The 144,179-nt window shown below is 35.8% G+C and overlaps 1 protein-coding gene and 2 long non-coding RNA genes across 4 annotated transcripts; 1 reads left to right on the top strand and 2 right to left on the bottom strand.

Annotated features, from left to right (window-relative positions):
• Positions 1-4,766: 4,766 nt before the first annotated feature.
• On the bottom strand, positions 4,767-73,109 carry LOC149789901 (uncharacterized). Its single transcript, XM_089971977.1, has 11 exons — positions 72,926-73,109; positions 65,549-65,815; positions 56,035-56,571; positions 49,879-50,102; positions 42,649-42,897; positions 31,243-31,364; positions 27,899-28,062; positions 17,075-17,187; positions 9,217-9,792; positions 8,683-8,707; positions 4,767-5,612 (listed from the first exon to the last, which is right to left on the bottom strand). Exons 1-11 carry the CDS (start codon positions 73,056-73,058, stop codon positions 4,966-4,968), a joined length of 3,057 nt encoding a protein of 1,018 aa, XP_089828103.1. The 5' UTR covers positions 73,059-73,109; the 3' UTR covers positions 4,767-4,965.
• A 236-nt stretch (positions 73,110-73,345) lies between these two features.
• Positions 73,346-117,972, bottom strand: LOC149789902 (uncharacterized). Its single transcript, XR_016423988.1, has 3 exons — positions 117,813-117,972; positions 100,175-100,229; positions 73,346-73,447 (listed from the first exon to the last, which is right to left on the bottom strand). It is a non-coding gene; the product is annotated as an uncharacterized LOC149789902 (long non-coding RNA).
• Positions 79,865-81,378, top strand: LOC149789903 (uncharacterized). Of its 2 annotated transcripts, none has more exons than XR_016423987.1 (2): positions 79,865-80,096; positions 80,908-81,378. It is a non-coding gene; the product is annotated as an uncharacterized LOC149789903 (long non-coding RNA). The 2 variants fall into 2 exon arrangements; XR_016423986.1 differs by lacking the exon at positions 79,865-80,096 and adding an exon at positions 80,522-80,599.
• Positions 117,973-144,179: the final 26,207 nt, after the last annotated feature.

Here is a 144,179-nt window from a genome sequence, read left to right on the forward strand (position 1 = left end):
TTGTGCGTTTTGGGCTGGAACCTTTTTTTGTTCAAATAATTGAATTCAAGTGATTATTTTCCCTGTAAATACAAAAGTGCTCAGATTAAATTCTTGGACAGAGACATTCACTGGGATTTATACTGAATTCAAACCTGATCTGTGATTCAACAAAAGACTGTTGACACATCAACACTTCAATACCTACTACAGACACATCATCGACTTCAGTGTGGGGTATCTGCTGTACTTTTACTAAATATTATTCAGGAGTTCAAATTATTAGGACATGCGTCTGTAATTCGTGGGTTACTTTGGGATTTAATTCGCAATACTGTAAGTTCTTTTTTCTCATTCTGACTTTGTATTCTAGGGAAAAAAATATTTGGCAAATTGTACAAAGCTTGCTGTCTTTCATTCTTTTACGTTACTTATTTTAAGAGCATAGACTCATATCACTATTAATAAGGATAATTCCTAAATTGGTAAACTGGTAATCGATAACTAAACACACAACATAAAAGAAAACTGGTGTAGACCTGCTTTTCAGAGACCTAATCACACAAGTCACAATAAAATGGATGTGAATTAAAATGATTAATTACAGTACTAAGACAATAAAAATGATAAAGATGAGTCCACATACCAAAATTGAAAACGACTGGAATATATTACTGAATACCTAATAGCAGTAGAAAATAATTCTCAACAATGATATTTACTCCAACTTGCGAATAACTCTTGATAACTCGATTCAAAGAGAACATACAAAGCTTCATCAAAGGTAATTACACATGATTAAAATAAAATTGCTCAAACTGCAAGATTACCGTATTAAAGGTCACCGGCCATACTCCAACATTTTCCTATTTATATCAGATTTGTGTTACATGATTAAAAACAGTTATACTCGCACAAAAAGAACAAAAAAATTATCAAGTGTAAAGAAGAAATAATAATTTAATTACTCGAAATAGAAGTATACAGCGCTGTTACTTCCCCTTAGTTACGATTTCCCACCTATAGAGGACGCAACCGGAAATGACGTACATTTATCCCTACAAGACGAAGTACATGCTTCTTGTTGTCGAAAAATAAAACACTATAAACTATGGATAGGGAATATTTAGATAAAACTAATGGAAACTAATTTACTTTTCAGCCTTATATCGGTAAGCGTGCACGAAGCGCTAGATTTTGTCGTTTTCAAGCCTGTTCCATTGTTTCAATTTATTTTCAAAATTCCTGTTAATACAGGTAAAAAGAATCAATGCTGGCTTCCTTGCGTCGGCAGACTTTATAAAAAAAAGATGAAAGAAATCGGCACAATTAAAGAATCCAAAGGAACCAAATTCGACTTCCTTTTGTCGGTCAACTTCAGAAGAAAAACTTGGCACACTAAAAAGATACTCAAGTCAAGATTCCGGGGTTGATTTGCATTGTAATAAAATAATCTCTGTATTTGATATCCTGTTGGTAAGTTTAAACAATGAGTTTATTGCTCCCTGCTAGTTATGGTTATCACCTGGGCTTCTATTTGTTTGCCACATGTAATCATAATTGATGTTTGCAGGGCAAATAGTATACACAATAATAACTTCCTTTAATAATAAGTTTGTAACACAAGCTAGCAAAAAGATCATCATTTGCACTCACAATGAATGTATTTTAAAATAATGATTTTTTTTATTTGCGATATACCGACTTATAGTTAACCTGGATACACTACAGTCTGGGTCAGTTTGCAATATGTAACTTATAATGCTTAAATGGCAGGTGCCTTCAAGCAATACTTTCGTGTCATTTGCGATTTTGTTATTTGACATAAGTGATACACTAAGGATGTATACTCAAGCCGGCATCCGCTACATATACAAAATTCCTAGATATATATATTTTTTAAAATAATTTTCGCATGATGAAAAAAGAAGAAATATATGATAACAGTGCAAGTTTAATTTCTTTCATTTTATTTTCAAACAAGTGTATGTTTATCAATTTATTTTGTACCGTGAGTGTGTGTGTGTGTGTGGGGGAAAGGAGGGTCACATTAAACACAAACTTATTTCCTTTCTAATTTGTACGGAATAATGGAGCAAATATGATTGACGATATTGACCAGTAATGACAAGCTTTCAATTTACTTGCGCAAACACTAAGACAACTTGAAAAATAAAAACAAACAATAAAATTAACTGGTAAGAGCTTCATTTGCAGCAACTAAATACTGACAAAATGCTCATCATTATTCTCTCTCTCTCCTGTGTAATCTAGTGTGTATTGTATGCAGATGTGTTACAACGTGAAGCCTAAAATTAGGTATATTTGTTATAATATCTCATGTAGCAAAATTTATACGTAATTTGCAGAATATTATCTGTTACGTATTTTTGTTTTATAAATGATTATTGATAATTTGACTGGAAGACTTAAACTGAGAATGTCGTTGTGCAGATGCATATATTTTTTGCATAAAAATGTATGTAAATATTTTAATTAAAACTAGCAATATATGTCAGTTTGTGTTTTATCCCATAAATATGTACATTACAAAGTATGTTTAGTTTCTTTCAAAGAAAATCAAAATAGCTTGTTTAAATTTATTTTGTTCCCCCTAAAACCTATCTTACATAGCATCTACTTTTTTGTTGGAGGAAAAGAACGTACAAACTATTGTTAAGTTTGGCCGAATTGTATTTCGAATTGGGCCGAATTGTCTTTGGGCCAAATTCACTATAAACCGGCATAAATGATACAACTTTCCCATCTCTCCCCTATTCATTCCCACAGATTAAATACAATTTATTTCTGGTAAACATGGTTTTTCGGAAAAAGAAAGAACGCTTTTTTCCATCATCACTCTTTTGGTTAAATCCGAATGCAACACAGTGCACCATATTTTCTGTACAAAAGCACGATCGTGTGCTATATCACATAGACATTTACGTGGGGAAATTAAGCACTTGAATGGCTAGGTTGAATAGAAGGGATAAATGTACGTCATATCCGGTTTTGGCACGCGGAAACTACCGATTGTTTATGGAGATTGCCAAATAATTTTTTCATTTTATAAAGCGGAGTTTTAAGTCTAATTAAACATTTTTATGGTGTGCATACATAACCAATGCGTTTTGTTTGTAACTATAACAATATCACACGTTTGTACAATATAGGTGGCAGGTGACCTTTAAGTAAAGGTAATTCCACTCAAATTGCAAGATTTCCGTATTAAGTAAAGGTAATTCCACTCAAACTGCAACATTACCATATTAATTAAAGGTAATTCCGATCAAACTGCAGCATTACCGTATTAAATAAAAAGTAATTCCATTCAAACTGCAACATTACTGTATTAAGTAAAGGTAATTCCACTCAAACTGCAGCATTACCATATTAAGAAAAGGTAATTCCATTCAAACTGCAACATTACTGTATTAAGTTAATGTAATTCCCCTTAAACTGCAATATTACCATATTAAGTGAAGGTAATTCCACTCAAACTGCAATATTACCATATTAAGTTGGATAATACCACTCAAACTGCAACATTGCCATATTAAGTAAAGGTAATTAAACTCAAATTGCAACATTACCACATTAAGTAAAGGTAATTCCACTCAAACTGCAACATTACCACATTAAGTTAAGGTAATTACACTTCAATGTAAATTAAAGCAGCACTAAAATCTGTCATCGGAGAAAAGAGTAAAGTGCACATGGGCAAGATATCGATGGGTTGGACCAGGGCATTCAGGTAATCCATTACCATCCAGTTAAAACTGTCATATGATCAATTCTCAACATATTGTCTGGGAAAGAAACAGCTAAGCAATATCAATAGTTTACTTGTTTCTGATATTACACCAGACGATTTGATCATATTATCTTTATTCCTTTCATTTCCACCTTTGTTACTTCCATCCTCTTTCATTTCCATTAAGATGCAGTCACTTTCTTTCTTCATTTATTCATTATATCTTACAAGAAGGCAGCCATGCATTTTCTTTTTCTTATCTTCTAGTTCTTCTTCATTCTTTCTTTCATTTAGATATGCATTTGTTCCTTCCTTCCTTCTGGCCATTTGTTGCACATTTGATAACACAACATCAAATCATTATATCATCATATCATTATATTGAAAGAAAAAAGAATAAACTCAAAACATTTAAACAAAAGCAAAAAATGTCTTCCAGAACATATATATCTCAAGTGAATGATATAAGAAAAATGATATGAAATATTCTGACTTTGTAATAAGCAGCATACTAATTTTCAAGTAAAACATCAATGAAACAAACTGTTATGGTCAAAGAAACAAACTGTCAACGTCAATGAAACAAATGTCAATGGAATAAACTTGTAGAGTCATATAATGAATTGTTAGTGCTGAAGGTCATGTTTCATAGATTTTTCGAATCCATGTGAATCTGTATAGGGTGAGACTGTTGAGCTTTATTACAAAATCCTTCAATTCAGGCACATGTATGTAGGATCTGGCAGAAACTTGCCTCATTGTGAACAGATGTTCCTTCTGTTTGTATGCTAATACGGTTGCTGAAAATCAAGGCCAGGTATATTAGTGACTGATGTTCTATTGAACTGCTAAGTGGAATGAAGGACATATGTAGTTAAGACTAACTTTTCTGAAAGTTTTCATTCAATTAGTGGTCAGTCCTTCATGAATTAATTTTCTTTCTTCATTTCAAAGACATGTGTGTCTGTGTCTATAATTACCTTGATTGAGCTTAATTTTGTATGAGATTGTTCATGAAACTATTGTGCTGACAGTTTAATTTAAGCACAGTTCATGACTCAAATTTCTGAAATGTACTATGTTGTATTATTTTAAAACAAATCAGTTTATGTCTAAATTTCTGAGACTGTTCCTTCAAGTACATTTATGTCTATGACTCAGTAGTTTAAGATTGTTCCTTTATGTTCATGCACATCTTTTTTATTCTTCCTTCAACTAACGCAGATGTTTCTTTATGCCTCACTTTTAGAAGATGTTTCCTTTGATTCTAGTGCTTGAAGTCTTGATTTCACATCCTGTAGTTCATCTTCAACTGTTTCTATCCTGTAGAACCAAGCTTTGAGTATATCGAGGTAGGATCCAGCAGGGATTGCACTACCATAAATGCGCTGAATCTCCGATGATATCCGAGTCTCAAAAGCAGGGTCTCCACACTGCTTACTCAAGGCCATCAATTTAGAACTGATACTGTTCCAATACGTCTGGTAGTCACTGGTACTGATCTTGCATGAACTGGCATGACCAAAAATGTTGTTTCTGTCATCTCTCAAAGATTTTATCAGGTTCTTCTCCTGTGTTCCAAGTGCAGGAACAATGTTTTGAAACAGGGCAGACAGGAGAGTGATATCATAGGCATCTAAGCAGGTATTTCCTCCACTCGGTGGAAACAAGATCACCATCTGTGACAGATTGAAAATCCTCTTAAGATTTTCAATACATGTCTTGTTCTTGGCAAGATACTGATCCACAGTGCAGGTGGAAGTGACTGTGTGAAGAAAAAGTCGTCTCAAGACCTGTGCTCCAACATCAACCAAAAGATATGCGATGCACATGAACCTGTCAGTATCACTGATTGGTGGGGATGGCATAGGACTTGAAGCTGGAAGATGGAAAAAAGTTGCCGAGAAAAATACAGCACAAACAAACTCTGAATTTGAATGTATATGTTTTTTTAAAGCTATCATTTAAAAGTTAATTAACAAATGCAAAATATAAGCAGACACAGCTAATAGATAAGCAGCACTTGTAGGATACTGAGGAATATTTATGTCAGGATGCTATCAAATTAAACATTGATAATTTTAGTTGATTTTGGGCTGGTTCTATGTTTTCTACTTTTCATAATGGCGGTCCTATCTGATGCAGAACATCACAATTTATATAAAGCTGAAAGCCAGGGTGTTTTCTGCAATATTTTAGCAAAACTATGTGAAATAATGCTGTCTTTATGAATAAATTGCTTTTAATTTTTTTTAAAAATTGTTACAGCAATGGTGGCAATATTTAATTCTGGTCTGGCATAATTTATATAAATCATGAAGGTCATCTATGCTACAATTCTTTTACATAATTTGGTTAAATTCTGTTAAGAGATCTTTTAGAATAAGCTGTTTTAATTTTTCTTTTCCAGTGAGAAGCAAGCATTTGTAAAACATATACATGGATGATACAAAGTAGGCCAGAGTTACTAAAGTTTGAACTGGTATTGTAGTTGCATGCAGAACGGACACATACACAGTTTCATGACTTCATTAGCACTAATGAGAAAGTGACACATTTTATGGTGTACATTTAGTTAACACCTATGCTGCCAATGTCAAAAGATAAGCTCTCCTACCCTTCCTTGCTGGTCAGCTAACAAGAGATCTATGAACGTAGAATTCATTTTTGTCGTATCATTTTACCTTTGACCTAATATCAATTTGTCTTAGACAATGTCCAGATATACCCATATTCTTAGTTTATTTATATCAATAATAATATGCTCTTTAAGAGGAAACATGAGAATCATTTAAGTGGCAAATTATTTTTCTATTAAATGTGGGTTTTGCAAAAATCCATTCTGGCAACTAGCAAATATTTTATGTATTGTAAACTCAAGGCTATAATTTGAATACTGCATGTGTCTGAAAAAAGGGCTATCTAATACTGAAGATCTCAACGAACTGAACAATGTCTTTGTGTGTCTTGTACTCTACAGTCAAACTACCATTAGCATAAGAAAAACTGTTTGCTCAATGAAAAATGTACAAAAACGTCTATCTATCTATCTAGCTCTATGAATCGTGAAACAACATTTTATATTTCGGTTTGAAACTGATACTTTCTCTGCAGATTCAAGGTTATCAACAGGTTTTGTTTGTGCAATCTCTGTCGGCTTTTTTGATACAGAACAAAATCTAGAATAGGAATGGATAATCATGATGTTTTTATTGGCAGCTACGCATAAAATTGCTTCTCCATATGAAGTGCATAGTTTGAAGTTGAAATGCATATAAATTATGCCAACTGTAGGGTAAACAGGTCTAGAATTCCCTCAGCAAACTGGAGCTCTGATTAGCACCATTTTCATTTCCGATCAACTAGACATCAAACAAAGTCTTTTACTGCAGTACCATGTCAATATGACTATCGCCATATCGCAACCATTCAGACAGAACAGTGATAACAAGATTTGTTTAATTAATTCCATGTTGGCCATGCTTGGGTTTAGATCAGCACTATGTTAGTCTAAAGTCTGATCGACAATGTAAGACGTCTTAGTGCAAACTCTGTTTTAATATGACCACCCATTCAAGAGAAGCAGAATGATTTTCAAGATACATGTAGTCACCATGACATAAATATTGGAAGCAGGATTGTCATAATTTTTATTTCAAACTATCCAAACAGCATAAAATATCTTTGAGTGAAAACCCTTAACAATATGACCATTAATTCAGCATAGGTAGTGATAAGAATTCGAGGTAGCTCTTACATGGACTACTGGTATAGTAGATCTGCAAATGCACACTAATTTATGATCATCTATCCAGCATAAGAACTCTTCTAATGAATATCCCATGTTAATATACCCATCCAATGATGATGATTAGTGATAATATTTTCTAGACAGCCACTGTGGTGACCACGTTGCATTTCAAATCAACATATTTTCTTTTTAGGGGCAATTATACATCGTTAGTAGTCCATTTGTGAAAAACCTTAGTTGCCATATCTCGATATGGCCATCTATTTTGGGGTAGCAATAAACATGACTTTCAAGATGTCCACAACTGTGGCAACGTTTGATGTTAGATCAGCACCAAATTATTGAAGAGCAGTGTGACAGAGTCACATGACGATCAAACCATCCAGAGTACCAAAATAATATTTTCACTACATCCACCTTGATGGCTACGCTGAATATTAGTTTCATTTAGGACCAATCAGAGATCATGTAAAGTGTTTTAGTGATAAGAAACTTGTTGTGATGGACGGACAATAGATGATCACATATGATCTTCTGGTCTATGCTTTTTTCAATATATCTGCATCACCTCTTATGCATTAAATCTGTTTTATGTGTCAGGCTTGGAATCTAGTGTTGGGCAAATCCCATGATGAAGTGTCCTGGCTGAAACAATATAGGATGCAAAAATAGTGGATTCCTGACGAGACGCAAAAGTGACATCTACTTTAAGTCATTTGTACATGATAACCATAGGTCACAAAACGCACTTTAAATTTACACATGTCCAGAACTAATTTGATTAAAAAAATTTACATAACTCAATTTTAATATCGACAAAATAACACATATATTTATGTAAATTCCTCTTAGTTTCACTTTAAGAGCTAAGCTCATAAAGTTGCATCGCTTTTAGAGAATAAAACTCCAGTACATTGGAAGAACTGTTGTATGCATTTCTTGAAAATGAAGTGGAAACAAAGGCAAAATATGACGGAAGCAATACCTATTTCTTTAGGTGGCTCTGATTTATAACTGTACGGTAATTTCATTTAATGTTTATTGATAATTAACGAACAGAAATCATAATGAATATGAAAAACAATAAAAAGATATGATGAAAGAAAGAGTTTGATAGTCTCAGCATAGAACTGATGGCAATAAAAACAATGATGAACTGACGGCGATGAAAACAATTACATGGGTATGTAATACTTACAAAGCTTTACTTCTAGGGAAGTTTCCTGGAAAGTAGTTCAAATAATATTGTAATATTTAAAACTGTCTTAATTAAAATATATTTATCACACTTGTTGTATTATCCTTAACTGATAAAAATACACAAAAGCAGAAGGTTTGTCTCTCACTAGTGGTTATTCATAAAGTATCTTAACATTCAAGCAAACCAGGTATTATCATGAAAGATGAACGCATACAAGAATCCAACAGAATTAAATTCATTTAAGAAGTTTTATGAATAATTACTAAGTTTTGTTGCATTAAATTACATTATTATTCAAGAGGCCAATACGGTTGACAGCTTTCCAGCAATATATTTTTGAAGAACATCAAACTGTGGCAATATATATATATATACACACACACACACACACACACAGAGCTTTAGCAAGACTTTAATAAAGAATTTTGCAAGACAATTACAATCAATTTTCATTCTGAACTCAAAGGTGGCAAGGACTAACAGCTATTATATTGATACAGAAATAAATGGAACATCTTTGCTTTTACTCACCTCTTCCTGGAACCAAAATTTTAAAAGTTCTTGTGATGCAAGTGCATGACTTTTGTCATGGGAATGGCAGACTGCATTTTCTTCCTTCTTGAGCACTGACACAGCAATCAGGCCCTTAGGGCTCTCTGCATCAGAGTCAGGGCACTTTATATACTGATCAAACTTCAGGCTCTGGCCCAGATTTCCGATTATCTTTGTCAGATTTTCTGAGATGAATGCTCTGGCTTCTGTGCAAATCACTGATGATCTGTCCATATCACTGACCCCCATTCTTGTTACTCGAACAAAGATTATGTAGTTCCTGAAGTACAGGGTAAGTCGGTGCTGACGTTCATGGTCGAGGTCAAAATCGCAACAGCCACAGAAAATTTGAGTTTTGTCATTTTGTGTGGCAATTTGCCAGTGTGACACACAGGCAGCAAGCAACCTGTGGAACACAGGTGGTGGCAAAAACTTCCCTGTAAATTCGAAGCAAAGTAATGATGTCTTCTCCATCTGAGGATTTTCGCCAGGACAGATAACTTCTTTTGGCGCTGCATCACGGAGCATACAGGGGGCGAGATAATAACTCTCTTCCTGCAAAACAAAGAAATGGCACAAGAAATTACTACTAATATGTGTGGCAATAAAGTGCTATCTCATCTTAAAAGGAGTAATCAATATATTTCATGCAATAATGACAGTAAACCTTATTCTTTCTACTTACTGGGATCTGCAGTTAGTTAAAATTAATGTTACAAATTGGATGATTCCATGTGGATTAATATGCGAATGCAGATACAAAACAAAATGATAAATTATTTATACACAATATTAACATCAACCAGTTTACATCACATGTTGAGTTTTCACTGAAAGGTCAAAAAGTCAAGTTCACAAATTCTGAAAGCTGTATTGCATCATTGTAGAATTCCTCTTTCAAAAGTTTGAAAATGCAATTGTTTTGTCATTTTCCTGTAAAAATATACTCTTCAATTTAATAAAATCCATCTTTTCTAACATTTTTTTGTTATATAACATCCATGAGTCACATCGATAAAACCTGTTTCAGTTAAATTTTCGGGCCATGTTTGTTTTCAATATCAACTGGTCTATTAAATATGTGTATTATACTATAAGGACTATGTGACACATTATTTCACTTTCAAGAAACCAGTCTGTTTTCTTAGAAACGTGTCAAGTACAGTTACTATAAACAGAAAATAAGGAAATGGATGTATATAACCAAAGGACATTTAAACAATATTAATACATTTCCCACAGTAAACCTATGCAAAAAACATGATATTAAAAATTCAATAACTTTAAACTTCTGAGTGCTCACGATCGAACCTATATTTATCAGTATAGATGAAACCTGCAAGGAATATGCATAGAACAAAGGATATGATCTGTGTCATTTTCTGGACCTACATGTGTTTTAAACATTTGCTTTCAATTTCTCTCGAAAGAGTCAGGTCCTAATTCCAGTAAAGAGTGTTCCAAACTCAAGACTTATAAAGGACTGAAAATCAAGCAATAAAACAATGTCTCTATTTTTTCAGTTACAACTAGGATGAGCTCTCAAAAGATTATTTTCCTTAAAATATAACTTTCATTATCAACCAGTCCTGTACAGCCAAACCCATATATACTAAATTTTATTCACCCATTTCCTGACTCGTTCCCATTTTTCCATAGCCTGGAATGCTGTATTATTGTGATACTTAATACTGTTATCAGTACATATTAAAACTGTTTTGCCATTGCTGCTCACTTATGATTTGTAAAGTTTCTATGACTTTCCCTCTTTCTATTCCTATAAAAAATCGTTGTCAATCAAAGCATAGAAATGTAAATAAAACAGCAGATGGTGGCTGATCCAGATTAACGTACCATGGGAAACAACTCTATATTCTCGTGGTATTAGCCTAACTTAAGTATGGTAGCACGCACATATAATAAACATAAATTCCAACTTTTCTATGAGAAAGAGTGTTCACGCGTGCAATGGCAGAATATTTCCACATAAAACAAAAGGATCCAATGAGTAAAACAAACACAAAAAAGTAATTGAAGTTTGAAATCCATGAATAACAACATTACAAATTATAAACAAATATTATTTAACTTTATATGAATTTGAAATACAATGTGGACAAGGAAATATAAAACAAATATTATTAATAGTATTATTATTATGGAAATAATACTGATTTCAACAAAGTTTAACTATTATAACCAATTTATGTACAATAAGTATGATCTTAAGCAACATCGTGTCGATTCTGGTCCATATTGGCTACCACATAATTAAATTCCAAGCTTAGCCCTGTAAGGACATGTCACCATTGGTAGATGACCTAAAATCTTTGAATATAAGATGATTTAAACTGATTATATTTTGCAATCAAAGCCAATGCAGGTATAGTAAGTTCAACAGGAGTTTTGTATATGATGATTAACAGAATTGCATGCACTTTATAAAATAGTGATGTTCATTGTTTGCCAGTGTAAACTTATAAACATTTTAGAGAAATCTGTGCTATAACATATTTGCATCCTTGCAGGCTCAAGCTTTACCTCTGTAAATGACTGCTTGTGTCCAAAATTTAATTGGAAAATCCAGTTTGCTGCAATAATATAAAGCCCTTGATAATACAGTGATGGAATCTACAATTAGTACAGTGTGTCAGAAATGGTCACACACACTGAAAATATAAGACGAGTAGATGGAGTTCTACAATAGATGGATGTCACATGAGATGAACCTTGAACTGTACTCATTATTTTGTGCCCTGCTTGCTCCTGTTGTCATCAGATATAATCTTTGATCTGAACTTGGAAACATTTTTTATTTTATATGAACTAAACAGCTACCCTATAGCAAATTTTATTACCCAGGTAATTATGAACAGGTGGATACCCTAGTACCCGTTGAAACCTTTATGCATATCTATCAACAAAAACACATGTTCATGAGGTTATGTAACATACAACCTTGAGTCAGTTTCTATATCATACTAAGTTTTGTGTACTGGAACAGGGAGATATATTTAATGGATTTCAGATCCTGGTTATGGAAATATGTCATTTATATTACATAAAGTCATCAGACAAGGACCATAAAAGTAAACAACTGAAATTGCAGTGCAGCAATTAAAGCACAATGAACAATTGATAATTAATAATTTTAGCCTCCACCGTGTCTAAAGATAACATTGGTATTAATACAAACTTTACTATGGCATACAGCACAAGCCTGGGGATGGTGTACTGAAGCATGCTTTAAATATCACTGTTATTTTAAATTGAAGGTCTAGCCCATCATTACTGTAAGTCTGTTCACTTAGACATTTAAGTGATTCCCAGTATAGTAAATTAAATGAAACCATCTGACTTGAAGCCTCATGTTTCAACAGTCCCAGCTGTTGCGCAGCAATTAACAGTAGAAGCTTGTTACTCATTTGATAATTGTGAAAACTGAATTAAATATTCACATAATTCCAAGACTATTCTCTATCCCATTCTCTTTTGTTTCATAGCCTGGGGACATGGATCACAAAACCTGAAATTGTCAATGGTCTGAAAGAAATTCTGTACAAAGATCACCAGTTCCACTCTGCCCTGAATTCATATGTTGCTGTAGTTGTCTGTCTTTGGCAATTTTGCATACATGTCTTGCTCCCTCTCAAAAGCATGTGAGAATTTGGTAATCTGTATTGTCTGTTGACTTTTCACACAGGATCAAACCAGGGCTGGATTAAGGCATTTGGGGGTCCTGGGCACAGCCAACATAGGGGCCTATAGCTATCCTGCGTTGTCCAAAGATATGGTTATAGTACTACTAACAACGTTGCAGGTGATATCAGATGATCTTATACAGGGCTCCTTGATCCTTGGGGGCCATGCCTGTGAAATCAGATAATCATAAATGTGGCCCCTTGAGCCTCGGGGGCCATGTGCATGTTGCCCACTTTGCCCTATGGATAATCTGACCATGGATAAAACTTTTATGTCGTACTTTCATGTTGTTGAGAGTCGTTTAGCCCTGACTTTAATCAACCTTTTTCAATCCTTTCAATCCCACTCATGGTTGAATAAGATAATTATGACAACCGCTCAATCACCATGTTGTGAATTGAACCTACAGTTTATTTTAAGGTGTCAGTAATGTAAATATATTAATATACATGTAGGTAATAAATCTTTGGCAGCCATGGGAGTTTAACAAAATAAATTTGCTTCAGAAAGACATGGTTGCAAAGAGAACCATGTTTTATCATGACATGCTTATAAAGAAAACCACATTTTGTTGTGAAATTTGATTGGATATATTTTACCTCCATCTAAAAATCCTTCTTAAGTCTGTTAAAAGAAGCAAGTGTGTTTTTATACCCTTCCCCAAATTAAGGTTCTGACGTGATGGAGGAATTTTATAGCAGAGTAATGTCTTCCCTCTAATGAAGTATATAACAACACTGAAATTAGAATGTACACAACTCTGTGTGTCAGCAATACGTAAAACAAAATTATCAAGGCCCACAATGCCGACAATTTTCTAAATGTGTGATGAGAAGTTTTTGAGATGTTTTTATTTTCACCAGCGGTAAACATATCCAATTGCACATTTGACACAACCGTCTTCATATCAGGATGCTGTGTCAAAAGTGTGAAAAATTTGGTGAGTGTTTTTAAAAATAAGTAATTCAGAGGTTTTTCTACTTTTAGTAACTGGAAAAAAATATAATGACATAAACTTGTCAGAATGCTGTCTCACTGTTTAGTTCAAGTCAAGTATAACAAACATCAATAAGAACCCTCTCAAGTCTGAACAATACATCTTGAATCTAGATGGAGCAATGTCAAATTAATCAAACTAATTGCTGCACTCCTCCATGCCACCCTCCATATTAGTGATTGTGAGCTCAGTTCTTTTAATGGGATTTTTCTTGAAAACATTCATACTGACAACTTTTTATAAACTGAGGCAAATTAGAATAAATCAAAGTAAGCCCATCCATCAGAAATTTTCTTAACATCCTTCCCCCTCCTTATAAATCCACATCCAGAACAGAACGAAATGAACCTTTGGTAATAAAAGTTAGTAGCACAGGCCACATGGTATGCTATGACCATGGCAAGAACCCTGACAAAATCAAAATTTTATGTTTTGTAAAGGGTAAAGATAGTGCAACAAAGAAGATATTTCAAAATTTACACATGTTGAAAGAGAGAGATGTTAGATAGATAGATTGATAGAAAGATTGATGCTGATTATCATATATGTTTGCTTTTGAAAATTCAGATGGCTACTCAATATAAATTGTCCAAGACATATTGGGAAAAAAAAATAACCACAACATTTTTCATGGCACAAGTACAAAACACCAAGAAATTTAATTCAGCATAAAGGTTGGGGAAAGTTTTCACTTATCTGCATTAAACCTGACTCTTTCAAAAGCAAGCCATCAAAACTTAAATTCTGTGAACCAAAACGTGTATAGTTAGTTTGTGAGTATCAATAAAGAAGCAATGCAGATACATAAGATAATTTTTAATGCTTTTGTGATTACAGTGTATTGAGCATAATGATGATGGTGTCAGAGGTTATGTTTCTGTTTCAAGTCCTTAATTATGACAATAATTCAGAGGAAGGTCAGACACTATGCTCAGTAAAACCGCTAGTATTGAAATACATCCTATCATTAAGTTTCATGTCTCAAGGTTGGACAGCCTGTAATAATGTGAAATACATCCTATCATTAAGTTTCAGGTCAGACACTATGCTCAGTAAAACCGCTATTATTGAAATACATCCTATCATTAAGTTTCATGACTCAAGGTTGGACAGCATGTAATAATGTGAAATACATCCTATCATTAAGGTTGGACAGCCTGTAATAATGTGAAACAGACACTTACTTTGTACCATGCGTTAAATGACAAATGTATTTTTCATAGGGTGTAAAAGTAATTTTAATTATGCAAAAGTTACCCACATATATTGTTTTCTTTTAAACGCTGAAAAAAACCCTGACCATCTGCTTGATGCAAATTCATACCCCTCTAGGGTAAGGAATTGTCAATATGATATAATTCACTTGTACAACTTGCCTTGGGAAAGTCATGTGCTGAATGAGCACATATAGTTCCTCTTTATACAGATATTACATAATGACAACACAGCCGGGTGGGAGGTGGGCATTCAACAACAACTATGGGAAAGTCTTGCATAATTAAAATTAACTGACCACCCAACCTATTTTTTTTAACAGCAGTAATAGCTTACTGACAGCTTTTGTTAGCTTACTGACAGTTTTATTAGTTTACTGACAGCTATTGTTAGCTTACTGACAGCTATTGTTAGCTGAATTTGACAAGAAGGGTTTCCTGATGCTCCATTAAACCAATCCAAATCAGAGTAAAAGAAATGTCCTCACCAATGATGGAGAGGTCCATGTCATGTAATGTTAATGTTTCTCAAGGCCACATGTTGTGCCACAACAATGGGACCCAGACAAAAAAATGCATGCACTTTGTTGTGTTAACCAGCAGAGGTAAAAGAAGGAAAATAAGGGATTAGTATACTATTTTGATCATGGTGACGGCCCCAAGTGGCGGAGTGGTCTAAAGTGATTACCGTTCTGGATCACTGCCATCTCACCTCTGTCTGCGTGCGTTCAAGTCCAAGGCTGGGCTAGCGTGGGTACATGGGAAAGTCTGCCAGTAGCTTCTCATGGGCTGGTGGTTCTTCCCTGGGTTTTCCAGAGTTCTTCCTCCACCAGTTATACTGGCCACAATGTATTGCCTATCTTGTGCTGAAAAATGGCGTTAAACCCTAGAACAACAACAACTGATCATGGTGACAATCCATTGTGAGATAGTGGCAGCTGTAGTATCCACAAGTCCTTGAGAGGGAGGAAAAGATACTTCCTATACTTGTTTATTCCTCTTAAGGCCTTAAGATATATGTGCAGCATAAACAGTCTATCTGTATCGTCCTCAGATTGGGGATTTCTACTGATCTTTTCTGGTAGACAAACAAGGGAAACCAAATCATAATTCCCACTATACGGGGGACAGCCAGTATTGATAGATGAAGACAGCAATCTCACTTCATCATTGTGTGCAGAAACACAGTCTTGAGAGTGAGATCCTGAAAGGAAGCCTCATTCAATAGTTAATGATCATAAAATTCAAGAAAGATTCCATTCTGGTGTGACAGAGCCTGAGACAGGTCTCTGCTGCTCAAAATACTTAATAAAATTGGCACGGTGTGAATCGGAACAAATTGCCCTACCTTGGGAGAATTTAAAACTATATTCTATAAGTCTCTTTTCCATGTAAGTAAGAGATATCTCTCAATTTATTTGAAACTTTTACCAATTAAAGAAAGTAGATATACATACAATTGCAATGTGAAGACAATTACCAAACAACCCACTCCAAACTATACCTAGGACCGAAGAAATAAGAAAATGGCCAAGATATATTGAGGCATTAAATAATTCAACCGTGTGGTTACTTATGCCAACACTAGTGAAGCAGAACAGAGATCCTTTTCTTTTTTACTGAGACTGGCAAAATTTTCTTTAATTTCACATCCTTTTTCATGTTTACATGTACTTGTTTTCCAATGAATTCAATAAAGACAAAATTTCTAAGGGCTGTTTCATTTAAAACATGCATGATACACAGGGAAGGCACATTTTACAAAGTATATATATATATATATATATATATATATATATATATATATATATATATATATATATATATCAGGGTACTCTGCTTATTCAAAGACTTCTTCCCTGTGTCCAAAGCATGTTTGACTGGAACGGCGTCAAACAGAAATGAAATCTGTATATAAACTAACCTTGAGCTCTCCAACATACGACCTTGGCTTGGCTATGACACTCAACTTCTCCATTAGAAGTAAGATATGCTGCTTGTTGTCATGGAATTCGGGGTTGTTACTCCAGACGGCATCTGAAAGATAATATGTTTCCACATTTTATGTCTAATATGAAGGAAAATATCAATTAGACATGGTCGAGTCTCAAGTATGGTTTTCAGTCCAATATTAAAACAAGAATCCCTGAAAGAGGACTTTGCTCTAATAGGTGAGAAAAATTTCCTGGAATTCAACATTGCTTCCTTTAAACGCTGAATGTTTACACTATCTGTGATATTTTTCTGTGATAACAACATTCTGAAATTAGTTGCTGTGGTGCAGATATTGAATACCAGCTTGGCATCATTTTCATTAAGAATAAAGTAGACATCAATAGAACTCGTATCCCATTTTCATTAAGAACAAAGTTGACATCAATAGAACTCATACCCCATTTTCATTAAGAACAAAGTTGACATCAATAGAACTCATACCCCATTTTCATTAAGAACAAAGCAGACATCAATAGAACTCGTACCCCATTTTCATTAAGAACAAAGTTGACATCAATAGAACTCGTACCCCATTTTCATTAAGAACAAAGTAGACATCAATAGAACTCGTACGGTGAAAACCTGATTTCATAAAGATTTTCCATTCTGATGGAGTAGCAGTCATGCTGGATGTACCACAGGCTGCATTTTCATTTTGGACAACCAGGTCACATGGAGTTCATTGTTTAAACCCAATGTTAATATCATTCCGAGAAGAGTAGAGCTAATAGTATTTTCAAGATATGAATCTCCAATTCTAATAAACAGATTGTCAAGATGGCTGCTGTGGTGGCCATATAGGACATCATTTTGCAACATTTTCATTTAAGGCCAACAAACAGCATAAGAAGTCTTTTAGTGAAAATCCCATGTTGATATGACCATCTGTTGAGAAGGAGTAATAATAACAAGATCTTCAAGACTGCCACCTTGTAAGCAGCCAAACTGGATGTCACATCAGTACCAAAATTACTGAATGTCAAATCTGTATCACCTAAGACAAACTAAACATTATTAGAAGACTTCTGGTGAAAACCCCAGCTAATATAACAATCCATTCAGGAGAAGTAGCGATTAACAAGACTTTAAAGATGGACATCAAAGCAGACATGTTTGATAGAAGACTGACACCATTTGCATTTAGGATGAACTAGACATCATAGAAGACCTTTTTGTGAAAAATCAATGTGACAATCAATTCTGGAAGAGTAAAAATAAGGATATTCAAGATGACCATTATCATATTGGATGTCATATTGGCATCATTTTCATTATGAGCCAAATAGACACCATAAAAAGTCTTCTTGTGGAAACCCCATATTGATATGACATTCCATATCAGAACAGAGATAACAGGATTTTCAAAAAGGTTCTCCACATCTGAGATCAGAACAAAAATGTTTTACTTAAGTATCAACCAGACAATCACAGTTAGTTTTCCAGTGAAACCACCATGTCAAAATGACTTTCAATTTAGAAGTTTAGAAGTAGCAAGAACAAGATTCTAAAGATGGCTGCCATGGTGGCAATATATGAGGTCAGATCAACACTGTTACAGTTAGGACCAACAAGACAGTATATAATAACAACCCTTTATCTCATATTATTTGCTGTTATTACACATGTGCATAAGTTACTCAATGTGGTGTGCTATAAACTGAATAACTGTTAATAATCTGGTGCCATGCCAACAGGACAGCTGGGAAATATGTGATAGTGTAGTACAAGCTTATTTCAACTAAATTTTAATAGTTTTACTCTTCTTGAACAGATTGTCATGTACATTAAAGTTTTAGAGGAATAGCCAATATATATATATATATATATATATATATATAATGATATACTGTATTAAGTTTATCATAATCATAATAATGCACAACAGAAGTATGAAATGGAAGACATTACAAAATGATTGATCAGCAGAAGTTTTGATACCAGAGTTCTGACTTGTATGTTTTTATAATTATTTCATGGTATTTTATTTATTAATTTTACATTGACCATTACTTAACCTAACTGCAGTAGAATTCATACCTATGTTAACGTAACAAGAATGAAAACACCAGCAGTTTAGATAAAATCATATGGACTAAAATATGAATGTAAAGAAAAAAATACAGAAAACAGAAAAATAGAATTAAAATATATTAACAATTAAGAGATAGGAGGAAAATAATAAATCAGACATAGAGAGTTGAAATTTAAAAATGACCAACATATAACAGGTGAATAAAAAATATAAAGTACCGGTAGATGGAAATATAAACTGTATTATCACTAATGTATAATGGGTAAATTAAATAAATCAACTTTTGTGACCAGAAGATCAGATGTGTCCGAGAACATACTGTGCATACAAAATTAAAACTCTACAAATACCATGTCCCAACATATACTGTAAATATGTTACTATGCATTTTTCAAATGCTATGTTATAAAGGTAATAATTTTACAATGTATAATCAGTTATAGCATTTGATTTGTGTGGAATCCTGAAAAAAAGTAACTGATTTTTAATGTTTTTTTCACCTGAAAAACCAAACCAGATCAAACAATGGTTGTCACTTAAATAACTGAGGCATAACAACAAAAGTGAAGGGTAACAAATGCATTATAATCACAACTCGTTAGAATCACAGGTTACCGGGCCAATGCAATTAAAGCCCGAAAAGGAATATGTTTGTTTTGTACATTTTTTTAATACCAAATTTGAAATATCCATTAGCTATCTTTCAATACGTTTTATTAAGAAAATACTGAAGTAACTTTCATGTTTATTTTGAACTTTAATTGTTGGGAAAATTAATGAAAATTTGCTAGTCAGAAAAAGCTAAATGTCTCATTAGACATGAAACTACGAAGATGAAAATATAACCAAATAGAAAGTAACTTACTGATACCTAGAGGCCCATGACAAAAACATCAAAAGTATAAATGGGCATGAAATAAATGTATGATTTATCCTACATGGCATCATGTTGTCAGAAATTCTGTTGAAAAATATTTTGTTAAGGCAGGGCAGGGATTTGTAAGCAAAGAAATGACATTAGCAATAATAGTGATGCCAGTGTTCTTCTCCCTTTGGTGTACAATTTTGGTGCATGCTTTGGTCTGGTAATGAGAATGCTGATTTACTGGGTTACAATAATTATGATAGTGACACTTCACACCTGTCATACCAACAAATGAAATGTATATTGATTGTACCATGGAGATAATGTTTGTAAAATAAGCGATTGTCAGGAAGGAACCAAGTTATTTAAGATTTCACATCAACGTGATTCTTGGCTGGTATATGTTGACATTTTCATTAGAATTTACTGGCCTTTTTTCTTTTGTCTCTCATGGTAACATGTATTTATATAAATGTATGTTGTTTGAAAATTGAATTACCATTACATATGAGCTATACAGTAAGCATACCAACATAACTTGTTTACTAACTTGTTTACTATAGGTATATCAAATGTCACTGATAAGGACAGGCACATAAAGATTTTGAAAAAAGAAAGGATATAACATTTCTCGGTTATAAAGTTCTAAATTCCTACAATACAGCTCATGTGTATTTTTGGAACCCCTTACAACGCGGTGTTGGTGGAGAGGATTAAGAAAAAACCCTCCACCAACTCTCCATGCGTCCTGACGGAGTTGCTGTGGTGGCTCTACACTCCATGTTTATATTGTACTTTTTCGTTTACAAAAGCTGATTAACACCTTTTGCAACTAATTTATGCTTTTACTTTATGCAAAGAAATTGTAACAAACTTACAGACTTGACAAGACCTTATTGATCTTCTTTTGAACAGTGCAAAGTTACCTATTATTTAAACATAAAAAGCAATCCTCTGAGGTATGTACATTTAAATTCCTGACATAACTTCTTTTGAACAGTGCAAAGTTACCTATTGTTTAAACATAAAAAGTAATCCTCTGAGGTATGTTCATTTAAATTCCTGACAACATAGCTTCTTTTGAACAGTGCAAAGTTACCTATTATTTAAACATAAAAAGTAATCCTCTGAGGTATGTACATTTAAATTCCTGACAACATAGCTTCTTTTGAACAGTGCAAAGTTACCTATTGTTTAAACATAAAAAGTAATCCTCTGAGGTATGTTCATTTAAATTCCTGACAACATAGCTTCTTTTGAACAGTGCAAAGTTACCTATTATTTAAACATAAAAAGTAATCCTCTGAGGTATGTACATTTAAATTCCTGACAACATAGCTTCTTTAAAAGAAAACAAAAAGAAAAACAAAAACCCCAACCAATAAAAAACACTGAATTTACACTTATATGCAAACCACGTTTTGTCCTTGAAAGGTAATGACCCAGTCAGGAGGCTGAATATCTATCAGTAACAGGAACATTAATCTCAAACTGGTTTAGTGCTTTCTACTGCTTATTACTGAATCCAATTCTTAACACGAAACAAAACCTTCAGAAAGTACTAATGGACCTATTTCAAGTACACTTGGTACAAAAATCTCACAGTACGATGCTATCTGTATGTACAGATGCATTCATTTCCTTATTTCTGTTGCAGTTCGTGCAATATGTTTTGTTTAGAATCATATGAAATTCATAATTATTGCACACTGCAGTGAAAAGAATGATAATGAACAATTGATGCACAAACAAATTACAACAAAATCGCATTCATGTTTGATGATGTGAAAAAATATTGTACAAGTTCCGATAGTTACCCCATGCATGAGCACGGCCAGATCAAGTCACAAGTCTGGGGAGAGAGGTCCAAAATTTCAAAAGGTCCCAACTTTCCTCAAATGGGTACCAAAAGCAAATGTCGGTGTCTATTAACTTCAAAGTGTGCAAAATAGCCAATAAATATGCGCAACAATGAAACGATAGTCAAATTTAAAGTGACAAGTGACTTTACGTTTGTGTGTTTATGTTTTGTGTCTCTTTTGTGTCGGGATAGGGGCCTTACGAGTTCTCAATAATATCCTGTACTATTTCTTCTGACATCCAATCACAGAATTATAGAGGTGTGATTTACACTTGAGACTATGCCATTCCCTTTACTTATTTGAATTTTTTATACCTCGTCATGAATATAATAACACAAAAAATATCTTGGACGGGAAGATCTAGCCCAATAAATTAAATGGTCGTCAGTCCCTTGCAGTACATGTGTGTTAAAATTGAACAAGTATGGGTATTTAGCCTCGACAGGGTCATTACGTGATATGTAAGTTCACAATTTGCTCATTTTTGTTGTTGTTTTTCTTTTAGAAAAAAGTGGCTGCCTGCTTGAATTTAATTATCTAAACCTTTAAGCATTATTTTTTCACAAACAGAAGTATAAATTTACATTGTTCAAAATCAATCCAATGAGCCTTTTATCAAATTGGTGTGCTAAGTTGGTCCCGATTTCTTGGAATAAAGTAAAAGTGTAAACATATTACAAAACAGTTGATCAGACATCTCTAAATGTACAGAATAAACAATACATTTTTATTTCCTTTTTTTAAAAATAGAAATTAAGATCACTTCATTCTTGAAACGGTATCTGATCGCAAATCATGCTTGACATTTTGGTCTGTGGATGGTCTTCATTCAATGACTATTCAAATTTCAATCAGTAAAACGTCCATTGCTATTGACTGAACCATAATTTGACCTACATGTATATGTGCAACCTGCTAAGACATTCGTCTGATAGGAAGGAACACACTTTCCCGTCATAAAATTGAAATCTTCTGGCTATAACATTTTATAACAGTGTTTACAATGATTACTGCCTTGATTTCTGCTGAACATCCGATCAAGGTAAATCCTTATCAAGGAGAACCGTTTAAGTTTCTAAGTGGGACGTTTGGTTTAATGCTTGTTTTGATTTGTGGTATTAAAAAAGAACACTATGATATTCCTTGCCTTACCTGAAACAAACTCATCTTGTGATAAATGAAATTTAAAAAAATACCCGTCAGAAATAAAAATGTAACCCCATAACATAAAATGGCCAGTCCCATACAGTACATATGTATTAAGAACTAGTTCACATTTGTGCACACCGCCTTTATATTCAATTTCCTAACCGCCATTATTGCTTATGTACTGAACATATGGTACATATTTAACTGTAAATTCAGTGTTTTCGTTTCTGTTGTTTGTGTTTTTAAACAGATGTTGCTGCTATCTGAAATTTTACTGTCCATATCTCAGAGGATTATTTTTCATATTTAAACAGTAGGATAAATTTACACCATTCAAGAGAAGCCTAACATGGTTGGTCTATCGTCATGTTAGCATGTAAATATCTAAATGTATAAAAAATACAAGACTTTTCAAATTAATTTCTACTGTTCATATATGATCAAAAAATCGATCACTGATTAGTGAAATGGTATTTGAATGTTAATCACTCATGACCTGTCTGTCTTTTCATGAGTGGTCTTCACTGATTGGCTCTATAAATATCAACCAATGTCAATCAGCTACTTTACGGTGGAGATGCCATCTGCGTGATAGCCATGGCTTGTTGGTGATTTCTTAGTATTTTATTGTCTGTCGCAAAGAATTAACTCGGGGTTAAAGTGGAAGGGATTAAGTCCTCCACTGCGATGCGTGGGGTTCCGAAAACACACTCGCGATGTACTGTATTACCCTGTAAAATGTTATTAACAGACTTTGCAGTATAGTGTTTATGATGGACGAAGCTCTTATTTCCCAAAATTAGCATTTTAGCAAGAAAACCGAGAACATTGGTTTCAAAATGTGTCACATGATTTTGTTATTGATAAACACTGTAAATAAGTGGGAATTTTTGTATGTAATTAGGGAAATATTGTTTTGTGTCATGGAAGCAAACACATGTTATAGTGGATGCCTTAAGTTTACATACAAAAACAAATTAAAAATTTATTCAACAATTTAATGATCACCAACATTCAAGTTTGCTCCTCTTTAAAATCTAAATTATGAAATATTATATATTCAACCATCAATTCATTAAAAGAAATGTGTTACATATGCCATTCTAATTTTTGTATGCAGCATCTGATATGGTTGCTCAAAGTTGTCAGAAAGCTGTACAAGTTCTAAAATCATGCCATCAATACTAATAATTAATAGAACCTACTCGTCTAATAATTGACAAATTTAAGCTAAAGTTAATACAAAGGTGGAAACAATTTTTTATATATATATAAAACAACTTGGAAAAAATGAAGTACTATTGACGACAAGACTGAACTGTGAATTAGAAACAATATTCCATACAGTATGAAGACTATCATAAGAAATGCATTTCTGTTGTTTATTCAGTATCAAGTAATTTGAATATAAATGTGCCAGAGAAGATAAATAAAACATAACTAATTATGTATTCTTAAGTCTTTTGAATTTTAAACAGAACAAACAACACACATCAGATGTCAAGAGAAAGAAAGAGCTTGACGGAACTGATATTTATATATACAGTGGTGTCATTAGTGCCATGGTCCAGGGATACACCCTGGCAACTTCACCGCTAACATACAACTATATTCATTAACTCAAAAAGTAAAAAAATATAAAAACCCTATTATTTTTGTGGAACATACTTGTCCTTGTAAAATTAATTAACACACTGTATATATAAATATACGTATATACATACATACATATACATGTATAATCAATGAAAAGCATCTCCTTTATGGTTTGACACAGCATACAAGTCTATTAAAAACTGAACAAGGAAATTTAAAAAATAAAATTTACCATTAATCAATTTTAAAGTGATCTGAAATAGGGGTTCTGTTTACAACAGAGGCATGGTTTTGGACTTCTATAATTCTCAAGCTTTCAAAATTTATTTGTTTTAAAGTACTTGTATGCATTATATAGTTTTATATTTTATGTATTATATTCTGTAAATCTAATGTTACACAAAAATTCCTGTGAAATAAACTTATGAAATTGACACACATCTGATAATGTGTCATGCTATGTGATCATTGTTACTTTAAAGTTCTTCAAAAACCAATATAAAATTGATGGATATCTTTTTGTGTCCCTCAGTATAATTGCAGTCGGTATTATCCTTTTGTCACTTTCTAAATCTGACAACCTGGCAACTATCCTATCCTCTAATTATCAATGCAGAATCCAATCTGAAATGTGTTATTGATTAGATATTGCTTCAAAAATGTACCTATCTAAAAACTGTAAGATCTGTTTTGCCATTTTCACTTCCTGAACATCCATGGTCAATTGTACAAACTGTATAAAAGTGAGCCAATAACATTTATTTTACATTTTATATATTTTGTAGTTCATTCATTGCCTTTTTTTAGAAGGTAGTTTTATCTAGTCTGGCAAAATTATTTTTCCATATTTTAATAACTGCTAAAGAACTGTACTTTAGACTAATTCTGGTTGATTTTTTTTAGCACATTCCATTTTGGATAACTTGTGTGCTTAGGTCACATACAATTTCCCTAAGTACAATATCCAAGGAAATTTCATCCACAGTACATGAAAGTAACAGTGGTATGCAAAGATTCTCTCCATTGTGCATGTTGCAAATGCAAACAACTTCACCTTGTCCTGTCACTCTCACAGTTCATAACATCTGTAGAGAACCCCCATAAGTGACAGCTATGGGTCACTTTATTTAGATGATACTGGGTATCTTAATTTGATTTGTAGTGATGCGTAGTAAAAGTGTTGGTGTTAAAATACATCATTATGCAATAAAGGGATGCTAACTGTCCCATTTGTCTTAAATGTTCTTTGTTTGTTCAACAAAAAAGTGCTGTTTTATGTATATGTTCCTGTCAGATGACAAATATCTGCCAAAATAGAAGTTTAGAAGAAAGTAAGTCTTTTCCAGTATTGCTTCACTACAGTTATTATATAACATATAACAGCAACCTAAAAGAATATTGTCTATCACAGGCAAACATAGCCATACCAGAAGGCCTATTTTTCATATATTGGATACAATGATTATTTATCCATATTACTAATACATCTACTGTATCATAAACTGTTCCAAACTGTGCCACAGAAATTCAGTGTTTTTCAAGGATCGTGTAGGAATTTTCAACAGGAATTCCACAGAAAGCTGCATAATTTCTAGTATCTATGATCATCACATTAGCAGCCAAATTATGTACGGATCATACAATTGTTTTCCACATTTCTCTTTGAAGAAAAAATTGAGGACAAGTTGACATTTCACTTGATTAATAATGTACTGAAACAAAAGTGAGTATGGGGATTTCACTTTCATGTCTGTTTAGTTCAAATGATATACGATAGGAGTGCTCACTACTGTATGTTGATATAATGCTGAGCCAGGTATTGTGCTGTTGCAAATGGGTCCAACAAAAATTGCCTTTCTCTACAGTGATAAATATTCATGGGAGAAAATGGGAACAAGGTACTGTAGTAGTCTGAGATCTCTGGAAGGTAGCCCTCATCATATCATCCAAAGATTACTTTTCAGGCCAAAAGAAGTAGCAATAGGTCTTAATGGGCTTATAGTCCCAATGAGTGTCTACCTTAAAACCTCAACTATAACTACACTACATCCCTGTATTCAATACAGTATATGTATAACTACATGACATACCTGTACTTAACACAGTATATCTATAACTACACTACATTCCTGCACTCAACACATTATATCTATAACTACACTACATCCCTGTATACAACACAGTATAACTACACTACACCCCTGTACTCAACACAGTATAACTACACTACATCCATGTACTCAACACAGTATATGTATAACTACACTACATCCCTGAACTCAACACAGTATATAACTACACTATATCTCTGTACTCATCACAGTATATGTATAAGTACACTACATCCCTGTACTCAACACATTACATATGTAACTAAACTACATCCTTGTACTCAACACATTACATATATAACTACACTACATCCTTGTACTCAACACAGTATATATATAACTACACTACATCCTTGTACTCAACACATTACATATATAACTACACTACATCCTTGTACTCAACACAGTATATGTATAACTACACTACATCCCTGTACTCAAGACAGCATATGTATCACTACATTACAGTCATGTCATCAGTGTACTAAATACAGTACATTTACATGTATCAGTATGTTAACTACATCCCTGTCATCATTGTACTCAATGTACATATTTACGTGTTTTATATTTACTACACTACAAGACCTCTCACAAAAAACAACAGAACCTGACATTAGCTTTATACAAGAAGGGATTCAAGCCTACTGTTGTAACTGTACACTATTTTCATGGTCTGAACACATTTTAGTATCAGGGTTGCATTGTGAGCCTGTGTAAATAGTAAAGTCAGCTCCCTCTGTGTCATGTTCTGGACTGACAAGTAGGCAAAACAGGCAAAAGTAATTGTTAATTGACATACTCTTGAATTGTTAGTAAAATCAGGTTCAGGACTTGTTAACAGTATTATAGCGCACACAGATATTCTAAAGGTACAAATTAATCCCATAAACGAGTAGGTATTCAGGTTTATTTGGCATGGCTATATTTTGAACAGTTAAAACTAGAGGATTAGGGTTTTTCCTAAGTCCTATGTCTGGTTTCCTGTGTTTTCAGTAAGGCAGATGGGGAATATAAACTTTATTATTTTCTCTAACATCTACGGAGATCAAACATCACAGCTAATGTTATGATAGGATCTGATATGACAGTGAAAACAAAAAATGCTGTTAATTAAAGTAAATTAGAAAATACCAACCTATCAGTTCAGGCGTAAGTTTTCCTTTGTCTCTGAATTCAAACCATCGGTCCCTGATTCTAGGGTATTTCTTAAGAATGAACATCTCTGCAGTGATAAGGGATTTCAGGGCATCAATCAACCACTGTGGGTCAAGCACAATCTTGTCCCTCAATCCTTCAACACTAAAAGTTATAAAGACATTTATTACTACACATCAAATATGCATAAAGAAAGAATACATCCTCCTGACATCACCTCTTATCAGTAGCTATGACTACCATTATATAAATCATGACAAAAGTCCCTGATTCAGCAAGATGGAGTCATATCCCATGCTCTGCCAAAATGTCTGCTAGGAGGCAGAAGAATTAGTCAAAGATTCCGTATACAGGTAGAATATATGACAAATTATACAGAAAAGCAATGGCCATCATGAGTTGTGCTCTGGAAACAATAAATACATAGTGGATGGATAGATGAATCATCAAATGACTGAAAATTGTAGAAAATATGGAAATGAACCGTGTACAGCTGAAGGAACATGTAAGTTTAATTTATTAGACTAATATGCTCAACAAATTTCAAACAAAAGTCTCAAAAGGTTTTGTAAATTTTTCCCCCAAAACAAAGTGCAAATGATTAATGGATGTACCAACAAATAACATTATTAAATCCATTACAACTTATGAATTGTGAATAGCAACAGGAAACAATATTTTATAGAAGTTACTTTTTTTTCCTGATGACGTCAAGGAAAGTAATTCATTACCTCGTAAATTCAACTCTCACTAAAATATTACAAATTCTGTCATTCTCATCTAAGTAACGTAATAATGATGCACATATCGTTCTTCTAGATACATTATAAATAATCTCCCATTGCCTTATCACATAAATATCTTAAATAACTTTCTTAAGAATTTGCTCCGAAAAGAAAAATGTAAAGGAAAGTATGTACCAAATCACATTATTGTTAAGGGCATAACCTTCAGTACCTCCCAGTACGTTCTGCATATGGTCACTCATGTGAGATATTGTTCAGCTATAAAGTTAGTAAAGAATGTCTCAGCATGTCTAACGTCACCTATATTTGATGTGGATTCCGCGATCATGGATTTCAGTGATGACATATTTGTTTTCATGGTTAATGTGATTTTATAACAGCGGGATTCAACATGATGTGTCATTTCATACTTGCCGCTTAACACATTCTAAAATCAGATTTACAGGAAGCACATAATGCATATTCATATCCTTTGAGTATGATTGCAACTTATGAAATTCCCATTTCCAACCATCACTGAATTTTGGGATATTCTGGTTGCTTGGATTTGGGTATTTTCACACTGGCACATGTTGACAACTAGACAAACTTCAAACATCGATGACATGTTGACAAAGTTTTATGCCACTTAAGCTGTTAATTAATCAAAACATAATCAATTAACATCTTAACTCAAGTCCAAATTACTTTTTATCATATATAGCACAAACTCTAATCCTTCTCAACACTGAAGCAGAACATGGAGAGATTCAGAGTAACCGTTTTATGCTGACTGGGCTTTTAGTAACTCAAGCAAAATGAAATAACATCTTTAATCCTTTCTAAATTACTTCTGCACACACATAGTATAATCAAACTAGACAAACTTCAAATAATGAAACAGATGAGCATGCCAACGGGATCAATGGGTGAAATTAGTAACTAAATATTCATGCCCTGCTTAAGCCAGTTCAGTCACATGATCAAAAGCAATTCTTACAGCAAATGGACCATTGTGCAGCTAGAATGTATCAATAATTCTGCATATGCAGGAGATTTCCGTTTCAGAAGAGAGACATCCCTAAACATGGGAGAAAGACCCTCCCGTGAGGGAGGTTCACATATATGCAAGACCATTTCATCCTTTTAACTGTCAAGTGATGAAACCATCTCTGATATTCTTCTGAGGCAAAGATTTTCAAATTAGCTGCCATAGTACGCAGATTAGATATCAGTTTGGCACAATTTCATTTAAGACAAAGTAGGCATCATTATAAATCTTAGAGTAGAAACCCCAAGCCATAATGATTACCCATTCTGGAATAATATCAACAACAAGACAGTCATCCAGGTAGTCATATAGGATGAATGACTAGCATCATTTTCTTTTAGCTCTTGGTGAAAACACGTCACAATGATAATCTATTCAGGTGGAGTAGTGCTATGGTTTTTAAGACAGCCATTGTGTTGATGTAGCCATCGATCTGGAGTGGAGACGATAACACAATATTTGCAAAATACTCCTTTCCATTCAGGAAGAGTAGCAATAAGAAGATCATCACCAATTACATACAAGACCATTTGGACATAGCAAGTCTTCTGGTAAACCCCCCACCTCAAATATGGGTTTCTCTTAGAGTCAAGTTGTGATAACATTTTCAAGATGGTTGGTATGACAGCCATATTAGCACTATTCTTATTGATTTTGTGAGGCAACAAACTTAGGAAAACTCCATATAAATTTTCCAGCAATCATTATGTTAATCAGCATCAACTTTCTTACTATTTTGTGACTACCATTTGTTCAGATTTTACATAGCAAACTTTTCTTTGAAAACGACTTCCTCAACTGATGCTTTATTAAGTGGAAAACACAATAAATGAAAGAACTATAACTGAAATTATTTACAAATCAGCATCTTTGTGTGCCTGAGATAACTCACCTAACAGACATCACTGTGTGCCTGAGATAATTCACCTGACAGATCTCCCTGTGTGTCTGAGATAATTCACCTGATAGACATCCCTGTGTGCCTGAGATACTTCACCTGACAGACATCCCTGTGTGCCTGAGATACTTCACCTGACATACATCACTGTGTGCCTGAGATATCTCACCTACAGATCTCCCTGTGTGCCTGAGATACTTCACCTGACAGACATACCTGTGTGCCTGAGATAATTCACCTGACAGACATCATTGTGTGCCTGAGATAATTCACCTGACAGACATCACTGTGTGCCTGAGATATTTCACCTGACAGACATCACCATGGTGGCCACATTGGACATCAGATCAGCACACTTTTTATACATACAGCATGAAAATAGTGCTATACGTAAGCTAATCATTTATTTGATAATGATACTGGAGTGTGTGTACAACATAAAAATTGGGGGAAGAACACCATACATTTAAAATTCATGAAATGAACACAAATTCACGAACTTAAAGTACTTTAAATATTTTAAGACATGCCTCATGATACCACATACCCCTCAGATCATTATAAATCAACTTTAAAAAAAATTTAAGGTCATACACAGCACTGGTACAAACAATAGTGGACCACAAGTGAAAGCATGCTTGTTTGCTTACTTGAAATAGAGAATTGTGCCTATCTCATGTTGGAACCTTAGGAATAAATCCAGTTGTTCTGCAGTCTTTATTGGTACAGATGCTGCCTGATTCAGTTCCTCAACCAGACTGAGTGGAATGACCTGTGAAAAAGGACGAAATAATGAAAGTTGATACAAGGGATAAAGTTACAGAATTAACAAATCTCATGGTGATATTTTCAGAAATCATTTTGCGACCATGCATTACTATTGTTTTACTGATTTATGGTTGCTTTTTTCTATATCTGTATTTATTATGTTTATGTTCAAAAAATGATTTTTCTCTGCAAGTACTCTATTCAAGTAATATACAAGAAATAAAAAAAAATTGATGGGGGCATTTTCCATGCATCTCATAGCCAATGGAAAATAAAGGCTCATACAAACTGCTTGGAGAGTTGTTGTTGTTGTTGTTGTAGGGTTTATTGCCAATTTTCAGCACAAGATAGGCTATACATGGCAACCAGTATAACTGGTGGAGGAAGAACCCAGGAAAACCCTGGGAAGAACCACCGACCCACGATAAGCTCCTGGCAAGCTTTCTCCCATACCCATGTTAGCCTAGCCTAAGACTCGAACCCACACAGACAGAGGTGAGATGGCAGTGATCCGGAATGGTGAGTGCTTTAGACTACTTGGGGCCACTGCTTGGAGAGTAATCTTGTTCCAAAGGAATGTTAACTGGCCACCATGATATTCATTGTTACCAAATCACAGTATTCTCTGCAGAAAGAAATGACAAATGTTAGAAGTGAAAATGATAAAATACCAAATGGAAGCACCTGGCATGTGAGGCTATTAATATGCTACTAGGTTTCAAACCTTTGATTTCAAGATTTTGAGGCCACAGCTGATATATCCACCTAAGAAGTACCTGAATCCAAGGAGGAACCAAATGGAAAGGAAGGACCTGGCAGAACAATTTCTTTGAAATGTCTAACAGGCTTTAAAAGGTATTGGTGTCCTTAGCATTTTCGCATTCCTATATGTTAATGATTGTGTATTCCAGTTTAGTTTGGTGCAGAACAGTTATAACCTAATTCATAACGACCTTTATAATTCTACTGCATAGTGCAAACAAAGAAGCACACACATCCTGATTTGCATTATCATTGGAATATTTCTTTCACAATAATCATGATAAACATTCATTTGCAACATATTTAGTACTAAAATGAGAAATGATCTGTCCTGTGCAGACCTTTCACAATGAGTGACCCAGCTACGTTGTCTTTGGTCCAAATAAGAGTTCTAAAAAATGCCGTAATTGTTATTTAAAAAAGTGATATTCTCCTTATTAATTTGAAGAGTCAACGTTTGATCAAAGTTGAATTGAGGACTATTTTTTCTTGCCTCGCTTAATCTTAAGGATAAGAGTGGACTTCATCTTCAGTGGACTTCATCTTCAGTGGACTTCATCATTGTGCTTACCATCCAAAATAGATAGTATGGATGTTGTGAAATGACATTACTATAACTGCTTCAACTACTGTTCTTTGAAAGCTCTAAATCTCATTACAATTTTACGCGAAATATTTTAGTGTCAACCTAACTAGTTCTGCTCTATCCAATAAAAGATATTTTAAAAAGGATCATTATGCTTCAATGTAGGATACAAAAAATTATACCCTCAGGATCAACATTTTGCATCTGACCCTTTTGTGGAATTTCCTATCCTAGACTGATGCATGTGAAGGATTCCATAGGGTTTGAATAAAAATGTGGGACGAGGGTGGGGTAAGATAATCAATCCAATCCCTGTCCACTAATCAAAGCCTGATGTCTGGCTGCTGGTTGTAGATGTTCCAAAGAGATCTTTCCACTTTTTCATATACTCATCAAACTGAGAAAAATTGGATAGCACATATGAACAGTTGTTGTTGTGGGGGTTTAACGCCATTTTTCAGCACACAATAGGCAATACATGGCGGCCAGTATTAATGGTGGAAGAAGAACCCGGGAAATCCCCGGAAAAAAACACCGACCCTCGAGAAGCTACTGGCAAGCTTTCTTACATACCCACATTGGCCAAATCCGAGACTCAAACCCAGGCAGACATGTGAGTTGGCAGTGATCCATAATGGAGAGCGCTTTAGACCACTTGGGCACTTGGGGCCCCCACATAAGAACAGATGTTACCAGATGCATATATAGCCAGATATGTGAAATAATGTATTGATCCATATAGCCTAAGTGGAACGGTATATTTCTTAATTTTTCAGTTGGAAGGAAAAGTTTCTTAAATTCTTTGCTTTTCTTCACATGTCGTGGTGAACATAATGTTTAATACTGCTTTTGAGCTTAGAATCTGCATGAAAGATTAAGGTATGACCAATTGTTTCTGCAAGATTACGATATTGCATGATCACGATATTGCATCAGAGTAATATAGATAATCACCTACTTACACTTTTAATTTGAACTGCTATTTTATTGTCCAGTATGTCTCTGAATGAGTCCTCAATAATCGCAAAGTATGTCTCTGAATGAGTCCTCAATAATCCCAAATAATGTATTTGAACGAGTCCTCAATAATCCCAAAGTAGTGCATTAGTTTAAAGAGTCCATGAGCATGGTTTCTTATCCTACTATTGGACCAGCCTGGGTCAACTTCCATGTTATGTACTTGGGCAAGACACTTTACTCAAATTGCCTCAGAAGCTAAAATAAGCTACTTGTGTTGCACCAAACCAAACCAAATCAAATATTTTCATGTGTTGCCAAAATCATGATTTCACTGTTAATGCTGTAATACTGCCCACTTTGGTTGTTGTAAATTACATTGATGGTACAGAGGAAGTAGGTTACAACCTCATGACACATAAATATAACATTCAATGTTGATGATTTATAATATCTTAAGGTCTCTCTCCACGTCTCAATAAGGCAGTTGATTTGTTTCCAGTTTTCAGTAAGGTGTGGCAAATTATCATAAACTGCTATTGTAGAGCTGGAAAACGTATTTAAAAGTTCAGTATTCAAAACATGCAGCGATGGTAAACATTATGTTCAACTGAAAGGTTTGTAAAGTACATGTAAACCTTATTTACCATAGCACAGTTGCACAAACATCAGTTTCAAAGCCTATGCAGCTCAAATGCTTGTTGCTATCTCTCAGCTTTAAGTAAATCTTGACTTATTTTCCATTTCACATGACGACAACAATCAGTTCTGCCCATAGGCACTCAATTCCGGGGCTAAACTAATGTGTACACTCACCAATTAACACAAGGTAACTAACTCATGCCAGTCACAATCTGACCCTTAAATGACTCTGATCTAATTTTCCGATACTATCTGTGCATTCAGTCACTCATAACGTACACCACTGTAAAGAAGACACTCCATACCTTTCATCTATTGCCATATAAGTAACCTTACTGATTCTGAAGGGCCGATTCTGCGAAAAGTTTTCATGTTGCCTTGTGCCTTCCACACACAGACGATAATTCCAGGGATCAAGTTTCAGTCTACTTTGGAGTGAATGTGACTATTGGGCATTACATATACAAATAACGAATGCCAAAAATAACCATCCACACTAAAATTAAAATTTAATTATTATTTTCAAATTACGTACATTATCTCAATTAATCTGCTCATTTACTATATTGTACGCATATCGCAGCAGTCATGACCCTTATACATTTGCATAAAATAAGAAACATTCCAAATGCGATATTTCATGACAGGAGGTAAATTGGATTTTCTTAATACAAATGTGAAAATGCATTTAGTACCAATAAAGCATAAGAAAAAACCCCCATGTAATACAGTGGAAAATGGCAGAAATTACAATTACTATGTGGTATGTTCTAGCTAGGCATTTATATTTAGGTTCACACACCCCTCCCATCCCTGCCAATGCCCATGTACTTGATTCAAGAGGAAACTAATGCTAATGATAACACACTTAACCACTTAATTGGCTTATCATTATTCCCCCCCCCCCCATTCTAATGCCAGTATACAAATGGTATTCATTTTGTGTTTTAAAAAACAGGGGTGGGGATAAAGTCTTCAAATATTTTGAACAAAATTTCCAGTTTTCTAACAGATTCAAATAATATTTCTTGGCTTGATATATAAACAATTATATCTTCATTTAATACTTACTTTTGGACTGGGCCCTTTGTTTTTACAAAGTATATTTATCATGACTGAGATAAAATCACATATTTGATATGGTTATTAATATGCATGTGAATATGACTTTAATATATATTTTCCAGCCAAATCACCCAAACTTAAATATTGCACAAGTGTACATGTTTGGACTTGTATTATTCTTTAATAAATACATTGTGTCCTTAAAATAGCCAAATATACATGAGTAGACAAATGATCATTGGTATGCATATTTCTAGGGATACTGTGTCATTATATTTTCATGCCATAATAACCTTTGTTTTTTTTTCAATTATTAATTACTTCACCAAATCACAATGTAGATAAAGACAACCTATATGATATATTTTCATCCCATGTGAGAGAAAGATGATCTGAGTTTATGAAATCATGTCAAGTAATTAGAATCTTACATCAACACTCCTCAAAAACCTAAATTGATAGTTTTGAGTAAAATATAGTTTTAAACTGAAAACTGCAAGAAACACTGAATACAGCTAGATTATTATTTTAAACTCTTCACAATATTAAGTAGTCTTTCATCACACTACTCTCTTACTGAATACAGCTAGATTATTATTTTAAACTCTTCACAATATTAAGTAGTCTTTCATCACACTACTCTCTTACTGAATACAGCTAGATTATTATTTTAAACTCTTCACAATATTAAGTAGTCTTTCATCACACTACTGTCTTACTGAATACAGCTAGATTATTATTTTAAACTCTTCACAATATTAAGTAGTCTTTCATCACACTACTGTCTTACTGAATACAGCTAGATTATTATTTTAAACTCTTCACAATATTAAGTAGTCTTTCATCACACTACTGACTTACTGAATACAGCTAGATTATTATTTTAAACTCTTCACAATATTACGTAGTCTTTCATCACACTACTGTCTTACTGAATACAGCTAGATTATTATTTTAAACTCTTCACAATATTAAGTAGTCTTTCATCACACTACTGACTTACTGAATACAGCTAGATTGTTTTTTTAAACTCGACGTTCACAATAAGCAGTCTTTCATCACACTACTGTCTTAATGAATACAGCTAGATTGTTACCTAAACTTCACATTTGTAATAAGTAGTTCTTCAGCTATATCTTGTCATTTAAATAAGTCACATACATAAGAATATATATTCATGGAAAGTATATCTATGTTATTGTTATTTCCTTGTTAAGGCAATACAGGGAGTGGAAGCATTTATAACTTGTGACAGAGGCAGTGGGTGTCACCCTGACAACCTATTCCACTAAGGGAAGATATTTGCCATCTGCTTCTGTTCCAATGGCTACACCCTGTTTCTATCCCAATCTCATTTAAACTTGGTCACAAATACTATACATTGCTGGATTGTTACATTCAAAAGGTAATGTAATTGCTTTGATCACCTGTCCATGTACAGTTGATAATATAAATAAACAAAAAGTAGCCAACACAGGAATTATATATATATATATATATATATATACACATATACACACACACACAGAGTGTGACTCTGCTATAGCACGCTCTGTTATAATGCGAATTCGGATATAACGTGGGCATGGCTCCCGAAATTTCATATACATGTATTTTTCTTGGGCACTAAAAAAAATATCTTAAAAAGTAGGAAAAAAACATATAAAGTTGCTTATCATTTTGGGCAAGAGATGGCGTATGAATAATACAAGACGATCATGGCTTGGATCCTGAAATTTTATATGTATTTTTCTCGTACATGAAAAAGTATTTTTTTCTTCTTAAAAGTAAGAAGAAAAAAAATGCATAAAAAGTTTATTCTGGGATAGCGTAGGTCTTCGCCAATGTCGCAAACTTGGATTGTTTTTCCTTATTGGCTGCAAAACATACCATGTGGCTTTTTTCTTTATTGGCAACATTGTTGGCTGTTTAAACTTTTATATACAACCATTTGTTTGGAGTGCATAAATTCAGAGGCCCCATGATAGGAAGCCGCAAACTGTATACAAAATGCACTGACAAACCATCTAAACTGCATTGTTATATCATAATCCGCTTATCTTGACATCTAGCATGAGCTCTGTATGTTGTGAAATGTTTGCACTTTTGTTGTTGATATTTGTGGTAAACGGAGATCAACCGGATGAGGCATTGTCTCGTAATCTATCTTTCATCGGATTTTCGGCCGCTTGCTAGTAATTAACATATTTACAAAGACTGACATTTGTATGTGGATGGTAAGTAAAATTCATCTTTTTGTCACTCAGAATTAAATCCTTCTGAACACTCATGTTTTCTGTAATAATCCTGTCATCAGAACACCTGCGTCTCTATCGTCTGTTGATGCTTTGTTAATTTTCAGACGCATGCGTGGAAGCCAGCATCACGCTGCTACCACGAATATATTTTAAAAAATACATCTTACTTATTGGTTTATTCAGTAGGCAAGGAGAAACAGTAACTAGAAAAGTCTAAATGACGGCCAGCTCCTTTTTAAAAATATACCCAGATAAAATAGTTTGCTGAAATTTCAAGGAAACAGATTACCTGAGATTTCAGGTATCTTCCTTTACTATCTGAGACTATAACCAAACTGGCATTATTGTTAATTGTACATCACCCTTTTTAACAATAAAACATTTTGTATTCTTTTGATTTCATAAAACAATATTCACAAGTGTTCAATATACAAGTTCTTTGCAAAAACAGATTCAGCTGTAACACATGACTGCAAGACAGTATATGTCTGAAAAGTGAAAGAAATGCAATCCAAAAATAATCTTACAAACAACACACACAGTAACTTAGATATTTATGGTCACATATTGAACTTGTAAAATAATAAAAACGATTTAGGGATATGCAAACAAAAGACAGTACATTTTAGTTAAATAGGGGAAAACTAATGATAATGCCATCCCTTACTCACACTTAACATGTCAACTGAGAGTGGAGGATCAAATTGTCATTAGTTTTCCCTTTTTACTGATACAAACAAGTGCATGTGAGTTCAATGTATGTAACCAAAGTCCAAAAGCACAATGACAAACTATGACAAATATTGCCATATTTATATATGACTTTTGTGAAGTCTGATATAGCATTGACTTTTTCTAAAAGCATTTGGTACAGAACCATTTTTCATTTCTTGTGCTACTCCACATCCCTTCATCTACCGGTATGCCCTGACAAAACCAATTAAACCATTCATCACACAAATCACACTGGGTCCATAACCCTCTCTCTGCATAATGACATCTACATACAGAGCAAACTGAATTATGAGTGTTACTTTTGTCACATCTTTCCATTTTCTTCCTTCCTTTACCCTTTCCTTTCCATTTCCAATTTCCCACTTTTCTTTTCTAGTACATGGCTGACTTTTGCTACAGCTGGAAGTGTCTTGATTACTACTAGCTTTTGAAGAACTGGCAACAGGATTATTCTGTACTAAAAAATATGGCATTGGCATTTCATTCAAAGCAGGTATTGCATTATTATTCTGAAGTTTACCAGTTTTCAGGAATGCATCCAAGGTCTTGAAAATTTCTTGAATTACGTGCTAGATGATCATACTTTTTTGCATTTGGAAAGATTTTTGACAGAATTTGTGAAATTGTTTTGGACAAAAATACCACCGATACTTTCAATACCATACAAGTTGCACTTGCACCTTCCACACTTTTATCAGAGCCAGGACAATGAAAATTAAGGTATATTGCAGGCAGATGTATTGCAAAGAGTAGATACCATAATATGAAGAAATGAAAGAACAGCTTGTACAGAAAGGACCAAATTAACATGGTCAATGTTTCATACAAGTGAAAATATTAGACCACCTTACAACTTCAGCTGTTGATTTGGAAAACAGTATAAACAGACCTTGCATGAAACACAAAGAAGACAGAATATCAAGACTCTGGAAGCATTCCTGAGGCACTGAAAACTGGTAAACTTCAGAACAATATTCAGTCCATGTATCTGTATGTGGTTTTCTGACCTCTATAATACCACATACTTTATTAAAGATACTTTTAACTTTTTGGTCCAATATCTCGAAAAATGTATTCAACTCTTCCAGTGGTTTTTTGAAGATTTCTGTTAGTGTTACTTTTAATCTCATTTGCTCTGGTGTTATTGTATTATCTGGTGTTATTGTGTTTCATTTTTGTATGGTCAACATGATGCTCAAAATGTCAGAGTCAGCTGTGGTTAACCTACATTCTTGGTCACTACCTGAAACAGGCATGTCTTCCCCAATGGACAACATTTCATCAACTTCTAAAATTTCTCCATCAGAAATGTCAGAGTTATCAGAATCAGAACCTGTTTCATAATCAAAGTCAAACACTGAGGATCTCTGTTAAAGCACCATTGCAATGTCTTATCTGGTTATTGAATGATCCAGCCCCAAAACACAAGGTCAGTGATAGAAACGAGTGACACATTGGCATCATGTATAAAATGTCTACAGCATTTTGTATTTCCTTAACCACAAAACTTTTGCCTGTTCCAGTATGGCCTAACAAAATGATATTGTGTTCCTCTACAGCCTTTCCAACAGCAAATAATTGTGCTTTATACATTTCAAAACACACATACAGTGCTTAACCCTTTACCTCATAGAGCTTAGTGACAAAGTGCAGCGTGCTATAAATAGAACACCTGTTACCTAGTCGACAGCATACGCATAGGCCTGCTTGTGAACTGTTAAGCAATGTAGTGTATGTTACGTTTAACAGCAGTTTTAACCATTTTACATTTTTTGTACACATCTATTATATGTGGAAAAATTTAAGAGTAAAGTCCGATTGTTATAGCTGTGTAATTATTTTTCACGGAAGGATTTTTTATGTGCTTTAAAATCGAGAGAGAACTTGTTCACCGTCATGTAAGTGAGGCCGCGTGACCAACCATAGCTGCCATTTCCGATACTCAAAATTTAAAAGGTTTTCGTCTGCATCTACATCACTAAGTCATCTGAATTTGATAATTTATAAAAACTAATTGCTGCCTACATCAATATCAGAGCCTTTACCTAAGTTATTGAATCTTTCATGGCTGTGATTCTAATCGTGAAAACTTCGTACGTACTGAATGAAATCCATGGCCACCATTTTGGAGAGTGGAGATTACGACCCAGTTACTTTAAAATGCAGATATCAACCAGTGCGTAAATAGTGACCACCTGATCTGACGTAATTGTCATTTGTAGAAATTATGGTAGTATCTAATACGGGGGTTATACCCGAAGGCGGTGCAAAGAAAAACAGCTCAAAATGGATGATGTTTACAGCGGGCGTCAAAAGGTGCTTCCAAGCGAATAGAGCAGAGGCATCAAAAGGTACCTCCATGCAAATGGAGTAGAGGCGTCCAAAGACGCTTGCATGAGGTATAGGGTTAAACAAGTTAAGTTTACCAAAATAAAATAGGTTTCATTTACAAAAAGTAAATTGTTACATAACCAAATCCAATCACCTTCCTCACATGGTTGGTTAAGTGCAGTTAGCTCTACAGGTCATAACATGCATGCATTTTGAATAAAATTTTGTGTATGGATATGTAAACTAGTGACATATAATTACACAAGAATTAACCAAGTTAATCCTTTTGTTTTCTTGACATGTAAATCCTATAAGTATTCAATTTTGTGTTTGGGTATGCAAATTAGTGACAAATAACTAAACAAGAACTAACCAAGTTAATCCTTTAGTTTTCTTGACAGGGTAAATCCTATATAAGAATAACTAAGTTAATCCTTGAGTTTTCTTGACAGAGTAAATCCTATATAAAAATGATAGCATTTAACATACGGAGTTATGTTTACAAAGCAATCTATAACAGTATGTAGATAACATGTCAGTTGAAATTTGGGTAATTACTTAACTATTAATGAAATAAGTCAATAATTAAAAATAAAAAATCTTCACGCACAACCAGAGATAACCTATATAGCTATTCAGAAAGTGCCAAGAAAAGTTAAATGTAATTAACATGTCAAGAAATGTTGTTAAATATTTTCCCGGAAAATGTCACATAGTCTTGAGCACATGTAATGACTGGAACAGCAAAACGACTTGACAGAAAATACAGTGGATATTCTGATTACATATTTGCCGGGTTAAGCTGAGATGTAGCGATTGAAAGCGATGTTTGAAAAGACTCATTCAATGAAAGAACCAATCACTGAAGCAATCACAATCAAATCGCATTCACTCCGAAGCAGACTGCAAGTTGATCCCTGGAATTATTGTCTGTGTGTGGAAGACACGAGGCAACGGATAAACTTTTCGCAAAATTGGCCCTTCAGAATCAGTAAGGTTACTTAAATGGTAAAGGATGAAAGGTGTGGAGTGTCTTCTTTACAGATGTGTATGTTATGAGTGACTGAAAGCTCAGATAGTATTGGAAAATTAGATCAAAGTCATCGAGGGGTCAGATTGTGACCGGCGAGAGTTAGTTACCTTGTGTTAATTGGTGAGTGTACACTTGAGTTTACCCTGGAATCAAGTGCCTGTGTCTCTCCTACCACGCGACAGATTAACCTGATGTCCAATAAACATAATTGTGTCCCTTCCTAATTTTATTTACAAGAATCTGAATATTAATTTTCATTCTTCTGCGTTGATTATTGGCGTTTTTTAAGTGGATTATTTTAATTTTCATTTTCAACATGCATTGCTTGCTGGATGCCATTTAAATTTTTTTTCTATAATCAAGAGTTTGATCATGCAGATGCTTCACATGAAAATAATGTGCAGTTTAAAGCATCTGAGGTACTGCTGTGAAGTTAGTCTGGTTCCCTGACTAACTCGACTAATTCTAAGATGAAACTCAGATCCAGATCAAACATGGATAACCACTTATCCAGAATTTTTGGCAACAATCATTTTTTCTATAGTTTTTGCTTTTTTCTCTCCATAAGTCTGTATTTTAAGGGTCATTTTTGTAAGACTTATGCAAAATCGTAAAAGTTGGCAGGTCTGATACTGCCAGATGTATAATTATTTTATTAAATGGAAACCTAGCAAATTTTGTTTTCATTTTACGTAAAATTTTATATTTCATGGTATAACATTTTATGTCCTTTCTTCTCCGCCTCTGTCTCAAAATGATGGATATGTCATAGTTTTAACTTAGAAATAATATACCTCGAGGAAGGTAGAATATATGTAAATCTTTGGTAACATGCTGAATTTAAAGATTAATTGAAGAAATAAATAAGTTAACAAACCAATAAATAAATTATTGATAACTTATTTCATTTTATTTATACCTTTCTACCAACGGCCTTAAGCTTCATGAGTGCTTCTTCCAAGGGGAGCCAATTGGTAGGCACTTCCTCTCCCCAATATGGCTGCTCTTTAGCCAACTCGAAAATTCTGTCTTTCAAGGTCTTTAACTCTGGGTCAACATGTGTGTTATCAATGGCAACAAAGTCCCTCAAATGGAGTGATGTCGGCTTATCCTTCAAAATATGGCAAATCTGTGGAAAATAGCCAGAAGTGACTTCTTGACGTTTATCCTAAAATAAAGATAAAAAATTTGCTTGAGCCACATATAGTAAGGAATGTGATCAAATACCAGTTAGAACCCAAATTATTCTCAGAAATTTAATAAACGGTACAATTAACAATTTCTATGGAACCTAGTGTCTCGCCTGCATTTTCAGTATAACCATTTTATGACTTTCAGGAACTTCATGCAAAACATGCCGATGCTGCTAATGACACAACCACTGATGGAAAAGTGACTAATATATCTAGCCACAAAAAGAGAAGACAACAAGCTTAAAACTTTACTGAGAAGAGAGGGTGCTAAATTCACTACATGTAAAAAACTATTTTTCTACTTTGCTGAAAATCATAGAAAAACAATCATCTAAACTGGAGTTATACTACCACCAAACAGTAATAAAGAGTTATATGAAATATGAATTATGATCAGGGCGTTAGACTGGAGAAAACAAACAACATCCTAAAAGGTCTTCTTTGAACAATTATTAGAAAGTACAAGGTGCCTGAATTAAGTTTTCAGTGTACAAATTGGAGGCTTAGATGGAATTTGTTTATGAAAGCAAGATTATGCCCTCCCTCAATTGATGATTCATGTCATTCCTTGGAAGCAAATGAAAAATCTATGAAGTTGAAATTTGGATAAGGAATGTGATCTAGAAAGTCTGCAAATTATAAGGTTCGGATTTAAGGCTTCATTTTTTAAGATCAGAACAATTTTGACAATTTATGTAACCTGCTGAAGGCTTAAGCTTTGAAATTATTTCAGATAAGTTTGGCCAGATAAGAAGTATTAAAAAGATGATATCTTGAACCTTAGGTACAAAAATAAAACAAAACAGAAAACAAGATTTGTAATTGTGACATAATGAAAATAAAAATGGAATAGGTCCAAACTAATTATAAGACTTTTAAAATTCCTATAATGGGCATATAAGTATACAAACATCCCTGTAAAATACCATTTGTTTATGTCTGGTGATTTTTTATGTTCTGTCAGAGGTGGTCAAATTGTTTTAGCATTTTTAGATATGATACAGTTGTTTATGTTTTCTATTTAGTAAATGCTACCATATTTTAGGCCAGATCAGTGCTATTAATATCAATTACCGTACAAAGGCATTCAACTAGAATACTTTCTGTCACGTTTGATCAGTGTATTTCCATCAATTTTTGGAAGAAATTATCACAGATTTCCATATTTTAAGTAAAAGCAGCAATACCTGACAGTGGATCAACATCATCTGTATAAAATTAAAAGCCTTTCATGACAAGATGCTTTCTATTAATTTTGGTCAAATTATGCTTTAAGTTTTTCTTTTGTAAATAAATATTACATAGCTAATATTTTCTCTGTGAGTGTGGGTTAATATTAGGATCCTCATTGATAGAAATAAAAAATATTTATTAGAGTTTGGATCGTAGTTATTGTGATTCCCCAAAAAAATGCATATCTTGCATGCTGTTTACACATTATATATTCTACTTTTAGTAACAGAATCTTCAAGAATGGAAGTTTCCATCAAGTTTAGCGATTTCCTGTTTTACTAAAATGGTGGTCATATCTGATAGATTTGGGGTGAAACAATTCATCGCTATATCGATGCATCGATACTTTGTTGTAATGATACACATACTGATACAAGAGATGAAGAATCGATACAAAATGATACTTACTGTATGCAAGTCATTTTAGTCTTCAGTAGTCATAATAAAGATTATTAATTTGCCTTGTTATTCTTTAAATTTAGAAATCATCATAAACAGCATTTGCAGTCACAAGCACCCATTTTTATTAGTAAAAACGAATAAAAGAATATTGAGGATACTCACTGTCTAGAAATCAACACAAAGTGACACAGTTCGTAATCTGCCCCACCCCCATTCCATGCTAAGTATCTTAAACCAAGCAGAATGTTCAGCATATAGAATACATTTCAAATGTGTTCCACATGTATAATGAAGTACTTAACTCATCATTTAATAACCACTTGTACATGACGTTCTACAATGAATTGTATCTTGACTCCTTTGAAAGCTACATTACCAATATGTCGCATGGTGAAATATGTTACATTGAACTCTCATTGGTGTTTACTGCTTGCTCTGGTCCATGTTAAACAATGACCACCAATAAGAAATTAATGTACCTTATTCCCTGCATGAAAAACAGGAAGCATTGGCAAAGCAACAGAGAAACTTTGCACAAAAGTCATTATTTAATATGTCAAGTACTTAAACTGAGATGCTGTCAGGGTGTTCGACTCTGTGAATTGTGCAAAATTTGTTCAAATTCGCGCACTTGGAGTAGTGATGTGCAAGAACTCAGCAAATTAGTTGAAAGCCCCAAATATGAAAATGTTATTGACAAAGGATATATTTTTTATTTAATGGTTCTTGTTGCGACATCTGTTTACAAATTAGGGTTCTTCAAGCATGACATGAATGATCATTAAACTAAATTTGATTGGCACATTGTGCCCTGGCATAAGCATTATATCATAGTTTGAACATTCCATCAAGTTTTACAAATGCATGTTTAAAATACAGGCTACCTAGAAAACATACAATGTATGTACCCATGCGTGGTTCATCTTTATATTATGATATCATTCAGCAAATACTGGCTGATGATAGTGATGATGGCAATAATTGTTAAATTACGAAGTATACTGGATTACTGGAGCTGGGAAAGTGTTAATGGAGACACCAGTGAGTTATTTTGAGACTGAAAATGGTGTTAAATACAAGTCAGATGTACACATTGGATGGAGAAAAAAAACTACATGGCATGGCAGTCAATCTCCATTCCTGTGGTATTTCAAAATTAAATGTAGAAAGGGCAGAATACTAAGCCTAATTAAAATACAGACAATTTAAATGTAGAATGCAATTTTCGTGTTTTATCAATCAATTGATAATCCCTGTGGATCATGTGCTAAACAACCATATATACTTATCTGGTTAAGACAAACTGAACAAATAAGGATTAAAAAAATGAAGAAGTAAAGATATTTATCTGAATACAACTTTACAGCAGACAGTGATGGAATAAAAGCCCTAATACAGCATTATGGAATAGATATTTCTAGAAATCTGTCATAGTAGTCAGAAAACTGAAGATTCATAAAAGTATGTTTATGTTAGTGAAAAATCCTATTTTGGAGAAGACGTATGCAAAAAATAACATATGTGAGCTCTTGAAAATTGTACATAACAGCAACATTTTCCCATTGTATTCATGCTGACAAAGCTAGTATGCTAGCAATGCATATGCCCCTTCAGAAGGAATAATATAACAATATTCACACACAAAAAAGGAACTAAGTTTTCTCAAAAATAACAGATTATGGTTTTTACAACTAGAGGTGATCTCTTTTAAAGATTTTGATTTCAAGAGAGCTCTAAGAAAGAGGAACAGGAAAAAAGAAAGACAGATACAGTATTGAAGTTTTAGGTAAATACTGAAATATGGCCATTTAATCACCCCCATCCGTCTTTTCAAATCCCCCTTATTTTGGTGACAAAGGGGGAGGTCCCTCTCAAGATAAAATCCTGGTAGCATCTTTCCTTAAATTGTACATGGGGAACAAATTTGGAATTACTATTTTTATGCTGAGATATTTAACCAGCTGAATGAAGGTGTCGATGGAATAAATCAAATTAAGCACAAAATCAGCCTCAGGTCAGATTTCAAACTGATCAAGTTTTATCACCTTGTGTAAATTGCAAACAAATTATAGAATTGGACTGGGTGTTGTCAATAGTTTTCCTTCTTCACCAACAAGTACCTGTGGCCAGAGCAGTCTTTTTATACAATGTGATAAATTTTGTTGGTATTCATCCTCATTCCCATTCCCGGACTTGTTCTAGATGAGATTTTCTTTGCACAAGGAAACTGCATTATTTCTTATCTCACGTCCACAGATGACATTGGGGCTTAATGAGTTGACAACGCTTTTGGATATTTCTTAGTAATTATCATGGAATCGCTATTTTTTTAAAATTTATGTGCAATATTAATGAACAAATTATCAAATACTTAAGGAATATTCAAATTTGGTGACATCACCAAAATTCACCCATTAACTCATTCAGCCAAGACATTTTTATCATTTTTGTCTGAAATGGGTTTACGAAACGCATTTTGGAGGCTAATTCTTAATACCTCTAAAAAATATGCTTTCAAAAGATTTTCATTTAGCTGAAAGCCTAGTTGTGTTAGAAACGTCATCTTTTTTATTGGCTGCTTCACTCAATCATATGCTGAAGGTTAAAAGTTGGAGTTCTTTTTTTTTGCTTATTGGATCAATCATTTTTGTGTCCTGGCATTTTTTTATACTCTAGACATCAAAGTTATCCTACTTTCTGAAATGGTTCATCTCTCTCTGTGCTGTTCAGACTGGTCTGCCTTAGATGTCAGGCCAAAAGGTCTAAACACTGGCTCCAACAGGCACCTAATGTTTGGTGTTAAAAATTGGGTTTGAAAAAGTATGTTTTCCTCTCTATTTTATAATGCGAGTAGAAAGTCCAGATTATTTGGTTGAAAGATCTTAAAGCCAGAATGCTTATTGTCATAAAGTTTAAAGACCTTAACACACAAGAATGTTTAGTGTCATAAAATTTAAAGCCCTTATTACCAGATTGCTGTTGTTGTTGTTGTTGTTGTGGGGTTTTACGCCATTTTACAGCACACGATAGGCTAGACATGGCGACCAGATTGCTGTCATAAATTCTGAAGACCTTAAGACCAGAATGCTTACTAACAAATTTCTTAATTTTAAAGCCCTAAATACCAGAATGCTTACTGTCATAAAATTTAAAGCCTTAAATACCAGAATGCTGTCAAATTTCTAAATTTTAAAGACCTTAATTCCAAAATGCTTACTATCATAAATTGTAGGGACCTTAATACTATAATGATTACTGTCAAACGTCTAAAATGCCACTGAGATCTAATTTGGTTTTTATCTCTGTTTTTTAAGGACAGCCATTACTGATGTCTGATTGGCATCGTTGGTAGTTATAAACACACTCACGCTCTGTAACATGCTCTGTATCGAACATTGTCAATTTTGTGTGATTTTTATGTCAATTTCATGCGTGATTTTGAGAAGATATCATCTAATGGCCTTTCCCTGTTTTGCAATATTAGCCTTATTTGCTGTGTGATTAGCAACATTTGCGCAAACTATAAAGTTCTCCATCAAACTGTGTCCAATTCTTCTTGTGATTTATGAGAAGTGATTTAAATGTTTTCTATTTTTATTAAGATGGAAGGTTCACATTATTAGTACCAATTTGAAAGCTCTCTATTTTTTAAGCCGGAGTCATATTTGACAAAATTATGCTGAGCTGTTTTTGAGAAGAGGTTGTTTAAAGATTTGTTTTGAGCAATGGGAGACAATTCAGATAATGAATCTGCAATACGCCAGCAAATAGAAGTCGCTGATGCCAGAATAAAATCCTGTAAAAAATCATGTGCACTTTAAGCAAGCAGTTGTATTAAGTATCATAAATAACAACGATGAATGGACAACCAACCACGCATGGTAGATAGCATGTATCAATGGGCAGATAACTCATGAAGAAGGACCACATGGTCAGGTGAGCAAAATCCTGTAAATATATCTGTTCCTAAACATCATCAAGAAAACCAAAATAATTTTAATTTCAAGATATTTATTTTATTTCATGACAGAAATATGCAACACATGCAACACACTTAGAGGAAGACTTCATATGTGTGCATTAAATTCTGTTTAATAATGAAGTACCCAGGACTACATTATTTTTGCCACTGTTTATCAGCCTCTTCTTATTTCTTCTATCTGGAGAAGTGCATTACTTGACAATAAAATGTGTCTATGCACCCGAATTATAATTGTGAATTTTATGACTGCATTATCATGTGCACCATTACAAACAAAAATTATATATTCCTATTATCAATGCCAAGTTATATTTTTTAGCACTACAATTAATCATCATTGGCAAATTTCTAATTTGTTTGGTAAAATGATTATATTATTTTCTTCAAACAAGCAATGTCAGTGAGAGAACATATGTGCTAACCAATTACACACCCAAAATTGTTTTCTTTGCAGGAGAGTGAGAACGAGAGAGGACACTGAACTATGCCAGTATTTCCATGCTGATGTCCAATAAGCTGCCCTTCAAATAGATTTTACTTATGAAGTGTTGGAACTATAATGTCAGACAATCAGGCATTACTGGCAAAGAAATCTTGTCAGGCAAAAGCTGCCTTTGACATGGAGCAAACAACCAATAAATAATTCCAAGTCAAAATTAAAATATTCTTTTTCTCGGTCATTTGGTCCACTTAGAAGGCATCTTTTTCTATCCATTTAAATTTCATCCTAAACACCAAACTCTAAAATGAATAAATGCCAATGAATCGACAAAATCAAACAAGGCCAAATAAAATTCAAGTGGCACTCTACTTTTCCAAGTTCAGTCTTGTAATACATCGTTCAGTTGTATAATGATTCATAATTGCTGAACTGAACTTTCTACAAAAGTTAATTTCCAAGTGTGTTCCCGAAACTCTTTGATGCATGTCTTTTTATATTTTGATTGGCTGTATTGGCATTTGAAGATGACATTGGTTGTACTGAAGCCATTGACTGGGAACAGTCACATTATTATGCACATCATGCACAAGGGACACTTCTCTCAAACTAATGTCACAAAAATGCCAATCTTGACCATATAGGTGCTTGGAAATAAAGTATCTATCCGCAGACACTTTATAACACTGACATCCCCCATTCCTGTCTACCAATCATTTACAAAAATGTAAAATAACTGTGATTAAACGAGTCTATGAGAAAGATCGCTTCTATCAACAACAGGTTTGTAATTAACAATTTGAGGATGTATATGGCACCTTTACTGTCACCTATTAGCTTTTCTATGTGATGCATTAAGCCATGCAAATGTAACCAAAGAAAATAATCTATTACATATACCTCTTTTATTTTATCCACATGTGTACCAACAATAATCACAGGTGGGTTCATTGGGATTCCAACAGCAAAGGATGCCTCTGTGGTACTAGCTTCAGGTGCCATCAATGTAGTGCAACCTTCATGGGGTGTCACTGTGCTGCCAGTTACTGGGGATGTAACTAAGGCGCCAGCTCTTGGAGATGATGCACAGCAATGTATTGAATTGATCCAAATTTCAACAAGGTCTGTAACAAGCAAAATCAATTATTGATACCATAATAGGAAATAATAATTCTATACAGTATTATATAACATGCACAATCCTTTACTTTAGAAGTATTAACAGAAACAGCTGAGCACATTATTGTGGGATCTCAATGGGATTCACTGCCAAAGAAAAGTTTTGCACACAAATCTTTTCATTACAATAATCACCTTATGATGAAAAAGGAATTAATGCAAAAGATGCCAACGTACACTTGCAATCACTGACCGTGTTGACAAAGGAGTAACAGTCAAATGGAAAACCAACTGGCAAAGAAATCACAGGTTATTTGTTTGTTTTCTTACAACATTTGTTAATTAAATGTTCATGAAAAATATTAATTCAAGATTTTTCCTTTCTTTAGGAATAGTTTTAGATGTTAAAGTTGATCCCCATTAAAGGCTTTCCTATATATAATCCAGACAGGGTGGGTTTTAGAGAAGGTATAAATTGCATTTTATTTCATTTTTCTGGAAAAAGTGTGGATAAATGTCACTATATACTTGTTGTTATTGTAGGGTTTAATACCATTTTTCAGCACAAGATAGGCTATACATGGCGGCCAATATTAATGGTTTAGGAAGAACCCGGAAAACCCCAGAAAGAACCACTGACCAATGAGAAGCTACTGGCAAGCTTTCTCACATACTCACATTGGCCCAACCCAAGACTCGAACCCACACAGAAACAGGTGAGATGGCAGTGATCTGTAACAACAAGCACTTTAGACCACTTGGACACTCAAGGCCCCATAGAAACTTGAAAGACCTCCATCACAAAATGTTGTCTGTCAAATATGACAACATTCTGTCAAATGGTATTTGGCAACGAGCTCATTAATTGTTGTTTTTTTGTGAAACAGCAATAAAATATTGGATGATTTGTATCATTTGTATAAACACAATCTTCAACCTACTGTCTTCATTGTTTAAATTGGCCAATTGCTGAAAGTGTTATTTTGTCCTTTTGAGCTGAATTGCTTCGTCTTTTCATTCAATTTTAGCAAAGGTAGATATTTCTAATGGCAAGTTGACATTATTTATAAAAAACAGAGAAAAAAACCCACTATTGCATAATGCTTTGTCTTAAATTAACAAAAATTTAATTTACATTTTTTTTTGTTAAAGTAGCATTTGCTTAAAGCTTTTATACTTATGTGGTAGCCAACTAGCCTTATTAAATGGTGGATTAACATGTACATACACAACTTAATAAGCTTGATGCCAAAATATTTTCTGTAAGTTTTTTGCCAAAACTGGTCCTTTGACTTGTGTGATGTACTTATAAGAGAAATTTTAAAAAAAGAGATAATCAGAATTCAACAAGATGATGAACAGTGCATGATAAGCCCACCCTGTGTTTAATAGCTCTGTATGCAGACACTAACAGGGCATAATAAGCCCTCCCTGTGTTTAATAGCTCTGTATGCAGACACTAACAGGGCATAATGAGCCCTCCCTGTGTTTAATAGCTCTGTATGCTGACACTAACAAGGCATAATAAGCCCTCCCTGTGTTTAATAGCTCTGTATGCTGACACTAACAGGGCATAATAAGCCCTCCCTGTGTTTAATAGCTCTGTATGCAGACACTAACAGGGCATAATAAGCCCTCCCTGTGTTTAATAGCTCTGTATACAGACACTAACAGGGCATAATAAGCCCTCCCTGTGTTTAATAGCTCTGTAAGCAGACACTAACAGGGCACTAGCAACTCTGGATCTGATTAGCCATAACATCAGTTTTATTTACAACATTTGGGTTATAATTTTGTTATTGTAACATTGTGACATTGACCTTGAAGCTGTGTAACATGCCGAACATGCACAGCTTTTTTCTGTCCATACCAACAAGCCATGCTCAAAGTCTTTTATGAAAAAGTTTTTCTGCAGCATTGTTTTCTCATTATTTGTATCACTGACCTGAACAAAAGATGAAATGTGACATTTAATCTTTTAAGCCCCAAATAAACAGGTTTCTTCCTAATCCAAGTGCAAGCTATCTATAAAGATTAGTACTGGTACGAGGTCCAGAACTAATGATCAATAAATAGTGAAACCAATTTTGATATCTGACTCAAAAATGACTTTGACTCGTGACAACAGCTTCTTCCTAACACAAGTACAAACTATCTGCAGATGATGGTGCAAGTACATAGTACACTACCTAGAATTAAAATGACTGTGCAGAAACAAATACATGGAAAGGCATCACAATATAGAATACTCTTCATATTAACAAGTATGTACCACGACTGCAGTGAATGGATGCACACCCATATGTTTGATAGTTGTTGTAGGGTTTAACGCTATTTTTCAGCACAAGATAGGCTATACATGGTGACTGATAAAAATGATGGAGCAAGAACCTGGGAAAGCCCCTAAAATGTTTGATGGTATATTATGTTGATAAATAAAATCTTTGAGCAGAAATAATTTTTCTTCTTCTGTGTGACCTTGGAACTTAAGACCCCGTATTCAACAGGCTTTTACTAAACCACAAGTGCATGCCTTCCACAAAGTTTTGCTACAGTAAATGGAATACAACTGATGCTATGATGTGGAAAACATTTGTTCTTAGCACTGATCTTTACCTATGACCTTTTGATCAAAACATTAATAGAGTTATTTTCTGGATCAAGACAAACTATCCACAAAGTTTGCTAACTCAAGACTGTGGCTGGTGGACAATTCAAGTTATTGTGCAGAAACAAAATTAATAACAGAGAGACAGATGACCTGACAGACAAGATTGGTAACGACAGAAGATGAATGACACAACAGCAAGGAAATGAATTCTCTTCTATCAGAATAATCAGTTGTAAATCAATATAACAATCTATATGCATGTTATACAAAATAATCATTTCCTATCACAGTATTAAAATCAAAAAGCAATAAATGGAAAGTATTGAATAATTGTAAAGAAAATAGTTTAAACCCTGAATTAATCTGTGCCAATACAATCCAAAACAAGATTTTTCAAACAACCTAAACCCCTTAAAACGATTAGTTTAAAATCCGAGATTTAAAAAATCATTTACAAAAGTGCTGATTACATTTTGACAAAGAAACTTCAAAATTATATGCTGCTGTATAAGGACTGAATTTTCCTCAAAATCAACAAACAGGTATGTCTGCTTGTAATGTGATAAACCAATCCCAAAACCTGTATTGATACTCACAAGAGTCCATATTGTTTTGTGATATTCAATATAAGGGACGACAATCACATCTCTCCTGTGATCTAACTACGATCTGAAACCAATGCTTCAAGCTACATTTCACAGTGTAATAGTTTAGCACTGAAGTTCAGCCCAGAGATTTCGACATTTTGATCAACAAATTTGACTTAAAGCAAGTGGCTGTCTGTTTTCTAATATGGGTTTCCTCCAAATATTCCCACTACATTTTTTTCATTTGGACAGCTAGATTGGGATGTGGGGTTAGAGCAATTCCCTACTGAAACAATTGGAAGTTGCCACCACATTGCAGCAGTGGCATATAGTAGTCGCTTATAAACTGGTCTAGCAAACTTAAACTAAGTTTCATCGAGTCATACCTGCATGAAATTAATAGGAAAAATGATTTATATTCTCAAAAAAAAAACAAAAAAACAACCAAGGATTATAATCGTTATGTCTTTAATCCGCTGACAGACTGGACGAAACTATTGCGTAGATGAAACCTGACCCTGAACTGGACATTTGCATTGCTAGTCACAAGACTACACAAATCTCAGACTACGACATTGGATGTCATGTGATATTAACAGTTAACTCCTAATGTTTTTGTACAAAAATTCAAATATATTAAATGAATGTCAGATACAACTTGTACAAACAGAATTTATTTTAATTTCAAGAACAATGATCCGAAACCTGTTGCTGTACCAGCAATCTGAACAGATTCACCAAGCACAGAGCACATGTCGACGGAGCACATGTCAACATGTTAGTCATGTGATACAACAAAACCAGTGTAGTTATTATTGGAATAAATATATAAAGACTTTTTGTTTTTGTTCTCTGTTATTACAAACCGTATATGACTTACATCTAATATGTTTATTTTCTTTACACATTAGAAATGGTTTTTATTGATATCTTGTGACACCTTTATCTGTGATGTCATGAACATGTGGGTTGCGAGATTTGTTTACTCATGCAAATAGCAATGCAAATCGCGATTACCAGGTCAAATTTCGTCTATGCCATAGTTTCATCTCATCTTTCAGCAGATTAAAGACGTAACGATGTAAAACTCCCAAGTTTTGAGAAAGTAAACAATTTTCATATCTATTTCATGCAGGTATGACTTGATGTAACGTTATCTAAGTTTTCTAGGACATTCAATAAGCAGCTACGCCTTACTGCCACAATGTTGGCTGCTAGTAATGATAGACTAGTTACAAACTTGTCGATAAGAAAGGATGCCGATATCGAGCTGTTTGTGAAACAGCAAATCTATTAGCCAAATCTAATCCACTGAGTGTATGGATTGACTCAAGCACCTAAAGATCCATACAGCAGCCTCAAAATATTCTGGTCAGAACTCGATAAATTTCACTTAAGACCTGTTCAGTTACAACCCAATTACATAATGTTTTCTAGCGTCAAGTGATTCCTGACTTTAATATTTGCAAATTCGAGGACTTTCATGGTTGGGATTTTTTTAAAATGATTTCTCCAGACTTTTCTTGATTTCCTGGTAGCATGGGAACCCTGAAGATTCAATCATTTCTTCCTTTTACCTGTAATATTGAAACCGTCTTTGATATTCTTCAAACAGCAAGCCATAGAGAAGTAGTGATAAAAAAGTTTAAGATGAAAATTACAGCAACTAGATTGGCACCATTTCATTTATGTCCTAGAAGAGATCATGAGAAACCTTTCAGTGGAAACTCAATACCAATATAACCATCTATTCTGGTGAAACAGTCATAACAAAATTTTCAAGATAACCATTGAAAGTCTGAATGGCACTATTAGAGAAACTAGACATCATATAAAGCTGTTTAATAAACACCTCTGGTGATCAAATGTGCATATATTCAATCTTCGAAACGCAAGCCATGCAATGTTTGTAGTGTTCTACTTTCTGCATTTCAACGAACTTTCATACTTAAATCCTAAATCTCTTTTATTTTTTTAATAATAACAAAGACCTCTTTCTGATATGATCATCCATTCAGGCATGATAATATTGCAAAGACGGCTAATGTTATGGACATTTTGGACACGAGATTGACATGATTGTCACTTAAGATGAATTATACATCACAAGTTTTCTGGCCAAATCCCTACAGCAATATTACTATTCATCAGGCAGATTAGCAATAATAATGTCAAGGTTGCCAATGTGGCAGTCATTTTGGATATCAGATTAGCATTTAGGACCAATCAGACATAATGAAATGTCTTCTGGTAAAACCCACATGGCAACATATTTTGTTTAGGAGAAGTAATAACAACAAAATTTTCAAAGACTAAGTAAATCTCATAAGTATTCTGGTGGAAACCCTGATGTCGATATGAGGAGTAGTGATAACATTTTTACACTGGCTCATGTGATGTTCGTATTGTATGTCCAGTGAAAATTTTTAATTCTGAACCAACAGACCCATATGATGAGTGAGTATAAAATTTAATGGCAGTCTTCAAAGTAGTTTAAGGGTTATTTAGCATAACATATTTGTGATAACAAATGGACAGAAAATGGATAACAGAGCATCCCATAAGCTCTTCTGCTCTTTCATCAGTTAAGGTAAATTACAAATTACTGCAATACTTTTCTAATACTATTTTTGATATTTTCTAGTTTGAAGCACAGAGAATATGAAATACATGCTTCTTAAGTTGCAGTCATAAAATCTGCTGTCTTATCTGAAGTTTTCTAAAATGAATGAATATTACCTTGAACTTGACACAATCGTACTCCCTCTGCATCAATGAAGCAATCATCATCTTTCACAAGATCTGTGACTTGTTTACTGAGATCTGTAACCAAGAGATATATGGCTCGACATGTCAGGAATGTCTGGTGTGTAGTGTAGAATACAAACTGGCCTGCAAAGTCATATAGTGATAATGCTGCAAATTCCATCATACTCTTCTTTAGTTTGTCTGCATTCTCATTGATCAACTGAAGAAATTCCATTGTTGCATCACCTTTACCAGTCTCCTGTTTCTGATCAGCCTTGACTAATGATGGATTTTCGATCTGTTTTGAATTAATAACAACATTTTGGTCAGTGCCTGACAATGAACTGGTTGGTGTATCATCATCATCATCATCTCTGTCATGAATTGGACCATACAAATCTTCTGTAGTTATGTCTCTCTTATATATGACATCCATCTGTCCATCCTGCTCAGTACTGACGACAGGCATCTCAGGTTGACCAGTAAGGAATTTCACAAGTCGTTCAAGGCGATCCCTCTGATCAGAATCTTACAAAACAGCAGAAAGATAACTGTGTTACAGCCAAATATGCAACAAATAATTCAAATAATTATACTAAATATTTTTTATTTACTTTGTCTCTGTACAAGATACAATACTACATGTGAGAATAGAAAAACATCATATAATAGCTAAAAATACTTGTAGAAAATACTTTTCATGGTAACACAACTGTGACCTTTTGTACAAGGAGCATATTCAAATATGATGTCATACCTGATTATTGTAAAACTGTCATAATGATGCATATGAACAGAATTAATAGTCATTTTAATCAAATTATTTCTTTAATATATCTGTTGGGGTGTTCTGGAGACTCAAAAGTTTTTTTTTAGGTCCCAAGGTGGGTCAATTCAAGTTCCTAATACACTCCATATGAATCACCATCAGTGTGAAAGACGATGGGTTGTTTTTGCATCCTTGTTTTGCAGTGTTATTGGATAAAAAATATTCTTCATTTTGGTAATTTAAATTTTCAAGTCCCTGGTTACATCAATGAAAGAATTTATTGTTCTCATTTTACATCTCTGGTAACGTCATTTTGGACAAGGTAGCCAAAACCAAAGCGCATCATTGCGGTTAGCTTGCCACAAATTTCAAGACTCAATTTCTGAGAGAATTTGTTTTCGTTGCCTGCTATATTAAACAGCAAATAACTTTTAAACAATTTCAGATAGCAAATGTACAAGAAATAATTTGATGCTAAAGATGACTTAATTTAATTTAATAGTGCGGATTATTTAATTTCCAGCAATTAAATTTTGTTATACTTAAAATTACCCAATTTATTCATTTTTGAATGTGGTAAATATGAAAACTTAATAGTATTATTATTATTAATAATATTAATAATAAACTCCATTATTTACAGATGCAAGATAAGTAGATGAATATATTATTTCCTGTTCTTATACATTTCCATACAATATCAATGCTCAAATAATGAGAATTGTTTTAAGTCTAAGGGGAAAAACCCAGCTATTATTGATAAAATTCTCTTGTTCTGAAGCTTTTGCTTGTCATCATGTATATAATGTGTCCCCGTTGTTATTACAGTAAGTGTTATTGTGAATAGTATGAAATATTATTATTATTATTATTATTATCTGTTGCCAGAAGAAACAAATCACTGACATGGCCTTTCAAACTAAATAAAAACATAAAATGTATATAATTATTGTTTTGAGAGGGAGAGAGAGAGAGAGAGAGAGAGAAAGAGAGAGAGAAAGAAAAAGAGCCCCATCCCATTTTGCCAGCATTCTATAAAGAATTGAGGTTCATTAATTTTGCTTTTCAAACAAAACCCCAAAGAAATCAAATAATAAAATCACAGAAGACGAAATGTGGTTTTCCGTGCCAATGACCTAATTTGGCATAGAGACCATCAATGGCAGTTATTTCCCTTGAGACTGGTTTACAAATCGAAATCTACATATAACCACAGGAGTCAGACTCCTGTGATATAATATACCCGAATCATGAAGAAAAAAAAAGGACAGCGTTTGTATCAAAGAGGTTCCATTTTCAAAACTACCATCACAATTTAGCTCGTTACTTTGGGAAAGTCCATTGCAAGTAGTACCAATACATGTGCAGTAACAGATCATGGAATCACAGAGATAATTTAAAATCATGGAGTTATCATGCTGGTGAGTAAAATCAAAGATTTTTTCTCATTTTGGGCTGCAGTTTGGCAGCAGATTATACTGTATTATAGTATTATTGCTGTGCAGTGTTTGCTTACAATACATTAAATTTCAAAAAGTGACTTTGTAATCTTCCTGCACATAATCATTGAGACAACGACTTTGAAGGTCAATATTTAAAACTGCACATGTCAAACTGCCGATTTCGATACATTGTTGTCAGTTATCAACAATAGGTTGATGAATTATGAAATTATATGCAAGCATCTTTATCTCATTTCCGTTTTTCTTAGGGACCTTTTTCTTGTCGTATATCAAATTTGGCAATTACTCACTTGCTATTAACTTTGAGACAAGTTCAGTGGTCACTGTATTGATCTATTTTTTTAATTTTTAATTTTCAAAAATGATGGTAGAGACTATCTTCTGTTTAAAGATGTAAAGTACCAATCATTTGGCTGATGTCATATCCTTTTCACAATGGATGGTAAAACTAATATTTAGGATCTCTTTAAAGCATGGCCAATTTGTGCAGAACACATATACAAGTTTCTACAACTTGTGCAATATTTCTCTGATGTTCAACTTAAATAAAGTGCTTTTGTCGAACAGGTAAACAGTAAAATATTTTGACCAGGTTACATAGTACATGTTGCTGTAATCTATTTCAGTGGATGGTACCTGACTCTACAAGAAGCAGGGGAAGATGAAGAATTTTATTCTGAGAGGATTTGTTTAGAAGAGGTTCAGTGCATTCAAATGGCTAACATTTGTGTTTTTCAACTAATAGTGTACATTTTTAACAGAAGGGAGGGGAATGCAGCCATCTGACAGAATCCTTCCCCAAATTTACTTCTATATGGATGTGAAGAAAAAAGTTTCTAAAGCCATGCAGACAAAAATGTGAAGATTTTCCCATGTATTCAATACAAAAGGCAGCATGAGATTCCTCAGACTGAAGTGCTTTCCTTTCTGTGTAGCAGTAATAATTTCTGGAATGTTCCCTTAATACATTGGATATGGTTCAGTTCATGTGATTTTCAGAATTTGTTAGATTCTATTGGTCATGTGAGTTCTGCCTAATTTGCATGTTAAAATGAACACAAGACCGACATGAGTTAGATTTCTTTTGAGAATAATGTGTGCAAAAAGGTATCCAATTTTGGTGCCATTGTAATTGTATCGTACAGTAAAAGTACTCTAGAGTATATCCTTGTTTAATATGATCTTTATAAACTGGTCATTTAAACTAAGCTGATACCGCATTTGCAATCTGCACAACAGGACTTTGCATTCCATAAAGTATTATAATAATTTCAAATACAAAACTTGAATACGCCCACAATGGTCCAAGTCGTTTTACAGTGTCTGGCAAATGCAGTATCTGATTTAAATTTGCTGAGATGTGCTTTTCAGCAAACAATACAGAGGATTAGAAAAAGAATTTTATAAGAAGTTCATATTTTCTTAACACAATTTTAAAAATTTTAACTTGAAAGAAGTCTGTTTCAAGATATGTGTATTTTTTGTAAATAAATCTACTTCAGAAATAGTTGAAATTTGTTCCATTTATTTCGGATTTATTTGATATATAATTTCCTTTCTAATTTAACTGCAACAATTTTATCATGAACAGTATTCTTGAATGGTATGTAATATTATTCTTCATGGAACATTTTTACAGCAATAAACCCTGTATAAGCTTGGCAAGCTTGATTTTGTATATGCAAACTTGAGCAAGCTTGTTGTTTTTTCATGCAAACTTGTTGTTTGTCCACATCGTCTTTGCAACCTTGCAATATTTCTTTCATGTGGTTTGCAGAGGCTTGCCATTTCTTTCAGTGTAGACTTCCGCAAGCTTGCCATAAGGTTCCAAATACTAGCTTGAAAGATAATAGTTTGCGCAAGCTTGTGACACACTTGCACGAAGAGCTTGCGATTTCGGTTTGGGAGACATTAAAAAATGTCGTTTAGTGAAAAATCCATGTTGGTATGTCAAATCAGCCAGGAGAAGCAGAGGTCAGAAAAGCATCATTTTGCTTCACGCCCAACCAGACACAAGAATTTTTCTCGTGAAAACCCATACTGGTATGATGTTCTGGCACATTAAATGATTGGCACTACAGAGATGCTGCCAGGATTTAATCAAATTGGTGGAGTTCCCTTCATGTCACCAAATTAAAGGGGAAATAGCCATAGATTAATATGTATGTAACACTCAATTATCTTTCTTTCTTTCTGCCTGCTCTCCATTCTGTTAAAGCTCTGCTGAATTTAAAACCCTCAAATAACGTCTCCACTAGCTACGTATGCATTAATCCGTTGATTGGTTCTGATCCTAACCTGTCCATTTTCTGTGTATGATTATTATTCTTTGATGACAACCCGGTTTCACAGCCTGTTGTCTTAAGGTACGTATGCATATAATTAGATCGCTCAGCCAGCTTGAACAAGTTGGTAAACTGTACCTTATGATTCTTATATACAATTTTCCACATCTCACTGGAATGGCCCGTTGGATTTCTCTGCTCCAATATAAGACCATTTTTTAATATCAAGGGCTCAGCTCAAGATTCACATTCTTTAATCAGTGTCAAGTTTCTTAACTGTTCCATAATGCTGTACTAGGGTTTAAAGTCCATCACTGCCATATTCCACTTGTTCAGACTGAGGAAATTTAATGAAAACATTATTATCTTTTTCAATTTATATTCAGACTCTTATTTATTCAGTTTATTTAACTTTTAGAGTGCTACACAGTTTTGTAGTATGAGATCACTCATGGCTGAATTGTTTGAAAAAAGATACGAAAACTGCTCTTTTGAATTACATGTTGTGTGACCCAGCTTAGCTATAGCAAGGTCTGTTATAACACAAATTTGAATTTAACACAATTGTGGTATGCTTCTCAAAATTTCACATACATGTATTTTTCTTGTTCATAGAAGAATGTTTTCATTCTTAATAGTACAAAAAATAACGTGTAAAAGTTTGATTATCATTTTGGGGAGGAGACTGCATATGGATAATAAGATAAGGCAATTGTGTAGCTTTTTTCTGTTTTAAAGTATGAAAAATGTCTGAAATGTTTATTCAAGGAACAGGATGGGTTTCACCAATGTCACATATTTTGATTTTTTTTTCATTCCTGGTAACAAACTATACCATCAGGCAATTTTAGTTTGCAACGTTGGATGCTTAAACTTGTACATACAATCTTGGCTCTGGAGTGGAGAAATTCAGAGGCACCATGACAGAAAGCTGCAAACTTTATCTAAAATGCACTGGAATCTGCTACTGTTGCATAAGCAAATCCAATGTTCATATTGACAAGCCATCTTAACAGTGCACTTTTATATCATAATACACTTATTCTAACACATGGCCTGAGTAGTGTATGCTGAGATCTCCACTTTTTTAAAATAATTTTTGTTGTTGTTGACTTTACTGGTAATGGAGAACAACTGGACGAGGCATTATCTCATAATGGATCTTTCGGACAAAACAGTGTCAGATTATTGGCCGCTCTCTAGTAATTAATAAATTTATTTAGATTGACCTTTGTATGTAGATGGTTAAGTAAAATTCCTCTTCTTTTAACTCAAAGAATTATATCCTTCAGAACACTGACATTGTATGTATTAATCCCTCCCAAAACAGAATGCCTGTGTATTCTTCTTTTGTTGACCTTTTTTTAAAAATGTCTTGCACGTGTGTGGAAGACAGCACTACTTTGCTATAACAGATGTCCACCACCACCCCATAAAAAAGCAGAAATCTACTTGCTGGTCTATCCAACAGTCATGCTACCAGAACTTGCTGTAAGTGACCAGTCTTTGAAGGCAGTAACAGCAACTGCTACAATCAACCAAAGGATGGCTAATTCCTTTGTTTTTTTTTAAAAGTGTACTCAGAAAATATAGGTTTGCTGAAACTTAAAATGTGAATTTATCGATTTATTATACACATGTACAGTACTTAATGGATTATGGATTTTATCAAACTCAAAAGTTTGTCAAGTTTACTTGAACCTTAATTACCTGAAGTAGTTTCACAAACTGCAGTTCCAAACCCTATGGAGCCCAATATATCCTTGATATATCTGAACTTGACGTAATCCTTAAAAATGAAATCTCTATATTTCCCACTATGTGACATAATCAAATCAACACATAATGTCCACTAAACACGACTGTTCCCTTCCTGCATTTTTTTTACCCCCAAGAATCTAAACATTCCATTTCATATGTCTATACTCTTAAAACTTCTTAAGAGGCTTATAGTCCCTTTCTTCCCAACCTGTTGCTTGTTGGATGCCATTTGTAAAATAAAAAAGCAAATGGTTGATCATGCAGACATTTTTATCACAAAATATGTGCATTTGAAAGCATCACATACTATGGTAAAGTTAGTCTGGTTCTCTAATTCCACTGAATCAAATATGAAACTATGATCCAAATCAAACATGGACATATTATTATCTGGATTTCACTGGATAAAAAATTATTTAATTGAATTTGATTATGAAAGTAATGCCTATACTAGGCGTAAGGTACATTTTCAATGATATAAATTTCCTTAAACATCTTATTATGGTGTATGAAGAATGAAAATAAATGTAACAAATTATCTGACTTTTTTAAAGCTGACAATTTCATAATGTTGATTAAAATTTCCTGGTCCTATCTACTGTTTTCGCCAATGAAATGAGCGATATATCAAAGCTTCAGTTACCAATTCTGATCAGGATTTTCATCAAGTTCAACAAATAGGGGTACTTTTTTCAGTATCTTCTTGTAAAAAATTGGTATCCACGTCCAACCTCACATCATAAGCAGGTTCGCGAGTTTTCAGGGCACTAGTTATTTAGGGCGTGCTGTAGTAAAATCAATAATGAGAGAATTGCCACCATGTTGGTCATATATTATGTGAAATCAATACCATTTTCATTTAGGACCCACTAAATTTCATCTGAAGACTGTGTTAAAACTCCAAGCCAATATGACCATATGAAGTAGTGGCGATAACAATATGGTCAAGCTAGCTGCCATTATGACTATACTGGATGTCTGCTCAGCAGCATTTTCATTTAGGACCAACTAACATGGTATGAAGTATTGTGATAATAAACATGCTGATATTGTCATCCATTCAGAAGAGATAGTGGTGACCATACTGGAGATCAGAGTGGTACTATTTTCATGAAGAAGCAACTAGACATTGTCCTTGTAAAGTTTCATGGCAATCCTTCAAGTAGTTATTAGGAGGAGTGAAACTTGTGTTAATGAACAAATGGATGAGAGGCCAAAGCTTTTTATGTTACATGACCAGCTGAGTGAACATAAAAGCTAAAAGCAACATCCAAAATGGAAAGTTTGCAGCAGGTTTCAGATGAACCTGATATTCAAACATGTAAATGTTTTGATAGACACATGATAAAACAGTTACAACAATAATAACAATAATAACAGTCAAAGAAAAAAGTTACTTCACAAAGTTGTGGTGGCAAAACTTACAAAGCAAACAAGATTATCTCTTTGTGTTTCCACTACTGGTGCATTAAGTACTGTCCCTTAATTTTTCTTTGTGCAATTGTGCATGTCCTCCAAGCTTTAGAGTAAAAGGGCACAAAATGTTCCCCTTTCCACGTGATCCTGGATATAATATTGAATAAGCCTACCAAATTTAATTTGCCTACACCCTACCTTGAGCGTTTTATCCTTAATCATGCAAAAATGTAAAATAATTGACAAATTGAGTCAATAACCTGATAATTTAACCAGGTCACTGACATTTACAATGTAGACACAAATATGACTAAAAAATCTCTTGGTCTACACAGAGTAGTTGATGTTGGCTTTTTTGAGGTTTTAATGGCACTTTAAACACATTACTGGCTATATTACAATGAGGAAATTGACAGCCAGGTGCTTTTCCCAATGACAAACGGGAAATTGACAAAGGTATCCTGCATGGGTAGTGAGCTGCATTAATTGGATGAAGAATCAGACACCTTCCCACTGGAGTTAACACATTAATGATGAGTTAACATGGCAGGAAGTAGTAGCCTACTGCCGAGCTCTGTAGTATCATGGTTATGCATGATACACTAAAGTGGGTGGTATTATAGAAAGGTAGACAGATGTAGCTCTACAATGATACCAAACAATCTGGAATATCTAGTTGCACTACAAAATACAGATGGAAAAACCAGGAGGTTTGTGTCATTTTCACCTAAAATTCGAGTAGGAAACACATTTTGAAAGCTATTTCTGAATAGATCCGAAAACACCATTTCCCTGGTGATCTTTCAATAACATACTGCCTAGTTGTGTTAGAAACATCATTTTTCATTGGCTATTGGCTCGCGCATGATCAGAAGGGTAAAAGTTGGAATTCTTTCTTTTTTTTGCTAAATGGAGCCATTATTTTTGTATCGAGACCACTCTTTATTCCAAATGCCCATCTTATCCTATGTTTTGCACAGGTTCATCTGTCTGTTTGCAGGACATACCGGTCTGCCTTAAATCTGAGACCAAAAAGTCTAAAATCCGGACACAAAATCGGATTCCGACCACTGGCGAAGTTTGCGTATAAAAAAATTGGGTCCAAAAAATGAGGGGTTAATGTGTTAATGGGTGCATTTTGATGACATCACCAAATTTGAATATTCCTTGAGTATTTAATCACTTGTGCATCAACAATGCACATAAATTACAAATTTAACCATTCCTTATCCTACTTTTTTTAAACAAAATTAAAAATCCTTGTTAACACATTAACCCTTAATGATGAATTTACGTGGCAGGAGGTAGTAGCCTACGGGTGAGCTCTGAAGTACTATGGTCATGCATGATACGCTAAAGTGGGTGGTATTATAGAAAGGTAGAGACATGTAGCTCTACAATGATACCAAATAATCTAGAATATCTAGTTGCACTACAAAATACAGATCTAAAAACCTCTTTTTTTGGATCCGATTTTTTTCTGCCCAAAATTTGCCCATGGTCAGAATCCGATTTTGTGTCCGGAACTTTCAAAGTGTGTTTCCTACTCGGATTTCAGGCGAAAATGATAAAAACCTCAGGGGCTAATGTGTTAATGCAGATCACACTTTATTAAGTAGTTTTGAACCACTGTGATAAGAAGCTTCTCAAAATGGACATATTAAACTATAGGGGGATGGATGGACGGACAGACAGACAGAACCAAATCTAGAAACCCTTGTTACAAGCAACATTATTGACACATTTCACACATGCATAATTGCATAACCCCTATCTTTCCTTTGTTTAATCTGTATGATAGGGAAGTCTACCTTCAAGCTGTACATTCCATTCCCCAGTTGCCAGAATGACTTTGCAACAATGTTTATGTACATCGATTCCTTCTGTGCTTTTTCTGTCAGATATAACAACCTGCTGCTCAAGAAGTCGCTTTATCAGAGTCGTTTTTCCAACTCCATAGTGCCCAACCACCATAACTCTAATGTTATAAACCTTCTCCTTTCCATCCCGCAAAGCCTCTTTGTATAGCTGAAGCGATCTTTCATCCATGTGAAGGATCTCCGTGGGGATGACAGAACCTAATATCAGAGATAAATCAAGTTAGAAAATCTGACAATTAGTAAATTGTGAAAAAAAATGTGGCATGAGATTTTAATAAGAAACTGTAACATGGACACAATGTTTTGTGTGTGTGTGTGTGTGTGTGTGTGTATGTGATTTGGATTTTTAATGTAGCTTAAATCATATTTCAGTCATATTGCTACGATGTTCCACCCAGTCACATTATCTTGACACCAGGCCAACCATTCCTAACACTAACCTCTTAACGCTGAGTGCCATGTAAGGCACCTGTTAGTACCATTTCGTAAGTCTTTGGTATGACTCGGCCGGAGATTGAACCCACGACCTCCCGCATCCAAGGCCGATGCTCTAACCACTAGGCCACTGGAGCAGACACAATGTTTTGTTGTTCCCTTATTAGTTATATTTTTAAAATAATTAAAAACAAGGCCCACAATAAGACCACAAGGTGATTCCATGACTAATTCCTTGCTGTAAAATATCTTACCTTGATTCTGAGGATGAAAGCATAGCTGCCAACCTTCCACGCTCGCAATTAGTGAAAAAAGGGATACAAAGTAGTGAATTTGGGCAAGAATTAGTGAAAAATACTATGACAATAACTCCATCCACCATGACCATCAATACTACACTATATCAAGATTGCAATATAAAACTAAAACGCTACATATATGCAGAAATATATCTGCATTTCTATTTATTATGGTATTCATAAACTTCACGTGTTCTTGTGGTTATTTATCAAGACATGATACTGTGGCAGACTTGAACTTCCTCAACTGCTTGACTGTAATTTTTTTTAAAAACAGTTCAGACTTCTTGCCTGCTGGTTGATCTTGGTGACTAAAATTGCTGACAAATTTTCTGCAGCTAAGGAGGCCTGAAAGTCTGTCTTATTTTTCCTCACTAGACAAAATACTCTTTCGCTTCCACTGTTGCTGTGGGGAATGCACAGGAGCTGCAGCACTTTTGGTTCTTCCACAGGAAAATTTGGAAGCGATTTTCGAGTCCAGGAATATTTGTCAGAACAAATGTTTAGCATGGTCTCCAGTTGATAAAGGTAGATTGTGTTCAACATGAAAACTCACAAATAATGCTTCAGCATTCGTAGATTGCAGTCTTCCGCTGATAGCTTAAAATATTCCAGAGCTGAAATCTGCGAATTCTTAAGTTTCCCAACTTCTACATCATTTTTGCTTCCTCACATTGTCTCTGCCACCATGCCCAATACTAAAATTTGTGGCACACTGTGTGCAAAAAGCATGATGTATATGAATGTTGAATGGCAGAATGCACGGCAAATTTTTGATATATTCCAAATTAAACTTCAATTTTTGAGCAATACATTTTTTTCCTTGGTTGTGGAGACATTTTCAAGATCTTACATGCGATGCCATACGGTAACTCAAATCAGTGTTGGTGATGCATGCTTGGAGCAAAATTCCGGTTAGGCCCCAGTTTCTTTCAAAAGCATTTGTAAAGCTACTCTTATACATATAGATTAAAATAGGCTAAAATGCTCGCTACCAGGCCAACTGTACTAATCGGCTGTAGTTCTACTAATATCGCGATTAGCAGTACCGGACCATTTCGGCAACTGCCAATATCACGACTAGTGCTTAATGGGAAATCGGTTATTTTATTAAAGATTTAAACTAATTGAAAATTGAAGAATTTCGTGAATTTATGGCTTGCGGCGTGAATCCGTGATTAGCTGAAAAAGTCGTGAATTTAGACTATGTTAGACTAAGAATGAAACTTAGTACAGATGAAACGTGACTTGGTAATTGCATTAATAGTCACAAGACTTCAAAAATCTCAAACAACGATATAGTCCAATAGTCACGTGATATCAACAACAAACTTTTTAATGTTGTTGTAAAAAATTTCAATTATATTAAATTAAAGTCTGATACCTTTTATAAAAAACAGAAAGAACATACAATTCTCAACATATTTATTTCGAGGACAACAACAAGAAGCTTGGCCAGTTTGATTAACTAAGCAGAGTAGTCTGGTTCTCTGCTTCGTATGCTCCCTGAGTGAGAGAGCAACTTATCAACGTGGTAGTCGCGTGATACAACAAAACTCTGGAAGCTGGACCGGAATAAATGTAGAGAATTGTGTGCCCTTTCCTTTTTGTATCTTTATTACAACCAGTATATGACATTCATTTAATATTTTGTCTACAACGTTTGAAAATACGGTTGTGAGATTATGTGTGCTCGTGCCACTAGCAATCAAAATCGCTAGTACCAGCTCAAATTTCATCAACGCATTAGTTTTATTGTCTTTCAGCAGATTAAAGACATAACTATTTTAATACTCGTAATTTCTGAGAAAATAAATAATTTTGATATCAATTTCATGCAGGTATAACTCGATTTAACAAAGTTTACGTTTGCTAGCCCATCTGCTAAGCGGCTATGCTTTAATGCCACCATGTTGGCCTCTTGTTATGCTACACTGGTTTTCATACCTTCCATGAAAGAAAAAAAATAATACGGATATCGAGCTGTGAAACAAAAAGTCTACTAGATGAATCTAATCCACTGAGCGTTTGGATTGTCTCGACAAATATATTTATGGCAAGTAGCCAAATGATCCATACTGCCAACCTCCTAATATTCTGGTTAGAACACGACAAATTTAACTCGCGATCTGTTCAATTATGACTCAATTACATACTTGTTTCAGGCATCAAGTTGTGGAAGAAAATTCTCGGGTTTTTCATGGTCAGGAAAAGAAATATCAGTTCTCCCAACTTTTTCCCGATAGCGTGGGAACCCTGCATTCTTTGGCTAGTGAGTTGTCATAACAAATTGCAAGCTGCTCATGGCTACACTTTTAAAGGGTTGTATCCAAAATACCTTTATGCAGTATACAAATACTTTATCAATCTACTGAGAATATGGCTGATTATTAGAGAGTATGATAATTTTTAAATGCGTCCCATTTGTTTACACAGTACTGATGTCTTCTCCATACCAGTGGCTGTTCGTGCAATAAACGAAATTATTTTTTTAAGAAAAAGGTAACTGTCTTTGGCACTTTTTCATGAATCTATCATCAAGCACCAGCTGAGAAGTGACAGTCTTACTTTGGAGTCTACCACTCTGCTTGTTAACAAAGGCTAGTCAGAAAGGTGATGAGCCTTGATGTTGTTTTTATTAGCACAGACATTCCAGAAGAAACATTAACTTCTGAACACAAATGTTTCGTTGATTGTGTAAAAAATGAATTTCGAACTTATAATGTGAATTGAGAAAGGCAACATCATTCATTTTTGTGATAATTTTGTGTATTGTTGTCCTTTTCTGTTTTCTCATTATCAATAGTTGAATCTGGCCATAGTTAACATTTTCAAACTTAAATATCCAGACATAGACTGAAATAAGAATGAATGATCACTACTACACTAATCAAAGTGAATACAGTGACAATACTCGAGACTACTTATCATTCATATGAACTTGTTCATGATAAACAGGAAATGATAGAGATTTACAACCTTTGAAGCCAAAACCTCTTCCATCTCGAATTCGTAATACATGTAATTAATGAAGCTCTACCAGGAATATCAGTTTAAAGACATAAAAAAATAAGAAGCCACATTTCAATAGCAATCAGTGCAATTAGAGATAGATATTACAGCCTTGGAAAACGTGGCTTTGCCATTTCGGGCAATTTACAGGGAATTATTGTTAAATATGATGTGTTCAGCTGATGCCTAATACTGTACTAGTTAAACAACCAGGTGAAGGAGGGCAAGATGTAAGAAGGAGAAAAAGAAATTTTACTTAGTTAAACCAAACTGACACACAAAATTGTGGTGTTATTTTTAACTGTACATCAAATACAATCATATCTACTAAAGATGCCCATTTCACAACTAACTTTGGAAACTGTAGGCATTTCTGCTGAACTGAAGAAGATGTTATGATGGATGTATGGAGAAATTAGCTGCTGCTACAACATGGGGGAAAAAAGTTATTTTTTTCACATTATTACAAAATAATTTATCTTAACCTTTTTACCTTCACTTATTATTGCTTTTACTTGTACAAGTGAAAAATATGTTCATGTGACACTGTGGTTTAGTTGTGATATTTTTGTGTATTAGTGTCCTTTCCTTATTTTCTTATTATCTATTGTCGAATCTGGTCATACTTCACATGAACTTCATGACTCAGAAATTTAATAGAGGAAAAGTCAGATGAGTGAGCATTTACTGCAATAACATTCACAACTACCTTAGAATTAATAGGAATGGTTCAAGATAAACAGGAAATAATAGGGATTTACAACCTTTGAGTCCAAAACCTCTTCCACCTCCAGTACAGACTGAATAAAGTTTTACAAGGGATACTTGTTTAAATCAGTGAAAAATAAGAAACCATGTTAATAACGAGCACTGCAATTATAGACTATGGTATTATGATGTACATGATTGTATGCACTCGAGAAACTACAGTATATCTCACATATAAGCCTGTTCGCACATTAGCTAACTCACCAAACTGAACAGTTAAAAACATTAAAAAATGCATGACCAATGCATTAGCTGACCCACAAGTCTGAGACGACATCACAAGATGCACACGGTAAGTTCTAAATGCATTTATTTAGGCAAACTTCTATTAGTGAAAATTTACCTCTCTTGGGTTGATATGAATGATTATTTCATGAAAATGTTGCAAGTCAATATAATTTGTTTGAAAAGTTAATAACTTCATCTAACTCTCCCTTCTGAATTTTGAGTTAATTAATGTTTGTTTATTGTTTAAGAATTTTGTATTAATGCACCAGTTAATTATGTTTTTATTTTGCCTTGAAATCATAAATACCTCACTCAATGAACTGTGATGCCAGTATAACAAAAGCAAAAAATAGGGTTTGGTTAAGCTCTTGCATTTAGGCTAGTGAGCTTATTTACATAATGGCACCACTGTATGTTCACTGAGAGCCTGAATTTGAGCTGAATGAAGTAAATCCTGCTAAATAAAGTACATTTCTCATATCTGAATAATAGGCACCACTGCACTTAACTTAAATAATATCTCCAAAATACAATAATGAAGTTTCTGAAATAATGCTCTGAAATTTATTTTAATACTGTAAAAACTGAGTTGTAGTTTGATTTAATGGAAGCGACCTTATACCTCATTTTACACAGTTACAGTAATCGTGCTAATATTATGGAATAAAAGGCAATTTACATATCAAAGTGCTAGTATGGCCATCAAAAAAAATTCCCTCTTAACCCAAGCCAGTTTCATGGTGTTAACAATTAATTGACCTGGATTGCTGTCAGAAAACAAAAGACAAATCCGCCATTTATAAACAAAGGAGATGCAGAATCAATCAATGTGTGGAAAATTTATGATTTTGTTCATCCAAAACTAAAATAGATCAATGATGATCTTTATCTATATTCTGAATATTAGCCTTTATTATTATCATTCTTTACGTAACAAATATATGAATATATGCTGCTTAATATGTGCCTTAATGCATAAAGATTACCTCAATATGTAGGATCCCATATATCAGTGAAAAAGCATAGTTTGTGAGCGTGTTCATCAAAGTACATGAAACAATGAATAAAGCAAAATGTTCATTTAATAATTCTGGGAATAAACAAAGATTAAAGTGGCACCAAGCACAATCTGCACTGTTCAAGTACAGTACATTACAGTACAGCCTACTCACTCGGGCTCATTTTAAAGTTTTTATTTACCTTTATTTAATTTCATGTTGGAGAAATCAGAAAATATGCAGATGCAAAATAATAACAAAAACAATCATAGTAGTTTATAACTGCTTATCACGTATTGGGACACTGTCCGGACCAGGACAAAATAATTTTTTTTCATGTCCCAAGATTTACAGCCATTTCAGTAAAAAAAAATTAAAATGTTAAAGTTTAGACCTTGTACTGCAAATAAACTGACACCCCCACCCTCTTCCAGGCTTTTATTGTTTCCTAAATTATTCAGCTTATACACGAGTATATATGGTAGCTACAATTACCATAAGTATCATGTAGATTGAAATAATGTAACGCAACAACTTTTCATCTGCATTAGCTAAACAATAATGCAAACAAGTTGATCTCCTAATGATCATATTAAGTTATTTCTCTTTTCCATCACTTCCACCCATCCATTTTGTAAAATTATAAGTAAACGCATCAGATGGCCCAACCAGCAATTCTAAGTATATTTATTAAGCTGTTGATGATAGAATGCGGCATTATGTGTTTCATAGAGCATGCGTACAAACAGTAGGTAAATGGTAAAAATAAACATGCCTAGTTCCTGAGAAATGTGTCAAATGGACATATATATTATGGTCCCAAGTATTAAACAGTCAGGCTGGCCTAGACAGTAGTTGCATATTGGACATCACTGGGTATATTTCATTGTGTACGAACATGTTAAGCAAACAATTTAAAAGTGACTTGCAGAATGAAACCCGCTTATGCCTACGTGTGACTTATTTTTATTTAAAAGCAGAATCTCTCTCACATATTAAAATTACTATAATTGAACTTGGTATATTTTATGAAACACCTAAATTGTTTCAGCCTTCTTTGCTCAGAAATATTTAGTCTCTCACAATACACATATGCAATTGTGTTTTTGTAGATGAGTCTTTGAATATTGAACAGCATTGTGTACAACTTAAAAAGAGCAACCTAAATTATGTACTGCAGCTGAGCCAACATGTAAGTTCCATACGCTGTAGTGGATGTCCACCATTACATAATTATATTGCTGTGACTTCTAACAGGGGAAGGAAAAAAAACAATCCATCCACTACAAGCGATGACATGGGCAATCCATGATGACCACGGTGTCATGTCAGTGATGGACTCATCATGGAAAGGATTAAGGTCCACCATGGGAATGTGGATTTTCTGAAGAACAATGTGTGTTCTGGATGATATGCCTTCAATGTATGATCTACTTACATGTATACTATATCTACATGCATGATATACCATCAGTCAACATGTAGGGTATACTTACATGTATGAAATACCTACATGTACCCTATACCTAAATGTACGTTATACCAACATGCATCTGAAACCTACATACCATCAGGAACTTGAGTCTGCTGAATTTCCTTCAGTATTTCATTTTCAAAATTGGGGTCTCCACATAGCTGACTGAGTGTTGTCAATGTTGAGCTGATGTTACTCCAACAGGATTGGAATTCAATGGCATTCATTTTGCATGATCTTGCATGAATGTAGAATCTGTTCTCGTTCTCTCGTAGACCTTTGACCAGATGCATTTCCTGATGACCCAGAGATGGCACGATGTTGTTAAAAAGTGCTGACAGCAGGGTGATGTCATAGTCATCCAGGTCTGTATCATCTCCGTTCGGTGGGAACATGATGTTCATCTGGGATCTATTCAACACTCTTTTCTTACTTAGACTGTTTATGGTACTCCTGTTATTGTGTAGATGCTGGTCCAGAGTGCAGGTGGGAGTAATGACCATATGATGGAAAAGTTTTCTCAAAACCTTTAATCCAATATCATGGAGCAGATATGCAATGCACATGAACCTGTCTGTGTCACTGGCTGGTGGGAATCGCACGGGGACAACAGAAGCTGAAATACATAAGAATTAAGGATACATCTTTCATGGAAATTCTAAAATCAGGTTTGTGCCCACTTTTTGTGAAATACTTATATTTTTCCTTGATGTGAAAACATTTTAAGTGCATTGTAGCTTAATTAAGAAATGGTATTAATTAAGAAGATGAAACACTGAGCGGTTAACAATTACCATCTGAAATATTAAATTAGTTGCAATTGCATTTTAACTGAATTGTTTACCAGTACTACCCATTTTAAATAAATAATGCTTACAAACACCGATAGCTTTGTTATATCAATAAACTTGTTTCATTTGACATCTCTGTGAAGCATTATGTCTATAGCATGACCAAAAATACTTATGAGTTAAATGTTTTCTTCTTCTGAATTTATCATGATATAAAGTGTCAGTTTCAGAATCATACTGCAAATGATGCCCAAAGGGCATTATGTAAGCTGTGTGAGTCAGCAAACTGACAGTTTATACCAAATAAATTCAGAAAAAAAAACAATTCAATTCTTACAAATGCACTTGTCTAGAATTTTATTTACTTAGTTTTATTTTGTTTTTTAATATTTCTTTTCAGTTTTAGAGCCTTATTTAAGTGTATGAATTCTTTATGAGCACATTTGCTATGTAGCTATTTATAGAAAAAGGGATTCTCCATCTGTAACATAATAGCTATGTCAGCATCAAATAAATTCTACAAATGGTAGGTGATTAAGGTTATCAACATTAGACAGCAGTTTATTAATGTTTAATCTAAATTGGCATATGTGATCTGAGTCAAAGCTCAATTTTCAAAGGAAATGATGTGTTGTTTTGCCTGACAAATGGATGACTCATGGATTTGATGCTTTCATGAATTTATTGCGATTCGGTCAACATGTTATTGTCAAGACATGTGAGTAACCAATTTCAGATGTTTTAAATCTATTTCCTTGCTCATTAACAGTTTAGGCCACCTAAAGGGGCCACTTACAGATCAAATTAAGACTATTGGTAAATGGTTATTATGATGGGGGTGGGGGTCCAGTAGTCAAACCATTGCAAGACATCAACATTGACAGTTATGATGGTGGTGTTGTGGATTATCTCCCACCCATGCCTCATCACAGCTATCAGGGTTGGTGTTTTACATTGTAGGACTGTGAGTCAAGTTGCTGTAATGTTAGTTTTTAAAGTTCCACTCCTCCCAATCCTTATATCCATTTAACTACTACTGTACCATGTTCAGTAATTCTGAGAATCAAGTAATATTGCACAATAGTACATCATTTCTGTAAACAGTGGATCACATACCCACTCAATGACCTTCTTGAACCTGTAACCCAGAAAAACCTATTTAATATTTCTTGTTTAGATTCCTAAAAATAACTACATTTATATAAAAGGATATAAATGTTTACATTTGAACAATATTGCATCTCAATCCATGTTTCTAATTTTGTAAGATGTCCTATACCTACTTTATTGTCTAGTATCCAAGTTGAAATTCCTGCATTATAGTCCATTTCTAAATTTCTAGTAGTTATTTTTCCATAAACAAGATGTTGTAAACACATTACACCCTATTCATTGTTGTTTCTCTTCAACATATTAGCTTATTTTTAAAAAAGGTTAAACTTTTACTAATGTTTTCACAAGTTCAGTGCAGTTTGCTTAATACCTCTTGCCATTTAGTGGCATTGTTACATTGACTTTAATTTGTTGTTGTTGTGGGGTTTAACACCATTTTTCAGCACACGATAGGCTATACATGGCGGTCAGTATTAAGGGTGGAGGAAGAACCAGGAAAAACCCTGGAAAGAACCACCGACCCACGAGAAGCTACTGGCAACCTTACTCACATACCAACATTGGCTGAATCATAGACTCGAACCCACGCAGATGTGAGATGGCAGTGATCCATAACGGAAAGCACTTAAGACCACTCGGCCACTCAAGGCCCCCATTGACGTTTGTAAACCGAGTTATAAATCTGACCTAGTTCCTCAGATGAAAGAGTCCAAAGTCATTTGTTTCATTTCCATAGCCCGATGCATACATGCCGAACCCCTGGCAAGGAAAAAGTGTAATCCAAGTGTACAAAATGAGGAATCCAAGCAGAATGAGTAATCCACATATAACATGAGAAAAATTCAATGAGCATATGTACAAAGTGATTTATTTATCCCTCTGGACCTTTTACATCAATTACTGCTTCAGGTTTTTATATATAACACTTTGAGCTTTAAAAAGCAACAGACTCATATTGCATTTCAAAACAAGTGCTGGGTTATTGAGCCTGGATCTGAGTTCAGTTTTATTTTTGTTAACAATACTGAACAATCTCTCAGTCAGCATTACAATGGTAAAGAACCAATATTCTTTTCATAACCTGACAAAGACGAGGGAATTTATATCTTACAGTTATTGGGTCTTTAAGTTGGGAAATAAGATTTTAAAAAATTAACTCAGTCCACATTTAGTACATTGTCAGGTAGAGTGCCAATCTGATACTTCCGGAGTTCTCCTTCTAATTTATCAGCAGCCTTTTCTGCAGCAAGGTGCATCATATGACAGAGACAACCTGGGACCCTGAGTGGCCGAGTGGTCTAAAGCGCTTTGTTATGGATCATTGACATCTCACCTCTGTTTGCGTGGGTTCGATTCTCAGATTCGGTCAATGTAGGTATGTGAGAAAACTTGCCAGTTGCTTCTCATGGGTCAGTGGTTCTTCCCAGGGTTTTCCCGGATTCTTCCTCCACCATTAATACTGGCTGCCATGTATGGCCTATCGTGTGCTGAAAAATGGCGTTAAACCCCACAACAACAACAGAGACAACCAAATATATACAATTATGGAGACATTTTTCAATGTAACTCCTTCATGAATTCCAGTCATCACTAATGCATTATCAGCTGAAAAAACCCGTAGCGGTAGAACACTACATTGGTCCTTTGTTCAAACACATGTTTCCCGATTGCAGATCGCAGAAAATATGCATGTGCAAGAACAAAATCATCTAATATTATTATGTGTTTAGCAGAAGATACTTCACTTAAAATTGCAATGAGAATTGGACCGTTAGTATTGCAACAGACAGTAGTAGTGATTATGACAAAATGTTGTACCCAGTCTGTGTAAGAGACTTTGACAATGAAAAGGGCGAAGTCAGAGTGCTCTTCTTTCATTACCAGAATTAACAGTCAATTCCACTGAAGAAAACATTTTATTTGCTTGATAATGCTTTGAATAAACATAAGTTGGCAGAACTGTATGGGTAGTCCGTGTTCTATTAAGAACTCAGTAGATAATGCCTCTGCATTTACAAAATTCATGTCCACAATTTAGTTCTGCTGTAAATAAGACATTACCTTAATAGTGGCATTAGTAATATTAAAATCCTTTCCACAAGGGGCATGAAGCTGCCCTAGAGTTGAACGGTGTATTGTGTTGTGAAAGGGCAAATTTCTGGCGATCTATGAAGAAAACATTAGTTTGAGACCAGAGAGCAATTAATTAGATTTATGGTGACAGGCGCATATCAAATCGCTATGCTGTGAAAATTTCTAAATATCTGGTCAGGGATGATAATGAGCCTAATTACACTTTGGTTTATATATCAGCCAGACGGACTATTAAGGACACGGTAAACTTCATTTTCATAGTTGAACTATGAAAAATTGAAATTTTCCATGAATAAGTAGTTGCAACGTTGAAGGTCAAATTGACCCCAGATTTGGTGCCTAGTTATAAAAAAAGGCAGCAAATATATTTAATCCTGATTGGTTATGCTAAATAAGGGGCGTGTTTCCCACACAAATTTCCTAGTTTTAATATCTCCACACCGAAAATTTTAATGAGTCTAAGCTTTTCTGCAAGAGAAAACAAGTGTATGAAGAATTTGAGAGTAAATTTTGGAGAAATTCTCTCATAAAACTGTTGTCCAAGAGGACTGTTGATGAGAAAACTGATGAACAAATTTGGCAGTAATAATAATTCCTTCTTTGACCTTGGTATAATGTAATTTTTTCTTCTTATGGACTTTAAATTTGGAGTACTATCAGCATCTCTTTGGTGAAATATATTGCTTAGATACACAGGAATGTCTTTTCTGGATACTTTATACATCAATTTGGCCTTTCTAAGAAATAATCTTTCAGGTATTGTTGAAACCTTTATATTAGTCATTGCATCCTGAAAGTTGTCTATACATTGATCTGGAATTAAATGGCAAGCCCTTTTTTGAGTCTTAAAAGTGTTGTTATGTTTCAGTTAGATAATACCCCAAATTACATTACAGTAGTCCAGATGTGGCTGAATATAACTTTTATAAAAGATGACCCCATACTGAAGAGAAATGTATGTTTTGATTTTCATCAGTAGCCAAAGATAAGAATTAACCTTTCTTTGAAATATGATTAATGTGAATAGACCAAGTAAGATTGTTATCCACGAATACACCAAGAATTTTATCTTGAGAGGTCATATTGAGGCTCATGTTGTCAAATAGAACCTGGAGTTTGTCACTATCTAGCCTTGCTCGTTTTTGTTGCGTTGTAACTAGTAGGGCTTTCGTTCTTTCTGAATTTATGATCATAGTGTTTTCCTTGCACCATACTTGAAGTCTTTTGAGAGCATCTTGTAAGTTATTTTCAAGCACTGTTTTGGTTTTACCCATCTCAGACAGTGTAGTATCATCTGCATAGAGGTCAGTGGAAAAAACTGAAGTTCCGATAAAGAGGTAAATCGTTGATAAATAGAATGAATAACAGAGGTCCAAGAATATTTTTACTTTCAAAAAGTTGACCATAAAGATACTTTTTGCACTCTATTGGTTAAGTAAGTAGTAAACCAGTTTAAGGAGTTTTCACTGCATTGATAGACATTTAGTTTTACATGCAAAATTTCATGGTCTACAAGATCAAAAGCTTTACAAAAATCAATCATAATATTGCCGACCATTTCTCCTTGATCTAATGCTTTCAGCCATTTATCAATCAAAGATACAAGTGGAGTTTACAGGGGTGATTCTGGCAAAAGACTGATTAACATGAATAAGATCATAAGTGTTCAAATAATTGAGAAAAGAATCATGTACGTGTTTTTCTAGTAATTTGGAGAGACAAGGAAGGATAGAGATGGGTCTGTAGTTATTTACATCATCTTTTGTTCATGTTTTATGCAATGGTATAACCTTCGCAGTTATCCATGTTTGTGGAAATTTATTAGCTCCCAAACCAAAATGCATCCTTGCTGAAAGCTTGTGGCAAGCTTGCGGTAAGCTTGCGATAAGCTAGTTTGATGTTTATAAGCTAACATGGATGGTTGCGCAAGCTTGTACAAGCAAGTGCAGGCTTAGGCAAGATAGCTGGATATAACCGCAAGCTTGCACAAGCTTGCGCAAGCTTGTACAAGCTTTCTTGTTTGCTTCAGAAATTAAAACTAGCTTGCACAAGCTTTCTTGTTTGTTTCATAAAGTAAAACTAGCTTGCGCAAGCTTACTTGTTTTCTTCAGAAAGTAAAATTAGCTTGCGCAAGCTTGTTTTCTTCAGAAAGTAAAACTAGCTTGCGCAAGCTTTCTTGTATGTTTCAGAAAGTAAATTTAAACTAGCTTGCAACAAGTTTCTTCATATATATATATATATATATATATATATATATATATATATATATATATATATATATATATATATATATATATATATATATCTATATCCATTGCTTGTGAAAGTTTGAGACCATGTATCCAAGTAGCAGGCACCATCACTGTCACGCCCCTACGAAAACAAAGTCATGACTTGATGAACAATCATGAAGTGTTCATGAAAGTTCCTCAAGTAAGTTCATGAACTTCAAGAATTTTGATGAATCATGTACTTGAAGTTCATGAACACACTGATGAATTTTTATGAACTATTATAATATCTTTGAAGTTCCTGAAATGTCATGAACTAATGGTTCATGAACAATTCAAGTACTTTGATGCAATACCATGGTATTTCTTAAAAAAATGTATATTAAATATCTATATCATTATATTCATAAAATGTTCATGAATATTTATCATACAAACTTATCACAATATTAGTGAAATTTAAATAAAGGTGAATTTTTTCTTCTTTTTTTAAAATGATGTACTGTATAAATGTTCATACAGATCTTTAATTCAATACTTGTTTACTTAACCTGAGTATTTCTGGATTAATATGGGAAAATATTTTCTGGCCAGCATCAACAAAATGTATTTGCTTTGAAAAGCTTTCAATGACTTTGTCCTAACGTTTTTTTTCTTTTCTCCATTACTGTTATAAACTGCATATTCTATTGACTTAGCCACTGGTTGCCAATTTGTAGTAAAAACCGAAATATATTTACAACGATTATTCTGATTGGATGACTTTGAAAAAAGACGTGATATGATTGGTTAATATACGCGCGCGATTTCAACAGTTAAGCTTCCTCAGAAACCAAAGATCATGCAGACCGTTAGGCAAAAACCTCGAACAAAAACCGTGGACTCCATGGAATGGACAGATGAGAATATTTTCAATATCATTTTTTTAAAGTAAGTAGAAGTGCAGAGAAGCGACTTTGAAGAATGTGAAGGAAATGATTTGGTGAGAGCAAAATTAGGCGGAAAAGCGTACCAAGCCCGGATGTCCAGAATTACGGTGAGTATCTTTTTCTTGGTCATTCGTGATTATTTCAGTAGAAGTTATATGGATATTTTATTGGTTTATATATGTCATCATATTATTTATAACCAAGCTAATGACACGATTTTGTTCAGACCTAATTTAAACTTGCTCATCGAAGTTTTGAAAATCACTAAACATTATCACCCCCACCCCCCAGTTCTCGATACCAGACGTGGTTCGATATCGATAGGAGTTGAGATGTTCGAGATCGTTTTCTTTTACATGACATCACTATTTCTATAATCTGATGTAATTTCGTAATTTAAAAAAAAAACCTTAAGAAAATAGTTAATGCGTGAAACTGTTCACAATAAAAGTGCAAATAACAACGTGATGAAACCGGAAGCAGCTATACGCAACATGCGGAGTCGGAGTGGTTGCATTAGTGACATACTAAGGGCCTATACCACACAAGTCTGGCGTTTTATCAATAAAAAATGGCGAAAATATTTGAAAGCATGAAATAACCGTTATCTGTAATATATACGGTTATTTAGTGTAACGGTGTTGTCAAAAAAAATGTCATATTTTACTGAATAAAACATATAAAACATCCGTCTCCTGTGACTATACCTATGGCTAGACAGATTCAGTTAATATAAAACAGTGACAAAATTCTGCAATAATATAATTGCTCAGTATTATGTGTAAGGGATTAAATCATTTTTGAGTTGAATCATATTATTCCAGTAAGTAAAGTGGGGTACAATGATAATGTGCTAAAAGCTAAAAACAATGTTGATCAGAGATTATCTGTAATTAACTAACTTTACCTTTTTTTCAGACCAGACAGCAGAAAAGTAAAATTGTTAGAGGATGAAGTTTGTAGGTTAAGGATGAAAATTTGAAAACTGGAGGATTCAAGATGGAAGAGACATTAAATTGTGACTGCTGCAACAATGTTAAAGATCCAAACAGTAATCAGATGGAACAGCTTAAGTTGCAGAAGGAGACATTCAGTAGTGACAATGGACAGGATTTGATTAAATTATAGACCCTGAACATCTTCACAAAAGAGTTATCAGACAGGTCAGTCTCTGGAAGAAGATTGGTCAGGAGAAACCCCAGCTGAAAGACAGCCCCATGACGATGAAATATGCTTCAACAGTTGATGGCAGGCAACTGCCCCAATATCTCTTGAACATTTTTCAAAGAAAAATTACAGAACATACAAAAAGTGTTGCTAAGGGTAAAAAAAAAGAATATCACTTGTCAGTTTAAATTTATCTGAAATCAAATACAGTTTTTAAGATAATATGTTGCATTTTATACTGTATCAACCCCATCCCCCATCTAAGGTTATTGTATGATTCAGGATGAATAGGTATTTGTGACTTGTCAGGTTATCATATTTTGTTTTATAGGCACTGTTCGTGAAGTCATGAATCACTGAGAAACTTTGTTCATCATAGTTCATGAATATGTTCATGCACTTGTTCATGAATGATGATGATCCAATTTGTGGACTGTTTTCAATTCATGCACATTCTAGAATAATTCATGAACCTTTTGATGAACTTTCATGAATGGTTCTTGAACCAAGTTCATGAACAGTTCATTCATTATTCATGATCATTTCATAGGGGCGTGACACTTGCAGCTAGGGGAACACATAAAGCTTCTGCAGCCTTGGGTAAGCTTGCAGTAAATGAATAAACTTGAACAATGGAATTAAACTTAATGTTTTGGCAGAACAGATTTGTTTTCCACTGCATTGCAACTATAAGATTGCATTATTTAATCATTAAATATGCAGATTACTTCATTGGAATGAAGTAAAACTTTGCAATATATTATGATAATTTGGTCCACCAGGAGCAGTTGAGTCTAAAATGCATTTTTGGACAGGGGCCTTCGGACTCCCAGACCCCCCCCCCCCTTTCACATTTTCAGGGGGTTTTTTGGAAGGGGGGAAAACACAGTCATGTCTGATTTTTGAAAGCCCAGATGCTTGTAGCAAGAAATCTCTGCAAGCTTGCAACAAGCTAGTAACAAGCTTGCGCAAGCTAGTAACAAGCTTGCACAAGCTTGTGTATACTTATTGTACTAGGTAAATAAATAACAAGCTTGCGCATGCTTGTGCAAGCTTAAGCTTTCGCAAGCTTGTGCATGCTTATGACACTTTTGTTAAATAAGCTTGCGCAAGCTTGCTGCAATGTTCCAAATACAAGCTTGCCGCAAGCTTGCTGCAATGTTCCAAATACAAGCTTGCCGCAAGCTTTATAAATAAGCTTGTGGCAAGCTTGCTGCAAGCTTTAAAACAAGCTTGCAATTTTGGTTTGGGAGACCTAACACTTTCATTGCAAATGAAAGATATACTCTCTACAATTGCAGGTGCAGCTACCTTTAGTAGCCTTGATCCAATAATATCAAGTCCTGTAGCCTGACAATCGTCCATCTTTTTAATACATTTCAACACAAATTCGAGACTCATTTCAGGAATTTTAAACTTGATATTGTTTGGTAGCTTTTATGCACAATAATTTTTGAGTTCCAGATGATCAGATGAAGTTGAGGGTTCTTTAAGATTTTCAGCAATTTGAACAAAAAAGTTGTTAAAAATATTTGAGATGTCAGTTGGATTATCAGTATAAATGCCCCCATGATTGAGGGATAGAATTTCAGCTTTACTCTTACATTTGCCTGCACCAAACCCTATAAACACTTTCCAGATAGCTTTGGGATTATTTTGGTTTTCATCAAGCACTCTTTTATAGTGCGCTTGTTTGGCATGATTATCATTTTATTAACTTTATTCCTCCAAACTCTATATTCAGTTTGATTTCCTGCTGATTTCAGTTGGTCTCTTTGCTTTATTGCTTCTAAAATTTCTGGGGAGATCCAGCCTGGCTGGTGGTCTTTCTTTATCCTGTGTGTTTTTAAAGGGGCATGCTTGTTCACTATACTGATGAACAGATCTGTCCATGTATCTAAAACATCATCAATATCATCAAAGATTTGTACTATATTCCGTGGAATCTGTTTCAGATCTTCTAGGGATTTAACAGTATCAAAGTTTTGAAAGGATCTATAAGTAATGGATTTATGGATATTATTTTTTTGTTGATTTGCCATTGACTTTATGTGTTAGAAAATTGCAAAGTGGTCACTTGTACCAATCTTTGGAACCATTACTTCCAAAACATTTTCTTTTGTATTGGTATAAATATGATCTATAAGTGTTTTAGAGGTAGATGTTACTCTGGTAGGTTCATTTACTAGTTGCTCTATACCTGATGAAGCAGTAAAATTCATCCAATTCTCTTTTATTTGATCATTGAGAAGGTCTCTATTTATATCATCTAGAATGTAAAATTCTTTCTCTTCATTTGAAATTTTATCTACCTGAAGTTCAATATATTCACACCAATCAGTATGTGACGAGAAGTGAGGAATGCTGAAAGCTCAAAGGTATGTGACAATTCCATGTAATTTGTTATGCCCATATATAATGCTTTGCTGAATTTATTTACTTATATTTGCATGAATCTATCTGCTACGTTTATATATCAATTTGCTTTATGAAGTAAAACTTTGTTGAGTTTATGCACTAGAAGCCGTACATTAATCTTTAGATAAGTTTGACGAATTGTTTGAATTTGTCGTCTTGTTTGCATAAGAATTAGGTTCTAAGAATTTCATGCATTCTATTAGTTAATATGAGTTAGGAGAATCCGTGTGAATTCACCGAATTTATAAGATTTCACGTATGATTAAGGTTGAGTGTGTATTCACCGAACATGACGTAGTAAGCTGGTAATTTATTTCATTCACTCACTTGTGTAAATTGAGGCTGCCTTGTATAGTGTTAACGCGTGATGAATTAGCCATTAAACTAACTAGGGTCGTTATAGGACATGTGGAGCCGACTGATAGCTTTGACATCTGTTTAGCACCGATAGTAAGATCTGATAACGAGAGGGGATTATGCTAACCCCTGTATCATAAACAACAGAAAATTTAGGTTGTCTCTATTTATTTTTTAAAAGGGAGAAAACAGCTCCTATTATGTATTATCACTGCGATGTATCCTGTGACGTATTCTGAGCTGTATAGTGAGAAGTATTATCCGAGATCCAGGTATCTGTGAATCTACGTGCTATGCACAGAGTTTAGGGCCGAAAGAGGCAAGACAGATGGAAGTCGAAGGAACAGATACATTGGAAGTGGAGTAAATCAGAGGATAAGGTTATGCAATTGTACAAGGTATTGACTTCGATTATTCACTCGATCCTATGATGAACTAATTCTATCAGCAAAACAGATTGGCTACTTTATTTAAATATATATGTGTTTTGTAATTTGGTGAAAGTTTGTTTTCTAGAAGCAGAGTATATTCCTGATGTAATGAATTCTCACTTTTGTTTTATGTAATTGATTAAACTGTTTACATGTACGGGGGATTATGTTGGTCTGTTCTATATATCTGCTCAGATCTCTATCTATTCCACCTATAAGTTTCACCACTTATATTTATATTTACACGAACCGGGCAATAACATCGAGGGTGGTCAACCTCTAGATAACGAGAACCAAATTAAGCAGACACCTTGAAAGAAGGTACAATCCGGCAACCCACAAACCTCTTGCAAGAAGAGGGGACTTTGTATAATGTTTCTACAAAGTGGACCGTGGGACGTGTACATGTTGTAATTCATGTATTCACCTCTGAATCGGTTTTTCGTCTTTACCTAATCTATCTGTGAAACTATTTTAAATAATTATTTTTTCTCCAACGTGTACACTCATCGACTAGAATAAATCTGACTTGACTTTTAGCGCCAAATACCTACATACTGGTTCTGTGACCAGATATGAATTTGTATAAAGAATTTACTAGCAAAACTTAAAAGTTAGAAAACCAGTCTGTTCTCTCCTAACTAAGCCATACAGCTGCTATAAATAGAAACCAAGGTCAAAAAATATTAAGTAGAAACCAGCATGTTTCTTGGAAATAGAACATAATACTGTTAGGAAAGTGCATGCAAGTCTTCAGACAAGCATACTCTTATGTCGTAGCTACATAGAAGCCATCTGTTCTACAATACGGTATAGGGGGTGAATGGGTGTTAAAAGAAATGAAGAAAAAAAAAATGAAAAAAAAAAAATTACTAATTTATTTTGGAGGGGGATATACCAAAAACACGTAATCCGAAAACAGTTATGCATAAGGTGTAATTTAGTGAAAGAAAGCATAATGATTACGCCAAAAGCTTAATGGTTGGCATGTATGCAATTGCATTAACATTACATCTTTTCAAGGCCATGCGCAGAATATGCCGACATCTCGCTGGTTATGAAAAGACAGGAATAGTTTCCCATGTGTCCAAAATTCATATTATTTTGAACAGAATGTTTTGGTGAAAATGTCTGGTTCTTAAATGGTAAGCCTAACAGTATTTTACTGTCAATTGGTCTAATTCAGTATGCGATTTGTGCTAATATTGGTCAATGAAACCTTAGATGCGCAGAAACGTCCAACAGCAGTGTATAGTATTTAATTCATTTGTAATGAGCCAAAGCAAAAGTGCTGTAGCCCCAATGTTCTTGGCAGTATTTGAGTTTCCCAATTTTTCTTTCAAATCCTGTCAAAGAGAAAATTACTTATCTTCAGAAAAACTTCAAAGATGTTTTATTTGATTCTGTCCAATCAATTTAATAAATGTTCTAAATAAAATCTATACCCACCAATTTTATTTCATTTTAAAGACATTAAGTGTGTATGCCTTCTGATTCAATGTTTATGTTAGTTACTTTGCATGTGACAATATTTACAGAAATTATTATAAAGTAGTTCTCCGTACAGTTTATACAGAAATAAACACAATTGGATATGAACGCATGGTTATGCTCTGACCAATGGAAATCTTTCCTAGATTTCTGAACTGATGCAACTGCAATTATACATACTGATTGGTAACCTGTTGTTCTAAAGCTGTTGAAAGTAAGATGATTACCATAAATGCAAGTATTCCATAACTGGACCCAGTACATTATTTTTTCCATTTGTTCTTGATTGAAGTAAAATATAATATTTTGAATTCAAGTAATGTTAATGTTCTCAGTCGGAGAAACTTTTATGGGGACATAATTTCCATTACCATTGTTAGTCTGTCACAGTAACAATGATGCATTGTGAAAGAAAATAATTTATCAAGCTGAAAAATAATTAATTCATGTATAAAGTTGAAGATTTTTTTTCTGCTTTGGAAAATAATCTTGTTTTTTTTATTTTTACTCCTCATTTTAAATCATAATATTTTATATATCTCTGCGATTAAAGTGATTTTAATGACTCAGTTAAGTCTTTTCAAACATTGGGTAAGTTTTGACATGCTAAACAGTTACAATGCATCTGTCAGGTAAATCTGCATTTACTTTCCTTTGAAAAATAAGCTTGGTTCTTAGTTACAACAGGGTGAGCAGTATTTAATTGACAGTGTGGTGTTTTTTTTAAAGATATTAAATTGATAGTGTGGTGTTTTTTTAAAAGATTTTTAATTGACAGTGTGGTGTTTTTTAAAGATATTTAATTCACAGTGTGGTGTTTTTTTTAAAGATGAACAGTGCCTTGCTGACCTATCATGACTTTCAAGGTATTCAAGTTAATCAGTGTCAGATAAAGCTTTGATATGCATGCCAGTATTAAGTTTGCTTTGTCTAGGAACAGGTAAACTTGCAATATAATTATTTTTCTTTAGATTATAAACTTGGTTCTTTGGTTTCTTTCTCAATTTAAACCACATTATCTGATACTTCTTTGTTACAATACAGTGAGCAATGTTTAATTGATTCTGCATGGTGTTTATTAAGGTAAAAGGTAGCACCGCTTAAATATCCGATGTTAAACATCAATGTATTGTCTTGGTAAATTCTAGACTGGACATGGAGATACATTTTAGAGATGTCACCATAATCCAAACAATTATAAATATTGGACCTGAACTTTCACATATGACTTATGGCGACTTTTCACAAGTTACAATAATGAAGATGAATTTGAGAGATTTTTGATGCAATAGACTTTTAGTGCAAGGTCAAACCTTTAAATGGCCATTTTAAGGACCATCCATAATTAACCAGCAAGATACACCATACTTTCAACATGCCACTTTTTGATTCACTATCCAAAATGGTCGACTGTCATTACACAATAAACATGTAGCAAAATTATAAAGATTTAAAAAGTATTATATCACATGTGCATTATACTGTGTACATCAAATACAATCATATCTACTGCAGCTAGATACCCATTTCACAACTAAATTTGCATAACTGTAGGCATTTCTGCTGAACTGAAGAAGATTTTATGATGGACGTATGGAGAAATTAGCTGCTCCTACAACATTGGGGAAAAAGTTATTTTTTTTCACATTATTACAAAATAATTGGTCTTAACCTTTTTACCTTCACTTATTATTGCTTTTACTTGTACAAGTGAAAAATATGTTCATGTGACACTGTGGTTTAGTTGTGATATTTTTGTGTATTAGTGTCCTTTCCTTATTTTCTTATTATCTATTGTCGAATCTGGTCATACTTCACATGAACTTCACGACTCAGAAATTTAATAGAGGAAAAGTCAGATGAGTGAGCATTTACTGCAATAACATTCACAACTACCTTAGAATTAATAGGAATGGTTCAAGATAAACAGGAAATAATAGGGATTTACAACCTTTGAGTCCAAAACCTCTTCCACCTCCAGTACAGACTGAATAAAGTTTTACAAGGGATACTTGTTTAAATCAGTGAAAAATAAGAAACCATGTTAATAACGAGCACTGCAATTATAGACTATGGTATTATGATGTACATGATTGTATGCACTTGAGAAACTACAGTATATCTCACATATAAGCCTGTTCGCACATTAGCAAACTCACCAAACTGAACAGTTAAAAACATTAAAAAATGCATGACCAATGCATTAGCTGACCCACAAGTCTGAGACGACATCACAAGATACACACGGTAAGTTCTAAATGCATTTATTTAGGCAAACTTCTATTAGTGAAAATTTACCTCTCTTGGGTTGATATGAATGATTATTTCATGAAAATGTTGTAAGTCAATATAATTTGTTTGAAAAGTTAATAACTTCATCTAATTTTCTGTTTTCGTATTGTTTCTGTCTAATTCAGTTTTGTGTATGATTTGATCAGATGATGACAAGAACTGAGCATTCACAGGTTGCTTTAACAGTGACTCTCCGTTTTGACTTTTGAGTTAATTAATGTTTGTTTATTGTTTAAGAATTTTGTATCAATGCACCAGTTAATTATGTTTTTATTTTGCCTTGAAATCATAAATACCTCACTCACTGAACTGTGATCCCAGTAAAAAAAAAAACAAAGAATAGGGTTAAGTTAAGCTCTTGCTTTAGGCTAGTGAGCTTATTTACATAATGGCACCACTGTATGTTCACTGAATTTGAGCTGAATGAAGTAAATCCTGCTAAATAAAGTACATTCCTTAGATCTGAATAATAGGCACCACTGCACTTAACTTAAATAATATCTCCAAAATACAATAATGAAGTTTCTGAAATAATGCTCTGAAAATTATTTTGATACTGTAAAAGCTGAGTTGTAGTTTGATTTATTGGAAGCGACCTTATACCTCGTTTTACACAGTTACAGTAATCATGCTAATATTATGAGTAAAAGGCAATTTACACATCAAAATACTATTATAGCCATCAAACAAAATTCCCTCTTAACCCAAGCCAGTTTCATGGTGTTAACAATTAACTGACCTGGACTGCTGTCAGAAAACAAAAGACAAATCCGCCAATTATAAACAAAGGAGATGCAGAATCAATCAATGTGTGGAAAATTGATAATTTTGTTCATCCAAAACACAAAACTAAAATAGATCAATGATGATCTTTATCTATATTCAGAATATTAGCCTTTATTATTATCATTCTTTACGTAACAAATATATGAATATATGCTGCTTAATATGTGCCTTAATGCATAAAGATTACCTCAATATGTAGGATCCCATATATCATTGAAAAAGCATAGCTTGTGAGCGTGTTCATCAAAGTACATGAAACAATGAATAAAGCAAAATGTTCATCTAATAATTTTGGGAATAAACAAAGATTAAAGTGGCACCAGGCACAATCTGCACTGTGCAAGTACAGTACCATACAGTACAGCCTACTCACTCGGGCTCATTTTAAAGTTTTTATTTACCTTTATTTAATTTCATGTTGGAGAAATCAGAAAATATGCAGATGCAAAATAATAACAAAAACAATCATAGTAGTTTATAACTGCATATCACGTATTGGGACACTGTCCGGACCAGGACAAAATAATTTTTTTTTCATGTCCCAAGATCTACAGCCATTTCAATAAAAAAAATTTAAAATTTTCAAGTTTAGACCTTGTACTGCAAATAAACTTGACACCCCCACCCTCTTCCAGGCTTTTATTGTTTCCTAAATTATTCAGCTTATACACGAGTATATATGGTAGCTACAATTACCATAAGTATCATGTAGATTGAAATAATGTAACGCAACAACTTTTCATCTGCATTAGCTAAACAATAATGCAAACAAGTTGATCTCCTAATGATCATATTTAAGTCATTTCTCTTTTCCATCACTTCCACCCATCCATTTTGTAAAATTATAAGTAATCGCATCAGATGGCCCAACCAGCAATTCTAAGTATATTTATTAAGCTGTTGATGATAGAATGCGGCATTATGTGTTTCATAGAGCATGCGTACAAACAGTAGGTAAATGGTAAAAATAAACATGCCTAGTTCCTGAGAAATGTGTCAAATGGACATTTATATTATGGTCCCAAGTATTAAACAGTCAGGCTGGCCTAGACAGTAGTTGCATATTGGACATCACTGGGTATATTTCATTTTGTACGAACATGTTAAGCAAACAATTTAAAAGTGACTTGCAGAATGAAACCCGCTTATGCCTATGTGTGACTTATTTTTAATTAAAAGCAGAATCTCTCTCACATATTAAAATTACTATAATTGAACTTGGTATATTTTATGAAAACCTAAATTGTCTCAGCCTTCTTTGCTCAGAAATATTTAATCTCTCACAATACACATATGCAATTGTGTTTTTGTAGATGAGTCTTTGAATATTGAACAGCATTGTGTACAACTTAAAAAGAGCAACCTAAATTATGTACTGCAACTGAGCCAACATGTAAGTTCCATACGCTGTAGTGGATGTCCACCATTACATAATTATATTGCTGTGACTTCTAACAGGGGAAGGAAAAAAAAACAATCCATCCACTACAAGCGATGACATGGGCAATCCATGATGACCATGGTGTCATGTCAGTGATGGACTCATCATGGAAAGGATTAAGGTCCACCATGGGAATGTGGATTTTCTGAAAAACAATGTGTGTTCTGGATGATATGCCTTCAATGTATGATCTACTTACATGTATACTATATCTACATTCATGATATACCATCAGTCAACATGTAGGGTATACTTACATGTATGAAATACCTACATGTACCCTATACCTAAATGTACGTAATTCCAACATGCATCTGAAACCTACATACCATCAGGGACTTGAGTCTGCTGAATTTCCTTGAGTATTTCATTTTCAAAATTGGGGTCTCCACATAGCTGACTGAGTCTTGTCAATGTTGAGCTGATGTTACTCCAACAGGATTGGAAGTCAATGGCATTCATTTTGCATGATATTGCATGAATGTAGAATCTGTTCCTGTTCTCTCGTAGACCTTTGACCAGATGCATTTCCTGATGACCCAGAGATGGCACGATGTTGTTAAAAAGTGCTGACAGCAGGGTGATGTCATAGTCATCCAGGTCTGTATCATCTCCGTTCGGTGGGAACATGATGTCCATCTGGGATGTATTCAACATTCTTCTCTGAAGAAGCTTGTCTATGATACTCCTCCTTTTGGCCAGATACTGGTCCAGAGTGCAGGTGGGAGTAACTGCATGACAACGGAAAAGTTTTCTCAAAATCTTTAATCCAATATCATGGAGCAGATATGCAATGCACATGAACCTGTCTGTGTCACTGGCTGGTGGGAATTGCACCGGGACAACAGAAGCTGAAATACATAAGAATTTAGGATACATCTTTCATGGAAATTCTAAAATCAGGTTTGTGTCCACTTTTTGTGAAATACTTATATTTTTCCTTGATGTGAAAACATTTCAAGTGCAGTGTAGCTTAATTAAGAAATGGTATTAATTAAGAAGATGAAACACTGAGCGGTTAACAATTACCATCTGAAATATTAAATTAGTTGCAATTGCATTTTAACTGAATTGTTTACCAGTACTACCCATTTTAAATAAATAATGCTTACAAATGCTGATAGCTTTGTTATATCAATAAACTTGTTTCATTTGACATCTCTGTGAAGCATTATGTCTATAGCACGACCAAAAATACTTATGAGTTAAATGTTTTCTTCGTCATATAAAGTGTCAGTTTCAGAATCATACTGCAAATGACGCCCGAAGGGCATTATGTAAGCTGTGTGAGTCAGCAAACTGACAGTTTATACCAAATAAATTCAGAAAAAAAACAATTCAATTCTAACAAATGCACTTGTCTAGAATTTTATTACTTAGTTTTATTTTGTTTTTTAATATTTCTTTTCAGTTTTAGAGCCTTATTTAAGTGTATGAATGCTTCATGAGCACATTTGCTATGTAGCTATTTATAGAAAAAGGGATTCTCCATCTGTAACATAATAGCTATGTCAGCATCAAACAAATTCTACAAATGGTAGGTGATTAAGGTTATCAACATTCCACAGCAGTTTATTAATGTTTTATCTAAATTGGTATTTGTGATCTGAGTCGAAGGTCAATTTTCAAAGGAAATGATGTGTTGTTTTGCTTGACAAATGAATGACTCATGGATTTGATGCTTTCATGAATTTATTGTGATTCGGTCAACATGTTATTGTCAAGACATGTGAGTAACCAATTTCAGATGTTTTAAATCTATTTCCGTGCTCATTAACAGTTTAGGCCACCTACAGGGGCCACTTACAGATCAAATTAAGACTATTGGTAAATGGTTATTATGATGGGGGTGGGGGTCCAGTAGTGAAACAGTGCAAGACATCAACATTGACAGTTATGATGGTGGTGTTGTGGATGTATCTCCCACCCATGCCTCATCATAGCTATCAAGGTTGGTGTTTTACATTGTAGGACTGTGAGTCAAGTTGCTGTAATGTTAGTTTTTGAATGTACCACTCGTCCCAATCCTTATATCCATTTAACTACTACTGTACCATGTTCGGTAATTCTGCGCATCAAGTAATATTGCACAAAAGTACATCATTTCTGTAAACATTGGATCACATACAAACTCAATGACCTTCTTGAACTTGTAACCCAGAAAAACCTATTTAATATTTCTTTTTTAGGATCATAAAAAATAAATACATTATTTAAAAGGATTGAAATGTTTACATTTGAACAATATTGCATCTCAATCCATATTTCTAATTTTGTAAGATGTCCTATACCTACTTTATTGTCTAGTATCCAAGTTGCCGCTTGAAAGGATTCTCAAGAAATTCCTGCTTTGTAGTCCGTTTCTAAATTCCTAGTAATTATTTTTCCATAAACGAGATGTTGTAAACACATTACATCCTATTCATTGTTGTTTCTCTTCAACATATTAGCTTATTTTTTATAAAAGGTTGAACTTTTCCTAATGTTTTCACAAGTTCTGTTTAGTTTGCTTAATACCTCTTGCCATTTAGTGGCATTGTTACATTGACTTTTGTAAGCCCAGCAATAAATTTGACCTAGTTCCTCAGATAAAATGCTGGCAGAAAGAGTCCAAAGGCATTTGTTTCATTTCCATAGCCCAATGCATACATGCCAACCCCTGGCGAGGAAAAAATGTAATCCAAGTGGACAAAATGAGTAATCCGAGCAGAAAGAGTAATCCACATATAACATGATAAAAATTCAATGAGCATATGTACAAAATGATTTATTTATCCCTCTGAACTTTTAACATAATTACTGCTTCAGGTTTTCATATATAACACTTTAAGCTTTAAAAAGCAACAGACTCATATTGCATTACAAAACACTTTGTACCAGATGAGACTATGAATGTTTTGCACACCATCTGAATTCAGTTTTGTTTTTGTTAACAATACTAAACAATCTCTCAGTCAGCATTATAACAGTAAAGAACCAATATTCTTTTCTTAACCTGACAAAGACGAGGAAATTTATATCGTACAGTTATAGGGACATTTAGCCGGTTAATAAGATGAAAAAAATAAACTCTGTCCACATGAAGTACATTGTCAGGTAGAGTGCCACTTTGACACTTCAGGAGTTCTCCTTCTAATTTATCAGTGGCCTTTCCTACAGCAAGGTGCATCATATGACAGCGACAACAGGGGGCCCTGAGTGGCCGAGTGGTTTAAAGCATTCTTTGTTATGGATCATTGCATCTCACCTCTGTCTGCGTGGGTTCGAGTCTCAGATTCGGCCAATGTGGGTATGTGAGAAAGCTTGCCAGTTGCTTCTCATGGGTCAGTGGTTCTTCCCGGGTTCTTCCTCCACCATTAATACTGGCCGCCATGCATGGCCTATCATGTGCTGCAAAATGGTGTTAAACACCACAACAACAACAACGACAACCTAATATATATAATTATGGAGACATTTTCAGTGAAACTCCTTTATGAATTCCAGTCATCACTGATGCATTATCAGCTGAAAACCCCATACAGTTCTGCCAACTTATGTTTATTCAAAGCATTATCAAGCAAATAAAATGTTTTCTTCAGTGGAATCTACTGTTAATTCTGGTAATGAAAGAAGAGCACTCTGACTTCGCCCTTTTCGTTGTCGAAGTCTCTTACAGAGACTGTGTACAACTTTTTGTCATAATCACTATTCCTGTCTCTTGCAATACTAACGGCCCAATTTTCATGGCTTCTGCAATTTTAAGTGAAGTATCTTCTGCTAAACACATAACAATACTTGATGATTTTGTTCTTTCACATGCATATTTTCTGCAATTTTGGAATCAGCTGTTTGAACAAAGGACCAATGTAGTCTTCTACCGCTAGTGGTAGTCCGTGTTCTATTAAGAACTCGGTAGATAATGCCTCTGCATTTATAAAATTCGTGTCCACAATTTAGTTCTGCTGTAAATAAGACATAGAAGCATTAGTACTATTATAATCCTTTCCACACAGCCTGCAAGGGGCATGAAGCTGCCCTAGAATGGAACGCTGTATTGTGTTGGGCAGGGGCAAATTTCTGGTGATCTATGACAAACACATTAGTTTGAGACCAGAGAACAATTAATTAGATTCATGGTGACAGGCGCATATCAAATCGCTATACTGTGAGAATTTCTAAATATTTGGTCGGGGACGGCAATGAGCCTAATTGCACTTTTGTTTATGTATCAGCCAGGTGGACTATTAGGGACACGGTAAACTTCAGTTTCAAAGTGGAACTGAGAAAACTGACGAACAAATCTGGTGGTAATAATAATAATAATGACTTTATTTAGAGAAGGTAACTCAATTAGTTACAGAACTAATCTACCTTGAGGCCTTCTATCTATTATGTACAATATATACAGTCTGGCTTGACACTAAATAATTGAGTCTGGCTTGACACTAAATAATTAAGCAATTTTAAAATTCAAAGTATCAAGCCTGGAACACATGCACAGGCATCTGTGAAAACATAAACATATACAAAACATACAATATCCTGCATTGAAACATTCAGCTATGAAAATGATGCAAAATTAGAGAAAAGCAGGCGGTATTTTTTGTACTGGAACTGTTCAATTTTCTAAACATTTCATCCATTAAAGACATTGATTGTGAAAAGATGAAATGTTAGGAGCCTGCCTTATGTCACTGGGAATGTTGTTCCATACCAGTGGACCAGTATATTGAAAACTTTTTGTAAACAATTCCTTCTTTGGCCTTGCCATAATGTAATTTTTTCTTCTTATGGACCTTAAATTTGGAGTGCCATCAGCATCTCTTTGGTGAAAGATATTGCTTAGATACACAGGAATGTCTTTTCTGGATACTTTATACATCAATTTGGCCTTTCTAAGAAATAATCCTGAAAAATGTCTATACTTAGATCTAGAATTAAATGACAAGCCCTCTTTTGACTCTTAAAATAAGTGTTGTTATGTTTGAATTAGAGGTATTACCCCAAATTACATTACAGTAGTCCAGATATGGCTGAATAAAATTTTATAAAAGATGACCCCATACTGAAGTGGAATGTATGTTTTGATTTTCCTCAGTAGCCAAAGATAAGAATTAACCTTTTTTGAAACACGTTTAATTTTGAATAGACCAAGCAAGAGTGTTGTCTTCGAATACTCCAAGAATTCTATCTTGAGAGGTCATATTGAGGCTCAATGTCAAATAGAACCTGGAGTTTGTTGTTATCTAGCCTTGCTCATTTTTGTTGTGTTGTAACTAGTATGGCTTTCGTTTTTTCTGTATTTATGATCATACTGTTTTCCTTGCACCATACTTGAAGTCTGTTGAGAGCATCTTGTAAGTTATTTTCAAGCACTGTTTTGGTTTTACCAATCTCAGACAGTGTAGTATCATCTGCATAGAGGTCAGTGGAAGAAACTGAAGTTCCAATCTTAAGAGGTAAATCGTTGATAAATAGAATGAATAACATAGGTCCAAGAATATTTTGACTTTTAGCAAGTTGACCATTTAAAGATACTTTTTGCACTCTATTGATTAAGTAAGAAGTAAACCAGTTTAAGGAGTTTTCACTGGATTTATAGACTTTAAGTTTTTCATGGTCTACAAGATCAAAAGCTTTACAAAAATCAATCATAATAGTGCCTACCACTTCTCCTTGATCTAATGCTTTCAGCCATTTATCGATCAAAGATACAAGTGCACTTTCACAGGATTCTGGCAAAAGACAGACTGATTATCATGAATAAGCTCATAAGTGTTCAAATAGTTGAGAAAAGAATCATGTACATGTTTTTCTAGTAATCTGGAGAGACAAGGAAGGATAGAGATGGGTCTGTAGTTATTTACATCATCTTCTGTTCCTGCTTTATGCAATGGTATAACCTTGGCAGTTTTCCATGTTTGTGGAAATTTATTATGTTTGCAGAAATTTATTAGACCTAATACTTTAATTGCAAATGAAAGCTATACTCTCTACAATAATATTGCAGGTGCAGCTACCTTTAGTAGCCTTGGTCCAACCATATCAAGTCCTGTAGCCTTACAATCATCCATTTTTTTAATACAATTCAACACAGTTTCAAGACTCATTTCAGGAATTTCAAACTTTATATTGTTTGGTAGTTTTTTTAGCCCAAAAATGTTTGAGTTCCAGATGTACAGATGAAGTTCTGGGTTGTTTAAGTTTTTCAGCAATTTGAACAAAAAAGTTGTTAAAAATATTTGAGATGTCAGTTGGATTATCAGTATAAATGCCCTCATAATTTACTCCTACATTTGCCTGCACCAAACCCTGTAAACTCTTTCCAGATAGCTTTGGGATTATTTTGGTTTTTATCAAGCACTTTTTTTAAAGTGCGCTTGTTTGGTTTGATTATCATCTTATTAACTTTATTCTTCCAAACTCTATATTCAGTTTGATTTCCTACTGATTTTAGTTGGTCTCTTTGCTTTATTGCTTCTAAAATTTCTGGGGAGATCCAGCCTAGCTGGTGGTCTTTCTTTATCCTGTGTGTTTTTAAAGGGGCATGCTTGTTCACTATACTGATGAACAGATCTGTCCAAGTATTTAAAACATCATCAATTTCTTTATAGATTTGGACTATATTCTGTGGAATCTGTTTCAGATCTTCTAGGGATTTAACAGTATCAAGGTTTTGAAAGGATCTATAAGTAATGGATTTATGGATATTATTTTTTGTTGATTTGCCATTGACTTTATGTGTCAGAAAAATTGCAAAGTGGTTATTTATAGCAATCTTTGGAACCATTACTTTCAAAACATTTTCTTTTGTATTGGTATAAATATGATCTAAAAGTGTTTTAGAGGTAGATGTCACTCTGGTGGGTTCATTTACTAGTTGCTCCATACCTGATGAAGCAATAAAATTCATCCAGTTCACTAATATTTGATCATTGAGAAGGTCTCTATTTATATCGCCAAGAATGTAAAAATTCTTTCTCTTCATTTGAAATTTGATCTACCTGAAGATCAATATATTCACACCAATCAGTATGTGATGAGAAGCGAGGAATGCTGAGGTATTTGTGACAATTCCATGTAATTTGTGATGCACATATATAATGCTTTGCTGAATTTGTTTACTTATATTTGCATGAATCTATTTGCTACATTCATATATCAATTTGATTTATGAAGTAAAACTGTTGCGTGTATGCACCGGAAGTCAAACATTAATCTTTAGATAAGTTTGACGAATTGTTTGAATTTGTCGTCTTGTTTGCATAAGAATTAGGTTCTTAGAATTTCATGCATTCTGTTAGTTAATATGAGTTAGGAGAATCCGTGAGAATTCACCAAATTTAGAAGATTTCACGTATGATTAAGGTTGAGTGTGTATTCGCCGAACATGACGTAGTAAGCTGTTTAATGTATTTCATTAACTCACTTGTGTAAATCGAGGCTGGCTCGGAACAGTCATGTCTCATGTAGTGTTAACGCATGATGAATTAGCCATTAAACTAACTAGGGTCATTATAGGACATGTGGAGCCGACTGATAGCCTTGACATCTGTTTAGCACCGATAGTGAGATCTGATAACGAGAGGGAATAATGCAAAAACCTGTATCATAAACAGCAGAAAATTTAGGTTGTTTCTATTTATTTTTTTAAGAGGGGGAAAATGGCTCCTGTGACATATTATCTCTGCGATGTATCCTGTGACGTATTCTGAGATGTATAGTGAGATGTATTATCTGAGATCCAGGTATCTATGAATCTATGAATCTATGTGCTATGCATAGAGTTTAGGACCGAAAGAGGCATGACGGACAGAAGTCGAAGGAACAGCTACACTGGAAGTGGAGTGAATCGGAGGATCAGGTTATGCAATTGTACAAGGCATTGACTTCGATTATTCACTCAATCCTATGATGAACTAATTCTATCAGTAAAACAGATCGGTTACTTTAATTAAATACATATGTGTTTTGTAATTCGGTGAAATTTTTTTTTTCTAGAAGCAGAGTATATTCCTGATGTAATGAATTCTCACAGTTGTTTTATGTAATTGATTAAATTGTTGTTTACATGTACATGGGGCCATGTTGGTCTGATCTATATATCTGCTCAGATCTCTATCTATTCCACCCATAAGTTTCACCACTTATTTTTATATTTACATGAACCAGGCAATAACATCGAGGGTGGTCAACCTCTAGATAACGAGAACCAAATTAAGCAGACACCTTGAAAGAATGTACAATCCGCCAACCCACAAACCTCTTGCAAGAAGAGGGGACTTTGTATAAGGTTTCTGCAAAGTGGACCATGGGACGTGTACATGTGTAGTTCATGTATTCACCTCTGAATCAGTTTTTCGTCTTTTCCTAATCCATCTGTGAAATTATTTTAAATAATTATTTCTTCTCTAACACACTCATCGACTAGAATAAATCTGACTTGACTTTTAGCGCCAAATACCTACATACTGGTTCTATACCAGATATGAATTAGTACAAAGAATCCACTAGCAAAATAAGCTTGGTTCTTAGTTACGACAGGGTAAGCAATATTTTATTTGGTGTTTTTTAAAGATGACTTGTCAAGACTTCCAAGGTAGTCAAGGTAATCAGTGTCGGATAAAGCTTTGATAGGCATGCCAGTAGTAAGTTTGCTTTGTCTAGGAACAGGTAAACTAGCAATATAATTATTTTTCTTTAGATTATAAACTTGGTTCTTTGTTTTCTTTCTCAATTTAAACCATATTATTTGATACTTCTTTGTTACAATACAGTGAGCAAGGTTTAATTGATTTTGCATGGTGTTTTTGAAGGTAAAAGGTAGCGCCACTTAAATATTTGATGTTAAACATCAATGTATTGTCTTGGTAAATTCTAGACAGGACATTGAGATACATTTTAGAGATGTCACCATAATCCAAACAAGTATAAATATTGGACATGAACATTCACATATGACATATGGCGACTTTTCACAAGTTTCAACAACGAAGATGAATTTGAGGGATTATTGATGCAATAGACTTTAAGTGCAAGGTCAACCCTTTAAATGGCCCTTTCAAGGACCATCCATTAACTAGCAAGATACACTGTACTTTAAATATTGCCACTTTTTCATTCACTATTCAAGACGGCCGACTGTCGTTGCACAATGAAAATGTAGCGAACTTATCAAGATTTAAAAGTATTATATCGCAGAACTATGTTTTTCCATAGTCAAAAATCGATGCAAGTTATACCCACCAAAATATGGTACTTGAATGATTAAATTTGCAAAGAAAATATCAATGTAAATTTTTTATCGTGAAATTATAGATATCATTATGACACTGCAACTATCAACAAAAGCTCCTTTGTACAAAAAATGTACGCTAAAAGTTTCTGACTGGAACAATGGGATAATAGTTGCTTACCTGGAGTCTCCAGGAATATCAGTAACTTCAGTCACCAGATGTCTCTCCTTTTGGTATCATGAGCATCAATGAAATTCAGGACACACAAGTAACCAGGAACTTCACAATCCTCTAATAACACTGGAACATCAGTTTTTACTTTCACTACAACCCTGATTTATGACCATTTGAATTTCATGCAAAACATAATCATGCTGAAACATTTCCCTGGTCATAGCTGCAAAAGTTAAAAGCTTTGTAAGCATTTATAATGCTATCACCAGCAAATTGCAATAATGATGACAATGGAGGACACTTAATCATATAACATATAAATCAATGGTCCTTTTCTAGTGTTTCTATAGCTTTCTTTATCCACTGCATGTCTGAACTAGAGCAAATGAAAAAGGCATGGTAGTTCTTACCTGGTGGCAAAACTTGTCCATGTAAAGACACTTGGAATTCTGGGTCCATTATTTGCTACAAAGAAAAATAAAATTTAATAGCAACTGTTCATTTCCCCCAAAATGTAGGTTTTGTTTATACTGCTTCTAAAACAAGAAATGATGAAAGAACATTTATCATGGCCGGAATGATTAACCAATGACATTATTAAGAGGATAGTAAATCAGCAACAAGGGTTTGATTGTCATGAAGGAAACTGGTGGCACATTAGAACTAAAACTATTATTATGTATATTTATTATGTGTGCTTCATGTTTGTCCATGATTTAGGATAGAATTTTGATGCATACCTACTTTTTATTTTACAAGATATAAATAGGTTGTTTGGTTTTAAGGTCTTGGTTATTTTAAAATAGAAATTTAAACATTTTTGGAAGCAAATATTTACCCCACATTCTGATGTCAGATTTTTATATACAGTTTTGATAAACAAAATTATTACAATCCTCTTAAGTCAGTGTATAGATTTGATTTATTGTTGTCTTCAGATATTATCTGAAAGGAATCGTTTATTTAAAAAAATTATTCATTGGAATCACAAAGTGCTCATTGATATCTTGGACAAAATCACTAATTGGGGATTACTGTGAATTCATTCAAAAATAGTCTGGATTATATCGTTGTTATACATCAAGGCTATTGGCACATCAGCTATTCAAGGCTATTTGTACAACAGCACATTTAAAGTTGGAATTCATTTGGAACACTTTATATTTTAGACTTTTGTTAGAACTTTTAGGAGAATTCTGGACTTAATTCACAATACTAAAAGTTCATTTGTTGCTTTTAAGAAACTTGTTCATTTACTTCTTTTTGTTACTTAGTTTAAGAGTTGTGACACAATAATGTGGCTGTGGCCACCTTATGTGTCAGAGGATCCTTCTGCTGAGGAATAATTTATTAATAAGCTGTTTAGTTTAGTTATATTAACATGGAAATCTGCATCATGTACTTTGCCCTGTTGCCAATTGGTGAGCTAAATCCAAGCAGATGATGCAGATGTTATTGATAGCAAAATCAATTTGGTAGCCAGTCTTAGCATTACTCTTGTTGTCAGTGTTGAATAATTTGGCTCAATACGTTGTTTGCAAGCCAATGCGACCTCACTGCATCATCACTGTCTTTTTTCATTTGCTAGCAACAGCATTATAGGCACCTGGAATTATAGCTGACAGTGTTCCCTCATTATCTGCCAAGGTGTGATGCCTGAATTTATTGCTGCCGAATTTCATGGTGCATGTCTTGAGATAATCCTATAAGAGTGTTGCATCAAACTGTAAAATTACTGCTGATGCCCTGGACAAGCTTGCTATTAGATAGTTGAGTTTGCAACATGGATATAATAAATCAATGCACGAAATTTTTTATTTGGAATTACTAAGTAAACGTTTTTCAAGTAAGTGATCTAGAATTTCAGTAAATTTGTTATTAACTGATGTCAACATTGCAAGCTGGTATACTTGCTACTTGTTTGCTTTGTTTTATTTTATTCCAGTACCAGTTGTTCCATTCGTCTTTCCTTTTTTGTGCTACAGACATTGTAAGCCATCCTTACATGGCATGTGGTGAGCCTTTAATGGCCTCCGCTCAAATAATTTTTCAAGTGTAGCTAGTTTTCGTGTTGTCATCTGTGGCAATACTGACTGTGGCAGCATAGTTTTTACCTGCAGATCTGCATCACCCATCCCTTCAGCGGCCTTACTTGTGCTATTTTTTTATTGCTGACCAAGATCCTGGTTCAGCTCTTTCATTCTTTCCAAGTACAATCTCAGGAAGTTCATGTCCCCCCATGTTAAATTTATCTTTCTCTTTTCTTGCTTCTTCTACTCATTTAAGCATGCCCTCTTAGGTCAGCTATCTTAAGAAATATTTGTACTGGTCAACAGCCTTATCTCATACTGTAGCAGCAATACATTTTTTATTTGACAGTTCTACGAGTGCAGAAACTTCTGCAGACAATATCTCAGAAAGATGTATTAGAGCATTCTCTTGCACTGCTTAACTTGATCCAAAGCAAATCTTGTTTCATATCATGTGATGTCAGTTTTCTTTTGTACAGGCTTCAATAACTTTTCTGCAACATCACACTAAAATACTCTGTCATCTATTTTTATTGCTAGGATGTAATTGCTGCTGCTACTCCACATGCTTCTCACAACAGCATCTTTATCTTTTCGCAGTCTGGCAATTAAAATTTATCAAAATCAAGCTGGTACATTTCTGGGACCTAATATGCATCACAATAAAAATAAAATAACAATTCCTAACAGTACTGCTTAAATTCAGCAGAATCTATTCCGCAACAATGACTGTATGCAATCAAACTGATGCAATGGTTGTCAAAACTAGAAAATAAAATAATGCAGTCCATGTTACGTCTAATGTATTTTGGCATGTCATAACAAGACTGTACTACGTATAACGAATTGTAACAGATTTTTCCTGACAAGAAATATTGTAATCATATTATCTCTGCCATAATAACTTTGTCGTCATTAAGTACATTCCGCAGCAGCATACAGCCCAGCAAGTTTGTTATGCTATAGCCAATGTATCAAGTAAAGGCAATCCGGAAACAAAAAATTGTGTCGTTATTTTCTGACAACTTTTGAGTCAAAGTTAATGATGTGCAATGGCTCACTATACGGCTCATCATTGCCAATAACAGCTCAGGTACAGCACCTATAATTTCTGATCCTGAACTCAGACAGGCATGTGCTGAGGACTGGTGACTTAATACTGTATGTTAGCACAAAAAGTAAAAAATGTTGACACATGTACAGATAACTCAGATGCCACTAACAAAAAATATGCAGACTGCAGACGAATATGCTAGTGCAAAAGTGTTGCTGACTGAAGCAAACAAGAAATTTTCTCAGGGGTGCCTACCTAATGCTGGATGAAAATTGGCTTTGTTGCGAAATATTAGTCATTAATCCAGCTGAAACTAATGCCCTGGTGGCCTAGTGGTTAGAGCATCTGCCTCAGATGCAGGAGGTCGCAGGTTTGAACCCTGGCCGAGTCATACCAAAGGTTTATAAAAATGGTACAAACAGCTGCCTCGCTTGGCGCTCAGCATTAAGAGGTAAGTGTTAGGACTGGTTTCAGGATAATGTGACTGTGTGGGACATCATGCTATATGTCTTCAGCATGGTACCCCAGTGCTAGACATCACAATAAACTGCCACACTGCATACATCATAGCGTTCTGACTGAAAAACTGTTAAAAATCCAAATCATACGCACACACACACACACCAGCTGAGACCAACAGGCATACTGGAACAACAGCAAAGCTAGCTGAAGGCAAATCACTGCTTTACTTTTGGATCACAAACAGTGCTGATTTTTGTACAGAGAATATAAGCAGATCAGCACTACTTTAATACTGAAAGAACTGGACATCACATTAAGTATACTGGTGAAAATCCCATGCTGTTATGACAATCCCATTAGGAGTTGCAGTAATAAGATTTAGAGGAGGCAACCATGGTGGCCATACTGCAAGTCAAGTTAGTACCATTTTCATTTTGGACCAAGTAAACATCATAAAAAGATTTTATTGAAAACCAAATGTTTATATTGATATCCACTCAGGATGAATTGTGATTAAAAAAATTTCAAGACAGCAGCCATACCTGATATCAGATAAGCACCATATTAGTATCAAGTAGAACTTGGGATTTTCCGCATTATGACAAGCAGAGTTAAAATTCCATAGAAAATGATTTATTTACAATTTATATAGTGTTATGACCATATGGTCTTAAACTAAGTACATGTAAAAGAAAGAAAAAAAAAAGAAAAAATGCAGACATGTAGCATGATGTCCCACCCAAGAGACATTATCCTGACACCAGGCCGACCAGTCCTAAAACTAAAATATTAATGCTGAGTGCCTAGTGAGGCAGCTGTTAGTAGAGATAAAACCTAAAGCTGTACTGATGTCACTTTTTGCTGATTATTAAAATTGCCAATACCAATTGTGAGACCGATTATTTCATTATTATTTGTTTTATAACAATGACTGGGTTTTATAACAATGACTGGTTCAGAAACATAAACCTATTAGTGTAATGCAAGTAAGTATTTTGCTGTGTGAGTTATAACAAGGTTGTTTATGCGGCAAGTGAATTTGAACTTCAATACAAAAACAAACAGAAACCCGACAAGAAGTACAAAGCTATTTATAGAAAACAATGATCACACAAACATAAAACTTGAAAAACTTTAAAACTAACACTGATAAAACTTATGGTTTGCCAATTCAAGATATAAATGGATGAAAATGTATTAAGCAAGTCTTTAAACTAATGTTCAATGATTCAGGTCGCCATTACTAGATTTCAAGAAATGACTAAAAAAATATATTAATAACAATTTCCCAATAATAATAAAAATTAATAATACGCATCCTTTAAGACTAAAGTTCGATGTCACTGTACAATGGCTGCAGCTAATACTGAAATCCTAGTTAAGGTACCTGGTATTTAAGCAACAGTAACATTTCTTCCTTCTCGCCAAGTAATGATCCATGAGGATCCGAAAAAATCTGTTGTATTCCACGTGTAATTTGTCCAGTTTGCTCGCCAAATATTCTCCTGTGTGAATCACCTGTTTCTGCTGAAAGTCTTCCATTTGCCAGTGTGCCATAGGACTCAACAAGGCAATGCTGATGGATGGGTCTGACCATGCATCAGAGGTCAAACTAAGGTCAGATTGGGTAGGAACTAAATCACGCACTTTGCTTTGTATCGCCCTATGCATGTCAGGTATCAAAGATGTGGAAAAGTACTTCTGACTTGGAATGTTATAGCAAGGTTCTGCCTTGGCCTGCAGACGTTGAAATCCAATGTCTTCAACAATGGAAAATGGTTGCACATCTACTGCCATGAACTCTGCAATAGCATTGTGCCAACTAATAGCTCTTGGGTCGTCAAATGCAAATGTCTGCTTCTGATCCAGCATGGTGTCAATAATCAGAGTATGATGAGTTGCTGCAGCTGCTAAGGTTAACTGCGCACCACCCTTTTCTTTTTTTATCTGCGTGAAACAGGCCATGTTCGACGATGTCCTCGCAGTGCAATTGCTGGACAATATTTAATGTCGTACATTCTTTCCACCTCTGGAAATGCATGCTTTGCAAAGTGTGCAATTTGTTTTGGACTCATCGACTGCATTTACTTTAAAGTAATTCCAGACTAAACTTGAGTGTTTTGAGTTCAACATTATGCATAGGCTTGGTAGTATATTTAGTAGTGTACAATCACTAGTCAGTATTAATAATCCAACTGATTCGCGTTCTTGAAATAATGTTTTAAATCAAGTAAGTTACTTGTAAGTTGTCCACGTGGCTGGATGGATGCACACACCACGCTGTGAGTCACGCACTGAAGCAGCTCAGCAGCTGGGGTACCCAGGTGTAACATGGCTGGCGCTGGCATGCCAATATCAATGCTGCATAATATTTGTATGTCAGCATTCAGCTGCTTCAGCATGTGACCACTATTCATTTATTAGCAGCATTGCAGGACTGGCTAAACAACAGATTAACAACATTGAGTGATAGCTTCATAGTAGTTGGAAATTATGCAACCAATCTAATCTGCCTAGCTATCTGCTAATGTGTATGCTGGAAGTTCAAGAGCCACACGAGACCACATTGGCTGATTGGCTGATGTGATTGAGATGAGTGCATGACTGGTATTGATAATTTGTTGTGTGCAGACAATCAGCGGTAGTTTACAGCAAGTGTGTTAAAAAGTACTTTTAAGAATATGTTTTCTTTCAATTAACACCCAAATCAAATGTTTATTCCATAATTTCCAATATTTAATTCTGATTTAAAATTCAGATTAAAATGTCAAGAATGTTATGATTAAATATGTATTTTGGAAATTTGTTTACATCGGCACTGATTATTTTTGCCGATACCGATTATACTGATTGTTCTAATAATCGGCCCGATTATGAGTATGGCCGATTGATCAGTACAGTTGTAAAAGGCATGCTACCATACATAAGTTAGGCAAATTCAGTGATGATACAGAATTGTTTGCCCAAGGTAATCTGGGTTAGTTACCATATGCAGTTTTGTTTACATATACGCGATGGGATTGACAGATATATTTTATAGGAATAGATAGAAGGAAAGTCAAAGAAACTTCACAATTATTTGTAACAATCGAGCAATAACAATGGTTTTAATTTGTACCAATAACAACTTCAAGTACCGCGATAATACACTGTTCCAGGCTATAATCAAATTCTAAAAACTGACATCAATTATTAACATAATCTTTGAATGCATAATGACCAGTTTGAATTTTACTTTAAACTGGGTCAAGAAACCATGTATGACCAATCTGAATTTCCTCTGACCCTTCCCACCCCATTATTGTATATATGGACATTCTGTTAAATCTCATTATTAAATATTTGGATATTATGTTACACCCCATTATTGTATATATGGACATTCTGTTACACACCATTATTAAATATTTGGATATTATGTTACACCCCATTATTGTATAATTGGATATTCTGTTACACCCCATCATTGTATATTTGGAAATTGTTACACCCCATTATTGTATATTTGGATATTCTGTTACATCCCAATATTGTATATCTGGACATTCTGTTATACCCCATGATCGTATATTTGGATATTCTGGTACACCACATTATTTTATATTTGGACATCCTGTTACACCCCATTATTGTATATTTGACATTGTTACACCCCATTATTGTATATTTGACAACGTTATACCCCATTATTGTATATTTGACATTGTTACACCCCATTATTGTATATTTGGATATTATGGTACACCCCATTATTGTATATTTGACATTGTTACACCCCATTATTTTATATTTGGATATTCTGCTACACCCCATTATTGTATATTTGGACATTCTGTTACACCCCATTATTTTATATTTGGATATTCTGTTACACCCCATCATTGTATATTTGACATTGTTACACCCCATTATTATATATTTGGATATTCTGTTGCACCCCATTATTGTAAATTTGGACCTTCTGTTACACCCCATTATTATATATTTGGATATTCTGTTACATCCCATTACTGTAAATTTGGATATTCTGCTACACCCCATTATTGTATATTTAACATTGTTACACCCCATTATTTTATATTTGGATATTCTGCTACACCCCATTATTGTATATTTGACACTGTTACACCCCATTACTGTAAATTTGGATATTCTGCTACACCCCATTATTGTATATTTGACATTGCTAAACCCCATTATTATATATTTGGATATTCTGTTACACCCCATTATTGTAAATTTGGACCTTCTGTTACACCCCAAAGAAATGGCCTAATATAAAAAAGTGGTGGAAAGGGTCTGAAATTAATGTACATATTATTCTAAAGCAGCCCCCAACTTCTTTTCCTCATAGCTGACACTATCTTTTTGTTTCTTTGGAGTCTGAGGGTCAGAAAATGTATCACCAGCAGATCATTTTGAGACTGAGACAGAAAAGAAAATAAAAGTCTTTGCGCAGTTACCATTTTGAAGTTCATATGTATGCACAGAGTGTCATGTCTGCTAAATTTGTTCTGAATGATCGATTAATTAAAATGCTCAAGGGTTTAAGTTTTGCCGACTGAAGCAAATTAATCACCAATAAAACACAATCCCACCCTGAAAACTGGCTTCACGAAAAGCCATGAATTCCCATTTTGTCTAATTGATTATAAATTAAAGCGCAATCAAACAAATGCCAATGTTATCAGAAATGAATCCAGAGAAGTTATAAAAGATTCCAAGGTTTTAAACATATCGCCAAATGAAGGAAATTAATTGACAAAAATTTTTTACAAGTCCACACCTGGACAACCAGCTTTGTGAGCTCCATATGCTCCAGTTCTGACCAGCTGATGTCCAAATGTACCAATTCTGATATCTGATCAAAAGGCAGTCCATTCATGTCATAATTGTTTCCTCTTCCTCTATCATAAACTTCAAATGTAATCTCAAAACAATTCTAATGAATTCAGTTGCATCTGTGTTCGCTCTGCCCAGTTCATATATATCTTCCATTGGTGCAACATTATTGGCTGTCAAGGTATAGACTGTACGAGTAGATTTCAATGTATATATAATAGTATATATAATGTACTAAGCACTTCAAGTACTGGGCTAAACAAGCTCAATTAGACGCATGGTAACAGGAGATCTTGGCCCATACAAATTTAATTATGAAATTTCCCCTTAACATACTCAGCCCATTAGAGAGTCAGCCCACAACAAAGACAGTCTTGCAGGGTTTCATAAAACAATGCCGGTTTCTGACCTAAACATGTTTTGTTTGTGATCTTGTATGGTTTCCTAAAACAATATCAGTTTCGGACCCAAATATGTATTGTTTGTGATATTATATGGCTCTGTAACACCAGTTGTTACTGAACTTTTTAAACAAAATATGTATTGTTTGTGATCTAATTTATATATGGCTTCATAACTTTTGTTGCTATTGAATAATAAATAGCCAACAATATCTGTTTTGGACCCAAGTTTGTATTTTTAGTGATCTTGTTCTAGCTTTATCATGCTTATTACTGAAAAAGAAATATTCACTGGTGGTAAATTTATGTGTATCATACTAAAGAGGTTAAGTCGATAAAAGGATTGTTGTTGCTGTATGGTTTAATGCCATTTTTCAGCACACGATAGGCTATACATGGCGGCCAGTATTAATGGTGGAGGAAGAACCCGAAAACCCCCAGAAAGAACCGACCCATGAGATGCTTGGCAAGCTTTCTCACATATCCACATTAGCGGAATCCGAGACTCGAACCCACGCAGACAGAGGTGAGATGGCAGTGATCCGTAACGGAGAGTGCTTTAGACCACTTCGCCACTCGGGGCCCCGATATAAGGATAATTAAAGGCTAAAACCCAGGTCCTTGTAAGACAAGACTTGTTATAGGAGAGACATGAAATATAACATTTGCATACACTACGCTCCAAATAACACCCACACAGTATTTACTTATTTTGATTACAATTGTTATTTTTTAATATTTTTGAGGTGAATAAAAGACATAAAATAAGGATAAACGACAAATTTTTCCTTTCTGAAACAGTTGTTGTTGTTGTTGTACGGTTTAACACCATTTTTCAGCACAAGATAGGCTATACATGACAGCCAGTATTAAAGGTGGAGGAAGAACCTGGGAAAACCCTGGAAAGAACCACCGACCCACGAGAAGCTACTGATAAGCTTTCTTGCATACCAACATAGGCCGAACCTACGACTCAAACCCATGCAGAAAGCAGTGAGATGGCAGTGATCCGTAACGGTGAGCGCTTTAGACTACTTGGCCACTCGGGGCCTCTTTCAAAACAGAATACACTTAATAATAAAAGGAAGTATATATATATATATATATATATATATATATATATATATATATATATATATATATATATATATATATATGTATTACAAATAAATATTTTGACAACTAACGAAGGACTGATTTGATATAAAATTTGCCATCCTGGCATGAACTTCTTGCATAAAAAACATATAGCGCACACAGGACAATAGGGCTGATTTCTAGCAAAGGTCACATGAGAGACAGGAGAAGGAAACCAGCCCTACATCTGTACTTGGCGGGAAGTATGGACCCCTTAATCTCAACAATGGAAATGTTAGGGTTCCAGACCAAGAATACAGCCTAGTACTAACCTGTAATCGGATTCACACATGCACACACGTTTACAACTGCAAATAGCTGAGCAGTGCTGTTGAAAATTCAAGGACAGTTTCATAATGATTACGCAGTATAAAATTTAATTAATTTCAGACAATGATTTTCTTCCACTGTAATTCTATTGCAGAATAAATGAGGTTTGAAAGAAACATTTAAACAAATTTTAAAACAAAAAAATATGGCTGTTGAAGAAAGAACATTACATCCACATTACTACTATATAAATATCATGGACCATAAGCCAAATTGAACATATAATGGGCCAAGTACGTAATGGGTCGATTAATCAAGTATCAATTTCGGTATTTTATTTATTGATGTTTTTATACCCCTAGGTCAAAAGGTGCTACCGTTGGCAAGGAAAAACTGGGATGGTCAGCTGACTCAGTGACTGCAAACAATTTCTCTGGGCCTGAGATATGGCATTTGCCATTTTCAAAGATGAAAGTGACTGATAAACCGTTGGAAGCTTCTGTGTAAACCTTATCTTTACTTTAGGATTTATGCCAGCTCATCCAGAATTCGTTTTATTTTTGTATACACCAGGCAATTTAAAAAAAACCCCAACAACTCCTGATTGTGATATTGTTCTTAAAGCCATCTCCATCTGAATGGATTTTTTAAAAATTGTTAAAGATAGTTATAAGTTCTTTTCCCAGAACTCACAATTGTGTACGCAATACCCACAATGCAACGAGCGCATATATTGCACTGCATTTTGAGTCCTTAACATACCTTTATCAACACGAGTTATCACATATAATCAAGATAATAATTTGATTTAATTATCGATTAGGATATTTACTTAATCGAAATGACACATAGATTATACTTGAAATTATGTGACCATATATCACGAAAATAAAACTAAAACTTAGTCATCTGGCTATCGACAGACAGAAGAGTGAAGTTGAACCTTAATAATAATAATAATGGGGACTTTGTATAGCGCCTAATCTTTAGAAGCTCTAAACACTTTACAACATTAGACAACACCTAAAAGATAAAAAACATATATAATGAAATGATTACAAAAACAAACACCATGAAATTAGAAAACATAAAAAACAGGCTGAGAATATTTAAGGTAGGAAACATTAGGTCTTTAAGTTTGTTCTTGCAGTCGAAATAAGTGAGTTTTGAGAGCACTCTTGAATGGGATCACTGTCTTTGTGTCTAAGTTCAGTGGGCAATTCATTCCACGTTACTGGGCCCTGGTATGCAAAGGAGCGATGTCCATATGACTTTGTTTTCATAGTGGGAATAATGAGTATATGATTGTCAGAAGAGGAGTGTAAGTATCTTGCTGGTGTGTAAACATGGGTGAGCTTGGATAGGTATGTTGGACTAGAGTCCACCAGTGAAACACAGCACAGAGAAAAACTGTTGTGTTTGATTCTGGATCGACTGGATAGCCAGTGTAGGGTACAGAGCAGCAGGGAGGTGTGCTCTGATCGTGGTACTCTAAGTATGATCCGAGCAGCTATGTTTTGAACTTTTTGATGTTTCTGGAGTAGATACTGAGATGAACCAGACAGAATTGAGTTACAATAGTCCAGTCTTGAAAGTACTAATGAACAGACAAGTGTTTTAGTGGCATCAACTGAAAGATATTTGCGAATGGAGCTGATGCATCTCAGCTCAAGATATGCAGCCTTGCATATGTTCATGACATGTTGGTGCAACATGAGAATACTGTCCAGAGTAACACCTAGGTTTCGTACTGATTGTGTGAATGTCATCCATGATTTCACATCAGAAATGTACCTCTCTAGACCTAGGATGGTAGCATTAACTTCTGTTGGGTGGCTAGATTTGTATATTTGAGGGTCATCAGCGTACAATTGGTGAGACTGGATGATGATCTATGACACTTGAGAGCGACTGAGTGTACAGAATGAAGAGAACAGGTCCAAGAACAGACCTCTGTGAAACACCACAACACAGATCAATTGGGCTGGAGTGTATTCCATTTGCAGATACAATTTGTGTCCTGTTGACCTGAAGCAGGACTTGAACCACAGTAAGGCTGTATCATGAATGCCAAATACATGCTGGAGACAGTGAAGTAATATATCATGGTCTATTGTGTTAAATGCTGCAGACAAATCAAGGAGGGTGAAGACTGTAATCTTTCCGCTATCCAATGCAGAGAGACTGTCATTAACTACTTTTGGAACAGTAGTTTCAGTACTGTGGCAAGGGCGATATGCAGATTGTACATTGCTAAAAAGACTGTTTGAATTTAGATGGGATACAAGCTGGGATAGAACAACCATTTCTAAGATTTTTGATATGAATGGGAGATTAGAAACTGGGGAGTAGTTCTTTAAATCGTTATGGTCTAGTGTTGTTTTCTACAGCAGTATTTTTACAATAGCAGTTTTGAAAAATGATGGGAATTCCCCTGATGAGAGAGAGGTATTAGTAACATGAGTTAGTGAAGGCAATACTGGATCTAAGCACTCAAGCAGCAGTGATGTTGGAATTGGATCAAGTTCACATGACTTTGGTGCACTCCTCATCAGGATTTTACATACGAAATCCATAGAGACAGGTTCAAATAGTGCTAATGTTTGCCGCTCAAATTCTGTATTCCAACTGTACGGTGACGACGAGTCAATTGAAATTGTGATGTCAATCTAATCTCTAATGGCTTTTACTTTGTCACAGAATAAATTTGCAAACATGTCCAGAAGGTCGACTGGAGAGAAGGTAGTTGGAAGTGGTGTACATTTGTTCCTTGACATTAGATTGTTAGTAATCTTGAAGAGCTCATTGCAGCTGCAACTTTCCATGATCTTAGTAGTGTAGTTGGCTGATTTTGCTGCATGGACTATATTTGTGACATTCTTCTTAATGGCTTCATAGAGATGCTTATGAATAGTGAGTCTGGTGGAAAGCCAAAACGTCTCAGCTGTACGGCAGTCTCTTTTAGCAGTGCGAAGCTGGTCCCTAACACTGCTATACCATGGAAAACACTTTTGAATTGATACTCTGCACTTGGTAGCTGGGGCATGTTTGTCGAGCAATGAACACAGGCATGGTTATTAAGTTGTTCTGCTGTACAAGATAAGCAAGTTGTTAGCTTTGCTTGGACGTAATGCATTAGTTTGGTTCTATTTATCATACGGAGGTTTCTCTTAGTAGCAGATAAAGGTGAAGGGTTAGGGACTGATACATCAAGATGGCATATAATGCAGAGGTGATCTGATGAAAGTTCATGGGATACCAGAGAGGACCATAGAATGTTATCATCAGGTCTATGAAGAATCCAGTCTAAAATGTGACCATGTTTATGGGTGGGCTGGTTAACCCTTTACCTCACAGAGCATAGTGACAAAGTGCAGTGCGCTATAAATAGAACACCTGTTACCTAGTCGATCGCATACACATAGCCTGCCTGTGAACTGTTAAGCAATGTAGTGTACTGTACGTTCAACAACAATTTTAACCATTTTACATTTTTTGGAACACATCTATTATATGTGGAAAAATTTAAGAGTAAAGTCCGATTGTTATAGGTGTGTAATTATTTGTCACGGAAGAATTTTCCATGTGCTTTAAAATCTTGAGAGAAGTTGTTCACCATCATGTCACTGAGGCCGCGTGACCAACCGTAGCTGCTTTTTTCCATACTCGAAATTTACATGTTTTTCATCTGCATCTACATCATTAAGTCATCTGAATTTGATAATTCATAAAATCTAATTGCTGCCTACATCAATATCAGAGCTTTTACCTAAGTTATTTAATCTTGCATAGTTGTGATTCTAATTGTGACAACTTCATATTAGTACTGAATGAAATCCGAGATCGCCATTTTGGAGAGTGGAGATTATGACCCAGTTACTTTAAATAGCAGATATTGACCAGTGCATAAACAGTGACCACGTGATCTGACATAATTGTCATTCGTAGAAGTGAATGTAGTCTCTAATGGGGGTTTTTACCCTGAAGGTGGCGCTACGAAAACCAGCTCAAAATGGCTGTGTTTACAGCAGGCGTCAAAAGGCACTTCCATGCGAATGAAGTAGAGGCGTCAAAAGGCACTTCCATTCGAATGGAGTAGAGGTGTCAAAAGACGCCTGCATGAGGTAAAGGGTTAACTGACTGTTTAATCAAGCATATTACTATCAAATATAAATGCAGTTAATTTTTTTTTATACAGATATTTTTTTAAAAAAAAAAAAATATTGTGTGTGGTGTTCCTAAGCTTGTCACCTTGAAAGAGTATTTTCGAACAATGCTCTTCTGGATACAATAACAGTTATGGAAATAAAACTTTACAGCATGTGTTATAATTTTGCCAGAACTTTTATGAACAAATGCTTTTCGCAAACACATGCATGTGCCAAATACAGATGACAAACCAATTTTAATAAGTAGGGACAAATTCTGTATTTGTGGTGGAGATTATGGACATAGGATGAAACTGAATGTAAGCGATAACTGTTCAAAGACATGTCGTCTTCTGTGTATTAAAATGAAACATTTGCCAAATGGAGCATGACTTTGTACTGGATGTCTAAAACGATTATTCTTGAAATACTTTTAAAAATATGAAAATATATATTAACAATTTGCTTTTTAACTACACCTATAATATGACTGATTTCAGCCTATGCAAACTGAAAATCATTACATGTTTCTACTTGTCTGTGTATTCATTTGTGTATGTGTATGTTTACTGATCGATCTATTTGTTTATGAAAGAATAACAAAGATGGTTGAAATTTCAATGTTTTACTTGAAGAAAAAAGGAGAAAAGTCACTCATTTATCTTGTGCAGTTGATGTACACAACAGATTGAGACATGCCTTCATAATTATGTAGGATGAACAATGTTGTTAGGCGCCGGTTCGTGTGGCTAGAGAATCAAAATGGCGGATGGAGGAGTACACACGTTTTGTGACGTCACGTGAAAAACAACGATATCCATACATTTTCTTCTTACGACAAATTTGAATGGCGCTTGTACTTTTACCTTTCTGAAACGTCACACGCAGTGATGTCAGTTTCTAAAAATAGCCTTTTGGACAAGATGAACCGGTGTAATGGCATTCAGTGTTCTTTTCCGTGATATTGTTCGTGTTATTGTTCTTACTGAAAACCATGTAACAGGCATTAAATTTGTACATCTGAATACAGATGTGCATTCCAGTATTTTGTTACAGTGGTGCTTAAGACTGCAGACTGTATAAATCATATAATCAAATTTGATGAATCTTTCTAGAACACTATAATACACAAATTGCTTGCATTTCATCACCGATAGATACACCCTGAATATTTTGTGATGAAAGTTCCAAGGGAACTGCCACCCCCATCCCCACCCCATGAAGTATTCTTATATTTGATTCATGTTTTAACATACACACAGAGAGGGATGTATGTAGGAAAGTGACTATTTCTTACATTTTTGTTTAGCGCACAAAATTACACTCTGCTTAGTTGATGTGATATTATGCATGTAGAATCTAGAAATGTTTAATATGTATTCCATAAGTTTAAAAGCAATGTATCGATGTTTTTTTTTGTTTTTTTTTTGGGGGGGGGGTATTATGCATTAGTGATTTTATTAACCTTTTCTGATTCCGATGTGTTAATCTGTAACAAAGCTAAGAAAAGAAGAGAGAAAATTGATATGTTTATTTCAATGTCCGTTTTACAAACAAATCCTAATTTTGAATGATAGTTTAGAACATATAAGAATGGATTATGTTCATTAGAGTTATGTTTTTGAAGGGAACAGTACTGGTTGATTATATTTATACTATGTGAATAATACATTTCCTTAATCAAGGATATATAAAATTTCATTTTCCATGAGAACTGCCAGCCCCCCCCCCCCACCATTAAATAATGTCAATGAAGTATTATTATATGTGATTCGTGTTTTAAATAGAGAGGGGTGTACATAGTAAGTGACCATTTCTTACATTTTGTTTAGCGCATAAAATTACACTCTGCTTATTTGATGTGATATGCTTGTATACTCTAGAAATGTTGCATTGATATTCCATATATTTAAAAACAATGCATCAATGTGTGTTTTGGGGTATTATTTGTTTGTTTGTTTGTTTTGTTGGTATTATGCATTAGTGATTTTATTAACCTTTTCTGATTCTGATGTGTTAATCCGTAACAAAGTTAAGAAAAGAAGAGAGTAAATTTATTTTAGCTGTTTTACAAACAAATCGTAATTTTGAATGACAGTTTAGGACAAATAAGAATGCATTATGTTCGTCAGAGATATGGTGTAGAAAAGAGCAGGACTGGTTGAATATATTTATACTAAGTGGGTAATACATTTCCTTAACTAAAAGATATATACAATTAAATTTTGTCGGGAGGTATAATTTTCTGCATGTATTCATGGAAACAACAACACAAAAACTGCTGCCCTTAATGACAACAGCCAACCCTAAAATAATACATATTTTACACACAAACACTAACTGAAAAGAAAACAAAGTAGATATGAATCAACAGTATTGGTTTCAACACACACACACACATACATACATACATACATACCGCTTAGGTGGCCTAATGGTTAGAGCGTCCGTCTCGGATGCAGGAGGTCGTGGGTTCAATCCCCAGCCGAGTCATACAATTATAAAAATGGTTCTAACAGGCACTCAGCATTAAGAGGCTAGTGTTAGGACTGGTTGGCCTCAGTGTCAGGATACTGTGACAGGGTGGGACATCATGCTACATGTCTGCAGCATGATGCCCCAGTGATAGGCATCACTATAACCTGCCAGACTGCAGACATCGTAGCGATATGACTGAATTTTTTTTAAAGCTACGTTAAAAAATCTAAGTCAAACACACGCACATACATACATACATACACACAAATACATATATAATATGCATATAGGAGAGTTTTACTAAACGAAGATTGGAAAACAATATAAACGGATGACAGAGAAATGAAATGTACAAAATTATTACTGTACACGCTCACATATTACAGTTTAATATATGAAAACATTACATAGTGAGGGAAGTCAAATTTAAAAAAAAAATGCATGTATGTCGCGATTTACTATGTGTTACTAAGCGTCTCTCTGTGCTTTCTCCAAAAACAGTATGGCGGCAGCCGGGCACAATGATGTTATGGTCTGTTTTTAGCACAAGGTAGAATTAAGTACAAGCGCCATTCCATAGAAGTCACGAAAAGATCTGAGTGCGCGAGACATTACTCGAAAGTGCAAAACAAACGACTGAAACAAAGAACCATTTCTGCCAGCACAATTAACTTCCGGTATACGGGAGTCCTGGTGTTTTTTTTACATTCTTTGCTACTCGAATTACATACAGGAACAAATATTCCGAATAAAGAATATATATTATATTTTATTTTTTTTTTAAAACCCGGAAAAATGTCAGCCATAAATTGTTGAAATGAAGGAAGATTGATTAGTATTAAATGACTGGATTTCCGACTAGAACCGGAACATTTCCAAGTTTCATGCGTGTGTTTGCTTTTTGTCGCATGTTGATGCATTTTTTAGATTTTTGGTGCGATAATGTGAACTATTCGGGGGGTGTTTAGTGAGCACTCGAGTCTGATATATCCCGTCCTACTGCACAGGGATTCGTTACAAAGAAATTTGTAGTTTGCGTCCACGAATCAAGGGATGTGGGATCTAACATGTATATTGTTACAGGTTAGATCCCATATCCCTTGATTCATGGACGGAAACTACAAATTTTCTTTGTAACGAACCCCAGTGAACTATTGCATAAACTTGTAAAAAACAGTAATGCATTATGCTTTAAATAATAGTTGCCCAAAAAAGATCTTACTCACCCGTGTATCACTGTCGCCAGGAAATGTATCATTGATTGTGAATATTAGGCCCACAAAATTGGGTAAAGAAAATGTTCAATGTTTTGGTCCCCCAATAACTAGATTTGGTCAAGTTTAAGAAAAAAAAGATGGCAGACAAACGTTCAGCACGTTCCGCCATTTAGGGTGCATGCTTGATGTAATCAGATCCAAATCATTAGTTCCGGTTCAGTTTAAATTGAGGCGCTCTACATACAGTATTACATTTTGAAAGAGTGGCGGGTGTAAGGTTAAGTTGTTTACATATGCAAGATGCACATTGGAGAGAATATTTGTATAACTCTATGCTTAAAAGTCTTTGGATACAGTACTCGTGGAAACTGATAAGCAAGCCACTAACTAATAATGAAGCATAATTACTGCTCCCTTGCCCTAAAAAAATTCAACCTGAAATAGTCTAAAGTACAATATTTTTTAGCAGTTATCAAAATAAGGGAAATTAATTTTGCCAGACTAGATAATACCAGTTTGTGAAAGTGCAATGAATGAATTACCAAATATATAACGTGTGAAAAAGACCAAAAAAAAAAACATCAGCTCTATTTATGTCCAGGAAGTAAAAATTACCAAGCCGCAGTTGTTTGAGAGGCGCAGGTCAGTAGTAGCTTAAAATGGGGTTTTCTGAAGTTTATCTTTATGCATACAAACTGGTGTTTTAAATGTAATATGGTAAAATGGGAGTTCAAAACCACTTTTTCTTGACCGCACTTTTGAAGTAATGGGGTTTTTGGACCACTTTTTTGATAAAGTGGTCTATGCTACTTTGTTGGCTGTTTATGGGTGTGCCCATTATATAGCTTTCTAATCTCCGTGTGCGAATGTGTGAAAGCCATTTCGTGAGTATCGCTTATTATCGAATGGGCATAGTCTTTTTTTGTTGATAAGTGTTGCAGATTTTTTTTTGTTGCTGATGTGATCGGAATGTTCTCATGAAGTAGTATTGTACAATGTCCTTGTAATGACTGCCTGTAGTGATCGATGGTCGCGATGTAACCAATTAAAATTTGTTTCTATCCTCCTTTGGCTTTTTTTCATGATGGTGTCATCGTCGAGTGTGATGCAGTACATTTTGGATCAAAGTCCGATGAAATCCTTGATGGGTACACCATGAGTTTAATCTTTGAACTTTCGAGCATGTCATTTTATTGTCGTTGAAGTGGAATGGACTGTCTCGTGGATAATCACTGAGATCGAACGGTTCCATGTGCAGATACATGTCAGAGTAGACGCCGTCGGTATGAATTTCGTACTCGAGTGAGTCTTTATCGGTCATGAACAGCGTGGCTTTGTTCCCGTATAACATTTTGGTGAAGTTGTAGTGGAACTGATACATGAGCATTTTGGAGAGATCGACTACAGCAGCTAGTTTCTCCAGCTTGAGATTTTTTCTTCTTCTTTTTTCTTTCTGGATTCGACAGCGGGGAGTTCTTCATCGAATATTTTCATGAGTAGGTAGGCAAGTAGTGAATGGGGGCAACTTGGCGACAAAGGGCGACTTTAATGTTAAAATGGTGAGTTTGCGCTATGGCGACAAGGGGAATTTAACATGGGTGGGTCTGTATAGCGACTAGAAAAATTTAACACAGGGAATTTATAGTTAAAATGTATTGGGCCTGAATAGGGACAAGGGAAATTGGAGAGGTGTGACGTCACGGTACTGGACACCGTGGAAACAATAACAACAATGTTGCAAGTGGCTGACCTCAATCGAGTGGAACATTGTTGCAAGTGGCTGACCTGAATACGTGCTAATCTAGGGACAAGGGACAAACATTACAGAGACATATATACATGGTTAGAGACATGCATAGAGACATAGACATATATACATGGTTAGAGACATGCATAGAGACATAGACATATATACATGGTTAGAGACATGCATAGAGACATAGACATGTACAAACAAATAACTATACTATACAACCAACAATGTTTTTTAGACAAGAGAGAATTGACATCTCGAAACATATGAGTGGCCCCGAAAAGGGCCGTTTAACTTTGCTCTACTTTTTCTCTTCCCTTCTTCTTTTCCACCAACACTTCATTTTTTTGCAGGACATTTTTTTGTCTTCTTTTCCTCTTTCGCCTCCTTCTCGTCCTCTTTCGTCTCCTCTTTTCATTCTCCTCTTCTTTCATTAATTTTTCATTATATCTCCTTATCTGTTCCTTTTCCTCTTTGTCTTCCTTTTCCTCTTTTTCCTCTTTGATGATTTCGCATAAGTTTTCCTTGGCCTTTCTCAAATTATTAATTTCCATTTTCACTCTGTGTGGGTTATAACACCCATACTCCAGCTTGATTAACATCTCTTCCACCATTCCTAAATCGTCCACCACTGTAACTTCTGCATATTTTCAATGTGGTTAGTTGCCATCTTTGTTAATCAGTGTTGAATATCTCTACTGAATTGAAATGAATTAAATCTTAAATTAACGTCAGTTTCGCCCAATAGGGCATGCGTGACGGTTTTATGCCTGTACTGCAGGCTTTTTAATTAATCATGGAGGAAGGAATAAGAGCCTCAATCCCCCACGCATTTATGCACACAAAGTGTCTTGATTAATTGGTCTGTTTTCGGAGCATTATAAATGCTCGACGGGACATACGATGGGCAGGAACAGAAACGCACTTACCCATCGTGTTAATTTTGTATTTACAGTAAGGCGCTTATTGGGAACCTCCCATTCAAAGCGCCACCTCGGTTCCGTGCATACACGCTCATCGGAACACCTGATAAAACGAATGGAAATAGTTCCATATTTTGTCATGTAGACAAAAATGTTCGAGAAGGAAGAAGATACGAGGAAACCGGAAGGAGGCGGCAAGCGCCCCACAAAGTAACGAAATGCCAGTTCTTACTCAAATTAGTCAAATTTAGTCCAGTTATTCTAATGGACAGTTTAATAATATCGATAATTTATAAGCCACCTGGGCAATTTACCAAATCCATTAAGTCGGCAAATTTCTTTAAATAAATCAACTTTCAATTTAAATTTTGTGTACAAGGTGTGCTTCAATTTAAAAAAAAAACAACATTACCAATCAGTTGAGTCTAAATGACTCATATTGTTTTTGTGTCACACAATGTTAAAAAGGTATAATTTTGATGGTGGTATTTAAAGGATCAAATCAATTAAATCTATATAGTTATCGTCAAAAATTGGTTTTCAGTAACCAAAATGAAAATCTAGTAGGCAATTTGATTCCACTCTTTAGCCCTTAAAGGACTGGTTTACTTGTACCATTTTCTCTAACAGTGGCTTTAAATGGTCTGGAATTTTTCATTGTGCAGTGGTATGGATTCTGTAGGAACCTTGAATACCATATCCGCGACGCTCTAATCATTGTAGACCGGATGAAACTCCAGAGATTCTTGATCCTCAAGTTCATGGTTATTGATCAAATGTCTGCATAATATACTTGCAAAAATTACTGAGCAACTAGTATATCTCTCTCCTATTGATCTGAGGGAGCTCGAAGCCTTCCTCAATTTTGCTCCATAGGAGTGAGGGTATCGTGACCTTTTTCATGGTTCCTCATGCTCCACAACACTCTATGTTCTCCTATATGTTTATCAACAGGGAGGGTGAACTCTACAATGGTTAGAAAGGTCCGTTCGCGAAAATAAAGCTGCTTACGAAAAATGAAAATACAAATGTCAACAACGCCAAACCAAAGCCTCTAACCGACCGAGATTTCTCTAATTGGGTTAGCTCATTTTGTTACTTTATTTTTGACGTTTGCGTTTTCAAATTTGTATGCGTGTTTGGTCACCCACCAAGACACTCAGTATGTGTCAGTGTTTATTCTCCCTGCTGCGGTAGTGTGGTGTAATTAAATCATTGATAATATTAATAATAAAATCTCATACAGCTAAACTAGGTCGACAGCGACAAGAGGCAATTAAGAAATATTTTACAGTCTGTGAGTATGTCAAACAATAACTCGTCTTTTATATCATAACATTCAGTCTATTGTTTCATTTATTAGTTCACCTGATGCATTCCAGCATTGCACACAGGTAAGCAGAATAATGTGAAGACTCACAACAGTAACGTTTATACATAACTATTCTTTCATCAACTGTTAAACTGCTATAAAGATATTTTTGCCAAAATTAATGACACCTAAAGACATGCACATACACCAACTCTCGTTGCGTCTGGCTTAACAGACATACATATGTACATTGGAAACGTATATCATGGATTGAAGTATAGACATACATATGTACATTGGAAACGTATATCATGGATTGAAGTATAGACATACATATGTACATTGGAAACGTATATCATGGATTGAAGTATAGACATGGTATATCAAATATTATGGACGGACCATTCAATGTTTGGCACGCATATCTTAAGAAAGTATTTTTACGCAGATTTATACCAAGCCCCCCACCCCCACCCCCATGATTAAAATTGACAAAAAGTGAAACAATTGGTGTATCTGGAAAGAAATCAAAAGCCCTCTAATTTGACGGTTGTGTCTTATATCAACAAACGAGCCAATAATCTATTCAAATTACTAAAAGTAGACATACCAGGTGAAGACTACTTCAGGGATGGTTCACACATTTGTCCAAGTACACTTTCTAGGTTAACTTCAGCGACAGTTCGAACGTTACTCCAAATACACTTGTTCTTAAGTTAATATTATTTCAGGGACAGTTTAGACATTACTCTAAGTACACTTACTAGGAGAAGACTTCTTCAGGGACAGCTCAGGCATCACACCAAGTACACTTGCTAGGAGAAGACTACTTTAGGGACATTTCAGACATTACACCAAGTACACTTACTAGGAGAAGACTACTTCAGGGACAGTTCAGACATTACACCAAGTACACTTACTAGGAGAAGACTACTTCAGGGACAGCTCAGACATTGCTCCAAGTACACTTACTAGGTGAATATTATACAGTTCAGACATTACTCCAAGTACACTTACCAGGTGAATATTATACAGCTCAGACATTACTCCAAGTACACTTACTAGGTGAATATTATACAGCTCAGACATTACTCCAAGTACACTTACCAGGTGAATATTATACAGCTCAGACATGACTCCAAGTACACTTACTAGGTGAATATTATACAGCTCAGACATGACTCCAAGTACACTTACCAGGTGAATATTATACAGCTCAGACATGACTCCAAGTACACTTACCAGGTGAATATTATACAGCTCAGACATTACTCCAAGTACACTTACAAGGTGAATATTATACAGCTCAGACATTACTACAAGTACACTTACCAGGTGAATATTATACAGTTCAGACATTACTCCAAGTACACTTACTAGGGGAATATTATACAGCTCAGACATTACTCCAAGTACACTTACTAAGTGAATATTATACAGCTCAGACATTACTACAAGAGTAGTAAGGTGGGATGCATTAGGGACAATGGGACTTACCATTAAAAACAGGGTCCCGACCCTTTGGGGACTATGTAAATTTAACATGGGAGATATTGTTGCGGCCCTTTGGGGACAATGGGAATTAACATGGGAATCTATTTTGGGTTAGTTTAGGGACAAGGGAAATTTAACATGGGAGAAAAAAAGCAATTCTAGGGACAAGGGAAATTTAACATGGGAATAGAGTTTGGGTCTGTCTGAGGACAAGGGGAAATTAACATGGGATTTTTTTAAAAAAAAAACTAAAAAAAAACTAAAAATAAAAATAAAAAATGTCGGGTAGGCAATTGAAAGTCTATCTCTTTTCGAGAATTGTGGGTGGCCCCGAAAGGGCCTTTGGGTTTATGTTAATATGCCCTTAACATAAAGGGCATCTGCGGCATCTTCTTGTCCTCAAGCTTCGTCTTACTGCAGGGCCATAAATCAGAGTCCTCTTGAGGCATCCTTGTCTCTCCACATACACTCTTCGTATCCACAGACTGGTGTCTGACCTGTGGACAAGTGTCCACTTGGATCGGACATACATGGGTATGTCCGTCCTGAACATCATTGTTGACACAAGGGTTGAAGATTGAACGTCGGTCCACATCTTGAGGCTCCGAGAACAGGTGAATCAATGCAGTGAACTGCACTTATTTATAGGGAGAGGAAGGATTGAAACGGATTGAGTTAGTTCACCAATCAAACACGCGTTACAAAATTCAGTCAACTCGCATTCAATCCGAAGACAGCAGTCTGTGACGTCACGTAGTCTATATAGATTCGCTATCGCCTGTGCACAGTCAATCCATGCGACAGTTTTTCAACATGACGGAAACTCAGAAAACGATCCATTGGGGTGCACCGACGGTGGAGACTACACAAGGGAACCCGGACTTACTTTCAGAAGAGGCGAATTGGGATTTTGTGGATTTTCTTACCTCGCAAGAATTTGTTCCAGAACCTTCGTTATCTTCATTACCACACGTGGAGAATTTTAGACAGAGACAGAAAGAAGAATTGGAGAAATTTATGCATCAGCAAAAGGAAGCAGACCCAGAACAAGCTTTCTTTCTACAGCAACAAGAAGAGGTAAGAAGAAAACAGCAAGAAGAAGAAGAAGCAGCAAAGAAACAAGAGGGTGAAAGTCAAACCGTCACGGTACTGCTGGACATTTTAGCGGAGTTGAGAAGTCTGAAACAAATGTATCTGACTTCTTTATCACGACCGAAGAGAATACGACCTTCCCGAGCTAAACACTCCAGCCCTGTGACTAAGCCTACCGTACCACACTTAGTGATTTCAACCAAATCATCATCAGAAGTAGGCCTCGGCCGTGGCAAAGGCTTAAGACAGTTAAAGTTGATTGCTTAAACTCACTCCTGCACCAAAAAAGACCCTTTTCAGGGCCACTCCAATTTCTGGAAAAGAAATACACTTTCAATTGCCAATAGCTAAAAAAAAACATTTTACCCCTATAGTACGTGTCTGTGTATGAGTGCGTGAGTGTACGTTCTGATTTTAAAATCAAAACCCAAAGACACTTACCTTTATAACTAATTTATTGTTTTATGAATATTTACAATTCCATTCACAAATCACAACAAAACACTCTAAAAAAGTTCATAGACCTCTTCTGTCTCATTATTTACTCTCTCTGTTTTTTAAATTTCTTCACAGTCACACACTTTTCTTCTTCTTCCTCCTCACTTTCTTCCTTCTTCTTTTCTTCTCCTGTTTCTTTTTCTTCACCTGTCTGCTTTCTCTCTCTTCTTCCTCTTCTTCTTTCTCTGAAGAATCCCTCTCTTCTTCTAACTTCTCTTGTTTCTTTTTTGGGCAATCTGGAAACCAATGTCCTTTTTCTTGACAATAATATCAGGTATCTTGACTTTTGTCTTTTCTAACCCCTTTTTTTCTTTTTTGACGGTCTGGACACTCTGAAGACCAATGCCCTTTCTTTTGACAGATATAGCAAGTATCTTCACTTTTATCTCGCAAGGAAGGAGAGTAGTCCGAAGGCTGGTCTGAAGAAAATTTTCTAATGACCCCTCGCAAAGCTTTGATGAAACGTTCGATTTGGGAAGTCTCTTCCATCGTTGTGCTCAGTTTGAGAGTGAAATGAATAGTGAAATTACAAGACACATACCCTTTATATACGCTGGTCTGCTAGGACTATAAAGTAGCCCATGGTGTTTAAACTTTAGTCATTTGACGTTCCTCTATCAAGATGAAACGATCCAATTCATTTGAGAAGAAAGAAGAAGAAAGTAAGAGGCAGAAACGTGATCTATCGCCTCTTACCAGAGCTGAAGTCTTGGCACAAATTCATGCCAGTGATTTTGAAGAGGACATGAGTGAACCAGAATCCAAACCCTCTAAACAAAGTTCACCACCCTTAGTTAACCCTGAAAAGTACTGTGACATTCGAGAGACAGAAAAGCGCTCCTCTAGAAAATTTAGAACCACGGCTTACAAATACACGGTGAAGTTTAAAGATTTCAAGTCCGAAGTACCGTTGGAGAAAGCAGAAGGGTTCATCACTGGGGTGTGGGATTCTTTACTTACCACACTCAAGCGACAATGTCAACCCAAAGAAGACGATCGCTTGAGACTTTCCATACAACACGACGGTTTGAAATCCCCTGTTTGGATCGAGTTTAGCAGCCCTGCAGAATTGACCCCTTCCAAAGTCATGGACAAAATTCAACACGTACAACAATCCAATGACCAGTTTGACATCACCGATGGAAAAGCCACACTGGACATGACCCACGTTTCACCTCCTCAAGGGACCGGACAACGCAAAAAGGTGTTATTGGTGGACGGTCTTCGTAGCACCAAAAAGAGCCTCGTCCAAATTTACAACCCTCAAGACCAGATGTTTTTAGCCAGGGCTATCGTGGTGGGACGAACCTATGCCGACAAAAACGACACGGCAGAATGGAAAAGAACCTGGGAGAACATTCGAAAATCGAACCGAGACAAACAACGAAACGGAGCAGAACTCCTGTTACGACAAGCCGGCCTGTCCAAAGACACACCCTGCGGTATTTCTGAAATGCGAAAATTGCAAGATGTCCTAGCTCCACGCTACACCTTGAAAGTGCACCCTCGAGAAGTGCGCGGACCTCTGTTGTTTCGAGGCCAAGACTTTAAGGATGGAAAATACATTCGCCTCTATCATCACGATGACCATTTCGATACCATTGCCACTATCACCGGATTCCTGGGATGTGGTTATTATTGCGAGAAATGTGACTATGGTTATAATAATCGAGAGCAACACAAGCATTGCGGATCGAAATGCTCAGGATGTTTGGCCTCTCCACCCTGTCTGAACGAAGGACAAGAACCAGTGCATTGTTCTGCTTGTCTGCGCACGTTTGTCAGCCCTACCTGTTACCAAAAACATTTGAAGACGCAAAGGTTCACAGAAGAAATGTGCTTGTCAACTCCTGAGATTGTGCCCTACGTGTGGACAAGGCATACTCACCAACAATGTCAAGGCACACGTATGTCGAGGAAAGAAAAAATGTCACATTTGTCACCACATCGTTGACTTGGAACACGAATGCTACCTGGAAAAATACCAACCCCAACCAGAGAAAGAGGACGGTCACAAGAAGAAAGGCAATTTCATTTTTTTCGATTTCGAATGCACGCAAGAGACCGGCATTCACATTCCTAATTTCTGCGTGGCTCATCCAGCGTGCGAGATGTGCATTCAAGAACCTATTTTCAGTCATTGCCCTCACTGCAGTAAGATTCCTGGAGGGCATGAAAAAATCTTTCGGGGACCGAACACGCTAGCCGATTTTGCCCAATGGGTCTTAGACCCCATCGACAAGACGTGGAGCCAAGAGGACATCGAACGTTACGGAGATTGTCATTGTCATGCCACGGTGATGGCTCACAATCTCTCCGGATACGATGGACAGTTTTTTTTGAGGTACTATACGGAACAAGGCACCGAACGTCCAGAAGTCACTTTGAACGGAGCCAAAATCATTTTCATGCAAGTGGGACAAGAACAGTTTAAAGATTCGATGAGTTACTTGGCCATGCCTTTGAGTAGAATGCCTAAAACGTTTGGAATGACAGAAATAGCTAAAGGGTACTTTCCACACGTTTTTAATACGGAAGCCAATCAACATGCCGTTCTACCCCATTTGCCTGAGGCTAAAGACTACGACCCCGACAACATGCGTACCGAACAACGAGAAGCTTTCTACGCTTATTACCAGGCTCACGCCTCCGACCCTTTTGACTTTCAGGAAGAAATGCTAAAGTATTGTCGTTCCGACGTGGACATTTTACGGCGTTGCTGTGGAAAATTTCGAGAACTGTTCATGGAATACGGAGGGGTCGATCCTTTGAAAGAAGCTTGCACCATTGCCAAAGCGTGTTCCTTAGTCTACCGGCAACGATTCATGCCTGAAAACACCGTGGCTGTCATCAGTCCTCAAACGACCAACTATGTCAAACGTCAATACTCGGTCAAAGCCCTACGCTGGTTACATTACTTGTGCGACAAGGAAGACAAATGGATTCAGCATGCCCGCAACGGAGGGGGCGAAAAGACCATCGGAACGCATTCGGTCGATTGCTGGGACTTAGAGAACCCCAAGATCGTGTACGAGTTTAACGGTTGCTTATTTCACGGATGCCCCGTCTGTTACCCTGACCGCGGCACTAAGAATCAATTTTTACAACGAACCATGGAAGACTTGTACCAGACCACTTGTCAGCGACGCCTAAAGTTAGAACAGGAAGGATACCGAGTGGTGGAGATGTGGGAACACGAGTACGATCACCGTTTGAAAACCGATCGCGAGTTTAAACGCCTCGTGGAAAGTTACCAGTTCATGGACCCGCTGAACCCGAGGGATAGTTTGTACGGAGGAAGAACTAATGCCACCTGTTTGCTGTACCAAGCCGACGAAGAGAAAGGAGAAGAAATGAAATACTTGGACGTGTGTTCGCTGTATCCCTACGTGTGCAAATATTTTCGCTTTCCTGCAGGGCACCCACAATTGTTGACGGAACACATCGACCCGAACAACATTCGACAATACGAAGGTCTGATCAAGTGCAAAGTTTTGCCTCCCACCGACTTGTACCATCCCGTCTTACCTCACCATTGCCAAGGCAAACTGATGTTTCCTTTGTGTCGTACTTGTGCCGAAACGTGCAACCAAGATCAGCCTTGTCAGCACACCCAGGAAGAACGGGCTTTGACGGGAACCTGGGTCAGCGTAGAATCGTTCAAAGCTCTGGACATGGGATACCAACTGTTAGAAGTGTACGAAATTTGTCACTTTCCCAAGACACAACAATATCACAAGGCTGACCCCACTCAGAAAGGCATTTTCGCCGACTACGTGGATGCCTTTTTGAAACTGAAGCAAGAAGCCAGCGGCTATCCTTCCTGGTGTCACACTCCCGAAGACCAAATAAAATTCAAAGAGAAATACTATGAACAAGAAGGCATCACTTTAAACCACATCGAGAAAAACGAAGGCAGGCGATCGTTTGCCAAAATGATGTTAAATTGCTTGTGGGGTAAAATGGCACAACGACCGTGTTTACCCAAGACGGAATATTTGACCGAACCTTCCCGCTACTTCCAGATGATTCACGACAAAACCAAATTCATGAAACACGTGGACGTCGTTCGCGAGGATTTGATCTTAGTCAATTACGAAGAAGATCTGGACTTTGTACAAGACGACCCCTTTGGAAATGTCATCATTGCGGCTTACGTGACAGCTCATGCTCGCTTAAAATTGTACGAAGCTTTAGAGCTTTTAGGGGAGCGCGTCCTGTACTTTGACACGGACAGTTGCATTTACATCGATCACCCGTGTCAACAGCACCCTGACATCGAAGGAGACCGTTTAGGAGCCTGGACAGACGAGCACCCCGACGACAAGATTCTAAGTTTCGCCAGTGGCTGTCCTAAAAATTACGGATACGAATACCAGGACAAACAAGGAGAAGTGCACACGAAGTGTAAAGTGAAAGGATTGACTCTGAATTATCGTACCAGTCAAGTGGTGAACTTTGGGGTATTGAAAGAAGCCTTGCAGTCTAGAGAAGATGAACACGTTAAAGTGACCACCTATCAACCCAGCAAGATTGTACATTTACCCACTCACTACATCGTCAGTCGACCCTTGGAAAAAGTCTATCAAATCGTTTACCAGAAGCGAGTGCGACTTCCTAACCACTTTACTTTACCTTATGGACACGTTGGTATAAAACATTGGTTGTAAGAGGATAGCCACTCACCAGAAGAATGACTTCGCCACAGCAAGAATCGAGTGAGAAACCCGATGAGAACTCCAAACCCCACCCTTTTCCGGTCTTCTTACCTGACTATTGTGATTGTGCCCGTCGATTGGACACGTTTCAAAAATGGCCTACAGATAGGGAAGGATTACCTTCTTCGCATGTTTTAGCTAGAACAGGATTTGTTTACTTGGGACCTGAGACTGGATTGGGATACGAAGTACAGTGTTTCGCTTGCGGACTGAAGTTACGAATGGATCTATGTATCTACAAAGATTCAGCTATTCTGGAACATACTCGATGGTCTCCGCACTGTTCTTCCACCAATGACACTACGGTACAATGATGACGGCACCTTAGAGACGGTACCTTCCAAAACTAGACATAAAAAACATCAAAAAGGAACGATATACAAGCTTGAGACTGCATTGCGACTAGTATAAAAAGGGGCTATGGTCAAGATTGATAGTTCATTGTGACTATCGAGACCAAGCGAACAAGATGAATACTTTCAGAGAAACACAAAACAAGTTCAGACAGGCACACTTCAAGTGTAGGGCTTCTGAAGTAGAATGCGATTGTGAGCCTTGCGATGGGAACGATGCTGTATGCTGTGACCTTAGCGATGCCGTAAAGCATCATGGGAGCTTTGTTTTCACTACCCCTATCATGGAAAGTGATGCTTTGCGAGCCAAACCTGAGGGATGCGAAAGCGATGCCACTCGTCCTCTTGGACACTTTACTGGGTTTCATTTTAAAGGTGAATGTTCACCTTCACGTTTACCCCCCTACGGATGTCATCCAGCCCTGAGCAAACTTCTGTCCATGTCACCCAACCCTCATCGAAACGAACCTGTGAAAGACGAATATTCGTTTCCTGTGCGTTTGTCGGAATACTGCGACTTTGAAAATCGTCTTCAATCGTTCAAAGGAAAATGGCCTAAGTATCTGGGAGGACCGACCCCCGAAGAATTAGCTAGAGCCGGATTGTTCTACTTGGGCGAAGGAGATAAAGTCAAGTGCTTCAGTTGCGGTGTGTCACTTCACCACTGGGAACCACAAGATTCGGCCTACGTAGAACATGATCGATGGTCACCGAATTGTCATTACTTACCCTTAGTGGGACCGAGACATTGAAGTAACTTACCATAACCTGTTTATGGATACTTTACAAGAGAACATTTGCGCTTTGCCTGTGGAGTTGAGAGAAAGGTTTTACCGAAAGCTGGTCAAAATACAAGTGAAACGTAAAGAACAATTGCATCCGTTACGTCACCAGATGTTTAATCACTGGTACCTGAATGCTATAAAAGGACTGATTCAGTTGAAAGTGTTCCAGTGGACAGACATTGATCAACAACCCCCTGGTTTTAAAAAGGATTGGTATGCTATTGATGATTCTATCTACTACAATGTAAACTTACTGCATCGAATTCCAGAGGAAGAGTTAACGAATTACCGACATCTTTTACACAATGTCAACTTAGTGAAAGAGGAAACTTCTGAACGAATTGTAATGTGTAAATTAGTGACTAAACGATTTAAATTTGGCACTGAAGTAAAACCATGTCTGTGCAAACGGTACATTTCTTCTGTCAGACAAAAGAGGATTTAGTATGACCTGTTTATGGATACTTTACAAGAGAACATTCGTGCTTTGCCTGTGGCGTTGAGAGAACGCATTTACCGAGAGCTGGTCAAAATACAAGTGAAACATAAAGAACAGTTGCATCCGTTACGTCACCAGATCTTTAACCACTGGTACCTGAATGGTATAAAAGAACTGATTCGTCACAAATTGTTTCAGTGGTCAGACCTTGTTCAATACTTCCAGGCCCCCGATGATCGACGTGTTGATAATTTTGGTTACTTCGAGATTCACCTAGTGCAATGCATTGAGGAAGACAAGTTAAAGGATTACCGACATATTTTACGTGGAATCTACTTAGCGGAAGAGGAAATTTCTAAACGAACTCTGACGTTTCGGTTACAGTATGCAACATTTAGATTCCCCACTGGAGAACGAAGATCTCTGGCTAGAAAGTACGTGTATTGTGTCCGAAATAAAGAGACTATAAAAACAGGCTGCCATGCCACGACTTTTATCACATGTGATCCAACAGATTCCGTGGAAGGAACTCAATGACCATATTCGAACCGTGGATCATTACCATCGATTATTACAAGAACTGTATCGATTCAATTTGGGTCGACAAGTGGTGTGTGTCTTAGTGACTTGTTTTCTAGGATTTCGTTTACCAGCCGATTCCTTGTGGGCTCTTTACGATCAGTACTTACCCACCCCAATGGCCTTAAATGGTCACGAAAGACTCCTTTTGCTCAAAGCCTTGCGTTTTCATCTGGATACTTCTCGACCTCTACGGGAAAAAAAGATTCGTCAACTTTTAGCTACCCAAGACGTGTATGACGATGTGTGTGTAGCTTGTGACTTACACCCCCATTGGACAGATGTCCGTGCCTGGAAAGAATGGGATTTTGAGGCTTGGACCCAAGAAGTGGCCCAGTATGCACGAGAGTTGTTCAAGGAAAAAAGTCACTTTTCAACCTGTGTTAGTGACGGTGCCAGAAGAACCCGTCACCCAGGACAGGACTGTCGTGAACATGCCTGAAAGACCCTTTCGCGAGGACACCTGTGTGATCTTACCCCCTATAGAACTGGTCAGAACCTTACCCAAAACATGTTGTACAGACACTTGTTTCTATTCCACGTTGATAATTTCGATGTGCCTTTTATCGCTGTACTTAAGCCTTTGGCTTTTATGTATTTTTGTCTTTCGTATTCATGTTTTAAACATTCAATAAACGTGTCCTGAAAAAAGTATATAAACTCTTGTCTTGTTTGTTTTCATGTCACAAGTGACATTCCTAACACTATGGCTACTTCTGCTCCCTCTTCCTCTACTGTCAAAGTCATCGACGAACACTTAGATCGGGCCAGTTGGGAGGCTTTGTATCTTCGCCATCCCTTTAACACGCTCATTGCTAGACCTAGCGGTTCAGTCGAAACCGAATTCGTCAAACGTTTGATTGAACATAAATATCATTTAATCGATCGTCCACCCCAACGCATCGTTTGGTGTTACAAAGAGTGGCAATCGGCGTACAGTCTCTTGCGAGAAAGTCAAGGCGATTCCATCGTGTTTGTGGAAGGCATTCATAAAGAAGACGATGGCATCGTCTCTGACTCCTGTCAAACCCATTTGGTCATTTTCGACGATATGTTAGGAGAAGACGAAGAAGAAATTAAACTGTGATTCACGCGCAAAGGGCATCATCGTAATGCCAGTGTCGTTTACATCACTCAAAATTTGTTTCAACAAAGTAAAGCCCATCACACCATCAGTCTCAATGCGCATTACGTGGTCTTGTTTAAAAGCCCTCGAGATAAATCGCAAGTGCAAGTCTTAGCCAAACAGTTAGGAACGCCTTGGCTGACTCAGGTGTACGACGATGCCACTCACACTCCACACGCCTATTTACTCGTCGATTTGAAACCTACGACCCCCGAGGATTTGCGATTTCGCACCCACTTGTTTCACCACTGGTGTCAAGACGGAGGACTTGTCCTGTATACGTCTTCGTCCTCGACTTAATTTCACTCCAAAAAATCTATAAAAACCTCAGACACTTTTCGTCTGTCTCACACAGTGTGAACATGACGTCCCTTCAATCCCATCTTCCCGTCAAATTGATTTGTGCCTTGTACGGCATCAGTCGAGAAAAAAATCCACAAATACGGTCTCGTGTCTTAGAAGCTAGTCTCAAAGAAGTCTTAGGATGGTTCACGGTGACGGCACGTCAATTACTCCAAGGGATCATTCAGATTCCTCATCAAACCAAACGCTTTTTCGATCGAAACAAAGTCGCTTTGACCCAACTGACCGATCAAACCAAAAAACAAATCATTTTGAAACCTGGAGGGAGCGGTACTCTAGGAGGGGTCATCATTCGCTCTCTCTTAAGATGGGATCCTAATGCTCCAAAAGTTCTCCCCAAGAAAAAAAAAGAAGTCAAACGAAGCTCCAAGAAGAAAAAGAAAAAGACCAGGTCCCCAAAGAAACCCGTGTCTCCAAGAACGTCTCCAGTGGCGGGACCCTCCTCTTACCAGACACCACCCGGGAAAAAGAAAAGCCCCCAGAAAAAGAAAAGTCCACAGAAGAAAACTAGTCGCAAGAGAGGCACTTCGGCCAGGACGCAACCTTACACTCGCAAACCACGACCTGCCACGGCGGTGGCCGCGTCTCCGGTAGCTTCAGGTTCATTCACTTCTCCGTTGACGACATCAAGAACTGAACAGTACTTGGAGACGTTGATCACACCAAGAACTTCTCCGTTGATGACCCCAAGAACTTCCCCAGTGGCAGGGCCTTCCCATTTATTGACAGTGGTCGCGGCTCACAAAGTACCTGCTCCCAAAATCAAAGTCCAAGAGAGATCGGGCATGTTACAAAGTTTACTGGATTTGTCCAAGCAAGAACTGGATCGATTTAGTCCGTTGCGTACCCCTGCACGACGTGTCATGCCTGTCCTCAAGTTGATACGACGTCAAGACAATCAGTGGCGACGCGTTCCAGTATAAAAAAGTCTGTGACCAAGTAGGGGTATCAGTGTTTTTGGTGCTGAACAAAGATGTCACCCTCCAGAAAGCATTCCTCTTCTAAACCACAGGGAAAGAAAAGGAAAGGACTGCCTCCACGTTTAGTCAAACATGGGGACATGTTATCTGTCCTGTCCAAAGCTTCTCCACCCCTGCGAGAAAAACTCATTCAATCGGCCTCCAAAGAGGTCATCGATACCGTGTGCGAATGTTGTTTGAACGTGTTGAAAGGCACGATCCCTTTGTCCAAACACCAGAAACAATACTTAGGCAAACATCGTCACGTTCTGCGTCAACTGGTTCAAAAGAAAATCCCCCTCCGACAAAAGAAGATGATGTTGGTCCAACGTGGAGGAATTTTACCCCTCTTGCTAGGCCCCTTACTGAAAGGAGTCTTGGGAACCGTGTTGGGAGGACTGATGGGAGCAAGATAAAAAGGCCCTCTGGAGTCCCAAGATCTCAGATTCGACCCTTGACATCCCATGGAAGGACGAAAACTAGCTTTAGTGCCTTACAAACGATGGATGGAATACCATCGTTGGCAAGAACAACGCATCCCGCATTTACCTCCCAATCCCCATTTGAACGAGATGTCCCAGTTACAACACGAATTGCAGTCCTTAATGGATCGTCAAGATTTGTCCGAAACAGAAAAATCGCAAAAGTACGGTCAACTCTTGCAACGGCTGCAACTCTTTCACCAAAAAGCTTTAGAGGAAACAGCTCTTCCCACTCTGAAAGATTTTAAGACGTTGATGAAAAGTCCAGCACCATCACCGCCACCACCACCATTACTACCAGTGACGAAGACAGAAAAAGGAGAAGAAGAAGAGGAAGGGTTTCAAACTCCACCAGAAAAAGTACGCAAGTTAACAACACCACCTACCTCCAGAATTGGATGGCTTAAAAAGATGATGACCACCCCTTCTTTATCAGAAGAGAAAAAGAAGGTGAAGACAGAAGTGAAACAAGAAAAAATATCCCCTGTTCAGGCATTCTCCTCCTCCTCGACACCTATTGCTGGGCGCACACACAAAGCATTACAATCCAAGAAAATACCCCAAGAGAAAAAAGAGTAGCATCTTCTGAGAGTGGGTGCCTTATTAACGCACAAACCAACACATGGAAAAAGTCTTAGCCAGCATTTACTACGATCCCTCGCATCCTGCAGGTTACGCAGGAGTTCAAAAATTGTATCGTGCTGCCAAAACTCGACTGAAAAATCTCCGTTTACCTCAAGTGCAACGATGGTTACAAGAACAAGCTACCTACACTTTACACAAACCCATTCGACGCAAGTTTCCAGAAGTCGCACCCGAGTGGAAGGCATCGATCATCAATGGCAAGCCGATTTAGCCGATGTCTCTCATTTGGTCAGCTACAATCGCGGCTACAAATATTTGTTTTGTGTCATCGACGTCTTTTCCAAATTTGCCTGGGTCGTGCCCTTGACTTCCAAATTGAGCAGCGAGTTAGTGCGAGCCCTGCAACGAGTGTTGAAACAAATCGTTCGTCACCCTCTTCGATGGCAAACGGACAAAGGTACCAAATTTCTGAACCAAGCTTTCCAAAAAGAAGTAAAGAAACGTGACATTCATTTTTTTACCACCGAGAATCCTGAAACCAAAGCCAGCATCGCGGAACGTTTCAACGCACTTTGAAAGAACGCATGTGGAAATATTTTACGCATCACCACACTCTGAAGTACATCGACATCTTACCGCACCTGGTGCAAACGTACAACCAATCTTACCATCAAAGCATTGGACGTGCCCCGCAAGAGGTGACCCCCGAGAACGAAGTGGTAGTGTTTGAGCGCCTGTTTGGTACGTCCCCGACGAGGGCTATCGCCAAGAAAAGTGGAGTGTTGACCGTAGGAGATTAAGTTCGCATTGGCAAAACCAAACGCACTTTCGACAAAGGTTACTTACCTAACTGGACTACCGAATTGTTTCGTGTCACTGGACGAGTGCATGGTCGTGATCCTGCCGTCTATAAATTGGAAGACATAAACGGAGAAGTGCTCAAAGGAACGTTTTATTTGCCCGAGTTACAACGTGTCAACAAAAAAGAAGACGACGTGTACGACATCGAAAGCTTTCTCGAACGCAGAACCCGTAAAGTGGGCAAACGACGTGTCAAAGAAGTCAAAGTACGTTGGAAAGGATACCCACACAGTTTTGATTCTTGGATCGACGCTTCGCAAGTCATCGACAATAAAAAGAAGTGACCATCATGCCCTTTCACACAGACGCAGCTACCGCGACCACTCCTTCACCCAGTTCTTCTCTGCAAGATTTACAAAAACAACCCTTGTGGGTGTGGTTAAGAGAACGTGTGCCTAAAACGCAAATCGTCTTTTGCTGACAAATCTTCGTGGTGTATTGTGTCATCGGGGCAGCCATTGCCAATTTGAGTTTGCAACAAGGAGACAAACAATTGTGGACCATTTTATTGAGCAGTTGCATCGGTTACCTGCTTCCTAATCCCTCCCTGAAATTCACCTCGAACGGGAACAACGGGAACATTGTGTCCAGTGCCAGTGCCAGTCACCAATCCAACAACAATAACCCTATTTTGGGCGGAGACACGCCTCTGACGTCCAGTAACCCCTCGGACAGCCACAGAACTCTGGAATTATGAGTCACCAAAACCAATTTTACTTAACCTTACCTAGTGGCAGTTCCATGGAGGTGTTTCCCCACAACAGGTTGTGCTGTTACACGGCCAAACTACCTCAGGCCATCTCATTAGATCACGAAGCCCACTGGGAAGTGGCTTTGGTAAAAATCATTCACCCGACCCAAGTCCTCAATGTCTTTCCCGGTCAAAATTTTTTTGAGGTGGAAGTTTATGACGAACAAATGCAACAGTACTTGGATACCCATGAGAAAAATCTCATGAAAAAAACCCTGCGCCAAAACGATCACAAGTGGACCGCCTATGTCTTGACCATTCCCGCAGGCTATTATTTTAGTGGTCAACATTTGGTCAGCACCATAGCTTCCAGGTTTAATGCTGCGTTTGGGAAAGCTTTGGAGATTGCCAGAAAAAGTGTCACCCTGGAGTACCACAAAGTAGCTCGTCGCCTCCGATGAAATTTCCTGAAAGTAAAATCGTGGGTTTCATATTTTGTCCTGAATTGTTTGCCATGTTGGGCGGGGACATGGAACTGAGGAAGAAAGTAGAACAACAAAAAGGCAAATCAGCAGTTATTTACGACAACGATTCTTTTAACAAGTTTTTTCGTACCCCGGTAGAACTGAACCAAGGACTGAATTTGATTTTTGTGTACTCCGATGTGGTGGAGTAATACGTGGTGGGACACACCTCCGTACCCTTACTGCGTGTCATTCCTTTCAAAGTGGATTCTGCCATTTTCGCTGACGAGGAAGGTGGAAACACTTATCACGTTCACCGCGAATTTGTACATCCTCACTATTTGCCTGTCAGCAAGTCGTATTTGGACACGGTCAACATTGCTATAAAAGGAGATTTGGGACAAAATATTCCATTCACCAAAGGAAAAGTCACGGTGAAACTCCATTTTCGAAAACGTTTCTCTCACGATTCGTAAGTCATGTATCCAGTGTACCGAGTGGTTGCTCGACAGCGAGGACACGGTTTAGGAGATATGTTAAAATCAGACTTTCGTTCGGTGGCCCCCGTGTTGACACGCGGATTGCACGCCTTGAAAGATGCAGGATTGACACACGGCAAAGAATTTCTCCAAAATGTCATCATCGACAAACAAAACCCTAAAGAAGCCTTCATGAGGGCAGGCAAAAATGTCTTGTTGTAAACGGGTAAAGATCTTTTGGGCCGACGAGAAACACCTATAAATGCCCTGCACGCTACCGAGTCAGGCATTCAGCAAGGACAAGGCATAAAGAGACGACGAAGAAAACACCCTTTCACCAGACTTCACACTTCTAGAAAGGCAAAGAAAAGAAAAACCGTTCGAGACCTAGACGTTTTCGACTATTGAGAAAGAACAAAAAATGATGCACCGAGAGTCTTGCGTTTGTTCCAAGTCGGAACTGGATCTGTTTGCCATGCCCACCACCATGATGACCATGCAAGAATCCCAGTTTGTGGAATTTCACCCCGTCTCCTCTTTGACACCCTCAGCTCCCATCGAGTTTGAAATCAAAGGACAGCCCGAAGATTACATAGATCTGAATATCAGTTACTTGTACCTGAAAGTCAAATTTGTCGATGAGGACAATTCGCCCCTAGATGGTGATGAGGTAATAGCTCCCGTCAACAATTTCATGCATTCCTTGTTCAGTGGAGTGGACTTGTACTTGAATAACAAACTAGTCAGTAGCAGCATGGATACTTACCCTTATCGTGCCTACCTGGAAAATCTCTTGACGTACGGAATAGACGCCATAAACACTCATCTCAATGCCTGTGTGGTATGGGAAGCTGACGAAGCTAACAAGTTTGAAACATTCAAAACTGATACAAAGGATAAAACTAAACCAAAAAATGGGGATTTCTAGAACGAAGAGACAAAATCAAAGACGGACAGAGTTTAGAACTGATGGATCGTTTGCATTTGGACATGTGGTTGCAAGAGAAATATTTGCTGAATGGGGTGAATGTTCGCCTGAGACTGAATCGTAGCAGTGCCGCTTTCCATTTGATAGGTACTACTGCTTGCAAAATTGTCATCGAGGAAGCCAGGCTCTACGTACGACGCGTGGAAGTGTTACCTAAAGTGGGAAACGACATAAGTCAGACGTTGAGCAGAACGACCGCTAAGTATCCGAAACGACGCGTGGAAGTGAAAACCTTCACCATTCCTACGGGGCTGCGATCCATGATCGAAGATCATCTGTTCCAAGGACAGTTACCCAAACGTTTGATCATTGGTATCGTCGAGAATGCAGCTTCAACGGAGCTATCGCTAAAAATCCTTTCCACTTTAAACACTTTGACGTGTCCAAGATCGAAGTCAGTCGCGATGGCAAGACCTTGTGTACCCGACCTTTCGAACCTAACTTTGACAAGAAGAATTACTTGAGATCGTACTTGTCCCTGTACGAAGCCACCGGTCAGTTAGGAACCAACACCAGTCACGGCATTACGTACGACGATTACGCAGGAGGCTATGCTTTGTGGGCATTTGATTTCACTCCAGACCAAGGACATTTCCACCCTATAAAATCCGGCCAGATTCATGTGGAAATTCAGTTTACTACAAATCTAACAGAGACGGTGAACGTCCTCCTGTATGCAGAATTCGATAATACCATAGAAATCAACAGTTTGAGAGAAGTCATTCTAGACTATTAGAAGCTATGGAAGACTGTTATCCCTCTTTACCTAGTGGAGAAACTTTGGACATGAAATGTGAGGAGACCATGGAAGAAGAAGAAGAAGAAGAAGAAGAAGAAGAAGAAGAAGAAGAAGAAGAAGAAGAATCCCAAGACGAAGAAGTTATCATGATGAAGTCGAGATGGCCAGAACAAGAAGCCCATTTAGTCTCCTGTTTTGCTACATTCCTGACAGATGTAATGAAAGAATTGATCAAGGAAGAGTGCTATGGATGTCACAACGATCATCCCAGTCAAATTCAACACGACAAATGTCTGATGTTGAGCCAAGAAGAAAAATTGGACGAATATCTGGACAAAGCTTGGGGTGTCATCGAGATAGAATTCGTGTTGAACGAGTGGTATAAAGGCTTGGATAAACATTCTTCTCCTCCATTGACGTCTCTGGAGCGCCGTCGCATCAAACCTCTCTTTGACCAGAATAAGAAGTCGGAGTTAAACGCCTTTTACTTGTCAGACATTTTCAAGCAAAAGGTCAGGATCGAATTGATGACTTATCATTACCTGTAAAGAAATAAAACCATACAAATCAATGGATACCTGGGAGCTTTATTATCTTTTGAACCACAGTTCGTACACGGCTTCTTGGAATCCTGTCGTCTGTGCTAAAGATGAACTCCCTCATCGCAAACCTCAAGGCCATCAAGCTTATGTCATCAACACGGACAACAGTCATCTCCCAGGAACCCACTGGGTAGCCGTCTACTTTCCTCAGGAAGGATGTGTGGAATATTTCGATTCTTATGGATTGCCCCCTCTGGAAGACGATATCATTGACTTTATGAGAAGAAATTCTCAGACCACCCGATTCAATAATGTGAAATTACAAGGCACAGATTCCTTGGTGTGTGGACAATATTGCGTGTATTTTCTGCATCATCGCAGCCTGGGCTATTCCTTAGAACATTTAGTGACTCATTTTGATCCTCGTTCTTCTTCTAGAAACGATGTGAAAGTAGATCAATGGTTCTGTGACCATTATGTTTATCTTTTGTTTCAAGCTAGGAAACGTAGTGTCCATCAATGGCCTAATGACTTCCAACAGTGGAAATCACAATTTCATTCACAACGTTGTCAGCCCTGTTTAAAGTAGACTGTAAATTGAAAAAAAATGTTTGGTATTTGAAAAAAAATGTTTGATGTTATATTGTTGGATTATTGTTAAAAAAATGTTATAGTTGTTTGTTAGTGTTAAGTGATTTTGAATAAAAAATGTTGTGTTTTGAAAAAATGCCTTTGTCTTTTGTTTGGCTATAAGAATTTTGATTCATGCGCTTTGACATCTCTCTATCTCTCTCATGACACTCATTAAACGTTCCGGCTCGAAAACCGTGTAGGGATGTTTTCCTTCACGTCCGCGCTTTGACTTTAAGAACCGGGGTATTTTCCAGTCAAACCATCCATTGTCGACGGATCCTCCTACGAAGATGTGCTCCAAACTAGCTAAGCTAAACGATGCCTACGTGAATTTGCATAGGGTCAGACACAGTCTGATACCGAAGCCTGAAGAGATAGAGAATGTGAGAATGTTAAAAGTCACTGAAGACCTTATAGAAGAGCTCTTCAGAGAAGAAGTGAACACGGAGAAAGAAGAATGGACAGAAAAGTACAGACTTCAGAGACAGCAGCAACAGCAACAACAACAGCAGCAGCAGCAGCAGCAGCAATCTGAACCTGACAGAGGCTTTGTCGACTGTCGTATCGACACCAAAGAGTTCTTCTCTTTCCGAAGAAGCAGACCTATCGTCAGAAAGTCTATCATCAGAGGACGTCGCATTCTTAGAAAGTAAAAGATGGCCCTAGCTTGAACTTGACGCAAGCAAAAAAACAGCCCTTTTCAGGGCTACCCCAATCTCTAGAAAAGAAATAACAATTGATTTGCCAATGTGTGTATGTAGAGTAGTGTGAATATAAACACTCACTCATTTCTAGTGTGATTGTATAGGTTTATATGTGTGAGTGATTGTAAGGGCTAAAGTAGGTTAGTGTGAATAGTAGATTATGATGATGTTTTTTTTTTTTGCTGTTTGACGTGCGTGGATAGTAGATATTTGGGTTTGATTCGACTGTTTTGCGTTAGTGGATAGTATGTTATTGATTTAATGAATTTTTTTTAGAATAGTGATGAGTAGTATAAAAAAGTCAGTGAGTGTTTCTTTTAAGTCCATGCCTTGTTTGATCATGATCTAGGTAATATCAATTTTGTTTTAGGGGGATGTTTTCCTTCACGTCCGTACTTTTAGTATAAATTAAAAATCGCTCGGCAGTCTAGCTACCCTTGTTGATTGATCAACACCACCAGAATGAACACCAGACTAGCCAAACTGCTTGAAATTCATGTACACCTGGAATATGCCAGGCGTATAGTGAATGAGCTGGCTGCAGAGGCCATAGTAGAAGAGGGAAGGGTGAAAGAGGAGGAGAGAAGAAAAAAGAAGAGGAGGAGAGAAGAAACAAAGAAGAGGAGGAGAGAAGAAACAAAGAAGAGGAAGAAAAGGAGAGAGGAAATTTCAGAATCCCAGAGGCAGAAGATTGGGGTTCTGAAGCCACTTATCCCGCCTCTGCTCTCCCCCCAAAAAGAGTGAAAGGAGACTGGGGAAGAAGATGTGTGTGTGGTGCCAGGCCTGGAAGGTGCCATCATTAGCCAGGTGTCACTGAAGTTAAAAAAACAGCCCTTTCCAGGGCTACCCAATACTCTAGAAAAGAAATAGTAATCGATTTGCCAATGAGTGTATGTAAAGTAGTGTGAATATAAACACTGACACTTTTTTATTTGTGTGTGTGTGTGTGTGTGTGTGTGTGTGTGTGTGTTTGTTTGTTTGTAAGCGCTCAAGTACGTTTGTGTGAATAGTAGATTAGGATTTAATTTTAATGCTTTGCGTGTGTGAGTAGTAGCTTTGGGGTTTGTTTATTGCTGCTTGACGTATGTGGATAGTAGATAATATGAAATGAGAAAAGTAGGGGATGTTTTCCTTCACGTCCGCGCGTTTTAAGTGATGATCTAGATAATATAAATTTTATGTCTTAGGGGGATGTTTTCCTTCACGTCCGCACTTTAACTATAAGAACCCACAAAGTTCGTCGTTCGCACCATTCTAAGGAATAAACAAAGAAGATGGAGGTGACAAAATTATTCAACAATTTGAGAGATAACTATTTTTGGATCATGGATGGGACTTATGTAGTAGAAAGACTGAATAAGGAAGGAAGATTTGAAGGTAGCCTGAACAATGTGAAGAGTTTTGGAGTAGCAAAAGATCAAATAGGGGGAATGATTGAGGAAGAAGTAAAAAGAATCAGAAATTCATTGACCCATCTTACGTGAGAGTAGGTACTTTAAAGTAAGCCTTGGATCATATCATAGAAGTTAGGAGCTTCCTAGAAAATAGCTTTCATTGGACTGACTGGTGGTACGTAAAGTGGGGTTGTAACCAGTTGATAAAAGCAGAAGAACTAATTAGAGAGGTAATGAAAGTAGAAGTGCTGAAGATAAAAGAAAAATGGAGCAAAGAGAGAAAGGAAGAAGAGAATAAGAAGAAGAAATTAGAGTTTGAAAGATTAAATAACAACTGGATGAAGATCCAACAGAAATTCAGAGAGATGGGCCATCCTGACTGGATAACAGAGGAGGAGAAGAAGAGGAAGAAGAAAGGAATAATGGAAAAAGTGAGAACTTGGTGGAAGAAGTGGAGGAGTTAGAAGAAGAAGAAGAAGAAGAAACCCAAAGGCCCTTTTCAGGGGCACTCCAATTTCTCGAAAAGAGATCTACTTTCAATTGCCTACCCCATTTTTATTTTTATTTTTTTAAAAAATCCCATGTTCCCTTGTCCCTAAACTAACCCAAAATAGATTCCCAAGTTAATTCCCATTGTCCCCAAAGGGCCGCAACAATATCTCCCATGTTAAATTTACATAGTCCCCAAAGGGTCGGGACCCTGTTTTTAATGGTAAGTCCCATTGTCCCTAATGCATCCCACCTTACTACTTACAAGTACACATAGTAGGTGAATATTATACAGCTCAGACATTACTCCAAGTACACTTGCTAGGTGAATATTGTACAGCTCAGACATCACTCCAAGTACAGTTACTAGGTGAATATTATACAGCTCAGACATTACTCCAAGTACACTTACAAGGAGAAGATTGTACAGCTCAGACATCACTCCAAGTACAGTTACTAGGTGAATATTATACAGCTCAGACATTACTCCAAGTACAGTTACTAGGTGAATATTATACAGCTCAGACATTACTCCAAGTACACTTACAAGGAGAGGATTGTACAGTTCAGACATCACTCCAAGTACAGTTACTAGGTGAATATTATACAGCTCAGACATTACTCCAAGTACACTTACAAGGAGAAGATTGTACAGCTCAGACATCACTCCAAGTACAGTTACTAGGTGAATATTATACAGCTCAGACATTACTCCAAGTACACTTACAAGGAGAAGATTGTACAGCTCAGACATCACTCCAAGTACACTTACCAGGTAAATATTATACAGTTCAGACATTGCTCCAAGTACACTTGCTAGGTGAATATTATACAGCTCAGACATTACTCCAGGTACACTTGCTAGGTGAATATTATACAGTTCAGACATTACTCAAGTACACTTACTGGGTGAATATTGTACAGTTCAGAC

This window comes from Sinohyriopsis cumingii, chromosome 10 (assembly GCF_028554795.1).
Source record: "Sinohyriopsis cumingii isolate HCF-2022 chromosome 10, ASM2855479v2, whole genome shotgun sequence".
Classification (NCBI taxonomy): Eukaryota; Metazoa; Mollusca; class Bivalvia; order Unionida; family Unionidae; genus Sinohyriopsis; species Sinohyriopsis cumingii.

Excerpts from the sequence above, each read along its gene's own strand:
- LOC149789901 (XM_089971977.1), bottom strand. The coding sequence starts at position 73,058 with ATGAATGCCATTGAATTCCAATCCTGTTGGAGTAACATCAGCTCAACA. Across the intron at positions 42,898-49,878 it reads ATGTGGATAAAATAAAAGAG|GATAAACGTCAAGAAGTCAC; the intron begins GTATATGTAATA and ends TCTTTATTTTAG. Across the intron at positions 9,793-17,074 it reads CGTATGTTGGAGAGCTCAAG|GAAGAGAGTTATTATCTCGC; the intron begins GTTAGTTTATAT and ends TTTGTTTTGCAG.